The sequence below is a fragment of the Spermophilus citellus genome, assembly GCF_964194105.1.
Source record: "Spermophilus citellus genome assembly, chromosome: 9".
Classification (NCBI taxonomy): domain Eukaryota; kingdom Metazoa; phylum Chordata; class Mammalia; order Rodentia; family Sciuridae; genus Spermophilus; species Spermophilus citellus.
In genome coordinates, this window is record NC_138191.1 from 19,419,857 (window position 1) to 19,564,035 (window position 144,179).

The 144,179-nt window shown below is 42.1% G+C and overlaps 1 protein-coding gene across 4 annotated transcripts; it reads right to left on the reverse strand.

Annotated features, from left to right (window-relative positions):
* Window positions 1-2,393: 2,393 nt before the first annotated feature.
* On the reverse strand, window positions 2,394-61,682 carry VANGL1 (VANGL planar cell polarity protein 1). 4 transcript variants are annotated; one of them, XM_081307628.1, is made up of 9 exons: window positions 61,536-61,682; window positions 52,544-52,750; window positions 38,547-38,679; window positions 33,700-34,307; window positions 16,173-16,306; window positions 15,091-15,129; window positions 14,654-14,786; window positions 13,568-13,802; window positions 2,394-9,324 (listed from the first exon to the last, which is right to left on the reverse strand). In XM_081307628.1, exons 2-9 carry the CDS (start codon window positions 52,612-52,614, stop codon window positions 9,064-9,066), a joined length of 1,614 nt encoding a protein of 537 aa, XP_081163754.1. In that variant the 5' UTR covers window positions 52,615-52,750; window positions 61,536-61,682; the 3' UTR covers window positions 2,394-9,063. The 4 variants fall into 4 exon arrangements, with proteins under 4 accessions (XP_081163754.1, XP_081163756.1, XP_081163755.1 ...); XM_081307630.1 differs by lacking the exon at window positions 61,536-61,682 and adding an exon at window positions 60,900-61,079; XM_081307629.1 differs by lacking the exon at window positions 61,536-61,682 and adding an exon at window positions 60,589-60,711.
* Between the last annotated feature and the right edge of the window lie 82,497 nt (window positions 61,683-144,179).

Consider the following 144,179-nt stretch of genomic DNA (forward strand, 5'->3'; position numbering starts at 1 on the left):
TGATGATTTTGGATTGTCCATGCCCATATGTGAGCCTGTGTGATTAGAGAATACTTTCAGGAAGACCAATGGAGAATCGCCTCATGTCTCCTACAGCAGGGATCCTACCCATGCACACTCTCCTACTGGGGGGTTTTCTCTGGCTCTTGCTGTACCTGGTGCCATCCCAATATCCCTCACTCCACTTCCATGATCTGATGGTGTGTCATCTGAGATTCTTAAAACGCCTCCAAATTCTATAACTACGTCATGGGTAATGAATGAAAAGAAGAGCCTTTGGTTTCTATCTGCATACGGCTTCAGTCTTTTCTCTAGCAGGGTTTGCATGCACAGTTATGAACTGTGCACATCTTGGCCGATGGCCCAAAGAAAAAGCTTATCGATAATCTGCACAATGAATATCTTCAAGTCAGTGGCTTTCTTTGATCTTTGACCATGCAACTGATAAGAATATAATCGTGTACTATCAACATTCCATGTAGGTAAAGGATATCTGAGTTTAGCAGTAGGTAATTATCAACATTTCTTTGTCAAATAATCAAGTTCTCTTTAAACAGACCTACCTAAAATAAGTAATTTAAATTGAATTGCCAAGCAAGCCACTCACAAAAACAATCCAGTACTCACCCCTCACCCCAATCCAGGGTCTGGCACTTTTCCTCTTTAATTGACTCAGTATCTTTTTCAGTTGATTTACTCAAAAATCAAAAGGCCTGCTTCATCTCCAAGTTTTAGGGCCTAAGGTTTCCATTTTTAGTTATCCATTCATTCAAAACATTTTCTTCACCATAAAATGATCATAAAAAGCAACCAGTAGTTTTTGCTACAATAGTAATTCTACTTTCCAAATCTATTAAACTGTCTTGGTTTTCATGAAAACATGACAGGTTGTTGTTTTGGTTTGGATGTGAGGTGTCCCCCAAAAGCTCATGTGTGAGACGATGGCAAGAAGGTTTAGAGGAGAAATGGTTGGGTTAGGAAAGCCTGAACCCAATCAGTGAATTAATTATCTAATGGGATTAACTGAGTGGTGACTGGAGGCAGGTAGGGTGTGGCTGGAGGAGTTGGGTCCTTGAGGGCACACCTTTGGGGTGCATATTTTGTATTTGATTAGTGGAGTCTCTCTCTCTCTGCTGCCTGACCATCATGTGAGCTGCTTCCCTTTGCCAGACTCTTCCACCATGAGGTTCAGCCTCACCTCAAGCCCCAAGGAATGGAGCCAATTGTCTATGGACTGAAACCTCTGAAACTGTGAGCCCTTAAATAAACTTTTCCTCCTCTACAATTGTTCTGCTCAGGTTCTTTGGTCACAGCAGCGAAAAATGCTGACTAAAATGGTTGTCTTTAAGAGGAAATCAAATTTATGCAAGAGTGAAAATGTTCCCTTACAAAAAAAAAACTTTTTAGATTGAAATAATCACACAAAAGAAAGAAACAATATACAATTTGGGATTTCAGTTTATTTTCCATGTTTACAGAATAAAAAATGTAACGTGTAAAATGTTTTATAGTTAATTGAGATGGGGGAGGGCTATCACTGGAGGACCCAAAAGGGAACAAAGTAACTTGGATACCAGCTATACCGTGACCATGACAGATGCTAACACTGCTACTAACATCACAATGAGAAGAGGCTTCGTAGCATAAACTTGGAGATGTAAATGGACTTGCATAGATGATTGCTGGTGTCTAATTCATTCATTTGCACATTTAGGAATGCCCCAATAGAGCCAACCACCCAGTTAATGCAGCAGCTCACACTCAGGCTGTCTTATACATATAGTGACCAGTGACCTTCTGCTGAGGGCCATTGCCAAGTAGGAATGACGCATCGAAATTTCCTTGCCAGCATACCCCATGTTAAATGGACTTGCCTTGGAAATTCGTTGTATCAATTTTCTCTTCCTTGGGGCTGACAAACTTCAAACCTTGAGCCAACCATTTTTCCCAGTTTGCCTGAGAAATTTCTAGGGATAGGCAGCTTGAAATAAAAACAAAATAAATCAAAACAAGAACACATTGTTTTTTGAAATGGTCACCCATTCTCTCGCCTTCCCTCAGGGGCGAGCAATTTCACTTACCTCCAAGTTTCAGACGCTCCCCGTAGGGGCCACCAAATGCTGCAGTCTTGGCTGGGCACAAGATCACGAGCCACTCACAGCTTTGTAGATTCAAACAGCAATTCTTTATTCCCGAACTCACACCGGCCTCCACACACACACGTTCTGGGGAAATCCCAGTTCTGCTGCCGCCCAATTCACCTACTCCACGAGGCTTTTTTCCAAATACTTTCTGAATCTCACGAGAACTCAACGGGAACTCAGGCAGCAGGAACGCCCTATTCCCGGCAATAATCTTCAACCTCGAACTTCCCTAAAACCCATATTGTCTTAAACTGGGAACGCCTTAAACTTGTCTTAAACCGGGAACGCCCTAAACCCAAGGAGCGGGATACTTCCTCAAACCTGCAGGAAACACCCTAATCCTGGATCCACCCTCGTCCTTGAGCAGGGTCACCTTTCTCAAACACACATGCAATGTCACAGCGAATTTCCAAGGCAAGTCCATTTAACATGGGGTACGCTGGCAAGGAAATTTCGATGCGTCATTCCTACTTGGCAATGGCCCTCAGCAACCTTCAGCAAAGCCAGTTTGCAAAACTGTCCCTCCTAGTTACAAAGTACAGAACTAATTGGAAAGAACATAAAAGGTCACTGACCACATTTTTTGCAATTGACTCCATCAGAAATAGATAGAATGATTTTATCACTGAACTTTCTGGTTGATGCTGGAGTAGAAATTCAGAAATGTGGAGTCCTGCTAACAAAAGCAATTGTCAATTAATCTCTTCTCAAATAATCCCTGGCCCAGGCCTCTCTGGGCCTCTCATTAGCACCGTTGTCCAGGATGTGACAACCACAAAGTGAATCAACTACCCTGGGGAGTCAGTATATTTCCTACATCTTCCCTGCTGGTGTTCTGCCCTCTATGCAATAGTTGTATATATAAATGACAGCTTAGAAATAAAATCTGGTTAAACATGTCAAAATTTAGGGGTCCCAGAGTAAATTCATCATAAAATAAGGAATTATCATTAAAGTTTAGTTTTTCTTATGTTCCCCCTAAGTATTAACACATAAGTACTAGTACTGACATAATACTAAGTACTTAGTACTAAGCACTTAGTACCTAAATACTAAGATATAATACTTCAATTTTCTGTGTATGTCTGAATATTTCCGTATTTCTGGAACTGAGGGGCACTTGCACACGAAAGCAAGGGCCACCTCTTTCTTCCTGGTCCCTAGAACAGTGATGAATGCGCATCTATCTAATTCTCCCACAATAAGTTGAACTAGACTTGTCACCTGCAGATCAGATGCCCAGGTCCCATAACTAATTCCCTGAGCAATAGTTCCTTGCCCTCTCGGATGAATCTTTCCTAGACTTCTTGGGTTTAAAAACTCCTAAAGGATGAGCAACTTCACAAATGAAAGCTCCTGGCCACAAGTGAAATTTCAGATAAATAGAAACACATGTAAGTCCAGGCGGTTGTACATTCAAATATTGTGGTCCATATCCAAATCCAGTGCCAAAAGAAGTACCTAAGACACAGTTCAGATAACAGCTTGGGGGCTTGTTGCATTTGTCCCCGGGGCATAAGAGAAAAGTCTTTTATTCTAAGATTAAAAACACTGATGTTTCTGAGGGAGACATAACTGGTAGGCTGGTCGTGTCACATTGAAAGCAAACTCTTCTGTGCTGCTTCTGGCTTTAGGAATCTTGGGGAGACTCTAGCAATGCATTAAAGAGATTTATTTCACAGGTGAAACAAACTGGGTTACCTAAGAAGAAACAGGACAGGACCTAACCAAAAGGACTCAGAGAGTCTTAAAGTCTAATTTTATTCAGTAGTTTTACATTTCTTACCCACCCTTTGAAAGCTCATCTTCATTCTGTAGGAGAAGCGACCCTGAGGGATGAGCATGCCACCCTCCCTCTCCTGCCTCCCACTGAAACAAGCAGTTGGGCAGAAAATGGTTGATGCACAACTGAATCCAAAACTTAAAAATAGTTCCCCACCCAAGCCCTATTTTCTATCTGTTTTGTCAAGTCCTGAGGGCAGGTGTGGGGAAGTTAGTGGGATGCAAATTGCTTGCTGAGAACACTCACGTCAAGGAGCCGTGCCAAGTTCCCCAGACTCCAGACCTCCCAGGCTGCCCTGCAGACAGCCTCTCTCCCACCAGGGCTGAGCATAATGGTGTCCTTGCACCAAGAGGCCAGGCCAGGTGCACCGAAGGCCCAGATGCCCATTCTGCACCCAAGGCCCAGATGGATTCTGCCCAAGCCAGCAGGGAGGGGAGGAAGGTGGGGAGGCAAAACTCCAGGTGGCTGCTGGGACCAACAGCACTCTTGTGTCTGGCAGCAGCTGCAACACTGGCTGTCTGGCAGGCTCTCCAGCAAGAAGGGGCCTTTTTGAGTTCTTTCCATGGACTACCCCAGGAAACCTTCCGGCCTAAGGGAGAAAATCGAAGGGACTATATAGTGCAAACCCCAAGTTGAAAGAAGTGATCCTGGCTCCCAAGCAATGCCCCACTGCAGGTTCTGATGCAAGGTATGTCTCTAGGTCCCTCCTCCACATTCAGAAATGCCAAGCCACTTGGGTCATGCTTTGGGGTATAGTGGACAGAGAGGGACTGGTATCAAACACCTCTTTGAAATTCCACCTACTGGCCATGGGTCCTTGGGCAAGTCCCTTCCTGTCTGACCTTCCTTTTCTCTCACCTGCAAAACTGAGTAATTCTTATCTCAAAAGAATGTGGGGATTGCAAGGCTGTGCAGAGCAGGATCTGATATACAATACCCGATAAATATGTGTCAGTGTGCTTCCTTTTCTTCTGTGACCAACACACATTTTGTCAAAAAGTGACCCAAAATCTAATATTCTGGGCATCCGTGTGATTAAAGCTAAGAATAGTGGTTCTGATGGAGGATCTAACCATTCAAGAACTGCACTAGGGGCTCAAGAACAATCCACATTTTATTTATAATGGAATATGACATGGTGACATAGTCGTAAATTCACAGTAGTGATTTATTCTCTGTATGTAACAAGATCCATAAAGCAAAAACACTACTCAGAAATACTTAATATCACTTTATTCTAGCAGGGTCTCTGCTGCAGGCTGATTTAAATAAATATACTAATATTTCTGTGCTACTGTTAGTGACCAATCACTGGTTATTTTTTTCTTTCTTTCTTTTGGTAAGTTATATTAAGAAATAGATAGTAAGGCTTCCAGGGTAGTGAAATTTGAGTAGTATTTCTCTTAGAGCTTGACCTTTCTTTGTTTCTTGCCATTTTCAGGTTATAGGATCCCAATGCAAGAATCTAGCTGCTAGGAAATCTCTCATATAGGGCATCTGTAGCAACACAAACACCCTCAGGCACCCAGCCATACACACATTCACAAGTATCCGCTGAGACATACACCCACCTGCTACAGGTAAGACGGAAGTTAAGATGGCTATGTACACACACATGCCATCTGCCTGTTATGCAGAGAAATGCTCACATCTATGGGGAAAAAAACATCCACATGTGTGTGTGTGTGTATACATACACACCTTGTGTATACACACACACACACATACATATATATATATACACACACACCATGTAGGGGCCTTTCACAGCAGAGATCGGGTGGAAAAGGGTAAACCAAGGGCTTGACTTTGCTGGTTTCACTGTGTGTCTGGAACATTCACTCAGTCCACAGGGTGGTGGTGAGGGGAAGCAGGCAATCAATTCCTATCATCCAAGGTGCTAGTGGGATACCAAAGCTACAAACTGTGTAAATATGTGCACTTGAGAAGATGACAGGCAAAAAAGAAAACAGGCCACCACCACTGACTGCCCCCAGAAGGAACAGGGTGAGCACCTCATTCCTCTCCAACACATGCTACAAGGCTGGTCTCGAAAAGGGAGTCCCTAGCTCCCAGCAATGAACAGCGATGCAGCCAACACACCAGGGCCACCTGGCTCTCACCTTGTGCTATTAAGAACTGGTCATCTTTGTAGATTTCAAGAGGACAGAGGAAGAAAGGCAGATAATAATAGTTCAGCCCCAAATGGGTGGTCAAGCATTTTCTCTACGGCTTACTTTATGAACTTCAGCAAAATGATGATGCATTTTGATTTAATAGTACATGATAGTACAAAGAATGGATAACTATCCAACTTTCTCTTTTCCAACTCCCAGAAGGCAGGCTTTTACAAAATCTAACATTGAATACATGGACTATTAAAAACTGTCATATTTTTTTGAAAGTACATACTTATTATCACCAAAAGTTCCCTATTGGTTAAAACTTCACCAGGGAAGCCAGCAATCTGAGACCTATACTCCTCATTAAGTTCTTCTTTCACATTTAATGTTAGATTTTAATAACTTAGGTTGAAAGTTATAGAAAATCTATAAACATTTAAGGTAAATGAAATCCTATCTCCTCTCATAGGAACATACACTCTACTAGCCTTGGGGCACCGTTTTGCCCCATTAGAAAGAACAGCCCGCTGTTTCCAAGAACTGAAATAAAAATTTATTGTGTTCAATTGTGCGATGCAGCTTTCTGCAACCTTACATTTTTTAATGCCATCTACATAGTTCCCAATGCACCAGTAACTCTAGCTATTAAGATGTTGAAAGTACCAAGGCTTTATAAGGATCCTGTATTTGATTTTGTTACTCTTTCAAGAAGGACTCAATACAAAGTTTGTGTAAAAAAAAATCGATATTCAATTTAAAACAGAAACAATAATTTCAGAAAGTCTGATGTTCTCCTGTACAAAGAGTGGAAGAGGGAGACAATGGGGAGAGGAGGAGAGAGAAAATAAATTCCTTAATTTAAACCTTTCTTCACCCTGCTGGGAATGTACATGCCAAAGTGAATGAATCCAAATTAACTCCTTCCAGACTGGTAATTCAAGATATGGTTGGAAGCCCAGTATTTTAAAATCCTAATGAACAGTATCATTACTGACTCTAGATACACACGTTCACAGCACTTCTCAACTGCACCGTATTAATGGCACAGCGGCTGGTCTGAGATGTTCTCTTTACGTGGCCCAAATCTCACATATATTCACCCTCTCTTATCCTACCTAAGAAATATTTCCTGAGAAAGACATCATAAGGAACTTCCAGTTTGAAGGGACCCAGAGGCAAAAACGGAGAACAAAAAGCACCATGGTTACATGGTATGTGTTTTTCATAAACAGAACCACGCTGTTGAATCGTACATCCTGGCTCCACGCCTCGCCCACGGCTTTCTCCTCCTTTCTTCTCCAGCCCATCTTTTTGAGCTGAAGGCTGTTGAATCAAGAACAATGTTAACTTTTTCAGGTACAGTTGTAGTTACAGATATCCAAAGCCAATTTTAATTTTTAAAAGGACCCACAAAATACCATGCCGCTTGGCGAATGCATGGAATGGCAAGTGCGTACGCAGACACACTGAACAACAGACATTTTAACGCTGCCATCCTCCACTGAGACGAGATAACTGGTCACCCTAAATATTGGGGAAAGGGAAGAATGATTACTTTTAATAGGTTTGCTGCAGATAAAGGAGGGTAAACAGAAGCACAAACCACTGAAAGGTATCTAGATGTGGCTCCTGAAGGCACTCCCCTGCAGCAGGATTTTGCCCAAGACAGATCCCCTGCCCACAGTTTGTGCAGCTTGGGGAGAGCCCTCGGAAGCCAGCTGCCTGTAAGAAACAGATCACAGAAGAACCATTTTGAACTAGAAGATTGGCTCCCTAATCTCCTTGCCCCACACTCTGTAGCCTCCTCCACTTTTCCTCTCTCCACCTGACCAACAATTGAACAATTGATATATCAGGAACCAAGCAAGCCCCCAAGCAAGTGGCTGAGGTGATAAGTTGCACAGTGACTGTGGTCAGAAAACACAGGGACTGGCCAGCAATAGTTGCCGGTGTGAACGGCATTGTTTGGTCCCCGTTGGCAAGGCAGGTTGAGTTGCATGAGAACTTATTGCCCTAGGAAATCAGATGGCTTCAAATGGCACCTGCCCACCCCAGAGTCACAATGTTAGTCTCCCCTGGTTGGTATGGATCTGTGGGGAGAAGGACAGGGTAGGGTGGAGTGCAGCTCCTGCTGCAGCCTAGGAGGGCGTGCCAGTAGGTCCGCCCTACTGGGTTCTACCTGGTAGGCCATTCTTCCCTGTGGAAACAAAGAGCCTGTGGGCACACGTGGAGATCTTTGGAGAGCTGAGCTTGCCTAGCCAGGGTTGCCCTTCAGGTAGGGCCATGGTATGTATGTATGCTACAGAGGGTGGGATAGAGTGAAGTCCAGCTGGGTGATCCCAGGGACAGGAAAGGGCTCCCTGGTTGAACGAGCAGAGGAATGGGATCAGAAACAGAGCAGGAATGTTTTCTCTTTGAAAAAACAAAAAGTAAATCACTTAATAGCTGTAACCTGATAGTGCACATTTTGTGTGTGTGTGTGTGTGTGTGTGTGTGTGTGTGTGTGGAGGCATCTAAGGCAACAAAGAACAAAGATGAAGGCTAGGAGTCTCTGAAACTGCCCGTGATTCCCACACGGATGTGCAGTGTCTGGTGAAACAGAATCAGATGGGTCCCCTAGAATCCAGGAAGAGGTTGACCAGAAGCAACGGGGGATGTGGTCCTGGATCTGGACGAGAGGCAGGGACTAGTTGTAAGGCGAGGCTCCCGAGGACGCAGCAGCTCCGCTTTGGTTTACAGCCGTCGCAGACTCCAGAGAACGGCTTTTTGAGAAGTCCCCTCTATGAAAGTCAGGGGCCACCAGTCACTTTTTGTCAGGATGGCTATCCCCTGCTTCCTTACGAATAAAGTGCAGATGGTCAAAGGATACTGGTCTATCATCTGCCAGTTTCAGTCATCAATGAAGAATAAAAAAACTTCTTTTTTTTTTTTTTTAAAAAAAAAGACACCCCTCTGGACATATATATCTCTCTATATATTCTTCTTTTTATATAAGGACACAAATATAGGACTTTTAAACTGATGTCTCAGATTGTAGGCGAAGAACGAATTTGTGAGATTTGGGGTCTATGAACTCTTCGGAGAGGACGATGAATGGAATTTTCTTCACATTGACTACGAGGCTGAAGTCCAAGCATTTAAGGACGAAAACGATTCCATCCCGTAACCCGTTCGTCACCGCCTCGTCACTAATCAGTCTCCACTGCGTAGACAGCCAACGCTCCTTGTCATACTGCAAGGTGGGTCCTGCGCTGAGGTATCGTTCTAAGAAGGCCTGAAAGGAGAGAAAGATGGTTATGGAGGAAATATAATCCGAGGGGAGTCCTGCCAGCAGCCCTCTGCACACCTAGGAATATGTTTTCCAAGTTCGACAAGACCTCAGAGCGGTGCTTTTCTGGCCACAGCAAATTCCCACCAGATCCTCCCAGTTGAGTCATTACTGAGTAGGGGAGACTTCTTGGACTTCCTCATTCCCCTGTGCCAATCTCCAACCAGAAGGTGAGGTGGTGGTTCCCACAGACGTGGGAATGTGGGGTGGCTGGCAGCCACGGTTACTTGGAAGTCGTTGTGACTCCAAGGGCTGGACCTCACTGCTTATACTCCTCTACCTCTTGTAACTAAACCAAGCATGCCTTAGGGTCAGGGCAAACAGCAGGCTCAGAGAAGTACTCGATAAATATGAATAGTATACTGAAAAAGCAGATCAACATTCTAGCATGGACCAAAGTGTGTGTTTTATGACTTACTGATAGCATGACCTTGCTCCAGATATTTCCCTTCTCCTTAGGGAGACATAACAGGGCTTCCAGGAAGAGGGGAGGGTTAGTTCTCAGAAAGTACTCAGAGCCCTGCCTGGCGTGCATTGAGCTCCATCACTGTGAACACTGGTTACTGCACGTTGAACTGAGTGCCTACTTAGCCCGCCAATGTTCCCCTTCCCTCTCGTGGGCTCTTGCTCCACGATACCTAACTCCCTGGAGTATTCTGGCTGAACTCCATCTTCCTAAGTATTATTCCTCCTGCTAAACACTGTTGTTTCCAGCAAATTCTTCCCTGTCCTCCAAATCTTCTCAAACCATGTCTCTGAATCTCTCAAATGGATTCACATGCCCTTCTCAAAGCTCCTATAATCACTGGCATGGTCCCATGTGGCATTTATTTTCTGGACAATTATTGATGACTTGCTTGTCTCCTCCCCACAGTAGACTTCACTGTATGGGAGAGCAGGACCTGTTTCCTTCCCTTTCTTTTTTTTTTTTTTTTCACATTTGAATTTCCAATGTGTGTGGCATAGACTAGGAGCGCCATAGCATATATATGAAATCAAATGCATACACTGATTAATCTGTGAGAAGAAACTAAGAAGTAGGCAGAAATACATATAGAAAAATGCTGGGATCTATCCATCTCGTCTTAAATAGAGATCAAGGACAGTTTTTAAGTAGTTTCCCCTTCCATCCATACCTTTCTGCTACTGCCAGGTATATTATTTCTGATCTGTGGTGCGGCATCTTTTCTAAGGCAGAAAGTAGGGGTTCAGCTTACTTTCTCACTTCTAATATAAAAGTAGCTCTTATGAATCATAAGAAAAAGAAATGACTCATAATTAGAGAAATGATGCTAATAACCTATAGAAGAATTATCACTGATGGAAAATAATATGAAAATTTTGCTATCACATTAATAACTAAATAAATCTATAATAATAAAACATTTCCTCCTCTCAGACGGTCAATGATTAAAAAGCATGATAATGGCTCATTCTGCCAAGAATGTGGGAAAATACAAATTCACAGATGCCAAAGGCAAATGCAGGACCCCCCCCTGCGAACATAATTTGGCAGAATCTGTAACTTTGATCCTGCTGTTTCTCTACTAGAAATTTATCCTTCAGATATGAAATACTGACAGAGATACATATGTAAAAAAAGTCTCTCACTTCAGCCCATTAGGCCAGGGGTGGAGAGACTTCTCTACAAATGCCAACAGTTGCAGCTTTTCCAGCAACACTCTATCCTAACTTCTCCGCTGATAGAGCAAAAGCAGCCACAGTGGTATGTCCAGAAAGGGTGGAGCTCCATCCTATACAATGTGACTCACAAGAACAGGCAGCCTCTGGCTTTGAATAATGAACCTCTTAATCCAAATGTGCATCAATAGGCAATAAGTTAAACAAATCATGGTATCTGGGAAGAAAAAACCATAGAGCTTTACATGAAAAAAGCAGGTTTCCAAAATATATACATGGAGTATGATTCCATTTCTGATTTTCAATTTTGGGTGCGCGCGCACACACACACACACACACACACACACACCTATACCTGAATGAATACACACCAACTTAACAGAAAGAACTGTTGGAGGTGGGGGATGAAAATGGCAATTATTCTATTAGACGTTTCCTTAGTATTTGGATTTTTATGCTAAAAATACCTATTATTTTTAACTCAGAGAAGTGTAGGCATTTTAAACGAAACAGGAAGCAAACAGGAAACTAAAAAAATCTTGAAAAAGGGAGAAAAACTGTTTGTTCTACAGGATACAAGCCAAGGCTCTGTACACTGCAGACTTAATTTTCTTCATTTGTAACCAGTGTAGGTACTTTATTATTGCATTCTGCTTTTTGTAACTTAATACTCTTAACAAAAATTTTCCCCCACATTTCAACAGGTAATATGCCATAATTTGTCAACCACTGTTCTGTTTTTAAATTATTTCCAGTTTTGAGTTATGACAGGTTATTTTGCAAAATAAATAAATGAATAAAAACTTCATGTATATTCTTGTATATAATCATCCCTGCGTATCCACAGAAGGACAGGTTCCAGTCCCAGTTCCTCTTCAGATACCAAAATCAGAGTAAGCTCAAGTCCCTCATAAAAGTAAGTAGTATTTGTATATAAGTCACACACCCTCCTAAGTTCTTTATTCTTTGAATTTACCACTAGATTACTTACAATATCTAATACAATGTAAGTGCTATTCAGATAGTTGTTATTCTGTATTGTTCTGGGAATGATGATAAGAAAAAAAAAACTGTGTGCACGTAAAGATGCAATTCTTTTTCCTGAGTATTTTTCATGTATATGGAATTTATAGGTGTGGAACTCACAGATATGGAGAGCTGATCGCTTATCAGATTGTGCTGAATATCTTTCCTAGGAAAGGGATTAGTGAGTCTCATACAGAAAACCTTATTTCTTACTGAATATTTCAGTATTTCTTTCCTACAGGCTGTAGGGCAGATAAATAGGACCAGCAGGATCCTCATATGGTACAATATGCTCCTATATAAATAGCTTCCAAATGTTACATATGCACGATGCCAAGCTCATTCACTTGTACCATGTGATCTACATTTACATATCACCATACTTGATATCATTCTTAACAATCCAATGAGGTATAGATATTATCCCTGTTTTATAAAACAAGCCACAAGTGTAGAATAACTTGTGCACAGCCACAAACCAATGTGGTAGGTGGGACCAGAATTTGAATCCACCACTGTCTAAAGAGATGGCATATGCTACTCTGACTCTACTTTGCCTCCTTGGCCACAACTCTCTAGTATTATATGGATGTTCTTTAATATCCCTAAAAGTGTATTGATTCATAATCCAAAAGACCATTCAGGAAAATGAATTCTACAATATAGAAAACTCCCAACAAAGTGATGGCATGATTTTGATCAACAGCAATGGCTATTTCATCGTCCTTATCATGACAGGTGCTATTTTAAGCACTTCATATAAATTAACTCTTTCATCTCTCATAGTGACCAAGTGAGGTAGGCATTACTATTATCGCCAGTTTTCAGGTTAGAAAACTGAGACACAGAGACATGTGGTATTTGCCCAAGGCTGCACAGCTAGTTGGAGGAGGAGGAGCCAGGTTAGAATAAGTCAATTCAGCTCCAGCACCCACAGAGCAGCCCTGACCACCAATCTCTCCTATTTCTAGGTAGAAATTCTTTCCTCTCCTAGAAGGTAGAGGACTTTGAAAGGCAGATTTAGAAAACAATGGTACTAAGGTAATAGACAATGAATAAGAATCACTAATTCTTATTCCTTGGTGTTTTAGAGAAGGTTTTCATTTTGTCATCCCTTTTACCACCTGGATTAGGCTAAGCATCTCTAATCCAAAGATTCAAAACCTAAAATGGTCCAAAACCCAAAACTTTCTGAGCACTGTCATGATGCCACAGCCTGACGGCCAATGTCCAGAAACTCTGCTTCATGCACAAAATAATTTAAAATTCTACATAAAATCACCTCCAAGCTATGTGTATAAGGTGTTTATAAAGCATAAATGACTTTCCTAGTTAGACTTGGATCTTATGCCCAAGATATCTGATTAGGCTCATGTGAATGTCCCAAAATTTGGGTGAGGGGAGCCCAGATGTGAAACATTTCTGGTTCCAAGCATTTTAGATAAGGGATACTCAAACTAATAACACCCTGAATCCCGACTGGTCATGTCTGGTGATGAACTGGGCTGGCCGAGGAGCGCACCTTGGGCGTCATGCTGTTGGTGATGCAGAAGGCCAGGTGCTGCAGGATGCTCTCCATGCTGTGGTAGTGCTGCTGCCGAGTGGTGCGCAGATACTTCTGCAGCGCCCTGGCCATGGAGGGGAAGATGGCCTGCGCCGCCTCCCGAGGGTCCATCACCTCCCCTGGGGCTTTCTGCTGCTCCTCAGCCTGGAGACGCTGGATGTGGATGAAGGCCTCTTCCACTGCCACCACCAGTCTGAAAAGTGATGGGACACAGTCATCAGGGCAGCACCCATTGCAGGCTTCAGAACCGTCCCCCAGGACCTGGGAGGGCCACCTGTCCAACCTACAGGAGCCTGGCCACCACCAACTCGGCCAGGCTCGGTCACACAGCTTGCACCCCTAGCTGTTCTCCAGAGGGTTGAGGGAGAGGGAGAAAAAAGAAAGTTAACAGCAAAAAATTAGATGTGGGAGGCAGGCACTGGGCCTGGGATATGAACTCTGTTCTCAATTTTGCTACCGATGGAGCTTGGGAAACTTACTTTGATCCATTTTTCCATCTCTATGATGAAGGTGTAGATAAAAAGAGTTGTAAAGCCCCTCAAAGGCTGGCTGAAAAGACATCAGCACACACCGAGAGGTAGCTGTTGTGCAGAAGCAGCTTTCAAAGTACCAGAGTTTTGTCCCTTTCATCCAGCCACCCACCCTGTAGCCACGGGAAAAGGGAAGGAAGAGGCACACCACACATGAGGGCCATCACCTTTGTCCCCTACAGTCAACAGAAGCAGATCTGGAAAGCCAGCAAGGATTGAGGGCATAGAGCAGGACCACTTCAAGGCAGGCCAGGCATCACCTGGAAATCTGTTAGAAATGCAGATTTCCGGGCCTCATCCCAGACCTACTGAGTGCATAGTGATGCCCTGACCCCGTGACCTGTGTTCACAAGCCCTCCTGGTGCTGGCTATAAAGTCTGGGAAACACAGGAGCCAAGTACACTCCAAGGGCTCCGGCAGATGGTTTGTAAATAGAAACTTCATTTGGGTAGCATAAAAAGAAAGAGGAAATAAATCCACAACAAAGGGGTGTGGTGTGGAGAGGCCCACATACCTTGCCCTCCGCTTCTTCACCCGCCGTTCATGCTCAGCCTCTTCGTAATACAGTTCGTTGTGGCTGGAGTCCCTGCGCCGAGCGGCCGCAGCGATCATGGCCCGGGACTGACCTGTGGCATTGTTACTGGGGCCTTTGAGGAAAGGACGAGGAAGAAGAGCTTTACCACCGAGGGGCCGGGAAACAGCAGATAACTAGAACCGCAGTCCATCAGCATGGTCCACCCAGCCCCCAAGAAGCCATATACAGTCCCTACAAGTAACTTCCCAGGAGGGGGAACAGGACCCCGGCTCCACTTTCCCTATGACCAAGGCAACGAGATCAAGGAAATCTAACCCCAATCTGATCAGGGGAAATAGAGAAGGATCTCAGAATGCTCAACACTTAAAACACGGGCTAAAAAACAACACCCAGAGTGTGCTGAAGATGTCACTTACCATCTGTTACACAAAGTTTCAGTTTGGCCATAAGGGCAGCTGGGACATCACATGTCAGCAAACAATGAGAGAGAATGAGCGGGGATGGGAGAACAAGGACAGACAGAGAAAAAAGAAAGTCAAGGGACATGAGACACTGGTCACACACAGGAAGACAAGCTAGGCTGGAACGTCACGGCAGCCACCACGTTTACAGAAAATACCAATGCTTAAGGACATGCAAAATGGCCCATCTATTAATTCAAACCACCTTGTTCTATCACTGCTGACCTTCTTATCAGAAAGACACGGCAGATTTCAGGCTTTCTAATAATGGGTGGCTTACTTGGCTGGTGACTTGTTGATTTCACTAGGGAGAATCTACCTAAGTTTTTAGATCACAGGTGGAATTTACCAGACCTTCAGGATCTACCAGGAAGCTCTCACCTTGTTCACTGCCCCGAAAAGGCAGGAAGGATATTGCCACCAGAAATGGACATAAATAAATCGACTTGTTGACAGCATAATCCTCTTCTAGAGTTGCAAAGCTCTAACCCTGACCTAAGGTGCCCTGCAAGAATGACACTGGGGTCTTGTTTCTTGCACTTTACCATCTGACACCCTGAAACACAACTTGGACTTCCCCAGCCTGGCCACCAACCTCCTGCCATCTACCTCCTAACCAGGACTGAGAAATGTCTCCTAAGCATTTCACCAAGTGCCCGAACCACCAAAATTTCTAATCTGAATGGATCTGGGTAGCTTTCTGAGTCTTTTTATAACTTCTTTGAATTTTCAAAAGTTGCCCTTTCCTAACAGCTTTCAATATATGGGGTTCCCAGCAGGAGGCAGGAAACACACCCACTGTTGTCTTCAATCATAAAAATCCCCAAATGAATAAACTTCCCACATAGTCAACATTCCTCTGCAAATGTTTGCCTACATTCAAAAAAAAAAAAAAAGAGAAAGAAATTGTTCTGGAATGAGAAAGTACACAAGGTAAGCACAAAGAGAAGGTAGAATCCAATACACCATGACATTTAAACTACACCATCACTCCAACGTGCCCCTGCACACACCAGACACGGTTTCCAGGTACGTACCGTCTACGTTGTAGACTTTCAGCCCGGCCATGTGCTTGGCTGCTCGGAATTTGGAGGCTGTGAGGAGGTTCGGGTTATAGATGGTGAAATCTTTGTAGTAATTTTCCAGAACCACCAAAGCTGCTCGTTGGATACTGCAGAAAGAAGGTGAGTTAATAGAAAGGCTTTTTCAAGGGATAAGTAGGTCCTCAGTGAAAAATCCTCTGTCAGGCTACGTAACAAAATATAAGGATAATTTCCCTCCAAAGTCGGCTGAGCTCCACACACCCTATGTCACCAGGATGAGAACTGAAAGACCACACTGAGTCTCACTGACATATGGCTTCCCTGTCTTTCTCCGGGCTCCGTGATTAGCTGTATTTCATCCGGCCAACAGTTGGAAGAGGAAGAAGTGACAAATTGTAATGCACATTTAGATACAGGTTGCATAGAGATTTTCCTATTTTTCCTTGGTTTACAAAAGAGAAAATTGAGGATGCCAGAAAGGGCAAGACACTTAAAGATGGTCACAGAGCTCATGAGCGAAAGAACAAGAGACTCAGGTTTCCGAGGACCTTGTTGAGTGCTCTGTGTCATACGTCACCCTGCCCCCAGGAGTAAGGAATCCTGGGGCTCAGGTCTATATAGATCAGCAGCACAATGGCAGTCATATAAGGGCAGAGTCTACTTAAAGAAGGCGACAGCTGAGATCACTTGAGCTTCATGGTCCACAAGGCCTCCGACCCCTGGACTGGCTCTCAGCAGGATATATGCAGAGAGTGGCCATCTCTCTCCCAGCGCTCAAGGTCTCCAAGCTTTCATCTGCTAGAACCATGGGTGATCCATGGGGAAGCAGAGGACAGGTAACGTCCACAGGGAGGAGTGTACATGGGGGAGGGCACCCATACTCAGGAATGAGCAGGGGGTGACACAGGAACACACTCCTGGTGCCAGATGCAGGATAAACATGACCTCAAAGAGGAGTTTGCTACAATAAGACCAAGAGTTTCACATACCCCATCTCTCGGCCCATACAATCATTCAAGGTAAGAACACTGAAGCTCAACAATGTTGGGTCAGACACACAGGAGAGCTGGGATTCTGATGCAGACTCCCAAACCTCCTACCTGGGCTCTTTCTGCTATAAGATGGAGCCCCTAAGTATGAGTGTATCCTAATATCTGTAGATCTCCAAGTTCTTCACCAACTATCAGGGTACTAAATGCCATAACTCTGTTTTTATCTTGCCCTTTTGATTCTCATTCCTAGTACTCTGCTGAGTCTTGGATGATTTACAATAGCTGGAGCACGGGGGGGGGGGGGGGGCAGTGTCTTTGATTCCTGGATGACCATGCTGCATTCCAACACTCTCAGGTAGCCCAGGGATCTCCACTTCACACCAAGACAATGAGGCCCCTAGCCTACCAGGTGGACAGCAGAGAAACTACCCTGTCCCCTTAGGGCTCTGCTTTAAGAGTTTAACACAGAGTCCAAAGACAATCTAGAAGTCAGTCAGCTAATCTCCTTGAGAGAGCAGCCTCAATTAGTGATCTGCATAATAACACACACACACACACACACACACACACACACACACACACACAGAGAGAGAGTCATGTAAACCAAAGGAACACTGTCAGGGGAAATTTGGTGAGATCAACTTTGTGTAATGGAAATCTAAGATTCCTAAAAGCCAATTCCTATTTTGAAAGTCCTAGTCATCCCATCATTCAGTGACTCACTCACCATTTTTTTTTTTTGAGGGGAGTAGGGGTACTGGGGGCTGAACCTAGGGGTACTCAACCACTGAGGCTGTTTAGAGCCTCACTAAATTGCTAAGGCTGTCCTCAAATTTGAGATCCTCCTGCCTCAGCCTCCCGAGTCACTAGGATTCAGGCATGTGTCACTGTACCCAGTCACCATTCTCATACTTAGGGACCTGCATCCGCCATCACTGGGGACAGAAGAAGGATAGCCAGGTGCATGGAATGTGGCTATGTGACAATGAGCACACTCTTATTCCAGGATACATGGGGACTGCACAAGCACACAGAAGAGCTGATGAGGGTACAAGAACAGCTTTCCTGGGGAGGTGGCCCTTGAGCCGTGTTTGGTGTCACTGTGGACTTCTGTGCAGATGCCCACACCCTGCTTGTCCTGAGCTCTTGGTGGCCCTCCAGTTCACGGTGCTCCCAACCTTCTCCCTCACCCTCTGCCTGTGCCCCAGGGGGGCGGGTACTTCTCCAAGCCTACTGCACCCAGAGGCTTGCCTCGGCCCCGCCCTGGGTGGGGCACGGGCCTGTGTCCTTGCACACTTCGCTCCTGGCCCTGTCCCAGGCTGATTTTCCAGAGTCTTTGGGCTTTTGTGGGACAGGGAGCTCCTCTGCAGACATGAGCCTCAGCCACACAGACAGACACTGGGGACCACGCTGTTTCATCCCTCGCTCCTACACGGACCTAGACTGTCCCTGGGTGCCTGGATTCTAGCAGAAAATTATTTCCCTGATCAAAATTTTAAAATGAAAAGGCAATTTTAAAGGTTCTCCTCAGGCCCAGTTTCAAAGAAAAACTCTCCTGCGGTTGTAGGTTTTGCACTTCTATTCAGCAAGGCCACAAGGAGGGGCCCAGGGAATCCCACTAAGTCCATCAGTGAGGAAGTAACTGCGATCTGCAACACGGCCAGCCCACGACCACCGACCACCAACAAGTACCCTGTGCTGCCTGGAGAAGGGGCTCTGTCCCAGCGGGACTCCCATCCTGCTGATTTCCAGCAGACACCCTCCAAACTGGGGCAAGTCTACTGTCCCTAGCATCTGACCCTGGAGCAAAGCCTAGGCATCCCCTGGAAAGTGCACAGGGTTGGGACAGGTACCACTGGACAGAGACCTGTTAAAGTAGAGGTCTCAGTCTCCTGAATGCCTGAGACCAACTGCTCTGAAAAAGCACGCAAGGGAAGAAGTGCAGGCATCCTCCTCTTGTCCAGCACCTCCTCAGAATGACTCAGAGACAGCAGGGGACCTGGCTGGCCGCCCAACTGACAAGCTAAGACTGGCCCTGAAGGACTCTCAGCGTTTTTTATAAATGCCTCCAAGAGTTGTGCACACTCTCACCTACAGAGAATGGTCTGACACTCAACACATCTAGCAATACTGGGGAATGAGAATTTCCACAGGACTCAGATAATACTTCACCAATATGCCTAATTAAACAAACAAACAACAACAACAACAACAAACAGTTGTGATCTTTTGGACATCATCTTCAACAAATGGTGCTGGGAAAACTGGAAATTCATATGCAACAAAATAAAATTGAACCCCTATCTCTCACCATGCACAAAAGTTAACTCAAAATGGATCAAGGACCTAGGAATTAAACCAGAGATTCTACATTTAACAGAAGAAAAAGTAGGCCCTTATCTTCATCATGTGGGATTAGGCCCCAACTTCCTTAATAAGACGCCTATAGCACAAGAATTAAAACCAAGAATCAACAAATGGGACGGATGCAAACTAAAAAGTTTTTTCTCAGCAAAAGAAATAATCTGAGGTGAACAGGGAGCCTACATCCTGGGAACAAATTTTTACCCCTCACACATCAGATAGAGCACTTATCTCTAGGGTATATAAAGAGCTCTTTAAGATAAGCACCCCCCCCCCAAAAAAAAGAGAACTAATCTAATCAATAAATGGGTCAAGGACCTGAACAGACACTTCTCAGAAGAGGATATACAATCAACAATATACAAAAAAAAAAAAAAATGCTCATCATCTCTAGCAATCAGAGAAATGCAAATCAAAACTACTCTAAGATATCATCTTACTCCAGTAAGAATGGCAGCCATGATGAAGACAAACAACAACAAGTGTTGGCGAGGATGCGGGGAAAAAGGTACACTCATACGTTGCTGGTGAGACTGGAAATAAGTGCAGCCAATTTGGAGAGCAGTATGGAAATTCCTTGGAAAGCTGGGAATGGAACCACCATTTGACCCTGCTATTCCTCTTCTCGGACTACACCCAAAAGACCTAAAAACAGCATACTACAGGGACACAGCCACATCAATGTTTATAGCAGCACAATTCACAATAGCTAGACTGTGGAACCAACCCAGATGCCCTTCAAACAAAAGCAAACCCTTCCACTAATCCCAACTCTAGACCAGGTCATCTCTGGGGAAGGAGGGAGGTGAGAAAAATCAAGTTGGCGAGAAACTGCCACTGCTCTTACTACGATTATGTTCAGAGAGCAAAGGCAGTGACCTGGCTCAACAGTCCCCATGCAGACCTGAATTACAGTCAGGGGGAACCAGACTATGGAGATGGTTCCATCAAAGCCCACGGCAAGAAGCCTTCTCCCACGATAGAGAACCCTGAGCTCAAACATGGAGAAGCCTGAGCTCAATCAATATTACCTGCCAATATATTCTCCTCTACCATTCTCCAAGGAAATTACCTTCCCAGAACACACAGATTCGTGGAGAACAGCATGCAGAGATACGCCTAGTCATACCAAAAGAAATTCATTCAACATCTACATGTAAAAGCAGAAACACAGGAACCCCAGATACACGCATGAAGACAACACGGACCAAGAGGATAGTGGTGTCATCAGTGGAAAAGAAGCTCCTCTGTTGGGCTTGGGCCCAACCGGAACCCAGGGGAAGGAAGAGGGATAAAGGGGTCAGCACAAACACTGAAAGAATCTGACAGCTACGTCTTCACTTAAAACCCGTTGTTGACCAGCTTGCCTTACTGGACTATTTTCTTTTTTAAAAAAAAATTTGCTATTATTAGTTATACATGACAGTAGAATGTATTGACATATTATACATATATGGAGTATAACTTCTCATTCTTCTGGTTGTACATGATGTAGAATTACATTGGTCATGTAATCATATATGCACAGAGGATAGTAATATCTGATTCATTCTACTGTCTTTCCTATTCCCATTCCCCCTCCTTCCCTTCATTCCCATTTGTCTAATCCAAAGTACATCTATTCTTCCCCCTCCCTCCATCATTGTGAGTTAGCATCCACATATCAGAAAGAACATTCAGCCTCTGGCTTTTCGGGATTGGGTGCCCTTCAACAGATGAATGAATAAAGAAAATGTGATATAGATATAGATATGTGTGTGTGTGTACATGTATATATATATATATATATATATGTGTGTGTGTGTACACACACACACACACAATGGAATATTACTCAGCCATAAAGAAGAATGAAATTATGGCATTTGCTGATAAATGGCCTATTTTATTTGAAAGAGAGAAGATGGAATATGAAAGGATGTGGTCTTTTGTGTTTACACAACCACAACACTTCCAGTGTTGACAACTCCACAGACCACAGTGGCAACAGGGAAGAGGGGGGCTCACCTTTGTACCAAACCTGGAAAGATAGTCCAAATTGTGGTTCAGAAAATCTGAAAGATCTGTCTGTGAAAGATAAACTAAGAAAACAAGAACACAAACCCTTCCGCCCCAAAATGTTCTACATACCTGTACCTTCCCCTGCCTCCCCCAAGCTCTGTGCCCACCTGAGGGCTGGTGCAGAGACGATGGAAGGCAGCATCACAGCAGAAGTGGTGCCCATAACATGCAGCCAGACTCTCTCACCTTTTCTTGGATCATAAAAAAAGTTATTAATTTCTCCAAACCTCAGATTCTTCATCTGCAGGATAGGAACAGCGACCCTGAATGCCTTGTTACAACATGGTAAATGGGATCCAAAATACTCACTGGTATAAAGTATATTCCCAAATCTACAGAAATGATGGGGACGTGGCACTATGGCACATTCTAGTAAGAGATGACGGGATCCAAATATAACAGATACGGGTTAAGGCTGCATCGGCATGTGGCAGTTGTTCATGAGCTTAATTATTACTGGGAAATTCTGAGTTCTAGTACTTTCCAAGACTTCAAATTTAATTGGCATTTAAAGCAGGAAAAATACTGGAGCCTTGGGAGTTCACCATCTATTTTCCTGCTTCCTGAAGAGGAGCTGCTGGCCTGATTTAGGTTTGTTCTAAACATGAAGTAAGATAATATATTTTAAAGTGCTTGGCTCAAAGAAAATACCTCATAAGTGGAAACCATCACAAGCTCACCAGTCGACATAAGTTATGGAGGCCAGTCTGTTTCCCATATGTACCTGCGTCAACCTCCCCACCTAAGCCTCACTGCAAGGGTATTGCCGCAGGACATGAGCCATGGTGGGTCCCTTTGCGTGGGACCGTAAAGTTAGGTTACTCTTTATTTCAGTATTTCCTCCCAACTGTAAGCTTCCTGGAAATAAAAACTCCTCCCAGGGAGGAGTCCACAGCGCACAAGGTTGAAACAGCATGCGCCTTAGTGTCAGAAGGTCTGGATTCCAGACCCGATCTTGCTACTCTAGAACCCTCTATAAATCATTTCACTTTCTTGGCGGGTGATGGAGAGAGAATCCCCACCACTGCATGTGGTTGCTGAAAAGAGCAAATGAAATCATGCCAGGGAAAGCATTTTGTAACTTCACAAAGCATTCTACAAATAAAAAATGAATCCTATGGCTAATGATGGGCATGAGCACCTTGGAACAGGGATGGGGCTGGTTGGTGGCTGGAGGATTCATGCAGGGCCTGGGCATAAAAGCACAATCCAACTTCCACCTATTTGGAATCACTGTTATGGTTTGGATCTGAAGTGGACCCCGAAGGCCATGTGATGTCATTGTGAAACCTGTAAGAGGAGTGGTCTGGTGGAAGGCAGTTAGGTCACTGGAGCATACCCTTGCTGGGGATCTTGGGACACCAACCCCTTCCTATCTGACTCTGCTTCCTGGCTGCCATGAGGTGAGCCACTTTGCTCTGTCTGCCATGTGCTCCCTGCCATGTTCCACCTCACCTTGGGTCCAAAGGAATGGGACCCAGTGACCCTGGAGTGAAACTGTGAGCCCAAATCTACCTTTCCTCCTAATAAGTTGATTATCTCAGGCGTTGGGTCTCAGAATTCTAGAAATGGAGGGAATCTTAGTTCACCCAGAGATTCAAGAATTGAGAAAACCGGAGTCCACTGGGCTTAATCTCCTAATCCATCCATACACCAAGCCTATTGATAATACCTTGACCGATCTCCAGCCTCGGACTGAAAAGAAAGTTCTCTCTCACATGGAACTAAAGTAATCTTTCTTCTCCTGGCCTACCCACAACTTCCTCTGGGCCCAAGTCCCTCTTTCTTGTTAAAGTACATCAGATACTTGAAGGAAACAACCGTGGCCATAAACCATCTCCTTTTAAAAAAAAAAAAAAAAAAAAAAAAATATATATATATATATATATATATATATATATATATATATATATATATATTTTAGTTGTCAATGAACCTTTATTTTATTTATATGCTATGCTAAGAATTGAACTTAGTGCCTCACACATGCTAGGCAAGTGCTGTACCACTGAGCCCCAGCCCCAGCCCCATAAGCAATCTCCTTTTAACCTCTTTATTTTGCATATAAAGGCACTGAGGCTTAGGACCAGTGTGAGTAGACACACACACACAGACACGCCCACACCCACAGGGTTCCTGTGAACTACATCCTATTTGTTCACTTTTCCCTGGACTTTAATGTGGCTTCTGCAATCAAACTAGTGCACATTATTAAAGTCAGAAATTAGCCCTGAGCTTTGGAGTTCATCCAGGCTCAAGTCCTCACTTCTTACAGAGCAGGGAGGAGAGGACATAGCCAAGTGGCCCCGGAAAAAAGCCCCTTTCAAGTTGTAACCACTTCTTAAACATTAACTGGATCCCCCCTAACTCTATTAAAAATAGCTCTCTTCACGTGTGGAAAATGTGAAAGCCCATCTTGCACGCTAAGGCTCCACATCAATGCCAGGCCACGATTCTGATTACCTAGGTAGGTGCTGACAGGAAAAGTTTTCTCATCACACAGTAAAATCTGGAAAGACTTCCTTTTAGAGTACGTAGTCATTACCCTGTGAGCCAATGAAGGATGCTGACACTCAGAGAGACCCTAATAACCAGCCTCTCCTGCTCCATCCCAAGCAATTATGAATTATGAGCACCTGCTAGGTCCCAAGTGCAGAGATACGGATGTGAGTCAGACCTTCCAAAAGGTTTCCACTCCAATCAGTGGTGACAGCCACCCAAGCAGCAAGTACAATCAAGAGATTCAGAGGCAGTGGCAGGACGTGTGGGGTGGGGGGTTAGCTGACGTCCATGAAGGAGGGAGGGTAGAGTTTCTCAGTTAAGTCTGAAAACATGAATGATGATCCTACTGTGTGGACTACAGGCTATCAGGCAAATTCCAGGCAGAGGAAGCGGTGCAAGCAGATACAGGGTTAAACAGCCTGAATATCTACAAAAATGGGAGCAGCGGGGTCAGCATCCAGTCAAAGGACAGCTTTGAGAAAGCCATCCCATTGAAAGTGTCTCGTGAAATCTATATCCACCCCGAGCCTTAGAATGTGACCTTGTTTGGCAACAGAGTCCTTACAGATGTTGTTATAGTTAAAGTAGGGTCACACTGGTGTGGTTAGAGGACCAGGGAACACACGGGGATGGAGGAGGCAGAGACTGCAGTGAGGTAGCTGCAGGTCAGCAATGCCAGGGTTGTCAGCAGACACCAGGAGCTGGGAAGAAGCCAGCCAGGATTCTTCCTGAGAACCCTCCCAGGGATCATGGACTGGCCAACACCTAGGTTTCACATTTCTGAGAAACTGAGAGAGGAAACTGCTTTTCGGGACCCATTTGTGGTAATATATTACAGGAGCCCTAAGAAGCCAACACATGTATATTTAGGGGAAAAGGAATGGGAGCAGGAGAGGGCAAGGCGGGGCTAAGTCACTGCCAACTGAGGCTCTGCACAACGCAAAGGTGAGAAAGGATGAGGCACGAGACAGTGGGACGGAGTGTGAGCAGGTGACTATGTTTACCTAACTGCCACTTCTCCCTCAGAAAAGTCTATGAGAGCCGAGTCTACCTGTGTGTGTGTGTGTGGGGGGGTCTTCACTGCTCCCTAGACCTGAAGTAAAACGGACAGTCAGTCAGGACTCCTTGCAGCAATGTTCCTTGCAAGTCCCAGAGAAGCAAATATAATTAGCCCCTGAACGCTGCTGTCTGTACTGACAACCAGACACATGCGTGTTTACGTCTCCCGACCCTCTGCCTTTTAATTACAATGTTCGTCTTGCAATTGCATCTGGGAAGTTGGCATACCCCAGTCTCACACAGATAACAGGCAACGATCATCTTAGAACCTGAGGGGACCAACTGCAATTGGCTCATTTACTGACCTGGGAGAAAGGTTAAGTTTTCTGGGACTCTGTCAGGACACATCCAGCAGGACACACTGCTTATGGTCTTGAGACAGCAGGCACAATGACTATCCTGAGAAAGGGTGCACACTAATGGCTCTGTCCTGCAGTCAAGGCCTGCAGGAAGTCCCCTACCCTGGTTACCTGGATTTATAAGTGCCCCGGCTTGCTGGCTTCCCAGGTCCTTTGAACTGATCACTGCAAGCTGGAAAGTGTGCAGGTCTCTGCTTTGAATATGAGGCTGTGGACAAGCCTCGCAGTGCATCCACTCCAAAAGACGAGCAAGCAGAGTGGAAGCCTGAGAGATCTCATCCCAGAGCTTGAAGGGCACAGAATCAACAGGACTTAGTCATCATGGAATGGCCTCCAAGTGCAGGCTGGGGGACACCCACAGCACTTCTTCAAGTTCCTTATTTTCCCCCATGTTAACTTTCTAATGATATACTCTAGCCTTGGGAAATACCCACTTTAATACTACTAAAATAACACCCAAAGCACGTGCAGAGGCCACCACTCTCTACACAGTAGGAGCAGTCTGTGACATCAAGACATGCTTCTGTGGGTCTCAGGGGTGAGAGAACACAAAGCTGTCACGATCAGACCGTGGGCTCAGAGTGAGCGGACAGCCCTGTTGAGCCGACAGCCTCCTCCTGAACAGCTCTAGTTATTTCTTCCCACAGAACAGAGATGACAGAGCCCTGTCCCACTTAGTACCTAGGAGACACATCCCCCTAGGTGGCAGGCTTGGCTGTGCCTTGGTCTGCTTGGCAGGCTGGTTGGCAGGCCTCAGCACAGACCCCACCACATTGTCACCTCCCTGCATGGTCCAGTCAGGGCCACGCCTCCTGCCTGGGATGGGAACTCAGCTTTCTCCGTGTCTTAAATTACAGAGCTGAATCACACCAAGATAAACAGCAGACATCCAAGGATCAAAGACAAGCGGAGAGTGCTCTAACAAGTCTAGCTAGATAGGGACTAAGAGCACCTCCCAGATCCACGTGGGTGCTCAGCGGGCCTTACTTCCTTACCTCACCTTCCTCTACGTTAGCACCTCTGGCCCCTGGAAGGTTGCAGGGACACAGGTGAAAGGCCCGGAGTCGGAGGGCCACCAGTCTGTCCAACTGGATCTCAGCTCACAGACACAGGGCCAGGCCAGAACCGGAGCAGAGCTGGGTGGTGGCTTCGCAGGACAGGGAAAGGCGGCCCCAGGCCATCAGCCTTCCTGAGTGTCAGCACCCCACCATGCACAGTATCTCATCCCACCACAGATCTGCAGATCAGTGTGTAGAGTGTGAGCCAGGCCTTCGGAGAGAGTCCTTGAGGGGAAAGAGCAGCACCTGGTTCAGGGACACGACCTTCTGCCCCCAGGAGGGCCATCTACACAGCTTCCCCTTCCAGGGCAGCCCTGCTCCATGGAGGTGAGTCCTCTGTGCCTCAGTATGCAGCAGGGAGCAGACGCCAGGAGTGTGACAAACCATCCAGCTGTGGCCACTGCTGCCAGGAGGCAGCTGTATAAACACAGGGCTTCAGTGTCCGGCATCTTATACACTCATTAAAGCCACTTTCAAACAGGCACCACAGCACAGACCACAAACGGCAGCTCCGTTCCCGCCTTTCAAACCCTCTTCCCCACAGCCAAGGAGTCTGAGCAGAAACCTTCACACTGCATCTTTAAGCTTGCATTCATTTTTTATCCTTCTGCTTTTTTTTTTTTTTTTTTTTTTTTTAGGGAGTGGGGGCAATGATTGCTGACTGCTGAATTTATCCTTATTGAAAAGTAGTTACAAAAGTAAAAAAAAAAAAAAAAAAAAAAGACCCACATTTCTAAAAGTAACATTGTACATGAAACCGGGTTCACAGTAACATGAGCCAGAACCTCTGATGGTCATTTTAAAACACTCCCTGCTGTCACAGCCAATGGCTCTGGGGCCTCTGAGATCCCTCCCTGACTGTTGGTGCCTGTCCCAACACAGGAGGGAGGGGCCTGGCCCAGTGTGGCGGTCAGGTCTGATCAACCCTGTGATCGCCGGCTTGGATACTACTCCACGTAGAATCATAAACGTAAGATTTCACGGGGAGCTGGAATGTCCTGGAATTACTGCAGCAACTTTAACTTCCCTGGGAGACCTGCCCTTCTTCGTTTTTAACTAGAAAACCAAAGTGCAAGCCTGAGAAGCAAGGCCCCCCTGCTCAAGCTGGGAGGATGTGGATACCAGCTGGAGAAAGAACAAGAGGGGCTGTATCATCAGGGCTGAGCTGCACTGATTTGGGGGGCTCCAGGGTCCAAAACCACTGGTGTTCAAATATTCCTGTTTTAGCCTGAGCTGTCCTAACAAAATATACAAGATGGGGTGGTTTACACAACAGAAATTTATCTTCTCACAGTTTTGAGGGCTTGAAGGCCAAGATCAAGGTCAAGCCATTTGGCTCCTGGTGAGAGCTCCCTTCCTGGCTTTCAAATGGCCACCTCTTTCTATGACCTCATGTGGCCTTTTCTTTTGTGTGTGTGTTTGGGGGGAACAGTGGTATATGGAAATAGACCAAGCTCTCTGGTGTCTCTTTGATACAAGGACACTAATCTATCAAATCAGGTTCTCATTCTATGACCTCATTTAATCTCATATACTCCCTTAGAGGCCCCCATCTCCAAATACAGCTACATTGGAGGTTAGAGCTCATATAAATTTGGGGGTGGGGGACATATTTAGTCCTTTATACAGAGTAATAAAACAATCATGCATAATCAGAAACTTCCACAGTCTAAAGCGCAGAAGGTTCTAGGACTAGTTACTAGAGCTTTGATAAAGAGGTTCATGTTCAAGGCCAATTTATGAGATACTCCTGGTCTCAATGAACGGAGCATTTATTGGGGCTGGGAATGTAGCTCGGTGGTAGAATGCTTGCTTAGCATGTGCAAGGCCCTGGGTTCTATCCCCAGCAACTCCCCTAAAAACCAACAACCACAAATAGTTAACATCTCCTGCTAAATTAGTTACAATGAAACTTAGCAATATGAAAACCCTAAAGAGTAGGTCACCGTGAATAGGGGTTCCCCAGAGTATAGCACATTGTGTCTACTTCTGAGGGTTCTTTGCCTCTTCTTGCTGATGACTATCGGTAATCCCTTTTCATTGGTGTCCACATGTTTCCTGGAAGCAGATTCTACTCCCTCCATGTTACTTCTGGCATTTCTAAGGCATAGAATCCAATGATTAAGTCTGTTAGAATTGTGTGCAAAGAATAAATAGTCGGGGAATGGCAGCTCAAGGTGGTGGGTGTCTGCTACATTGAAGCAGGCTTCCTAGATTTAGTCCCCACCTGTGTAGTTATCAATCCTTAAATCTGTGGTAGGCTGGGGCTTGCTCTAACCAAGAGAATGTAATAGCAGTAAAACACAGCCAATTCTAGGCCTCAGACTTAAGGGGCCTGGAAGCTTCTGAGTTATGCTAATAGGAACCCTGAGCTGCCCTTTAAGAAGTGTGAATATCCTAATGTAGAAACAACAAAGAGAGGCTATATGGAGAGGAAAGCCCCTCAGAATACAGGATAGGAAAAGAAGCCCGGCCCAGCTGACTCAACTACACAGGGACCACCAGCAAGACAACCTCAGAAGAGCCTCCTGGCTGAGCCCAATCCACATTGCAGAACACGAGAAATAATAAAACGGTGGTTGGTTTAAGCTATTACATTGTGAGGTAGTTGTTACATAGCAAAGGGTAAGATGTCTTCCTGAGATATGTGAAGCAGAGAGTGCAAAAAGGTCTGGCCAGGGCTGGGGCTGTCGCTCAGTGGCACAATGCTTGCCTGGCCCATGGGAGGCACTGGGTTCAATCCTCAGCATCACATAAAATTAAAAACAAATAAAGGCATGCTGTCCACCTACAACTATTAAAAAAAAAAAAATGCCCTATCTCTTCATTCTGTCCACTCCAGCCCTGAAGCTAAAAGTTGAATGAAAAAAAGAAAATGTGTCTAACAGCTAGTACCCAGCTTGGGACACGGTAACACTCCAACAGTGCTACCACGTGCTCACCAACAGTGCTACAGAGCTTGCTCACGTGCCATGGTGTGAAGATGAACCCTCCATTCAGAGGCAGAATAGTGAGCGCTTAAGATCATTCTGCAGCCAGATCACCGAGGGCTCAAAATCTGGCTCCTCCATTACGAACTTGCTTAACTCTCCATGCCTCAGTTTCCTCATTAAAAATGAGGATAACAGTGCCTTCCCCTCAGGATTGTTGTGAAGATCGAGTTGTATGTTAGCAGCGGAGAAGCCTCCTGGCAGAGTCAGAACCATGTGGTCAGTCACTGTTGAGGTTTTCTTTGTCTCTGTTGTTCTTCACCTCTCGTTCAAGCAATGACACCAGTGTCGACATTCCAATGTTCATAGTACTTTCCTTGAAAGATTTCAAAACTGAGAAATTCTTAATAAGTATAATTACACATCATTTTTAGTCTCTTTTCTCTATTCATCTGGGTTTCTCTTCAAATAGAGTCAGATTGAAATTCACTTGTCCCTCTTGAAATGGCAGAAAAGTTAGCAAACCATTGTGAGAATGATGCAAGACCTGTGGGATGTGTGCGGAGAATTGTGAACCAACGACACCAAGAGCTCAGAGTGCTCTAGAAAGTCCGGGGGGTGTGATGCACAGCAAGGCGCTGGCTCCTTGTGACCTTGAGCAGGTCCCTTAACCTGGAGATCAGGTTCTCAACTGCAATAGGGAGACACTATACCCAACTTGCTCTGACTCCTGAGGTGGGGTAAATTAAGACCAAAGGTATGAAAAGCTCCTGTAACTTCTAAGGCACCAGGGGAAGGTTAGGAAGTCTCTTGATCTATTTGTGGCATTATATATCGTATAACAATAACCTTTTGCATTTTAAAAAAAGTTTTCAAATAAGCCCCAAATTCTATTCTTGCCAACAAGCTGGGCCACAGCAAGTGCTTTTTATGAGAACTAACAGAAGCCTATTTTCCTTTAAAAAAAAAAAAAAAACTAAAGAGTAGGCATTCTTTTGACAACTTTCAAACATAGCTCGGTGCATTCAATGAAACCATCTTTGAAAATGGGAAAAAAGCATTCCCCATCACCTAAGCCCAGTAGGTCGCTGGTGCAGCGACGGCTTTGCATAAAGGGAAAATGGAACGGCCTGTCATTCTGGTCAGGTCTGATGAAGACCTGCTATTCTGATGTCTGAGGCTGGCTTTTGTGCGTTCCCATGTGCCTTTCCTCCTGTCTCTACACTTTACAAAAAGGCTTAGAAGTTATATTTCCAGCCCAGTGACTCTTTCAGCCACTGCTGGGTTTGGATCGGATTTAGCCCAAGGATCGGCGGGTGACCAGGCCCACACGGTGCCAGGAGAAATGCCAACTCTGCTCCAGCCCTTGCAGACTGCCTGTCACAGGTCATCCAACCCCGCTGAGGGCTCTAATTGGGAGGAAAGACATCTCTCCTTCCCCAGCCAATTTTTCCACCTCATAATTCAGGATCTCCACAGGAAGGACAAAGGGGGCTGGACACAGGGCATGAAGAGGAAGAAGGGCCGAAAAGAAGATACCGAGAACCATTCCAAACGTTCTCCCCACCTCAGCTTCTGGACGTCTCCCTGGGGAGCTGGGGTGACTGGCTTCGCTTTAGAAAGTAAAGACAGGCAGTAGTTGGTCACAGTGAGAACAGACTGAGGTTTGCAGCAAGCTTGCGGGCCCTGCAGCAAAGCCCTGCTGTGGCTTCTCCTCCTCGTTCTGACCAGTACAGCTGTGTGGTGAGATGTCAGGACTGCCACCAGTTATGACATTTGGGGGGGCTGTTTGATTTGTTCCCCTCGATTCTACTCAGATGGGGAGTGCAGATCAGATTGACCAGACTTACAGCGAGTGAGTGTCGATGGAGGGGAAGTCAGACAAAGTACCCTGGGTGTGAGAAAGGTATCACTCTCCCTATCACAGATAAGATTGGCACCGAGGAGGGATGAAGGCCAAAAACCCAAACCCTGGTAGGTCCCACTCCAGGCCAGTGCTGGCTGCTCACATTCACAAGCAGTTCCAAATACTACCTACCTCCACTGTGCCCACAGCTGGTGTCTCACCATTGCCTTAACTTCTCTAAATCCTGTCCTGGGACATACTGTTCCCTGCTGGTCTTGGTCACTGCCACTGTCTGAGATCTCCTATCCATTGTCCCCGTCACCTGTCTATAGGCCTATTTCATCAACTGTCTGCCACAGAGCAGTATACTGGTCTCTCTCCAAGTGACTGCAAACCCCAAGAGTCCTGATACAAAGCAGGCGGTCACCCAGGTGTCTCTGGAGTTCCAAGTTCTGGGCTCTGCACACAGAAGTACTTAACACAAATCTTTGGGTCATTTTCCAAAATGGAAAGAAAACTGAGATTAATATATAGCAGTGACTTATTTGCCTTCAGAGCCACACAGGCATCTTCAAAACACCATATGTGGTGTGCAGAGTATGTGAATCAGACACCAATTCCCTCTGAGGATCCATTAGGGTGGCAAGTAACCTTGAACGCTAAGTCACCCAGTCCTCCGGGTGGTAGGAGCAGAACCAAAGGAATGAAAGAGGTAACTGCCAACTCAATGGCTTAAGTGTGACCTGACTCCAAACAGGGGCTGAGCCACCCGCCTGGGCTCTAGCCAAAACTCTAGCCAAAACAAAGCCAATTGTTCTGTTTCTCACCAAGATGCCCCTGCCGACCTTGGCCACTTGGCCAGCTTCACTACTGCAGATCACACACATCAGCACATTCTGTCCAGGAGTCACAAGGGCCTGGGGAGTGAGAAGCTTGAAGTCAGGCATCCCAGGGACCATCTGAGCATGTGCCATGCTCCATGCTGGGCACTGAAGGTCCCAGGAGAGTAAGAACCAGGTCCTGTCCTCAGGATGCTCATTGTGGAGGAAAAATAAGCTCCTAACACCAAGTGAGAGATGCCACAATGGGACATTAACTCAGCCGTGACATCTGAGTGAATTCTAAACAAGACTAGTCATATTATTTTGTACAAATTACTTAAATTTCCTAAACCTCAGTTTACCTGTAACCATGGGATTGACCCTACCTGTATCAAGGGTTCTGTGAAGACTAAATATGTAATTCATATGAAGTGCTTACCTTTATTTATCTATAAAATAAATGACGATTCTCACTCTTGTAGTTAACCCGAAATAATGGGATTTTTATGCAGAGGCTTAAACTATGACACCCCAGTTGATTTCTAACTTTTTCTCATGAACATATTTTCACAACACTCAATCCGTACACATCTGGGAGTCTTTAACCTGTATTTGATTCTTTATTGGAGGATCAGTAGTGTGATCATATAATTTACTGCCCAAACAAGGATATCTCTGAGAGTAAAAAAGAAAAAAAAAAAAAAAAGGAGGGAGGAATGATTAATAATTCCACTGGAATACCAAAGTAAAACAGATGAACCATTTGGGGCAAAATGGAATTAATAGTCACTTTATGCATTGCCCAGAAGACAATTTCATGGTCAAGGCATCACTAGGTACACCCTTTCTGCACCACTTTAGGAAGCTGGCAACAAGATTTGAGAATAGTCCTGACAAAACCTGATAGGGTTTGGATGTGAGGTGTCCCCAAAGAAGTTCATGTGTGAGACAATGAAAGAACATTCAGAGGGGAAATGAGTGGGTTATGAGAACCTTAAACCAATCAGTGAATTAATCCCCTAATAGAAATTAACTGAGTGGTAACTGGAGGCAAGTGGTGTATGGCTGGAGGAAATGGCTGATTGGGGGCATGGAGTCTCTCTCTGCTTCCGGATCATCGTGTAACCTGCTTCCCTCCACTACCCTCTTCCATCATGATGTTCTGTCTCACCTTGAGTCCCAAGGAATGGAGCCAGCTGTCTATGGACTGGGACCTCTGAAACCGTGAGCCTCCCCTCTCCAAATAAACTTACTCCTTTAAAATCATTCTGGTTGGATCTTTTAGTTGCAGCAGTGAAAAAGTCAACTAAAACAAAACTTGACTTGGCTGGCCCCATCCAAAAGTCCAGCTAACCGATGCACATAGACACCCCTACTACCTACACACAGGTTCATGCACACAGCTCCTCCCCAAAACCAGAAAGGAATTCAGCCCTGGTCCTGGCACGTGCATCTGTCATACTGACAACCAGCTATCTTCCAGGGATACCAGTTGGCCTTTCTGCCTCCTGAACGCCCCCTGCCCTTACCTCAGGTGTCCCAAGCTGTAGAACCGGGACTCTCCATCAGTGGAGCGGACCACCTGCAGCGTGAACATGGGCTGCAGCTGCCGGAGCTCCAACAGGACGATGGCCAGGTAATGGATGAAGAGGAGGGCATCCACGAGGGAGACCGAGTATTGCACAATGCCCTGGTAGTTTCGGTCCCGAGAGTCCAAAATACGGACTCCATAAAAAAGCCAATAGGAAACCACAAAAAGGAAGATGAGGACCAGTAACAGGGCTCGGAACACAAACACCCGTGGCACGTCGGCTCTCTGCCTGCGGAAGAAAAGGGCCCAGGTTCCGATGAGCAGAATGAGGAGTTTGAACGACACAGAGATAAAGAGTCCCTCGCAGATTGTGCCACAAGGTTCCAGCTCATCCCTCCACAGGATCGGGGGTAACAGGATAAAGGCAATGGGGGTGAGGAAAACTAGGAGTCCCAGAAACGAGGCGATGGTGAGGCCCAGGTAACGTTTACAATCCAGCCCCACGCTATCCTCCATGTCCTTGCTGATCCTGGCAATGTCCTCTTGGGATATGCTGTGCTCCGAGGTGCCCGTGATGGCTGTGGTGGTCTCTCCCCAGTTGTCATCCTGATGGGAGAGGCGACAATGAGGATGATGAGCCCAAAGAAGCAGGTCACTTGTAAAAGCCACCAGAAGACACAGTGTATGTGGAGAATGCACCCCATTTACCCAACTCTACATGCTGGGCTTTCTAGAAAATGGGAACTGAATAAACATGTAATAGAAGAATTTTAAACCTTAACAATTTTCACTGAAATCTTCCACATGTATTATGTATTTACCTTTTTTTAAAAATTTTATACCATTTATTTATTTAATTTATTTTTTTGGTACCAGGGATTGAACCCAGGGGCACTTAAGCCACATCCCCAGCCCTTTTTATTTTGTATTTTGAGATAGGGTCTTCTCTAAGTTAGGGAGGAGGGCTTTGAACCTGTGATCCTCGGCCTTGGCCTTAGCTTCCCTAGCTCTGCTGGCTTGTATTTACCTTTTCAAACAGAGAAAAACATAATTAAATCTTTGTATTGTTTGGGTGATTCATTAGCATAACTCTGATTACCATACCTGGCATTCACAAGTCTCAAGAAGCTCTGGGCCTGGGGCTATTTGCCCTGCAATAAAGACCCAGCTGTTAGATTAACCTTGTGAGAGATCCCTTATAGAAGAAGCCCCCTGTGTTTTCCTCCTAATGCATGCTGAGCTCTAAAAGCTTACAAAGTCCAAATTCTGGAAGTGGGGAACATTGCTACACACTCCAATAGCTCTGTGGAGCAATAGCTCTGTGGCACAGAAAGGGAACTTACATCACTATAGAAATCCAAGCTCACCTGTGGCTGGTAGTTGCTTTTTTTTTTTTTTTTTTTTTTTTTAAGCTCTGTGTGATGTCTGTAAGACCCTCTCAGGAAGTAGCAATATAAAGCACTTGCTGACAGCAGTTTTCACTGACCAAACTAAGCAAATTCAAGAATCTATTTATGCCAGGACAGCTCAAAAATTCTTTCCAAAACACATGTTCAGGGCAAACTAAACACCTAGAGCATACAAATAACCAGCATTATGATCCTGTAGTTTTACTCTCTTGCTTTCTCTCTCTCTCTTTTTTAAACTTCTAGGTAGTTGCTAGCTGGAGCAATTAGTCTATTCATTTAACAAGATGCCATTGTTAGGGTCTCAAACACGCCTGCTATTTCCCTAGCAGCTGTGACTTCATTCCAAAGCACAATAAAGCAAGAAGGGACCAAAAAGCTATGAAGTCCAAAGAAGTTTTGCCTCAGAGATTTGTGCATATGATTTAACTCTTTCTCCCTCTCTCTCTCTCTCTCTCTCTCTCTCTCACATACACACACACACACACACACACACACACTGAGTCACAGCAGCAAGATGGGTAAAACGAGGACATCAACTTAAAGAAATCTACTCAGTTACACAGATCTCTCATAACCAAATAACTCCAAATCTAGTAATAATTAAAAAACAAAACAAAATGACCCATGACTTATAAAATGGACAGGCTAGGTTTAGAGGTGGCAGTGGTGGTAAAGGTCCCAACCGATGAACAAAAGACCTTCATCTTGGAAAATGAGAAGTACCACAGAATATAAAGGCCATTCCTATGAACAGCGAGAAGCTCCCAGGGCTCTTGGACATCACTGGTGGACGTGTTAAGTCGATAAAAGACTTTTGGAGAACTGGCCTGGCAGTTTTGCAGAAATCTGAATATACCCTTAACTAGGTGACCCAGCAATAAGCTTTGCCTAAGCTTTACCCCCAATTAATTAGAACATATGTCCACAGAAGATTTGTACAAGAATGTTCTTAAATGCTTTGTTTGTGAACAGCCAAAGTGGTGCAACTCCAATGTCCACCCACCAGGAGAACAGATAAAAAATTGCAGTAAATTCATACAATAGAATACTGCTCAGCAAAAAATGAAAAAGAATGAACTGTTGAAACATATCAAACCATGGATAAATGTCAAAATCATGCTGAGTGAGGGAAAAAAGTCATATGATTCCAATTACATTAAATTCTAAAACAGACAAAACTAATCCAACAGAGATAGAAATCAAAACAGTGGTTGCCTTGGAGAGGTGGGAATGGGGATAGGGATAGGGATTGACCAGGAAAGGCCTGGGAGAATCTGTGGTGAAGAGTGTGGGTGGTAGAGGTGAATTCATCTATGAAGACTCACTGAAATGTTTAAGATCTGTTTTATTTCTCTGTGTATAAATTTAGGTCAATTTTTTTTAAAGGAAAAAATACATCAGCCAGGGAGAAAGATACAAATTCAAAGACAAACAAATTTTGCTTAATAACAGGTGAGTTCACAGTCTACAGGAAACAATTTACTTTGTAACCCTCTTCATAAAGGCAAACACTGGCTTCCAGATTTGTATCAGGGCTAGGAAAAAGTTGCAAATCAATGCTGAAGTAATTATTAGTACCTTGTGATAATTTTCTTGCCAACTACATTGTTCTGATGTAGCTGTTCATCTTTTTTTTTTTTTTTTTTTGCCAAAGAGTTACTAAACCTCCTGTCCAGTTTAAGAATTTGTGCACATCTGTGCCTAAAACAAAATGTACATGTACAAATGTTTCTCCAAAGCCTGAGGATTTTTGAACAAAAAGGAATGAACTCCTCTAATCCAATCCTCCAGACTTTCAATGAGGCCAGCAGAAGCCCACTCCACTTGATTGCCCAAGGTAATACAGCTATTGAGGTACACAACCTCTGAATGCTTTCCCCACCGCATCACCCTGCAGAAAACATCAACAGCTTCCCAGTGAGTACATGGTGGTGTAGAGAAGCTACCAACAAAGAAATGTCTTTATGGCATTTAGCATCCACTTCCAGAAGAAAGCTGAGTCCCAAAGCACTTAAGGAAGGTCCAGTCCTAGGACTGGCCCCATTGGTCCATCTGTTCATCTGTCCATCCATCCACCCATCCATCCATCCACCCAACCACCCATCCCCTCAGAGCCAAGGCAAGCAGTGCAACAGTTCTAAAGGCATTTGCTCATCACTGAACAAACCCCACATTCAACCCACGCCTGCATTTTGGGATCCCAGAGCACCAATATGTGCTCTGAGGAACTGCCAGTTCTGTCCGTGGATGTGACTCTAAGCGCCTATCTCTGTGTACCTACAGTTGTATTCAGATACAGGCTTATCTGCAGCCCTCTATCTTTACAGCTGTGTATGCACACTTGGCTTTGTTTGTGTGAGGCAAGGCTGGACACGCATGTGTTTCAGGAGGTGCAGAGGTTGTGCAAGCATGCTTCTGAGCCTAGCTCAGATGTTGATTTAAGTCAACAGGCTGCCAGGCAGGGGCCTCGAGAAGAATCCAAGTGATATTTTCAATAAAGAAAAAAACTGACCATATTTCAAAATTGGGTGGTTTCCTAATCACCCTAATGCCTGGCTTTTCTTTTCTTTTCTTTCTTTTTTAATATTTAGTTTTTAGAAATAGTTGGACACAATACTTTTTATTTTATTTATTTATTTTTTATGTGGTGCTGAGGATCGAACCCAGGGCCTTGCACCTGGTAGGCGAACGCTCTACCGCTGAGCCATAACCCCAGCCCCCTGACTTTTCTTAAACACTGCAAGACCCATCAGCACTTAGTCCTTGCATTTCCAAGCAACAGGAAGTCTCTGGAGCTGAGGAAGCTGCTGTCCCTTAGTAGAAGAAACACCTTCTCCGGTTCGTCATAGATCCTTCTCTCCATCCCAAGGTCTTCATGCTGAGGGATCGCAGAGGCCATTACCACCCAAAGCTTGCTTGATATATTCCTGTCCCTTCTCTTTGATCCAGGGGGTACCTCATTCATCCTGTTTCCCTACGAGGCCGAGTGCCCAGCCCCTGGTTTGTTTCACATGTCCAGGAGTACATCTGAGCTGTCCTAACTTCTTTCCTCATCTTCCCAACACTACTTAGGCTTGTTGGAGACAGAGATTCCTTCCCTAACACTGTTCCATTTTGGAAGGAGTCTCCGGAGACTGCAGCCTATAACTTTTCCCTGCCCTGCCCTGTCGTCAGCAGTCCTGGCTTCTGTCCAACACCATTCAACGCAGGCCAACCAATCGCACCTCAGGAGAATCCCCAAGCTATCCAATGGCAGGACAGGCTGTCCTTAGACCAACAAGAAACCACAGGACATAGATAAACTAATTAACATGCTAGAAAAATAAAGGTTAAAAACCCAAGAGAACCTATTGCAACAGGACTTAGGAAAACATTTACAGAAAAGAGATGTGGTCAAGGGGCAGCAGTATACTTACAGACCACCTGTGAGCCTTACCTGAACTTCCTCTGTCCGAGTAGAATCGTTTGCCAACAGGGGCTCTCCGGTGGGAGCCTGAATGGTGACAGATTTTTCTGACCCTCTGCCATCTTTATTTCGGGGTGATTTGTGTCTCTCTCTAGTTCTTTCCCTGGAGGAAAAAAAATGATAACAGCGAGCACATTTCATGTCACAGTAATTAACTCTCTGGTTCATCAAAATGCATTATATGTTTCATTCTGAATTTAGGAAAATCGTATACACACACAGCACCAATACTCACCCATCTCCACCCCCTGCAAAGAGTAAAGTGACCTTTATTCCCTACTTAGTATTTTCTTTCTGCCATTCCAAGACCTGACGCAAAGACTGTCACTCCTCCTCTATCAACAGTGGTCTTAATTTTCCAGAGCCTCAAATTTTTCAATTCCTGAATTGGAGGCACATTTTATGGTAATAATTACTCACTTGACTTGGTTATAATTTGCCCAAGTTAATTTTCTAGGATTTTATTGGGCCATCACTGTAGAATATCTAAGCTTCGTTCTACCCTCCCCCCCCCAAAATCTGGGACACATTGTCACCCTATACTTTTGGACAAGAGAAGAAAGGAAACTCTAAACCAGGACAGAGAATCATTTTCTCCTAATTCTTACGAATTCCAAACTAAAAGTCATTCCCGTAGGTTCTAGGTGAACTCAAAGACACCCGCAGAAACAAACAAAGCTAGGACAAATGACACCCAGGTGTGTGTGTGTGTGTGTGTGTGTGGGTGGGTGGGTGTGTGGGTGTGTGTTCAGGCCTCCTAAGGAGAGCAGACTGCGGCATACTTTCAACCCAGATGAACTTTTCTGGGTGGTCTCCCATGCTGACTGAAAGGGCACCCCACTGTGGGGGGTCAATATTGAAGTTACAAATCAATCAATCACGGTGGCCAAGCCCAGAGGTCACAATCTGGTCAATAACCACCTATGGAAAGTAGCACTCTAGCCTCCAGCTGCCAATGGTGAATTCAGGAGCGACCCAGCAACAGAGCCAGCCCCTCAGTGGTCAATAGTCAGTAAGTTCCCTTAGCCTCTTGTCCCCGTAGGCCACCTGACATCAGTCCTCCTTCCTATGACCACTTGCCCTCATTCCCAAGACAGGGAAAGCATTGCATATAAAGGTTGTGCAAAGAGTCCAATCTTGATCTGTCCCTACCAGATGTTCGACCTTGCACAACCTCTAAAACCTCCATCTCCTCATGTAGGAAATGGGGAACAATAAAAATAGATAATGTACATAGGCCCAGTACACAGTAGCCATTGTGGCTTACTGTTATAATGGTATCACTACTATTATTAAAGACCAAGAATGGTTTCCTGACTTTGTAAAACAGAGTTTGTTACCTCGGAGAAAGAGATGTAAACAGAACCATCAACACATCATCAAACTCCCTTCCTTTCCACACACAGATCTTCTACTAACCCACCATTTAGCAAAACAACAATAAAAACCCAAAAAGCAAAAACTGTCATGTGCAGGTTTCATGTCAAACGTGTACCTTATCATAAGCATTGGATAATTCTTTCTAAGAGCCAAGAGGCACCCTTGGCTGCAGAAGATCTTTCAATGACAACAGTTCTATCCCTAGAATAGAACTAGGAATAGACAGATTCTGGTTAACTCTTTATTTCAACCAGGCAACTAGGAAAAAAGTCATATAAGTGGAGAATTTGTTCACCCAAAGATATTACAACGCAATGTTAATCATCTTTGTCCCATTTCAATTTCAAAGCACTTCGCTACGTGCTTGATAGTTTCACTCAATCCTAGCTATAATCCTCTGAGGTTAGTATTATTGTTCCCATTTTACAGATGAGAAAATTGAGAATTTAAGTGACTTCCCAAAGGTGTAGGAAGTGGCAGAGTAGTATCCGAATCCAGGTCTGTTGCCACTATCTCTATTCAAACCCACAATGCTACAGTGTTTTTGAAAAACAATTTGGAAGATTTTACAGCATAAAATTCCTGATACTCACCCTCATACCCTCACATTTGTCAAAGCTACAAGAGCCATGAATTACGCCTTAAAGATACTACTAGGAGTCCTGATTGCCCTGTGACCTTAGATAGCACAAAGTTGTGTGCCCCACACTCTCTGTTGTCTAATACAATCATTTAAAAAGGAACTCTGTGTGAGAAGCAATAAACAGCGTGGGAGATATTCACCCATGCATGGCCAGTTTTCAGAATGAGTCGTCAGACAAGGGCCAGAACTGTCTCTCTGGTAGGTCATACCTGCAGCCAGACAGATTCCCTTCTTACTCTTACTGCTGCCACATTTATGATTGCTGCGGCCATCAGCCAAGTCATATGCTTCCCTAACCCATCTCTCTATTCACAAGCCCCATGGGTCAAATCCTGTGACAGCACAAATTCCACTGGAAATCAAAATCTTTCACTGAGTGCCAATTCCTGGATCCTGCACACTAGCAGGGCAGAGAGCAGGTGGGAGAACCACCCAGGGCTGGAAACAGACTCTCTCTGCTCTCTCCCAACCCCCAACCCACCCAGCCTGGCTCCTACAGAAACCAAGAGGACCCAGACAGGGAACGACTATCTAACAACTACCCTGCTAACATCTGAGGAGAACCAGATAAGAACCCTTAATCTGATAACTTGAGGGGAGTTTTCCATCCTCCAGAGCCAGAAACCAGTGCCTCGCAAACCCCAGTGTGCAGAGAATCCACTTGGAGCACAGATATAGGTAGACTGGCAGGCTCCACCATCAAGGGATTTATCTGGAAGGGAGGTGATAGGAATCCATATTTTCCACCAGCTTCCCAGGTGTGCAGGATGTAGGCAGTCTAAGAAATTTCCCCCAAGATTCTCCAACCCAAGTGGTCCTGGGCAGGGGGCTGCTGGAGTGACAGAGTATGCCTTGCACACAGCAGGGGCTACATAATGGGAGCCACGAACCTATGCTCAGCTGCACCATGACACAACGCACAGTGCTTCTTTATTAAAATAGTGCTAAGTAGGTGAAGGACAGTGTGCAATCAGGAATGAAGGCTGCCCAGAGTGGAGAACTTTCCACACAGGATGTTATGGTTTGGACATGAAGTGCTCCCTACAAAGCTCCTGTGTTAAGGCAAGAATAGCCAGAGGTGAAATGATTGGGTTTCGAGAGCTGTAACCCAATCAGTCCATCCTAGTTTGAATGGACTAATGGTTTAATGTGACAGGTGGGGCATGGCTGGAGGAGGTGGGTCACTAGGGGCATGCCCTGGAGGGGTGCACCTTCTCTGTGGCCCCTTCCTGGCTTTTCTCTCTCTCTCTCTCTCTCCTTCCCAGCCACCCTGCCCTAAGCAGCTTCCCTCACCATGTCCTTCTGCCATGATATTCTTCCTCACCTTGGGCCCAGAGCAGTGGAGTTTGCCAACCATATACTAAATCTCTGAAACCAGGAGCCAAAATAATCTCTGCCCCCTTAAGTTGTTCAGGTATTCTGGTCACAGTGACACAAAGCTGATAACAGATAGGTCGATTGTGGGGAACATAGAGCAGGTCCTATCACTGCACCAACATTGTGCCAGGGGTCGGCTCTTTGTATTGGTCTTGCTATGAAGGAAGCACACAACCTGCCATACAGCTTTCACAGAAATCACGACTCCTGCATGACTGTTCCAGGTACTAAGTCAGGGTAGGATTTAAGAGTGACTTCCAACAAAAATATTGCCATCCATCCAGTGCTTTCTAGTCTGCAGAACTGCAAGTGGCCACCTCCTGGCAGCAGGGGCCCAAATGCTCTCGATGCTGTCACTCCAAGGAATCTCTAAGGCTTCCAAGTTTCCTCTGGGAAAGTATTCCCCATTCATGGAGACAATGGGTCCACGTGTCTATGAGTATGGCAATAGGAGGTCAGAGGAGTAAACAGTTTACCAAACCAATGAATGAGGTCTTACAAATAAATACATACTTAGGATAGACTTTTCCAACTTGGCCTAATTGGTTGGATCACCTATGTGCCTTTGATGAGCAGCTGTATCATCTAAGGGAATCTTCATATCTTCATCTCTAAATCTATCCCCACACACTCTCTGCCCAGATAAGCAAAGATAAGTGTGTGTGTGTGTGTGTGTGTGTGTGTGTGTGTGTACGTGTGCATTAGATGGTGGGAAGAACAAGCAGCAGTGTGTAGGAGGCACCTACAAATGTCTGCACCTTTGTGTGTATATAAATGCATCTATTTAGGCCAATTCTGGAGCTGAGCTCTTGGGGGCTGCTGTAACCAACCCCCTCAGTATATAGCCAGAATCCTCTAATTCCCATACTGTTTCCACTTACACCCGGAATTTCCTGGGAAGATTATTTACTCTTGTTTCTGTTGTTTGTCTATTTCTATTTGGGGAAAGCCAGCCCCACCGGTTACTCCTCCCTTTCCTTCTCTACCACCACCCACTACCTGTCCTCTCTCTACTGACTGCTGGGTCTGGCTGGCTGCTTCCTCTGGGCCCTGTCTGGGGTAGGAGGGCTGAGCATTGGGCAAACTGGAACTGAAGTGGCCTCAGAACAAAAGAACCAATTTCTCCACTGTCCAGGCAGCCCTCTTTTGGATGATGCACGTTAGTACATCAGTCACACCAGCTGCCCTTCACTTCCCTTGCAAAAGTGACATTTCCTTTCTGAAGGATCATGAGCCTGAAATCTGTAGGGTGCTTCAACAAACCTTATAACTTCAGGCAACAATGCTGTCCCAGAGCCTTGGTTTCATCATCTGTAACATGGGCTACCACCTCCTACCCTCCTAGGATGGCTGTGACCATGGGAGGAGCCAGCAAGGACTCCCAAAGTGGTTGTCCATATTATTAGCAGCTCTGTGTTTAAATTGGAAAACTTGGGCAATCAGCGGCCACCATCTTGGAGAGCTGAAGTATCCACCGCCACTCTCCGACAGATTGCAACAACAAAACAGGTGTGTGTCACTCAGCTCAGGCCCCATACATCGGGGGATTTCGCATAAAATCTCTCCTAGGCTTTCCGGGGGAGGGAGTATCAGAGTGAGCCTGCATAAAGACTAAGGGAAAACTAGAGGCACCTGACCTTCAACCCCCCCCTCCCATCAGCAGCCAAAACAAAACCTGTCTAGCCAGCGCTGGGGGAGGGGCAAGCAGAAAAAAATCAAAACCATAGAGTGCCGGGGAATCCCAAAAGCCAACTGTGTGACCCCAGAGATCCAGGCTGTCAGATTCGCGCGGCCTGCCCCACGGCTACAGAAGGCATGGCGCCCCAGAGAAGGGATTAACTAGCAGGCAGGGAGAAAAGTGGCTGCGACACGGTGGAATCCCGCCAGCCAAGCCCGCACTGACCCCCGGGCTGAGTTCGGGATTTCAGACGGGGAAGGAAGCGGTACAGTTCTATCCCCCACAAGGGAAACAAAACAATAGAGTGCGGGGGTTCCCAATAGCCACCCTCCACACCCAACAAACGGCAGGCCCAGAGTACAGTTTGAACTGCCGAGAACCATCACTCAGGGGAAATCTGGTCTAGCAGGAGAAACCAAGACTAGCAGGAGAAACCAGGGGACTAGAGGCAAGGCTCTCGCGACTGGGCGGCTGGAAACTGCAGGCCAGCCGGCGACAGTTCACCCACTGCCTGCGTAACTGGGCGGTAGGAGAACGCCCGCCCGCTGGCGACTGATCACCTGCCTGCGGCCTGTGATACTGGGCGGCTGGAGACTGGCTGCCTGCCGCGACCGGGAGCTGAAACCAAACAGAGACAGTCCAGTCACACCCCCCCATTAGGACACCCCGGCAAGGAGACTGGGGCCCGTCATAGCAGAGTAGTGTCGTCACTGGAGCTCGGATGTGGGAATTCCTTCCCAGCGGAATCCACGTTAGCAGGCATAGTTTAACAACACAAAGGAGAGACATCAGAGTAATACAGAAACAAAACAAATCTATAGAAGAGAGCAGAAACACGACAATCAAATAGAGCTGGAAAGTAACGTGGACAACATGAGAAAACAAGGGAAAAAAGGATTACAAACAATGCAAGACAACTCAATTCTACAGGAGGACATAGAAACATCAGAAGCAGGGATAGGGAAAGAACTCAAGGCATACCTAACTCGAATGGAAAGGAATATTAGAGAAGACATGAGACAGCAAGTCCAAGAAATAAAAGTATATTTTGAAAATGAATTAAACAAACAAATTCAAATGGCAAAGAACGAGCTCTACCAGGAGATAGAGATCTTAAAAAACATCAAACAATAATCCTAGAATTGCAGGAAACTATAAACCAAATTAAAAACTCAAACGAGAATATTACAAATAGACTTGATCAAGTAGAAGTCAGAACATCAGATAATGAAGACAAGGTTTATCAACTTGAAAAGAATATAGTCAACACAGAAAAGATGCTTAAATCCCACGAGCAATCTATTCAAGAGATATGGGATGTCATAAAAAAAACAAATTTGAGAGTCATAGGGATAGAAGAAGGCACAGAGATTCAAACCAAAGGAATGGACAACCTATTAAATGAAATAATTCTAGAAAACTTCCCAGAGATGAAAGATGGAATGGATTGCCAAATCCTGGAAGCCTACAGGACCCCAAACATTCAAAACCATAATAGACCAACTCCAAGACATATGATTATGAAGATAGCCAACGTACAGAACAAGGAGAGAATATTAAAAGCTACAAGAGAAAAGAGGCAGATTACATTCAGGGGTAAACCAATTAGGTTAACGACCGATTTCTCATCACAGACTTTGAAAGCGAGAAGATCCTGGAACAATGTATTTCAAACGCTGAACAATAATGGATTCCAACCAAGAATACTGTATCCAGCAAAACTGAGCTTCAAATTTGACAATGAAATTAAAATCTTTCACAATAAACAAAAGCTAAAAGAATTCGCAGCAAGAAAACCAGCTCTGCAAAGCATTTTGAGCAAAACACTACAAGAAGAGGATTGAAAAATAGTGCCCAAAACTAACAGCAGGAGGTATCTCAGTAAAGGGGGAGGAAAATAACCAAAAAGTAAAACTAGCCAAACTAAAATAAATAAATAAAGAAGCATGACTGGAAGTACAGATCATATCTCAATTGTAACCTTAAATGTTAATGGCCTAAACTCACCAATCAAGAGACGTAGGCTAGTAATCTGAATCAAAAAAACAAATCCAACAATATGCTGTCTTCAGGAGACTCATATGATAGGAAAAGACATACACAGGCTGAAGGTAAAAGGTTGGGAAAAATCATACCACTGACATGGCCCTCGGAAGCAAGCAGGAGTGGCCATACTCATATCGAATAAAATCAACTTCAAACCTAAGTTAATCAAGAAGGATAAAGAAGGATACTATATACTGTTAAAAGGAACCATCCACCAACAAGACATAACAATCATCAATTTGTATGCACCAAACAATGGAGCTGCAACGTTCATAAAACAAACTCTCCTCAAGTTCAAGAGTCAAATAGACCACAACACAATAATTATGGGTGACTTCAACACACCGCTCTCACATTAGACAGATCCTCTAGACAAAAACTGAATAAAGAAACTATAGAACTCAACAGCACAATCAATAACCTAGACTTAACCGACATATATAGAATATATCAACCATCATCAAGTGGATACACGTTCTTCTCAGCAGCACATGGATCCTACTCAAGATAGACCATATAGTATGCCATAAGGCAACTCTTAGTAAATATAAAGGTATGGAGATAATACCATGCACCATATCTGATCATAATGGAATGAAATTGGAAATCAATGATAAAAGAAGGAAGGAAAAATCCTACATCACATGGAAAATGAACAATATGTTATTGAATGATCAATGGGTTATAGAAGACATAAAGGAGGAGATGAAAAAATTCTTAGAGTCAAATGATAATACAGACACAACATACCGGAATCTATGGGACACAATGAAAGCAGTTTTAAGAGGGAAATTCATTTCTTGGAGTTCTTACCTCAAAAAAAGAAAAAGCAACAAATAAATGAACTCACACAACACCTCAAAAACCTAGAAAAGGAAGAGCAAAACAACAGCAAATGTAGTAGAAGACAAGAAATAATTAAAATTAGAGCAGAAATCAACGAAATTGAAACAAAAGAAACCATTGAAAAAATTGATAAAACTAAAAGTTGGTTCTTTGAAAAAATAAATAAGATAGACAAGCCCTTAGCCATGCTAACGAAAAGAAGAAGAGAGAGAACTCAAATTACTAACATACGGGATGAAAAAGGCAATATCACAACAGACACTACAGAAATACAGAAGATAATTAGAAAGTATTTTGAAACCCTATATTCCAATAAAATAGAAGATAGTGAAGATATCGATAAATTTCTTAAGGCATATGATTTGCCCAGATTGAGACAGGAAGACACACACAATTTAAACAGACCAATAACAAAGGAAGCAATAGAAGAAGCCATCAAAAGACTACCAACCAAGAAAAGCCCTGGACCGGATGGGTATACAGCGGAGTTCTACAAAACCTTCAAAGAAGAATTAATACCAATACTTTTCAAGCTATTTCAAGAAATAGAAAAAGAAGGAGCTCTTCCAAATTCATTCTATGAGGCCAACATCACTTTGATCCCAAAACCAGACAAAGATACTTCAAAGAAAGAAAACTACAGACCAATATCTCTAATGAACTTGGATGCAAGAATTCTCAATAAAATTCTGGCGAATCGAATACAAAAACATATCAGAAAACTTGTGCACCATGATCAAGTAGGATTCATTCCTGGGATGCAAGGCTGGTTCAATATACGGAAATCAATAAATGCTATTCACCACATCAATAGACTTAAAGACAAGAACCATATGATCATCTCGATGGATGCAGAAAAAGCATTCAACAAAGTACAGCATCCCTTTATGTTCAAAACACTAGAAAAACTAGGGATAACAGGAACTTACCTCAACATTGTAAAAGCTAAATATGCTAAACCTCAGGCTAGCATCATCCTAAACGGAGAAAAACTGAAGGCATTCCCTCTAAAATCTGGAACAAGACAGGGATGCCCTCTATCACCACTTCTATTCAATTTAGTTCTTGAAGTACTAGCCAGAGCAATTAGACAGACAAAAGAAATTAAAGGCATAAAAATAGGAAAAGAAGAAATTAAATTATCGCTATTTGCGGATGACATGATAATATACTTAACAGACCCAAAAGGGTCTACAAAGAAGCTGCTAGAGTTAATAAATGAATTCAGCAAAGTGGCAGGTTATAAAATCAACACGCATAAATCAAAGGCATTTCTGTATATCAGCAACAAAACCTCTGAAATGGAAATAAGGAAAACCACTCCATTCACAATATCCTCAAAGAAAATAAGATACTTGGGAATCAACCTAACAAAAGAGGTGAAAGATTTATACAATGAAAACTACAGAACCCTAAAGAGAGAGATAGAAGAAGATCTCAGAAGATGGAAAAATGTACTCTCTTCATGGATAGGCAGAACTAACATCATCAAAATGGCGATATTACCCAAAGTTCTCTACAGGTTTAACGCGATGCCAATCAAAATCCCAATGGCATTTCTTGTAGAAATAGACAAAGCAATCATGAAATTCATATGGAAAAACAAAAGACCCAGAATAGCAAAAGCAATTCTAAGCAGGAAGTGTGAATCTGGAGGTATAGCGATACCAGAGGTCAAACTGTACTACAAAGCAATAGTAACAAAAACAGCATGGTACTGGTACCAAAACAGGCAGGTGGACCAATGGTACAGAATAGAGGACACAGAGACTAATCCACAAAGTTACAACTATCTTATATTTGATAAAGGGGCTAAAAGCATGCAATGGAGGAAGGATAGCATCTTCAACAAATGGTGCTGGGAAAATTGGAAATCCATATGCAACAAAATGAAATTGAATCCCTTTCTCTCGCCATCCACAAAAATTAACTCAAAATGGATCAGGGAGCTAGATATCAAATCAGAGACACTGCGTCTGATAGAAGAAAAAGTTGGCTACGATCTACATATTGTGGGGTCGGGCTCCAAATTCCTTAATAGGACACCCATAGCCCAAGAGTTAATAACAAGAATAAACAAATGGGACTTACTTAAACTAAAAAGTTTTTTCTCAGCAAGAGAAACAATAAAAGAGGTAAATAGAGAGCCTACATCCTGGGAACAAATTTTTACCCCCCACACCTCAGATAGAGCCCTAATATCCAGAATGTACAAAGAACTCAAAAAATTAAACAATAAGATAACAAATAACCCAATCAACAAATGGGCCAAGGACCTGAACAGACACTTCTCAGAGGAGGACATACAATCAATCAACAAGTACATGAAAAAATGCTCACCATCTCTAGCAGTCAGAGCAATGCAAATCAAAACCACCCTAAGATACCATCTCACTCCAGTAAGATTGGCAGCCACTATGAAGTCAAACAACAATAAGTGTTGATGGGCATGTGGGGAAAAGGGTACACTTGTACACTGCTGGTGGGGCTGCAAAATGGTGAGGCCAATTTGGAAAGCAGTATGGAGATTCCTGGGAAAGCTGGGAATGGATCCACCATTTGACCCAGCTATCGCACTTCTCGGACTATTCCCTGAGGACCTTAAAAGAGCGCACTATAGGGATATGGCTGCATCAATGATTATAGCGGCACAATTCACAATAGCTAGACTGTGGAACCAACCTAGATGCCCCTCAATAGATGAATGGATAAAAAAAATGTGGCATCTATACACAATGGAGTATTATGCAGCACTAAGAAATGACAAAATCATAGAATTTGCAGGGAAATGGATGGCATTAGAGCAGATTATGCTAAGCGAAGCTAGCCAAGCCCTAAAAAACAAATGCCAAATGTCTGCTTTGATATAAAGAGAGCAACTAAGAACAGAACAGGAAGGAAGAGCATGAGGAAAAGACTACAGTAAACAAAGACGAATGGGGGGAGAGAAAGGGAGAGAGAAGGGAAAGCATATGGAAATGGTAGGAGACCTTCAATGATACATAAAATTATAAGAGCTTATGAGAGGCAAGGGGGAGGGAAAAAAAGGGAGAGAATTGAACAACAGCAGAGGAGGTAGAGAGGGAAGATGGGAGGGGAGGGGAGGGGAGGGGGGACAGTAGGGGATAGGAAAGGTAGCAGAATACAACAGTCACTAATATGGCATTATGTAAAAATGTGAATATGTAACAGATGTGATTCTGCAATCTGTATTTGGGGTGAAAATGGGAGTTCAAAACCCAATTTGAGTCAAATGTATGAAAGATGATATATCATGAGCTATGTAATGTTTTAAATAATCAATAAAAAAAATTTAAAAAAAATTTAAAAATAAAAAAATAAATTGGGAAACTTACGCTCTGAACCCCCGGGTTTAGGTGAGGTGGGCTGAAGTTAACTGGACAATCTCTGGAGACCACAGGCATCACCAAACCAGGCCAACAGCCTCTTTGCTACCAGAGTCACCTGTCAGCTCTCCAAGATGATCATGATGTCATCAAGCATACCATGTTTGGTGCACTTCATTATTCCTGAGTTGAAATCGTACTAAAATTACCAAATAGACAAGGCCCTCCACTTTCTGGCTCTTCCATTCAAACACCTGACAGGGCACGGAGGAGAGCAACCTGCCCAGGGAAACTCCTGGGACAAAATAGATGTCCTTGGCTGTGTCTCAGGCCTGCTCTCATGCCTGTGGAAGGTACAATTATTGCTTAACATTCTTTATGCCCTAGCAAAGCACTCTATAGCACCCATTATCTATAGATCACAACTCCCCTCCAGTTTCTGTACACGGCTTTGCCTACAGTCAGACAATTCACCCCCAAAGATAATGGTGTTTTGTAAAGAACCATGAAATGCACCTCCCAACCCCTTGTGCTCACATTGCTCCACTTAGAGCTCCTCTCGGAGCAGCATTCAGTAACATTCTTTGAGTAATTGATCAGAAGCCTCGGCTTGTATTAACATTTGCCAAGCACTTTCCACATAGGTCCAAGAAGGCACTGAGAGTTCTGCGTGTTGTTTTAATACAAAGTTATAGTTCCTGGAAGTTCCCACAACTGAACTGGGCTATCAATTTCTGGGGCCTCCAAGAGGCAGAGAGCAGCAAAGGGTCCCAAAGCGTGGAAGTCAGAATACAAGTGTAGACCAAAGGGGCCAGAGCTGGTTCCAATCCTGCGAGCTGTCACCCCTATTCATCCCCAAGTTTCAAAAGCACCCCAAATTCCTACTTCCATCACTGTGGCATGAAAGAGGAGAGCCCGGAATGTTGACGAGGGAGTGGCTTTTCCCACTTAGGCCCAGAGTTGATATTTCAAAACAGCCGCTTCTGGTGTGTCATAAATAATCTGGTAAGTTCACCCACTGGTGGAAATTTGTGATTGGATTTTTATCACCTGAGGTTTCTAGCTCTCTCAGGACCTGGGCTCTGGCATGTGACTGCAGGCTCCCTCGCCCCAGCCCTGCAGCAGCCACACTTGAGCACTTCTGTTTTCTTTTCTGATTGGAAAGGCCAACCTGGGCTCCAGTGCAAAGGGTCAAATATGTATGATTATAAGAGCCATCTATAAAAACTCAGAAATTGATGAAAGTTTAAAAAGAAAGTTAGCCACCCATAATCCTATACTCAGAGACAGGCTTGATTAATATTGATCTTATTATGTGTAGATAGAACTATATAAGACACAATGTTTTGAATCCCATTTTTTTAATAACACAATCTCGTGACATTTTTCTCATATCCTCAAATAATCTTTGAAAACCTTTCCTTTGTACTTTCTTATTCATTTTTTTAATCACAAAAGACACACTTATAAAAAAAAAATTGAACAACTACAAAAAGACAGTATAATTGAAGGTCCCATCAGTCACCATCTGTGGCTGACCCCCTTCCCTGGGAACGGCTACTCTTGGCAGCTTGGAGAATATGCTCACAGATCTCTTTCTGTGTGTGTAGATCTACCCAGGCTCATAAATAAATTAGCAAATTTGAGATGCACAAAACAAAAGCTCACTCTGCAACAGTTGCTTGTGTGGAGAGCTCAGCAAGGGAAACAAACACCAGGAGCCACCGTTCCCACGCTAGTGCAGAACTGTGGCCATGGTGGGCCCTGGGGCTGGGATCAGTGGGTACCTTAACACCGTGGTGCCATGACAAGGCACTGGTTAGCGACCTCCAACTACAGTGCTAGTTTAAATGCTTTACATAAATTAAGATTAAATCGTGTTTAATCTTCTTAGAATGCTGTAAGGAGGGGATCTCTGGTACCCATATCACAAATCAGGAGAACAGGGTAAATGGCAGCACTGCAATTTCATCAACTCTACTCTCAACCAGCACAGCACCCCCTATGTATTAATTTATTTCTTCCATCATTCACTTGTCCTCCACTCAGCAAGTACTCTGTGGGTCCGTAACACGTAGGCCCTGTGAATACCAGTGCAGACCTGCCGTCACTTTGTAGAGGAGGGAGAATCTGGCCCCATCACCCGGGACAGTGCTTTCAAAACCCAGGCTTTATTTGGAAGATTAGTCAAAGAGAAATAAGGGGCCGGCCAATCACGCGGGTTTGCGTGTGAGCCTCACGGCAAGGCATCATGTATCCATGACAATGAGTCAGCAGCCTGGGGTGACACCCACAGATCAGCACAAGTTTTTAAACTTTTCATTTGCATTATTGGTAAAGCTTTGGGAGAACTGACATCTAGAAGTACCTAGAAATGAAGAAGATTCCCACTGCCGGGGAAACTTTAATTTAAAACCAATTGTGAGAAATTTAGGTCATCAACGGTCATGGTGGCTATAAAATGTAAATTGGTGGCATAGCGACTCCCAACACATGTCAACCGTGTTCAGCTTCTCCTGCCCCGGAGGAGGACTGAATCTCCAGCATGAACAGCCCTGCAAGCAAGCGGTTTGAAAACTGAGTCTAGAAAGCTCCAGCAGCCTGCAGTTTTCCCCAAACAGAAAAGTGGAACATTTGACAGCTTACATACCCTTGTCTGTGAGATTTTTTTGAATGGCTTGAATAGTATGAATATCCAGAATACGTGGATTCGGTATCCATAGCAATGAACAGCTTCCTCTTGATGAAGGAGCAGGCGCTGTTTCTCCTTCAAGGCAGATAATTTCACCTACTGGTTCCTAAAGCCTCAAGGGGTCTGGGAACCAGAGGAGGAGCTTTTCTTCACCAGGAACAAATTCTGGGAAAGAGGAAAGAAAGAGGGATCAATCTCCAAAGCCAATCTTAACTGGGCTGAAGGACAATGGACAATAGTCATCTCTTCCCAGGTGCCTAGGGTGGGTGTCAATTGAGCCAAATCCTATCCCAGCAGCAGGAAGATGGGTGGTAGGAGAGCCAGGGCAGTGGTCCATTTCCTGAGCACAGCCTCACCCTCACTGGCTTTAGCTGTAGGAAGTGACTTCTCATACCAATGCTAGACAGAATGCCCAGCCCCCCACTGCCAGTTAGTTGAATAAATAAACAATACCTAGGGAAGGAGCTTTGGGGTCATAATTTCCAAATGTCAATTTAAAAACAAATTCTGTCTCTTAAATTCAAGAATCCAAACACATAAAAATTTACCTTAAAGAGCTGATTCTTAAAGAAGAAGAATTATTCCCTGTCTCTAAATACTAAAAAGCTAAAAACAATCTAAATGACCCTCCCCCCCAAAAAAACAAAGGAATCAGTAAAGGAAACTCATGGTTCATCTAACCAAAGAAATATCACCTATCTGCACAAAGTGATAATGATAAAGAATGGAGACTTTTATGATGAATGACAAATTCACAAAGCAGGATACAGGATTGTAGATGCACACTGAGTCTAAACATTACAGTTACAATCACATAAAAGAGCTTATGTAAGAAAAAGAATTAAAAGGGGACATCAGAAAATGAAAGACCATGATTGATTGATTGCAGGCTCCTGGGTCCTTCCCCACACTTTCATTAGGTATTGCTTTGCAATAAAAATAAATTGGAAACATTTCCCACTTGCTAAAGCTTTACTTCTAGGAAATTCTGTCTCTCCCAGCACCCCTCCAGAGCTGGACTCCGCCCAACAGGGCTCCTCCTTCCAGCGCCCCTGGAAGCTGAAACTGCAAACAGAGCCAGTGAGATAAGTGTGAAGAAAACACAAAGGAGTGGCAAATGCCATACCCCTACCCCTACTGGGAAGAGGCCCAGTCTCCCTGACCCGGCTAGCAACAAGTGTCTGAAGGGAATCCGGTGGGTTGGGGCATGAATTGGGCCTGCATGTCACATTACCACACACCAACCCACTCCCCAGGGCTTCGAATACTGATCAGGATGAGACTGTCCTGACTAATTGTGCAAGGTCTGTCTGTTACCCAGGGTAAGCCTCCTTTACCCAGGGTATCCCGACTCATCATTTCACTTCTCCCTGGCCATGAAGTCGAAGGCGAAGGCGAGCCCTGAGGAAGCCTAGGTTCCAGCCCAAGCTCAACCACCATGTCTTACAACCTGGGATAAGCCACTAGCCTTCTTGAGCCTTGTTTTGCTAAACAGGGATAAATCAACTAGCCACCACCCTCACAGGGCTAACACGAAGACCCAAGCAGATACTGTAATATCCAGAGCTGGTTGCAACCCCGTTCTTGACTCTCTTCCTAGCTACAAGACCTCAGTGAAATGATTAAACCTCTGAACTTGCAAATGGTAGGATGGCTGCAATGAGCAAACATGGCCAGGCATGGGGTGAATGAAAATTGGAGGCCATCAACACTCCCTTCAAGTTCCCCTTGTCCTCAGTGAGAGAAAAGCTTGGGAAGGAGCCGTGGGGGAAAAGCCTGCTTGGGAGGCTTCCCACCCTGAGGCTCACCTGCAGTCCACCACTTACTAACCAGTTTTGCACTTGAGTTTAACCTTGGAGCCACAGGTTTCCCACACCAGACCCCCTCTGGGGGGCAGGGGTAACTGTAAAGATTAAATGTGAAATACAACAGGCATTTAAGAGAATGTTAGTTTGGCTCCTGGACTAACATCCACCTTTCTGGGAACTTCAAGAGCACCTTTTTCTCTCCCTGCTCCATCTCCTACCATTATCACTAGGCATTCCAGTGAGCTCTCAGCATCTTACAGTCTGACTTCCTTTCTGCTCCAGGTTTTGGTGCTTTTTCACCAGCTTCATACATGACAGATACCAGCCTTGGGAGATACAGCCAATATGTGCAGCCTGGAATGAACTGAGTCTCTTTTCCCGAGAGCCCATGGCCCACTCCCTGTTGACCTGCATGTGTCAAGGTTTGGATCCTTTATTCAGAAAACTGACCACCCTTTTTCAGATTCATAATTAACCGTGCATAACTCCTACACTCGTTTCTGCCTTTCAAACCATAATCCTTAATTCCTTGTTCTACCCTAATATCGAATGTTTTCTTGCTAAATGCTGAGGGGTATCTAAGAGGCAGGCAGCCCAGGCTCTGCACACCAGTCATGGAGACATGATCCTGTCTCCATGCTTCCCAACCGTGACACCACAGGTTAGATGTTGACCTCTCTGAGCTTTCAAAGTTCCACCCATCCACAAAGGTCCCCAAATAAAATGAGGTTTATTTAATACTCTCTTTCAAGGGCCATTGGTAAGGATTAAATGGTGGGAAGCCTCCAGCTCAGAGAACCCAAGTTTCATTCCCTTCCCCCGCTCTGCCAAAGGTCATCATTCTTTATTCTCGTTAAAACCTTGACTATCCATTAGGGCAACTTCAGGCACGTCTCTCAAAGGCAATCACAGCCCCCAAGTGCCCTCTGGGGAAAGGCTTTTCCTAACTCTACCAACCCCCATGCCCAGTTTCTCTCCCACGCTTCCTGACCATACTTGCCCAAGGGGGAATCTGTACATGCTGTCGCTCCCTGTCACCACCAAATCCTCCATCCTCACCTCTCCAGGGAAGCAACTCACTGGAGCTGCCCAGAGACTGCTGTGAGCCAAATCCAAAGATCAAACCTTGTCCTCCTTCTCCAAGTCCTTCTTACACAGGTGATCCATTTATTCACCTCTATATTTACAGAGTAGCCATGAGAGAATACTCTCAGCAAGGATAGGGGTATAGCAATGACAGAGGCACACTGCTGTCCTTTGGGACTCTGCTGCTGGCTGTCTTCCGATTCAATGGCACTTGTACCTCTACTACATCTCCAAACGGTCCTCCCTTCTCCCATGAGGTCATCCCTTGACACTCAAAACGTGCACCATTCTTCTTCTCCATCTGTGGATTTACTATGGTACAGGCTCCTTGGAGGCTGTGCCATATTTTGATCATATAGGTCCCCAACAAATAATGCCTGAAGGACAAAGCCCAGATGAATATTTCCTGCTTGGATATTTCTTGTTCCATCTGGGATTATCACCACCCCCTGCTGCTCTCTCAAGTCTAGGCCTAATCTTTCTAATTTCCTCTGCTGCAGTGATACCATCATCCTATTCATCTTCCCTTTATCCCACACCTCCGACCACTGTTAAGCTCTGCTGGTCCGGGGTCCTGCCTTCATGCTGCTGGTTTGCAGCAACACTAGCAAGACCTCTGGGTTTCCTCAGCTAATCCAGTCAGTGAGGAGCCTGGCTCTTCTTCTAAGTCAGACTGTTAAGACTGTGGTTACCAATTCTTGTTCTAAGATCTGAGTGAGGATTAAGGAGAAGCAACAGGTAACAAACTAATAAAATCCACAGTGCACTCATTTTAAAAGAGGGTTTGAGCTCAGGTTAAGAGCTTCGATCCAGTTAAAAAAAAAAAAAAAAAAGAAGCGGAATCCTAAAGCTGATCCCTGCAAAGACATATTTATGAGACAGTTCCCTGTATGCACCAGGAATTGACAGCACTCACACAAGGTCAGAAGGGATCCCTTATCAGGGAAGATTCTAAAGTATAAAAAGGAATCGGTTTCCCTGGGTAATAAGTTTACAGGCTGCTGCACCAGCCTGAATGCATGGAGTCATTCAAAGGAGAAAATTTGGACCCTAAAATCTGGAACTGCCTCCTTATCTTACCCCTCACATGACCTATTTTGTTTGGCCCAGACTGGGCAGCAGTCAGAGGCCAGAGTGACCTTTAAAATTACAATGCAGACATCACTCCCCTGTTTAAAACAACTCCATGGTCTCCCCCTAAATTTTGAATAAAATACAAAATCTTCCATTTGATCTGCAATGTCCTGCCCACCAGGTTCCTCTAAGGCACGGGCTCTTTCCAGCCTCCTGTCTTTGGCAGAATGCAGTGTATCTGCTGGTATTCACTCTTCACATGCCCAGTTTTTCCCAATTCTTCTGAATTTAAATACAGCTTTTTCCAAGGGGCCTCTCGGATCCTCCAATCCAAGTCAGGCCCTTCCCAGCACCCAGCACTCTTCCTATCCCAATTTCCAACCTACTTTTGATTGTATGGTTATTCAGTGTCGGGCTCCTGTATGGACTATGAGCTTCACAGGGCAGGAACCACTTCCAGTACTCTCTCTCCAGTTCCTAGAATATAATCAGTATCCAATAAACCTTTGCTAAATGAATACTGGGTTCTGCAGCAGATCTCAGGACACAGAGGCATACATTCACTGTGGAAAAAAACCTTGCAGAAGTAGATACAGCAGTGGTGTCAGAACTACTGAGAGTTGTAGCCACACCACTGGCTCACACCACAGTTCATATTCCAGATGCATCCTGACCCTCCTGTCACCCACCCCTTAGAAGCTACAGGCACTGCTTGGTAAGGGTGGAAGCCCACATCTGGACAGGAAGGGAACTCTTCAAGCTATAACGCATGCGAGCAAGCAGAACACCGTTTAGACAGGTGCACAGGGTGCTTTTTTCTTAGTGGAAGTGCCTTGAATTCTGGAATTCCCAGGCAAAAAGGCCCAAAGGACCTCTTTCACCACCATTTATTCAGAGCAAGTGAAGGTCAGTGGCCTCAAATAGAATCTTCCCCTAAAGTCATGTTCACTCATATAAAATACACCTGACTTCTGACTTGAAAGAAAAACAGTGCTCAGAAAATCATGAGGGAAATAATAGGTTATGGTAATGACAGTGGTAAACATAAGCTAATCTTCATGAAAAGCAAATTATAAAAACATCAACAGCTTTGCCTAGAGCTATTAAGTAATTAAGGGGGCTTTGGTTGGGAGGGTAGAACATAAACTGTGCAAGAGGTACAGAGATGTACACGGAACTTCAAGAGTCAGCCTGCTCTCCCAGAGGTGGATGGGTTTCCAAGGGAAAGCATAAAGCACAGTTTATGTATCAACTGTGTTTATATATACTATGTGCATTACTTGGAATATTTTATTTTTTACCATACATAGAATTCTAAGGGTTCACTCCATGATTTATTGTTTATATTTTGAAGTGAATATTGTGCTCTAAGCACACACTTTTAATTATATGACCCTCAAGGGGAAAATAACAATTTAAATAATTTTGCTTAGAGCCAACTTTTCCTCTAGAGAAGACTAGCTTACGAGCCCAGGTTCTGGAGTTAGACCATGGCCATTCAAATCCTGGCTCAGGGTACTCTTTAGCTGGGTGATCTCAGAGCAAGCTACTTTTCCATTCCTCAGTTTCTCGACTGTGATAACAGAATTACATTTTTCACTTACCTTATAAGCTTACTGTGGGCATTAAATGAAATGATTCCAAAAAAATCATTTAGAACACTACCAAGCACAGGGTAAGCACAACCATCGACTATAATTATTCAGTAAAGTGGAATTCCTGGGTTAGGAAGAATACCTTTGGGTGGCATATGACTTAACATACCATTTTCATTGAACTTACGTGTATCGTTTTGGTTTGATAGTCCACTTTGAACAACTATTATTAACTGTGGCTAAGTCATTTAATAATTTCTACTCTGCCCCTTGCAAGCTTCCTCAGGTTGGAAGTGAATGTCAGAGACATTAGAAAACATGGTGTGGGTGTATCTGGAGGACCACAAGGTTGAGTGGAAGAGTTCAGAGAAGGATGACAAGAACTAGAAAACATTTTTCTGAACCTGTGTCCTAAAACACTGTCCAGGTCACTCGCATGAGGATCTACAGGGCCTGTGGCACTTGTGACATACCTAACAATCCTTTTATGGCAACAGAAGTCTTATAAATGAATGATTCTGGGCCACTATTCACATGGAGAGAAAATATCAACCTCCTTTTACCTGTCTTGACAATGACTTCAACTCACCTTCCCAGAATAACTGCTCCTGGCTTAAATCATTAATTACTTCTGAAATGCCTCCAGCTGCTGCATATAGATTTCTAAGAGCTGTGAAAGGTAAATGCATTTGAGGCTCTACAATGGATATTTGTTTGTAAGCAACCCCCTGCCCCTGCTAGACTTTTAAGCTTCAGAGGCAATAACAACAGAAAAAAGAAACACAATTTCATGAGAACTAGCTCTTCTGTGAGTTCTATGGTGCCAGGTCCAATGACAACTGTGCAATAGCTGGGACTCAGGAAAACGCGGGCAGGAACAGACAGTAGCAGAACATGCAGACTCCTTTTCAGCAGGTTTCACTGAGACCAAGACTGCTTGTAGAAACATAGCCACCTCGCAAGCCAGCCACCTATGAAGAATAACCGAGCACCATGCCCCAGTCTCCCGCCACATACAGCCATGCCCCCAGTTCACAGAGAGATGATGGCAATTATAGTCCAACAGCTTACATTTATCAAGTGCTTACTATATGTTAGACTCTCAGAAATTATTTGCATGCAGTATCTCACTTAATTCTCATAACAAGCCTTTAAGGGAGATAAAATATTAATTTCATGGCACAGTTAAGAAAACCAAGGTCACACACCTGATATGTGCTCCAACTAGGGCTTGAACTTTGGGAGACTAATTCCAGAACGTGTGTTCTTTGCTATGGAAAATTTGTAGCAATGTAGCAATTACCAGATCTGTTTATTTACATAGAGGAGGGTAGGCAACAATCATAAATTGTTCCAAACCACATTATAACCTCACAAAGAATTTGCAATTTCAACTCCTATTCACAGCTTCAGTGTCCTAACTAAGCATTGCAAGGGTGTTAGTGGGGGGCGGGGTAGGGGGGTAGTTCAGTAGAAAAGAAATGAATCTCAAATAGTTCTAGTTCTTAAGGGTCCCACAACCCAAAGACAGAGACCTCCAACTAAAATCCAACCTGATGAAGGCCCATCAAAGCCAAGCAGCAGATGAAGTCTAGGGTAGCTAACAGGGTATGTGTATGTATTAGGAGGATAAAAGAGATGGTACTTTCCTCATTCAGCATTTATTAATTTTTCAATAGACAAGGATGACATTGGAATTGTTGCTTCATAAGGAAACTTTAAATTTCCTTTATGGTTTTTGCCTATTGCTCAACACATAAAACAATAAAATGCACTGTCTGGCATGCAGCCCTTGCAAATATGCCACTCTCAGAATTCTTCTCCTATTTTACTTACAAATTAAGTTGCAACCAAGTCAGGCTGCCAACACTGTAACAGTGCAAATTTCACACTGGGTGTTTTCACCAATCATATTAAGAGTCACCAACATTTGGAAGTGCTAAACGCTCACGTATAGGTGAAGGGTGTTATTTCTTTGAACTGCAGAATAGAACAGTTTCCTCCCAACAAATCAAAGCCCCAACCATATCACATCGATTTAATTCAAAAAAACTCTAATTAGTGGTTACATAAAATAGCTAATTATGTCTCCCTGGATTCAGACAGTTTCTGCCATCTCCCTTAAAGAGGCTGGGAGCTGTGTAATCAAACAACCCACCCACAGGAAAGAGAATGCTAATTAGCATTGTTGATTGGTGACACAAGTTGTAATATTTTTCAGCAACCCTGTAAAATGTATAAACATGTCAGTGAAAACACCAGATTCTCTACAGCTTGCTAGCTTTTGGAATAAGTCTTTAAAGAATACATCCATTTCTAACCACAGCCCCCTCAAAAAAGGGCTTTAACGAACTGCACGTACTAGCCATACAATCGCACCCCGCCGTAACACCACCCCAAGAGCATGGCACGGAGCCCTTTCACGGCGTGGGCATTATACCTGGTTTGGAAATGTAAAAGCTGAGCAACAGATTTCTTGGGCTGCAAGTCTCACCAGCTTCTCGCCAGCCGCCAGGCCGCGGCTCCGCCCCACTTCTACCTCCACCACCGACGCGTTTAAATTTTTATAAAGCTTCACACTTTTCTGGGCGCGTTGCTTGGGGCAGTTCAAAGGCTGCAAGAGGAAATGAGGTCCTGCCGGTGGCGAACATTACCCTAGCGCAGCGAGACTTCCCAGGGTGGGAACATCTAGGCAGAGACTGGCCGGCTCGACTCTGCTCCACCCCGGCTTTTTTGAAAGTAAACTCCTACCTGCCTGTTGCGCTCTCCGATGCGCCACCGGACGCGCCCCCCCACCCCCAGGCCTCCGGGCTGGCTCAATTTTGCAAGGGAGGTGTGAAACACAGGCCAGCTCTGTCCCGGTACCTGGCGATTGGCCAGGTGGCACCCGGGCGCTAGCGATTACCCGAGTCCAGTCAGGCAGCCGGGTGGGAACCCCGGTGCGCGCCCGAATTCTGGGGAGCGCAGAGCCGCTGAGTCCCCACCCCTTTTGGCCCAGATAACTGCCCCCATCGATGCTCTGCACTCCCTAGCGGCCGGCACGCGCACCCAAGTGGCGCACCCCAAAGGCCAGTCCGGGGTAAAGGGGGGCGTCCAAGATACGCGCTGGAGTCGGGTGCAATGGAGAGCGCAGGGCAGGGGCGGGAAGGCGCCCCGTGCAGGGATGGGAGGAGTGGGGTCCCGGGAAGCATGATCCGGGAGCGGTCTGGAGGAAGCCACGGGAGCCACGGGCCAGAGAAGAGAGGGCCGCGAACCGCGATCGGAGTCCGGCGGGGAGAGTGCGGGAGGAGGGCGCAGGGGTGCGCCGAGTCCGGACGGGGCATCTCCCCACCCGAGGACTGCCCGTAGGCCGCCGCCTCGCCGCGCACGGCCTCCCGCGGGACTCACCTCCGCGCTGGCCGGCTGGGCTCAGCGGCCCGCGGTCTCGGCTCACAGCGGCCGCGTCCCTGCGGCCTGTGCTGGGCTCTTGTAGAGGCAGAGCCCCACCACCGCCGCCGCTGCACTGCTGCTTTCCGCTTCCTGTCCCGGCGCCGCCCCGCAGCCCCAGCCCAGCCCTGCAAGCCCAGCGCGGCCGCGAGCCAAGAGCTGCGAGCGCTGCGGGCCCCGCGGCGGGCCCAGCCCACCTGCAGCGGGGGGCGGGGCCGACTGGAGCGCAGTCACACTCGCTAACACAGGAGCCGGGGACGACACCCCCCCCCCCTTACATACATTCACCTTCATGTACACACTCACACTCAAACACGGACAGACATCCCGCAACCCACTCTTTTTTGGGACATACACTCACATGCATCACGAATACATGACCCAGGGATTTACCCTCCACCCCAGGTCTCCGACAGGCTTGCACTCCCAAGCTCATGCACATACACAGATGCACGCATAATTAGAATTATGCACAAAATCCAAATCGTTTGCTTTCACATAAGGCCCACATATTCACAAGGCTCAGGAACTAACTTCCACCCCCCCCCCAAGACACACTCTCAGTTACACATATTACAATAACTGACCCACAAATATTCATATACACCCAAGTCTCAATCCACATAGTATTCACACTTAAACGCACCAGTACCTCCAAGAAATGAATCCACAAATAAATAGCCATACATACTCACACTACTACAGGCTGTCACTACTCCTCCCCTAACAGAGCAGGCATTCCCCGCTCCAAATCTCCTAGAAATTGCTGAAAGAGTACATTTCTGATGACAGGTAGTCCAAGGTTCTGTGCTGATTCAACCTCGTCTACTTTTTTTTCTGCACCTTTGTTTCCCTGTCTGAAAAATGACAAGGATGCTAATGTGGACCTTGCAGGATTGTGATGAGGTTTATCGAAAGTGGAAATGCCCAACAGGCGAGGAGCAGTGGGCAACTATTTTCGTGAATATTTGCATTCTTAGTTGCCTGGTGTTGTTAGGGTTAGGGATCCAGATTAAGTATGTCAGATCTAGCTGGACCCAGAGTTGCTGCCATGACAAAATTTTCTAGTGGAGGCAGTGTATAATGAAGTGCTGAATTTGCAAGCGTTGTCTACAGGAGTATTGTGAACATTTGGGCTGTGAAACTCATCACATCCTGAACTGTCTTAGGGACCTTTAGCCCCAATCAACCCTTAATCCCCCATCACTTCTCTCTTATCCCCTCTTGCACTCATTTCTCCCTTATATATTACACATCCTAAGGGGAAACCCAGATGTTCAACTTTACTGATTTTCACCACTCCCAGGATCAGGATCCACTGCCCCCCCTTGGTACCCCAGACCATTTGCACCCCCACACCTGACCTCTCTGGGCTCCTGAAGAAGATGCTGCAGACTCCAGCACAGCTAGATTCCCCCAGGTAAGACCAGTTGACTGTCCATCATGACTGGGTGTAAAACTGTGGAGCTTTGCCAAAAGTATCTCATTTTGACATTAAGAATCTTTAAAATTAAGCAGGTTTTTTTGTTTTGTTTTGTTTTGTTTTACTCAAGTTGTGATGCTGCTGTAAAATAGAGTCCTCAGTGAATTTTCATGGAAAGTAATTTCAGTTTATTTTGGTTATTACCTCTAGTCACCATACAATGTTTTTGTGGAAAAGAAGTATAATCTCAAACTATTTTAAAATATTAAATTCACTTTTAAATACTATTTACTATTTGTTTTTATCCAACAATCTTGGATTTTAAAGTTGAGAAGGTTAGCACTGGAAAATTCTGGGGCACTGAGTGATTGTCAGATATTGTTACCGCTGTTGACTGGTGAGGAGTCCTTGCTTCCGCCAATGCTGAAGTATAACACCAGAGACGCCAAGGCAAGTGTAGAGTGGAAAGTAGAAGGTTTATTAAAGGACAGCAGAGAGGACTTCTCCCAGGAGGAAGGAGGGGACCCAAAAGGCGGAATCCGTGGAAGGGGGAGGTCTTCCCTTTTTTTATAGCTTAGGTCTTCTTTCAGCTTTCCCACACTCAGGTCTTTTGTTTCCCTTTATCTTTCAGCGATAGAATGCAGGTGGGAAGGTCCAAAAGGTGGGAGACAGCTAGGAGCTGTTTCATTAACAGTTCCTTAGAATGGGTTCTAAGGGCTTTGGGAACATTAACATTTCAATTTCCCCAAGTGCTGCTCTGGTTTCCTGGACTCCATTCTCTATAACGGCCTCCATTTTCTTTATTTTACTCCATGTTAGACCCGATTTACCTAACTATACTAACTACTCTATCTTTGAATCTAGCTTCAGTATCACCTAGAGAAACTGCCTGTGGCAGTTTTCAGACATAGTTGGCTCTCCCCTAAAGGTGAGTCCTCCAACTTAGGCTAAATCATTAATAAAGGTAATATTGTCGGCACAGTCTGCCACTCCTTTGTCTCACTCATCCATTTACTGGAAACTCAACTGGGGAGGAGAGATCCTGTGTAGTGGGTGCTCTTCAGCATGGCTGCATCCCACGCTTGCATGTGAATATTTCATCCTCTTTGCCATTCTCATATTTTTCCCGAAGTCTAGAATGCTACCTACTAAAATTCTTCACATTGCCAAGATCCAAATCAACCTGTTACACAAAACCTTCCCCAGTTCTCCCAAACAGAATAGTCTCTTCTTCCATTTAAATTCTCAAAACTCTCTGATTTTTTCTGCCTACTTTCTAACCTTGTGTTGGCTATTTGCATCTTATCTCTTCAATAATATGTAAATATCATGTCTTATTTGCCACCCCCTTTTTTGTATTACAGATCTTTCCACATAGTAGCTGCTTTAAAATATACTTAGCAAAGGAATGAATGACTATCAAAGACTTCTTGCCCTTGGGAAACTCATAACCTAACCGGCGAATGATCTAGTTGAAAAATCCTGACATCTGCACATAAGATAGCTAACAAGAGGAAACATATAAAGGCTGAATGCTCTAAAATCATACTTTTTGAAAAGTTAGACATCCAACCTTGAGAATTCTGAATAAAGCCCCCAAATGGGAGTTCAGTGAGGAAAAAAAAAACCTCTGATCAACAAATTAACTTACAGAGTCTATGTTTTAAAGCAGATAGACTTATCAATAGAAGATTCTTACCTACATTTAAATACTTGTACACTGAGTTTGCAGACAATTCTAATAACCTTCATTATCTAATTCCTAAGTCCCTTATAGATTAGAAACACATTCAGAGAAAGTCAGAAGCTGGTGGCAGTGTTTCACGCCTGTAATCCCAGTGGTTTGGAAAGCTGAGGCAGGAGGATCTCAAATTCAAGGTCAGCTTCAGCAACTTAGTGAGTCCCTAAACAATTTAGTAAAATCCTGTCTCTAAATTGAATATAAAAAGGCTGAGGATGTGGCTCAGTGGTTAAGTGCCCCGGGTTCAATCCCTGGTACCAAAAAATAAAAATAAAAATGAAGGGAGTCAGAGGTGATCTCAGAGGGACACCAGCAACTGCAAAGGGGGTCATTATGAGGATCATTTGATTCCAATGCTCATGGCCTTCCTTTTACCAGGTATTCCTCCTGACACAAGACCATACCACAGGAAAACATTCAGTCTACCAGGAACAATCCTGCATTGTAAAAGCCTAGAGGGATGCTCTCTATGCAGTATTATGTTTAAGAAGACAGGGAAGCAGTGAAGCAAACATTAGAAAGATTTCCATGCAAATGCTTGACATGTTAAAAAGCGATGATTCTTTAAAGAGCCATTGTCTATAAAATCTACATATATGTAATGTCCATTTAGTGGTTAAATAAAGTAGTGATGAGATGCTACCATATGGGTCACGAGTACCCAAAGAGGTTCACACAGGCCGGAATGGTCAGGGAAAGATTTCTAGGGGAGAGTCAGTTTGTCTTCACCTTAAGAAAAGAGAGAAATGAAATATTCATCGATGGAAGACGGGCACTGGAAGAGCAACTGGTCTAACCCAAGCACTCAGTGTCTTCATGTTGAGTCAATGGGTCAGCAGTATTTCTGTGAAGTGTGGGTGAGGGTGGGGAGAGAGAAATGTTTGGGATATACCCCAGGGCAGGGAGCAGGGCAGTCAGAATCAAGATAAGGGCTTATTCTGAGACACGGAGCCATCAAAATTGAGTGACTAGGATTAGAAAGTATGAGTGTTTGAACTTTTTAAAACAGGCTAGCAAAATGATAAAGTATTCATTCATTTAAGAACAGATACAGACAGAGGGTTTTAACTTGACTTAAGATCTACTTGCAATTTTTCAACTTTGCAGTGGTGCAAAAGCGATACACATTTCATAGAAATCATACTTGGAATTTTGGATTTTGAACTTTTCCTGGGCTAGCAGTCTATGGGGACCCTCAGTGAGCCCCATGATCAAGAGAGTGAACAGCTGAGCAGTGTACTATGTGGCCACAGGTTTGTTTGGGGTTTTTTTTTTGATACATATATCTAATAATAGCCAATATTCTAAAATGGATTTTTTGTTAGATGCTTTTTCCCAACTGTAGAATAACTTAAGTGTTCTGAGCATATTTAAGGTAAACCCAGCTAAGCTATGGTGTCTGGCATTTTAGGTGTATTAAGTACATTTTGAGCCTCCCATATTTTCAGCATATAATGGGTTTATCAGGATGTCACCTCAAGGTACATCAAGGAATATCCATGCTTAGTATTTACTATGTGCCAAGCAAAATGTAAGCTGCTAGAGATAAAGTTAGGTAAAGTAACATTGATCAGTGATCCAACACTTTATTCAGCAAATATTTATTGGGCACTTACTATGTACCAGTCACTACTGTAGGCTCCGGAGACACATCAAAACAAACAAAAGCTTTTACACTCAGAGAGTTCACATTCTAGTGGGGAGAGATGGATAGAAGAGCAGTATAAACATGTCCTCCCTCGCAGCATGAGGGCTAAGGAGAAAGCAAAGCAGAAAAGACGACACAAGAGGGGGCAGTAAGGGTGTGTGCAACCCCGCTCCTGGAGGAGCTCAGGCATTCCTGGGAGAGGCTGCTGTGTAAACAGAAACTTGCAGTAGAATATGATAGTGCTGTGACAGAAGCCAGGGGCAGGATAGGAGCATCATGGGAGCACAGAGACGGAGGACCCAGCTCAGCCTGCAGAAGTGGTATGGCTTCTGGCTGTGACCATGAGACTATGAGTATTTGGCAGATAAAGAGGAAGCGGGCATTCTGGCAAATGCACAGACCTGTGACAACAAATGCCCAGGTTCACTGACAGCCATGTGCAGTAGTGATGAGCTGGTAAAGGGCAGGGGCAGGGGAAGGGGCATTCCCCTTGAGGCTGCTGTAGAACTGCAGGTGTGGAGGGGTAGATGCTGGAAATACTGATGTTTGGGGGGGAGGCAAAGGAGGCACCAGGTGGTGAAGTGGGAGAGCTCCTTAGGACACCTGTCTGGCCTGGGGAGAACATAGAGGAAGCAGGGCTAGGATGGGTGGGAGGGTGGGCAGAGTCTGAAAGAGAGAGGCAGAGACCAGAGCTCAGGGAGCCCTAAGTGTCAATTTCATGTAGTAGGCAGTGGGGAGCCATTGGAGCCACTGGGTGTGGATGAAGAGGAATAAGAGGAGCTGACTTGACTCAGCTTATCTTATGAGGGCAGTTTGGTGGGAGGGATAAGTGAAGCAGGGGAGCACTGGTTAGATCTAGGAGGCCCAAGGTGATGAGTGGGCCTGAGCTAATGCAGCCATTGCAGGCAAATGGGGAACCAGGAAGAGGAAGAGGTTCAAGGAGAAAAGGTAAGTTCAGTCTGAAGCATGTGGAGTGTCAAGTACCTCTGCAGTTGTAAAAATAGTATTTTACATGTAACGTGTCAGGCACCATTTTAAGTATCTTACAGGTCTTATTTATTTCTCAGCACAACTATTAAGTAGGTATTATATCATCTACACTCTCCAGAGAATAAAAGTTTTCAGTTATTTGCCTGAGATCACACACTGCTATCTGGTGGCACCAGGCTTTGAACCCAGGTTAAGTGACCACAGATTGCTCCTGTTTAATTCATAAGCTGTTCTGCTTTTTGGCCGTGGGTTTAGAACTCAGGACAAGATAGGCTAATGGTAGTGAATCTAGGTTTCGGATAGTCCTTGTAGCCGGGAATGCAGCGGAGAAAAGAGGAGAGGAGACAAACAACGACTCTATGAAGCAGAGAAAAAAGGTAGGGACATGGCAAAGGTAACGCAGTTGTCATTTTGTTTCAAGATAGGAAGTCCTAAGCCTTCTTATAGACCAGGGAGAAATAACCGTATAAAGGTCCAAAGTTTTAAAAAGAAGGAGTAATATGGAGGACGCAGGGGGCATGTGATCAACAGCACAGGTGGAAGGAAGGTTTAGAATTGCACAGGTGAAGCCCACGAGGCAGCAGGTCAGGGAGCCTCAGCATTTTCTGTGTAATAGGAGGCAAGAGGATCTAATGGAACCAGGAGGCCAGGAGATGGAGTCAGGCCAGTGAGAAATGTGTCCAGTGGCTCCTGGGGGTGGGGGGGGTGTCTTTGAGAATCTGATTGCCAATGGGATGGAAACCACGGAGAACTACACATTTGCCATCTTTTTTTTTTTTTTGCAAGCAATTTGAATGGGATCAAAGACCTCGCAAGGATTCCAGGCACGGTGCTCTCTGAAGTATCTCCTATGACTAAGAACTCTTTCTTCTATGAGTTGGGATAAAGGTGGGATATCCAAGTGGAAACTTTAAAAAGCAGTTGAAATGGTCCTATTTTCTATTAAATAGCTTAACCTGGACTTGGATATACAGTCTGGGGACAGGACACAAGTGTGTTCCATGTAAAATCACCAGGCTTCTGGAGGCCTAAATAGTAGTCATAGACTATGGACCAAGTGCATTAATTCTCAGGACGGGCCAGTCCCTAGGGTTCCCCCCACAATTTTCTGCAGGCCAGGACAGGCAGGCAGGCAGGTAGAGAGCTCAGATCTCAGGATCGTGCCAAACCTCCAATCAAGCCCTGCACTTGGGCAGCCTTGTTATCAGTGAAAGGAATATAAGCTAAGCTGCCCGGCAGAGGGCCCAATAAAGACACCAGTCAGTGCACATGACCTGGGGCTGCTAGGGAATCCCAAAATGATTCCATTTGCCTGGGAGTGCAAAGGAGAGTACTCAGAGCTAATAGTGGGCAGAGCTGGACTAGGCTAATGATACCTTCGGGGACCTGGATGTTTCTCCTTTAATGTTGTTTTTCAGTCTGTGGCATCATCACCAGTAATTCATTAACTATTTATGAGAAACACTTGAATAGTGCACCACATATGGTGCTAAACAAACTATTTGGACTAACACCAGGTGGTATCGTTTTCCAAGGGTGAATCAGCCTCTGGAGCTGCTGGCCCGGGTTCAGACTCCTAGCTGGGGAGCAGAAGCAGGCGTGGAAGGAAGGCCTGGGCCCCTGCCCACAAGCAGGTCCAGTCTCTTGCCTGAGTCACAGATGGTCTCTGTGGGAGCTGCAGGAGGAGGCAGCTGAGTCTGGGCATGGTAGGTCAACACTATTAGCTCATCTTAGCAATTAGGGTTGGTATTCATCCTGCCTTTTTATTTTCCATATTTCTGATGCTTTGACATCAGGACCGTGCTGACCCAGAGGCACTGCCCCTCCCAAGGCTAGCTAATTCCTGCAGATATTAAACACTCCCATGTGAGCATAATTCCCATGTGCCGTCCTGAACCCACATGACAACTACCTCCTTGACTGGGCTCTTATGGGGCTCATGTACTCTAGACCACACTATCCCCCTGTCTTAATCACCCCAGGACCAGGTGCCAGACAAGTAGACACAGTATCTTCCCCCAGAGCCTGCAAAAATTATTCCAACTAGCAGGTCCTACACTGCCTAACCCGATCCTTCCCACAGATACCACAGTACAGCTGCTTGCCCACATTCTGGGGCTTCCCCTGCGTGGCCCTCATGGTGTGGCATGTCTCCTCTTCTTGGGAATTATCTATTCAATGGCATTGTCTCCTGATCTGTTGGCTTCCCCATTTCAGGAAATTAAAACATGTACATTTTAAAATGGGATTTCTATCAGATCTTTTCTGGTTTGTGGACTCTACCATTGGCCAGAGAGAAGAGGTTAATAGTTTTGTTGTTGTTGTTGTTCTTCCAATATTTCAGGCAGTGTGATGACCATCTTTTATCTATTATCCATTTTGATAATAACACTATCAAGTAATTATTTTACAAAATCTTGAATAGGTCATGACTTTCCTAGGGTTACAAGACTAAGGCTGAACTCTCAGGTCTTCTGATTCCCAACCCAGAACTTTCCTGCCACCCAGGTTATAGATAACTAACACAGATCAATTAGTTTTTGTTGTGTATTTCTATTTTCTTTCCTAATCAGGAATCACTGCCTATCCTACCCCGCCCCACCACCTCTTCTTTCTTTCCTTCTGCCTTTCTTTCTTCAAAAAAATATCATCCTTTTGCAAAGCTCCCTCCGGGAGGGAGGGGGGATCTGAAATACAAATAAATATGAACCATAAAATTCCAAGAAATAACAAAATTGCTTCTTTTGATTATAAAAGCCTTTAAAGCTTGCTCCTGAGGTTTTCAGGCTGAGGTGCAGGGAGGGCACACCCACCCAAGCAGAGCCTGGTGGTCCCCCTGCATTGAAGAGGTGGGGTGAGGGCTCCAAGGAGGCCTTGGACACTAGAGTCTGCAGGCTGGATGACAGGGAAGAAAGCTACAGGGGATGAGAACTCTAGAAACATACAGAGCTCCCCTCAAGAATTCAACTAAGCACTACTAGTGAGAGGAAAGTATCCCCTGAATGGACAAGAGAAAAAAATACCTTGAAACTCACGCAGGAAATTAAATAATACCTAGTGACGATAATCAGCCAGGTTGAAAAACCTCATAATCCATGGGGCATTGAGCAATGTAATCAGAAAGGTCTTGCCTCAGTAGTGGGGCAAAAAAGCCCCAGATTAAATGCTGCTCTGGTTGTGCCAAATGCAGCTAGAAGCAAGACCTGAAAGTGGCAAAAGTTTTCCAAGTACTTTGTATTACAGAACAATATTTCAGAGTATTTATGGAATACAGCATTCAACAAAGTAAATGTACACCGAATGGAATCTTATGGAAAAAATGACCAAGCATGTAAAGAAGCAGAAGAATGTGACCCGTCATGAAGAGGAAAATATATCAGTTGCAACTCACCAGAACTGACACAGGTGATAGAATTAGTAGAAAAACACATTAAACTGATCATTTTAATTGTGTTTCAGATGTTCAAGATGCCAGAGGAAATATTAAACATGATAAGTGGAGAAATGGGAGATATAAAAGAAAATTGAGCTCTTAAAGGTGAAAGTTACAATTTCTGAAATAAAAGTCACATCAGATTGAATTAACAAACAAGACCCTTCCCCCCCCCCCAAAAAAAAAAAAAGATTATTGAGGTTTGAAGGTTTAGCAACGAGACTTATGCAAAATGAAACACAAAAGAGAAAAAAGAATCAAAAAGTAAACAGAGCTTCAGTAAGCCATGGACAACTTGCAGTGGTGTAAGATCCATGTATTGGCAGTTACCACAGGAGAGGGACAGGGAAATAAATGAAGAAATAATAACTTCTAAAATTCCAAATATGGTGAAAACCATGCACTAGCAGATCCATGGAGTTTAATAAACTACAAGAAACACAAAGAAAGTGCTCTGGCACAACCAGAGCAGCATTTAATCTGGGGCTTTTTTGCCCCACTACTGAGGCAAGACCTTTCTGATTACATTGCTCAATGCCCCATGGATTATGAGGTTTTTCAACCTGGCTGATTATCGTCACTAGGTATTATTTAATTTCCTGAGACCCATCAAAATCAAACTGCTCAAGACCAGTAACAAAGGAAAAAGTCAGACAAGGAAAAAAGACATACATTACCCACAGAAGAAGGAAGATAAGAATAACAGCAAATTTATCATCAGAGACAGTGAAAACAATGGAAGAACATCTTTAAACTTAGTTACTAAAAGAAAAAAATGTTAGCTTGTAATTTGATACAATGATATACTTTTATATCAAATAAAAATATCTTTAAAAAATGAAGATGAAATATAGAAGTTTTCAGACTTCCCCAATATGAAAGAATTAGTCACAAGCAGGTTCACTAATCTTCTCTTTTGCAATGACTAATTGGCTGTTAATCCCTTTCAGTGCATTTTTCCATTTCATACATTGTAGTTTCCATCCTTGAAGTTTTATTTGGGTCTCTTTTGTATCATCCATTTTTCTATTTAGATATTTGAAAACACTGGTTGCAGTCATAATAACTATTTTAATGTCCTTGTCTGCTAAATCAAACATCTGCATCAATTCTGTGTCATTTTCCGAAAAAAAAAAAATTTCTCTTGTTGTAGATCAGGTTTTCCTGTGTTTTTGCATGGTGATTTTTATTGCATGCTAAACATTGTGAATTTTACCTTGTTAGATGCTGGATTTTTATTATTATTATTATTTCTCTAAATATTCCTGGGCTTTGTTTTGGGATAGGGTTAAGTTACTTGGCAACAATTTGATCCTTATAGGGATTGTTTTTAAGACATGTTAAAAGAGACATGAGTAGTATTTAGTCTAGGACTAATTCTTCTAGACACCGATGGTGACTTTCTGAGTGCTCTACCCAGTGGGCCATGGATTATGAGGTTTTCTACTGAAACTCTGGCTATCTTAGTTTCCCTGGGCCCTGAGCTGTGTCTACTCAGCAGATGTCTTTTAAGGTTTTCCTAGATTTACTTTCCCAAACCTGTAAGCCTGGGCAATCACTCCTAAGTCTCACCATGTCTTTCCCTTATCTCTCAGGGATCACTCTCCTCTGGGGCCTCATACTCAGCATCATGAAAACCATCACACTGTGTATTTTGTCCAGTTTCTTGGTTTTAAGCAGAAAGGTAAATGGTCCCTATTATTCCCTCTTGGTTAAAAGCAGAAGTTCTAAAGCATTTACATTTAATTTAATTGTTGAGGTGATTTGCTTTATATCTGTCATGTTGCTATTATTTTCTGTTTGACTGTTATTTTTTGCCTTCATTTATATTAATTTTTCTGGGCTGGGGATGTGGCTCAAGCGGTAGCATGCTCGCCTGGCATGTGTGAGGCAGGGGTTCAATCCTCAGCACCACATACAAACAAAGATGTTGTGTCCGCCAAAAACTGAAAAATAAATATTAAAAAATTCTCTCTCTCTCTCGCTCTCTCTCTAAAGAAATTATATTAATTATTCCTTTGCAATTTATTTTTAACCTATTATTAGTTCTTTAATTATACCCCTTAATTTTTTCAGCAATACAGATCTTTATCTTATATTCATCTTAGAATTGTATTATACCAGTTCATTTACAGCATAAGAAACTTAGAATATACTTATACTCTCTTCCTCCAATCTTTTAAAAAATTTTGTTATTATATTTTACTTTAATATATTTTACAAAGTGCATGCTAAATTTGTTTTTTTTTATTATTTTATTGTTGGTTATTCAAAACATTACATAGTTCTTAATATACCATATTTCACAGATTGATTCGAGTGTGTTATGAACTCCCATTTTTACCCCGTATACAGATTGCTGTGTCACATCAGTTACATTTCCATTGATTTACAAATTGCCTTTCTAGTGACTGATGTATTCTGCTGTCTATCCCATTCTCCACTGTCCCCTCACCCCTCCCCTCCCCTCCCCTCCCCTTCTCTCTCTCCATCCCCTCTACTATAAATCGTTTCTTCCACTTCTATAATTTTCCTCCTACTCCTCCTTTCCTCTTATATGTAATTGTGTATAACCCTGAGGCTCACCTTCCAATTCCATGCAATTTCCCTTAACTCTCACTTTCCCTCCCGCCTATCATCCCTGTTTAATGTTATTCTTCTTCTCCAGCTCTTCCTCTCTACCCTGTCCTTGGTTACTCCCCTTATATCAAAGCAGACATTTGACATTTGTTTTTTAAGGATTGGCTAGCTTCACTTAGCATAATCTGCTCTAATGCCATCCATTTCCCTCCAAATTCTATGATTTTGTCATTTCTTATTGCAGAGTAATACTCCATTGTGTATAAATGCCACATTTTTTTAATCCATTCATCTATTGAAGGGCTTCTAGGTTGGTTCCACAATCTTGCTATCGTGAATTGTGCTGCTATGAACATCCATATAGCAGTGTCCCTGTAGCATGCTCTTGTTAGGTCTTTAGGGAATAGACCGAGTAGGGGAATAGCTGGGTCAAATGGTGGTTCCATTCCCAGCTTTCCAAGGAATCTCCATACTGCTTTCCAAATTGGCTGCACCATTTTGCAGTCCCACCAACAATGAACAAGTGTACCCATTTCCCCGCATCCTCGCCAGCACTTGTTGTTGTTGGACTTCTTAATGGCTGCCAATCTTACTGGAGTGAGATGGTATCTTAGGGTGGTTTTGATTTGCATTTCTCTGACTGCTAGCGATGTTGAGCATTTTTTCATGTACTTGTTGATTGATTGTATGTCCTCCTCTGAGAAGTGTCTGTTCAGGTCCTTGGCCCATTTGTTGATTGGGTTATTTGTTATCTTATTATCTAATTTTTTGAGTTCTTTGTATACTCTGGATATTAGGGCTCTATCTGAAGTGTGTGGGGTAAAGATTTGTTCCCAGGATGTAGGCTCCCTGTTTATCTCTCTTATTGTTTCTTTTGTTGAGAGAAAACTTTTTAGTTTGAGTAAGTCCCATTTGTTGATTCTGGTTGTTAACTCTTGTGCTATGGGTGTCCTATTGAGGAATTTGGGGCCTGACCCCACAGTATGTAGATCATAGCCGACTTTTTCTTCTATCAGACGCCGTGTCTCTGATTTAATACCGAGCTCCTTGATCCATTTTGAGTTAACTTTTGTGCACGGCGAGAGAAAGGGATTCAGTTTCATTTTGATGCAAATGGATTTCCAGTTTTCCCAGCACCATTTGTTGAAGATGCTATCCTTCCTCCATTGCATGCTTTTAGCCCCTTTATCAAATATAAGATAGTTGTAGTTTTGCGGATTGGTTACTGTGTCTTCTATTCTGTACCATTGGTCCACCCGCCTGTTTTGGTACCAGTACCATGCTGTTTTTGTTACTATTGCTCTGTAGTATAGTTTGAAGTCTGGTATCGCTATACCGCCTGATTCACACTTCCTGCTTAGCATTGTTTTTGCTATTCTGGGTCTTTTATTATTCCATATGACTAAATTTGTTTTTTAGTCACATAATTCAGAATAAGTAGAATACTGTGTTTAATATTTAGCTTTTATGTACTATGTCTTAATATTTTGCTTTTATGTGCTTTTCTATTCCTTGATTATATTCAAGTTTCTATTTGGTATCATACTCCTTTTACATGAAAAACTTAAATTTGAACATTTCTTATAAAACAGTTCTACCAAAAATTAATTTTCTGAAATTTGGTTTGTCTGAAGAAGTCATTATCGTGCCTTTATTTGTAGGAGTTATTTAAATGGTGTTTAATTTATTCTAGTTATATTCTGGATGGACAATGTCCCCCCACTGCCCCCCTCCCCAGCATCCAGTACCTTCTTCTCTCCTGTGCCAGCAAGGTGACTATCTTGGGTTTCCCTCCCTGTCCTAAGTTTTTGAGGTTCATGAAGAAGAGCTTGCCAGTGAGCACAAATTCTCCTGTGTCTGGGGCCCTCAGTTACTCTAAACTGACATGCTGGTCTGCCCTCAGCCTCTAGGATTTGTTGACAGATTAGCTCACTTCACTCTCCTCACTTATTTGGTGGCCCTGTCTTTCTCCCATGCCCTGCCAGAGGAGACACATTGCATGTGTCCAACCCAGCCTTTGAGGGCACTGTCCCTCCTTGCAGTTAGCCTTGTGACCTCAGCTCTCCCAGGGGCTCCACAAAATGTAGAATTTTGTAATGTATCCAGTTTTCCTCATTTTTTAGGGTGGGAACAACATTCTTTCCAACTTTCTTCACCCTGAGAGGAGGACTGTATTTTCTTAACACTGGATTCTTTTTTTCTCAATGACTGGAAGAGACTAGGTTTCCCATTTTACATGCAGGAAAAACTAAGCTCTCTGAGAAGTTATTTTCCTTGACTGTGATTAGGTGATGAAGCTGGGCTCCTAAGGATCTGTGAGGCCTTCACTGGGATATAGGAGGGGAAGACAGAGACTTGGGGTGGGGTGAGGATCACAAGAATTCACACCTCTCTCAGAGTACTAACTGCAGAAACCACCAAGAACAAAGAGCCTGCCTGGGAGGTTTTTAAAGACATCACTAATCAGGAATTGCCGCAGACAGGGTGGGGAAGGACAATTGCAGGATGACTGAGGAGATCATCCACACAACTCCAGGGCTTTTAGGATCAAGGATGGCTACTAGCTGCCTTCCCTACCTACACAGCTGTGTGTGCCCAGCACTTCCTGGACCTGCTTTACCCCGCCATCTGCAATGCACACACCCTGAGCTCGTAGCCATTCTCTGAACATATGCCTCTCTCTCCTGCGTTGGATGACTTTCTTTGAGGTATTTTCTCAATGAAGTTGCTCTGCCCTACTCTCACAAGGCTACCCTCTCTGGAAAGTTCTGCCTTCCCAAAGCTAAGGATGGAGGAAAAATTGTGTGTGTGTGTGTGTGTGTGTGTGTGTGGTGTGTGCATGTGTGCACTCATTTGTGTGCATTATGTGTATGAAGTGAAAGAATTGGAGAGGTGTGAGTAGCAGGGTTAGAGGTCACTCAAAGGAGAGGGGAGCCAAACACAACTGAAGTGCTAATTTTACTGCAAGGTTAGAGCAGCCCTTGAGAGAGGCATCTCATCCATCAGCACTGATGTTTCAGGTAAGATGCAAGTGTCTCGCTATCAGCCAGACAGAATTATCACAGCAGGGAAAGAGTGACAACACACACGGGGATAACATTTGGCAAAGTATTTGCCCAGGTGTGCTCTTTTGAGCCTCATCACTCTCCTATGAAATGGACCAAGCAAGGTTGGGCTCAAAGGAGTGTCATATCTTGTCTCTGTGTGTATGCTGTAGACAAGAACTTGAATTCAGGTGTTCTGAATGCAAATCTGGTGCTCTTCTCATTGCCTCAGAATGCATCTGATGTACAGGGGAGGAATGTTCTTAGGAGACAGCTGTGTGAAGGGGAGCATGACAAGGGGCCAGGCTGCAGAGACAGAGGACAAGGGCAGGGAGGGCGTGTTTGGTATAAAAGCAGGGAAACCACTTAGGAAGTGATAGCAATAAAGGAAACGATGGTTATCAGGCAATGAGAAGAGATCAGATTTGGGATAGAAAGTGGAGCTAACAGAGGTGCTGATGGGCAGAATTATCTGCCCATAGAGATGTGTGTGTGAAAGAAAAAGGATGACTCTAGGAAATTTGGCTTGAGCAACTAGCAGGACTAATTTGTCCTCTGCTTCAGTGAAGAAGACTTTGAGAGGAGCCAGTTTGGGAAGGGTTGAGATTCTTGTTCATTTTGGTTCTTAGGCTTGACACCCAAAAGGAACCACCATGTAGACAGATGCATGAGTCCCCAATGCAGGGTAGAGGGAGAGATTGCAACTAAAAATGGGTAGGTCAGGTAGAAAAGTATTTTAGGAACTATATATTTTCCCATTTACATCTAATTTTAGGGAGTGCACAGAAGGCTCTCAGAAATGAGGGGCAGGGCTGTGAACTCTGTTTTTCACATCAGGCTCTATTTGGTGACTCCCCTACTTTGGGTTCATTTCTTTTTTCACAAAGAAGGGGTTGGACAAGATTATCTAAGGTCAGACATAGTATAGTTCTGTGGGAATCTCATGAAGATTTAGATACACTTTGAAGAAGAGGCAACACATCAAACTAGCAATAACTACTGTGAATTTGTTAATCAGTTGTCCCACATGGGAAAGCATGGGGAAGACCCTGAGAGTTAGAAGTCACAAGGGTAAAGTGGGGTGGATGAGGGCCTATCTGGAAGGATGTGGGACATACTCTTCTGAATGGAAGAGGGCAAAAAATGGGTTTCCCAGGACTGCTCTGAGAAGCAGCTTCCCAGCCTGGCTCTGTGAGAGTTTGGTCATCCCAGATGTCGAGCTAATTAATTTATCAGCTCAAAGCTAAGAGCTCTATATTCCTAAGAGAATTTACTGCCTTCTTAATGGGAGCTATATCCCAACATGGATGTCCATCACATCCAAAATTTCAGGATTCAGTATAGGCTTGCATTTCTGTGACTAATTGAGGAAAGTAGCTCTTTGGCCAGAAACCCAGCAATCTGGCTGGAAGCCCCTTAGACAGTAACCATAATATGGTTACCTTTGTCTATCAACTTGATTGGGCTAAGAGATGCCCAGATAGCTAGTAAGACATTATTTCTGTTTTTATTTTCCTTTGAGAGTATTTCCAGAAAATATTAGCTTTTGAATCAGTAGTCTGAATAAAGTTCACCCTCATCCAAATCCTTGAGAGCATCAATTGAACAAAAAGGAAGAGGAAGGCCAAATTCTCTCTCTCTTTTTTAGCTGAGGCATCCATCTCCTGCCCTTGGACATTAGAGGTATTGTCATTTTAGCCTTCAGATTCCAGAATTTAACCCCTACCCATTCCCATCCATCTGCCTTTTTCCATTCCTTCTTCTCTATCCCACTTACCAACATTTTCCCCCAGAACTCAGGCCTTCAGATTTAGTTTGAAGCACATCTCTGGCTTTTCTGCTTCTCCAGTATGCACATAGTGCATGACAGGACTTTCTTAACTTCTGTATTTACAGGAAGAAATTCTCATAATAAATCTCTTAAACCTCTATGTATATATCATTGATTCTGTTTTTTCTCTGAGAACCTTGAGCAATTCAGTTTTCCAATGAGGTATCAACTTCATTTGGCCAAGAAAGAAAGAAAAGAATGCCACTAGAATTTCAAATTGTCAAAAGGGAACACCTAAAGAATAACTAAATGGGATCCAACATGGCGGCCGGCGAGGAGGCAGCACTTTCAGTATCTCCACATTAACAGGATCAGAAAGACCGATTAAAACAGCTACATTCTACCTACTGAGGAACTTCTAGCAAAATTCCGCTGAAAGGAGACCTGCCGGGAATTAGTAAGTTTATTAGAGGTGACAGTTTGTCCCAGACAAGTGAATCTTGGCGGGCCACTCGGGCACAGAGCTCCAATCCCATGGCCACCGCCCGCCCGGCTCTGCAAGCGGCCCCGGCGGCCCGGCGCAGCGCGGTGAGAAGGGTCCCAGCCCGGCCCGGCAGATGGCCCCCACCATCCCGGCTCTCCTGGCGGCCCCGCTCACTCTGCCAACGGCCACCCCGCCCGCCCGGCTCTGCGAACGGCCGCGCCCACCCGGCAAATGGCCCCCCGCCCTCCTGGCTCTGCTGGTGGCCCGCCCGCACGGCAAACGGACCCCCGCCCACCTGGCTCTGCGAACGGCCCCGCCCACCCGGCAAATGGCTCCCTCCCCCAGACAACGTGAAGGGAATCTAACCAAGCCTTTATGAAATAGCGAACTGGGAAATAAAACCAGAGATTGTGTCAGACCAGAGACAAGCCAGTTCCACCCCTCCCTTCGGACACTCCGGCAAGGAGCCAGGGGCCCGCCATAGCAGAGAGGGGAAGTCACCAACGTTCGGCCAAAGAGATTCCTTCCCAGCGGAATCTACTTTAGCAGGTGTATGACTCCCACCCACATCAGATACAAACAACCTGGAAACTTCAAAATCTCTCCGTGGGCGTGACCGTAAGGGCCAAAGGACTCTCGACCCCCAACTCCCCCTACTGCCAGTGACGAGGGCGTGACTGTAGGGGCAGAGGGAAGCAGAGAAGACTCCCCACCCCCAAATCCCCCAACCACGAACTGAGAGGGTGTGACGGTAGGGGCGGAGGGAAACAGAGGACACTCCAGACCACGAACTCCTCCTACCGCCAGCGGAGTGGTCGAGATTGTAGGGGCTGAGGGAAGCAGAGGGGATCCTCGACACCCAACTCCCATTACCACCAGCGGCGACACCAATGGTCTTAGCTGACAGATTCCGAAGGTGTGCCCACCAAAGGGGTCCGGAAAAATTAAACAATTGACTCCCAGACCACAGCTCCACAGCACTGGGCCTTAGATGAATGACAGAGAGAGTGCTCAGTCATTAGGGAAATAGAGCACTCGGTAGGGCTGAAAGTGTAACCAAATCCTTGGGGAACCGCCTCCGGTGAGCAGGACCTGGCTGGCTGGCAGGAGGAAGGGGAGGAGGGGCTGTAGAAGTGAAACGGCTCTGGACCAACAGGATTGAGAGACTCCCAGGAGCCGCCTTACAGGGATTGCTGTTGACACATTGAGGGCAAAACTCAGCCTGGAGGGCACAGCTTTGCCTACGGGAAGAGAAGAAAATAGATCTCTAAGACATAATTTTATTTCTTATTTTATTTTTTCTCTCCCTTTTTTCCTCTTTCTCTCCCCTTCCAAGTTTTATTGTTCTTTCCATTCTCCTCTATGCTAACTATCTCCCTCTCCTTCTTTCTTTTCAAGAGCACCTTCCTTCCCCTTCCCCCCAACTTTCATCCCAAGCATTACGTCCTCCATTTCGTGTAACTGTCTAAATGCAAATAGGTGAATGTTTCGAGGCTGTCTATAGTGCTCCTAAATACCTAGCTACTACCAACACCCTGTTCCAATCGATGGTTAGTATCCCCCTTCAGTAGAGAAATCTTCTAAAGTAGCCAAGACATACTAACCCTTATACCTTCATAGCACATAACCTAAAGTCCTAAGAACAAACAACAAATCACTATATGCATACAAAATCTGGAAGCCCTTTATAAATTGAATGAATCAGCTCTAAAGTACAATAAAGCCCAACATCTATAGGCATAATCTCCCACCACAAAGGAGAGACAACAGAGATAAGCAAAGCCAAAACAAATGTATAGGAGAAAGCAGTTACAAAGCAGTCAAACAGAGCTGGAAAGTAACATGAACAACATGAAAAAACAAGGGAAAAAGGATTACAAACAATGCAGGACAACTTAAATCTACAGGAGGACCTAGAAGCATCAGAAACATGGACAGGGAAAGAAATCAAGGCATACCTAACTCAGATGGAACGGAATTTTAGAGAAGACGTGAGACAGCAAGTCCAAGAATTGAAAGTATATTTTGAAAACGAACTAAACAAACAAATTCAAACTGCAAAGAATGAGCTTTACCAGGAGATAGAGATCTTAAAAAAAACCAAACAGTAATTTTAGCAATGCAAGAAACCATAAACCAGATTAAAAACACTAACGAGAATATTACAAATAGACTAGATCAAGTAGAAGTCAGAACATCAGATAATGAAGACAAAGTTTATCAACTTGAAAAGAATATAGCCAACACTGAAAAGATGCTTAAATCTCACGAGCAATCTATCCAAGAGATATGGGATCTCATCAAAAAAACAAATTTGAGAGTCATTGGAATAGAAGAAGGCATAGAGGTTCAAACCAAAGGAATGGACAACCTATTAAATGAAATAATCCTAGAAAACTTCCCAGAGATGAAAGATGGAATGGATTGCCAAATCCTGGAAGCCTACAGGACCCCAAACATCCAAAACCATAATAGACCAACTCCAAGACAAATAATTATGAAGATAGCCAACATACAGAACAAGGAGAGAATATTAAAAGCTACGAGGGAAAGGAGGCAGATTACATTCAGGGGTAAACCAATTAGGTTAATGGCTGATTTTTCATCACAGACTTTGAAAGCGAGAAGATCCTGGAACAACGTATTTCAAATGCTGAAAAATAATGGATTCCAACCAAGAATACTGTATCCAGCAAAATTAAGCTTCAGATTTGACAATGAAATTAAAATCTTTCATGATAAACAAAAGCTAAAAGAATTCGCAGCCAGAAAACCAGCACTGCAAAGCATTTTGGGCAAAATTCTACAAGAAGAGGAATGGAAAAATAGTGCCCAAAACCAACAGCGGGAGGTATCTCAGTAAAGGGGGAGGAAAACAACAAAAAAGTAAAAAGTAGCCAAACTAAAATAAATAAATAAATAAACATGACTGGAAGTACAAATCATATTTCAATTGTAACCTTAAATGTTAATGGACTAAACTCACCAATCAAGAGACACAGGCTAGTAACCTGGATCAAAAAAAAACAAATCCAACAATATGCTGTCTTCAGGAGACTCATATGATAGGAAAAGACATACACAGGCTGAAGGTGAAAGGTTGGGAAAAATCATACCACTCACATGGCCCTCAGAAGCAAGCAGGAGTGGCCATACTCATATCGAATAAAATCAACTTCAAACCTAAGTTAATCAAAAGGGATAAAGAAGGACACCATATCCTGTTAAAAGGAACTATCCACCAACAAGACATAACAATTATCAATTTATATGCACCAAATAATGGTGCGGCAACGTTCATAAAACAAACTCTCCTCAAGTTCAAGAGTCAAATAGACCACAACACAATAATTATGGGTGACTTCAACACACCGCTCTCACCATTAGACAGATCCTCCAGACAAAAGCTGAATAAAGAAATGACACAATCAATAACCTAGACTTAACCGACATATATAGAATATATCAAGCATCATCAAGTGGATACACGTTCTTCTCAGCAGCACATGGATCTTACTCAAAGATAGATCATATATTATGCCATAAGGCAACTCTTAGTAAATATAAAGGTGTGGAGATAATACCATGCACCATATCTGATCATAATGGAATGAAACTGGAAATCAATGATAAAAGAAGGAAGGAAAAATCCTGCATCACATGGAAAATAAACAATATTTTACTGAATGATCAATGGGTTACAGAAGACATAAAGGAGGAAATAAAAAATTCTTAGAGATAAATGACAATTCAGACACAACATACCGGAATCTATGGGACACAATGAAAGCAGTTTTAAGAGGGAAATTCATTTCCTGGAGTTCATTCCTCAAAAAAAGTAAAAACCAACAAATAAACGAGCTCACACTACATCTCAAAACCCTAGGAAAGGAAGAGCAAAACAACAGCAAATATAGCAGAAGACAAGAAATAATTAAAATCAGAGCAGAAATCAACAAAATAAAAACAAAAAAAACATTGAAAAAATTGATAAAACTAAAAGTTGGTTCTTTGAAAAAATAAATATGATCGACGGACTCTTAGCCATGCTAATGAAGAGAAGAAGAGAGAAAACTCAAATTACTAACATACGGGATGAAAACGGCAATATCACAACAGACACTACAGAAATACAGAAGATAATTAGAAAGTATTTTGAAACCCTATATTCTAATAAAATGGAAGACAGTGAAGACATCGATAAATTTCTTAAGTCATATGAGCTGCCCAGAATGAGTCAGGAAGACACACACAATTTAAACAGACCAATAACAAAGGAAGAAATAGAAGAAGCCATCAAAAGACTACCAACCAAGAAAAGCCCTGGACCGGATGGGTATACAGCGGAGTTTTACAAAACCTTCAAAGAAGAAGTAATACCAATGCTTTTCAAGCTATTTCAAGAAATAGAAAAAGAAGGAGCTCTTCCAAATTCATTCTATGAGGCCAACATCACCCTGATCCCGAAACCAGACAAAGACACTTCAAAGAAAGAAAACTACAGACCAATATCTCTAATGAACATAGATGCAAAAATTCTCAATAAAATCCTGGCAAATCGAATACAAAAGCATATCAAAAAAATTGTGCACCATGATCAAGTAGGATTCATCCCTGGGATGCAAGGTTGGTTCAATATACGGAAATCAACAAATATTATTCACCACATCAATAGACTTAAAGATAAGAACCATATGATCTTCTCGATAGATGCTGAAAAAGCATTCGACAAAGTACAGCATCCTTTTATGTTCAAAACACTAGAAAAACTGGGGATAACAGGAACTTACCTCAACATTGTAAAAGCTATCTATGCAAAGCCTCAGGCTAGCATCATTCTAAATGGAGAAAAACTGAAGGCATTCCTGCTAAAATCAAGACAGGGATGCCCTCTCTCACCACTTCTATTTAATTTAGTCCTTGAAATACTAGCCAGAGCAATTAGACAGACAAAAGAAATTAAAGGCATAAAAATAGGAAAAGAAGAACTTAAAATATCACTATTTGCAGACGATATGATCCTATACCTAGAAGACCCAAAAGGGTCTACAAAGAAACTACTAGAACTAATAAATGAGTTCAGCAAAGTGGCAGGATATAAAATCAACACGCACAAATCAAAGGCATTCCTGTATATCAGCGACAAATCTTCTGAACTGGAAATGAGGAAAACCACCCCATTCACAATATCCTCAAAAAAACATAAAATACTTGGGAATCAACCTAACAAAAGAGGTGAAAGATTTACATAATGAAAACTACAGAACCCTAAAGAGAGAGATAGAAGATCTTAGAAGATGGAATAATGTACCCTGTTTATGGATAGGCAGAACCAACATCATCAAAATGGCGATATTACCCAAAGTTCTCTACAGGTTCAATGCAATGCCAATCAAAATCCCAACGGCATTTCTTGTAGAAATAGATAAAGGTATCATGAAATTCATATGGAAAAACAAGAGACCCAGAGTAGCAAAAGCAATTCTAAGCAGGAAGTGTGAATCGGGAGGTATAGCGATACCAGATTTCAAACTGTACTACAGAGCAATAGTAACAAAACCAGCATGGTACTGGTACCAAAACAGGCAGATGGACCAATGGTACAGAATAGAGTACACAGAGACCAATCCACAAAATTACAACTTTTTTATATTTGATAAAGGCGCTAAAAGCATGCAATGGAGAAAGGATAGCATCTTCAACAAATGGTGCTGGGAAAACTGGAAATCCATATGCAACAAAATGAAGCTGAACCCCTTTCTCTCACCATGCACAAAAGTTAATTCAAAATGGATCAAGGAGCTAGATATCAAATCAGAGACACGGCGTCTAATAGAAGAAAAAGTTGGCTATGATCTACATACTGTGGGGTCGGGCTCCAAATTCCTTAATAGGATGCCCATAGCCCAAGAGTTAAATACAAGAATAAGCAAATGGGACTTACTTAAACTAAAAAGTTTTTTCTCAGCAAGAGAAACAATAAGAGAGGTAAATAGGGAACCTACATCCTGGGAACAAATTTTTACACCTCACACTTCAGATAGAGCCCTAATATCCAGAATATACAAAGAACTCAAAAAATTAAACAATAAGATAACAAATAACCCAATCAACAAATGGGCCAAGGACCTGAACAGACACTTCTCAGAGGAGGACATACAATCAATCAACAAGTACATGAAAAAATGCTCACCATCTCTAGCAGTCAGAGAAATGCAAATCAAAACCACCCTAAGATACCATCTCACTCCAGTAAGATTGGCAGCCATTATGAAGTCAAGCAACAATAAGTGCTGGCGAGGATGTGGGGAAAAGGGTACACTTGTACATTGCTGGTGGGACTGCAAATTGGTGCAGCCAATATGGAAAGCAGTATGGAGATTCCTAGGAAAGCTGGGAATGGAACCACCATTTGACCCAGCTATCGCCCTTCTTGGTCTATTCCCTGAAGACCTTAAAAGAGCATACTATAGGGATACTGCCACATCAGTGATCATAGCAGCACAATTCACAATAGCTAGACTTTGGAATCAACCTTGTTGCCCTTCAATAGATGAATGGATTAAAAAACTGTGGCATTTATACACAATGGAGTATTACGCAGCACTAAAAAATGACAAAATCATGGATTTTGCAGGGAAATGGATGGCATTAGAGCAGATTATGCTAAGTGAAGCTAGCCAATCCTTAAAAAACAAATGCCAAATGTATTATTTGATATAAATAGAGCAACTAAGATCAGAACAGGGAAGAAGAGCATGAGGAAAAGATTAAAATTAAACAGAGACGAGTGGTGGGAGAGAAAGGGAGAGAGAAGGGAAACTGTATGGAAATGGAAGGAGACCCTCATTGTTACACAAAATTACATATAAGAGTTTGTGAGGGGAAAGGGGGAAAAAAACAAGGGAGAGAATTGAATAACAGCAGATGGGGTAGAGAGGGAAAATGAGAGGGAAGGGGAGGGGGGATAGTAGGGGATAGGAAAGGTAGCAGAATGCAACAGTCATTGATATGGTATTATGTAAAAATGTGGATGTGTAACTGATGTGATTCTGCAACTTGTATTTGGGGTAAAAAATGGGAGTTCATAACCCACTTGAATCAAATGTATGGAAGATGATATGTCATGAGCTTTGTAATGTTTTGAACAACGAATAAAAAAAAGAATAACTAAATGCAGGCAAATCAAATTAAACAAGAATCTAAAGCAAGCCTTGGATACAGGGCACGCTGGGATTTCAGTAAAAAATGGTTAAGAATTATACCCAATAGGTTGCTCACTGTGAGTTACACAAGAAATAGGTGATACCCAAAATGAATTCTAAAAATTCATTTACAGCAAGAAATTGTGTGTCACCTGTGTTGCTCCAAGGGAAGGTAAAAATAAGAATTATTAAGGGTATGGTTCTCAGACTCTTGTTTGTGTAAGAATCACCTTTTAAAACTATAGATTGCTATATTCATCCCCAGATTCAGCATGTCTAGGATGTGACCTAGGATTCTGCATTTTACCAAGCACCTCAGGTGATTCTGTTTTGAGTGATCATAGACCACCCTTGAAGAAACACTGGTATTAAGAGGGAAAGGTCTCAGTCAAGGAGGCTGGGGGTTTGGGGAATGTTTTAATTCTAGGGAAGTGCTTTAGTGACAACAGACACTAAAGCCTAGAACTTCAGTTAGGCCAGCCAAGGCAGCAGAAGGATCAGGTAGCTAACTGAGTCTGTGTAGACTCACCCCTAAGGTCCAAGTATTGGGTCCTACAAAATGCAATCAAGGGCTTCCAACGGGCAGACAGGACATTGGAGGAACTAGAAGAGGTAGAGCCAGGAGGAGGATATCTAGGACTCCATTTAGGATGAACGGGGCAGCAGAAGCAGAGAATTCTACTTCTAAACTATATGACAAGGTAACACCCTAAGTTATATGATATGTCAATATAATTTGTGAAGTATGTGCACATTTCAACCATGGATGACTGACACAAAAGGGCTTTGTTTCCAGAGGATTCATTAACAGGAGTGCTATTGTCCAAATCTAACTTCTTGTATTCCAATGCAAGTAAATTTAAAAACAAAAAAACAACAAAAAAAGAAATTTTAAAGTCAGACACAAAAAAAAAAAAATCAAGCAAGAGAATAGTAAGGATCAAGCAGAGAGCACTGTCAAGAGAGAGAATGGGTCATCTCCAAACAGAGACCAACAAAGAAAACAGTGCTGTCTCTAAACTTATTGCCATTTTATGGTTGCCTTGAGGGCTGGGGGTCTCCTTTCTGCATTCTTCACCAGTCAGATCTTAATACTTCCTTCACATCAGGAGAGTGAGTTTTCAAACCTATTGAGTCCCCTCCAGAACTGTCAGGATGGCCATCCTATTCCAGGGGGGCTTTATCTACAAGTCAGTCCTATGTTAATGTAGATACGGGGGTCAGTGGCTGGACAAATTTTACCTTAATGTATGTGCACTACTAAAGAAATTTCTCTTTTAAAATACATTGAGAGGGGCTGGAGATGTGGCTCAAGCGGTAGCGCGCTCGCCTGGCATGCATGCAGCCCGGGTTCGATCCTCAGCACCACATACCAACAAAGATGTTGTGTCCGCCGAGAACTAAAAAATAAATATTAAAAATTCTCTCTCTCTCTCTCTCACTCTCTCTCTCTCTCTCTCCCCTCTCTCACTCTCTCTTTAAAAAAAAAATACATTGAGAAACCTATGGCCGTAAACTCTAACTTTACAATACCTCGGTAAACCCTGTCAGGAATTAGCCCCATTGATCTTTCTTAATTGGCTCCCTTTGTTTCTTCCTGTTTATTCTCAGGGTTCATGCACTGTTATTTTTCTATAAGTTACTCAATTATCCTTAAAAGCAATTTGCAGAAAACCCGTGATCCTACCATGCTACTGGTTTTCATTTCATTGCTCATTACTAACGACTATCTAATATTATCATTACCCTGGTACTCTCTGGCTGTGTATAAAATCATTGTTTTGGAACCACAAGTGAAACTGTATGAAGAAGAAAGCCTGTCACTGGAAATACGTTCATGTATGTGAGCAGATGTGCTCTGGAGGGTAGGCTAGCATATCATTTTCCCTTACGTCTTTGGTGTAGAAGAGGGTTAGACTCTAACTCTGAATTCAAGATGTGTAATCCACCAGACCATGGTTATGAAGGAGGCCTGGCTAGCTCATATGACTACCCCATGTGGCCTCGTCACCCCAACCTATGTCAACACAGTACTGTGGAGAAGACAAAGTAAGCAGGAAATGTGGAGAGAAGATGCAGACCTGCCTCAGACAGAGTTGGCACCCTTCCAACCTCCATCTAGCATAGGTTCATTCTGATGAGATTGTGGGTTTTCCCTTTGGTTGTGATAGCAATTTATAACCCTGGGTGTGTATATAAATAAGTATAGAAATAATGAAAGAAAATGGATTCAGAATTCTTTCCTTTGGGTTGTACTACATGGGATTGGTAACAAGCCTTAAAACTATTAAATCATTTTGTGACTTTGTATATGCTTTGTTTGCTTTTCTGTTTTTAAAATGTCTGAAATAAGATACTTTGATTTACCACATTTTCAAGATCAATTTATTAATTAACCAAAGTGCAGAACTGCTGAGAATAATTTTGCTTTTTAACCTTACCATAACAGAAATTTCAATTGTATGGAAGAATCTGATATATTAAATTTGTACTATAGTTTCAAATGTCTCAGGAAATATGATTAATTAAAAAATAAGTGGAGTAAACATTTAGGAAGGATTTAGTATGTTAAACTTAAGTTAGCTGATCATTGATCAAAGAACGAGTAGAAATAATTTTTAGAATCTTTTTTAATTGCTAGCTTTTTAAGTATAACAAGATGATTTGTAGTTTGGATATAAAGGCTTAAGAAAAAAAGGCTTAAGAAAGGTTTTAAAAATTAAAACTTTTATATATTGTGTATTAGATTTGAAAAATAAAGAGTAAATTGATACCTGACAGGTATGAAAGCCACCTTTTCCAATATGACAAAAGAAAGCAATTACATTTATATTCTTATGAGCCCCTGGCAGAATTGCTCCAGGTATGAATTGTTATTGCTCTTATTAATTTCTTCCAATCCTGCAGGTGAAAAAGTGATATTTTATTGTTTCTATGATTAATAGAGGTTGAATATTCTCATTTTGAACTGAACATTTCTTGTCATCTCAGGATTTCTGCTGAAGGCTCAGAACTAAAAAAAAAAATAAAATAAAAACAGTAGATGAAAAAATACTAGCTCATTCTAAATAAAAGATTGAATCCATCCTGGCACTAACAGGTGGCCAAACTGGTTCAGAGGTTCCCATCCACTTTGGGTCTACAAAAAAGAAAGGAGAAGATGGTGGCGAAGGGAGTTCATCACCCCCGTGTGCCGCGTCACTGTGCGGGAGAAAGACGAGGTGAAACAGCTGAAGGCTGTCTTGTTGGGAATTTCCAGCGAAATTGAGGTGCTCCAGAATCTAGTGGAGGGATTTCCATCATGCGAGGTTCGGCTGCGGGGGCTCGGACACGGGCGATTTCTCCGCATGGAGGGTCGCATTGCCTGATCGGCGGATCGCCCCGCGGCTGGAGTCTGCGGTGCTCGCTGGGAAGCGGCGAGGTGCCGGAGCGGGGGTGCAGCTATATGGATTCTGGGGGCTTCTGCCAGCGGTGCAATGGTCGTGCTTAGTGCTGAGTTCTGGCTTGGAGATGGAGGAGAGAAGCGGTCCAGTTTGGTTCTCGACACCGGTCGGACCACAGAGGAGGACAGCGGCCGCCATCTTGGAGAGCTGATGTAATCATCCCTGTTTTCTACTGATCTCAGCTCATTCAGCTACGGAACAGGTGATTTCAGGCTGGTATTTGCCTGTGTCTCGCAGACAGATCGCTCAGCCTCAGGGCTAGAGAACCTGTGGAGACTACTCCTTGGGGCTCGCTCCTAGTAAAGCGTGCACCGAGCTCTGAGCCGCCGGGTTCTGGTTCCCAGAGCTGCTTTGGCCCAGGGCTGGGGAACCCGCAGAGACTGCATATTGGAGCCAGCTCCTAGTGGAGCGTGCACCGAGCTCGAAGTGGCTGGGTTCTGAGTCCCGGAACAGTTTTGGCCCAGGGCTGGGGAACCCGCAGAGACTGCGTCTTTGAGCCTGCTCTCAGCAGAGCGTGCACCGAGCTCGGAGAGCTTGGAGCAGCCGGGCTCTGGCTCCCGGAGCTGCTTTGGCCCAGGGCTGGGGAACCCGCGGAGACCGCTCCTTGGAGCCTGCCCCTAGCGGAGCGTGCACCGGGCTCAGAGAGGCCGGGTTCTGGCTCCCGGAGCTGCTTTGGCCCAGGGCTGGGAAACCCGCGGAGACTGACTCTTGGAGCCTGCTCCTAGCAGAGCGGGCACCGAGCTCAGAGTGGCCGGGTTCTGGCTCCCGGTGCCACTTTGGCTCAGAGGTGGGGAACCCACAGAGACTGCTTCTGGGAACCCGCTCCTAGCAGAGCGTGCACTGAGCTCGGAGCGGCCAGGTTCAGGCTCCCGGAGCTGCTTTGGCCCAGGGCTGGGGAACCCGTGGTAACTGCATCTCGGTCCGGGTCCTGCTGGGTGCTGTGGGGCCAGAGGGGCAGAGTGGAGCTGCTGCCTGCGCCCAGAACAGGCCAAGTGACCCGCCGGCGTGGTATCACGACACCCCAACTGCAGCTGGGGCCGAAGAGAGTAGCCGCCCACGCCTGGAACAGGACCAGTGACCCGACGGCGCGGTAGCCAAGTCACCCCATTTGGAGTAGGGGCTGTGCAGAGCTGCCGTCTGAGCCTGCAAGGTAGGCAGACCTGCGACCCACTGGCAGGACAGGCCCGGTAGCCTGCCAGCGTGGTGGACACGTAGCACCGAGGCAGTCACGTCACACTGGTTGGAGTGGGGGTGGAGCAGAGCCGCCGCCGGTGTCCGGAAAAGGCCCAGCGACCCGTTGGAGAGGCAGTCAGGTAGCCCCATTTGGAGTGGGGGCTGAGCAGAACTGCCGCCCGAGCCTGCAAGGTAGGCAGACCTGCGACCCACCGGTGGAACAGGCTTAGAGGCCTGCCAGCGTGGTATACACGTCACACCAGTTGGAGTAGGGGCCGAGCAGAGCCGCCGCCCACATCCGGATCAGGACAAACGACCAGAGGGCGTGGTAGTCATGTCACCACAATTGGAGTGGGGGCAGAGCAGAGCTGCTACCCGCGCCCGCAGGGTGGGCAGACCTGCGACCGACCAGCGTGGTAGACAGATCACCCTAATTAGAGGAGGAGCACAGCCACTACCCGCCCTGCAAGGGAGATTTTCCAACTATACAAGAGCAATATAAATAAATAGGGGGAAAATTTCAAAAGCACAACAGTTTCACCAAGCAGAAACAAACGCGAGCAGTATGAAAAGACAAGGAAAGAAAGGACCACAAGCAATGCAGGTCAACTAAACTTTAGAAGAGGTAATAGCTGCAACAGATGGAATGTCAGATAAAGAGTTCAGGATGTACACACTTCAGATGATCTGGAGTCTCAAGGAAGACATGAGACAGCAAAATCAGACAATGAAAGATCACTTTGACAAGGAATTACATAAACAAATCCAGGAAGCAAAAGATCAATTACACAGGGACATAGAGGTAATAAAAAACAAACAAATAGAAATTCTAGAAATGCAGGAAGCAATAAACCAACTTAAAAACTTAATTGAGAATACTACCAGCAGAGTAGATCACTTAGAAGATAGAACATCAGACAATAAAGACAAAGTATTTCAACTTGAAAAGAACATAGACAGCTCAGCAAGACTGCTAAGAAACCATGAGCAGAACATCCAAGAGATATGGGATAACATAAAGAGACCAAACTTAAGAGTCATTGGGATACAGGAAGGCACAGAGCTCCAAACCAAAGGAATGAGCAATCTATTCAATGAAATAATACGAGAAAACTTCCCAGACTTGAAGAATGAGACAGAATCCCAAATCCTAGAAGCCTACAGGATGCCGAATGTGCAAAATCATAAGAGATCCACACCTAGACACATTATAATGAAGATGCCCAACATACAGAATAAGGAGAGAATTTTAAAAGCTACAAGAGAAAGGAAGCAGATTACATTTAGGGGTAAACCAATCAGGATAACAGCTGATCTCTCAACACAGACTCTAAAAGCTAGAAGATCCTGGAATAACATATTTCAAACACTGAAAGAAAATGGGTTCCAACCAAGAATCGTGTATCCGGTGAAATTAAGCTTCAGGATGGATGATGAAATTAAAACCTTCCACGATAAACAAAAGTTAAAAGAATTTGCAGCCAGAAAACCATCTTTTCAAAAAATCCTTGGCAAAACATTACAGAAAGAGGAAATGGAAAATAACAATGAAAACCAACAGTGGGAGGTAGGACAGTAAAGGGGGGAAAGTAATCAAAGAGGAAAACAATTCAGGTTTAGTAACATTAATAAACAAATATGGCTGGAAGAACAAACCATATCTCAATAATAACCCTAAATGTTAATGGCTTAAACTCACCAATTAAGAGACACAGGCTAGTTGAATGGATCATAAAACAAGACCCAACAATATGCTGCCTATAGGAGATGCATTTGATAGGAAAAGATATACAGAGACTGAAGGTGAAAGGTTGGGAAAAATCATATCACTCATATGGACTGCGGAAACAAGCAGGAATGTCCATACTCATATCTAATAAAATAGATTTCAAGCCAAAGTTAATCAAAAGGGATAAAGAGGGACACTACATACTGCTCAAGAGAACCATACACCAACAAGACATAACAATCATAAATATATATGCCCCAAACAATGGTGCAGCTATGTTCATCAAGCAAACTCTTCTCAAGTTCAAGAGTCTAATAGACCACCATACAATAATCATGGGAGACTTCAACACACCTCTCTCACCACTAGACAGATCTTCCAAACAAAAGTTAAATAAGGAAACTATAGAACTCAATAACACAATTAACAACCCAGACTTAATTGACATATATAGAATATACCACCCAACATCAAGTAGTTACACTTTTTTCTCAGCAGCACATGGATCCTTCTCAAAAATAGATCATATATTATGTCACAGGGCAACTCTTAGACAATATAAAGGAGTAGAGATAATACCATGCATCCTATCTGATCATAATGGAATGAAACTGAAAATCAACGATAAAAGAAGGAAGGAAAAATCATGCATCACTTGGAGAATGAACAATAGGTTACTGAATGATCAATGGGTTTTAGAAGACATCAAGGAGGAAATTAAAAACCTCTTAGAGTTAAATGGAAACACAGACACAACATATTGGAATCTATGGGACACATTGAAAGCAGTTCTAAGAGGAAAATTCATTGCTTGGAGTTCATTCCTTAAAAAAAGAAAAAACCAACAAATAAATGATCTCATACTTCATCTCAAAATCCTAGAAAAAGAAGAGCAAAACAACAGCAAAAGAAGTAGAAGGCAAGAAATAATTAAAATCAGAGCTGAAATTAATGAAATCGAAACAAAAGAAACTATTGAAAAAAATTGATAAAACTAAAAGTTGGTTCTTTGAAAAAATAAATAAAATAGACCCTTAGCCATGCTAACGAAGAGAAGAATAGAGAGAACTCAAATTACTAGCATACAGGACAAAAAAGGCAATATCACAACAGACACTTCAGAAATACAGAAGATAATCAGAAATTATTTTGAATCCTTATACTCCAATAAAATAGAAGATAGTGAAGGCATAGATAAATTTCTTAAGTCATATGATCTGCCCAGATTGAGTCAGGAGGATATAGACTACCTAAACAGACCAATATCAATTGAGGAAATAGAAGAAACCATCAAAAGACTACCAACTAAGAAAAGCCCAGGACCGGATGGGTATACAGCAGAGTTTTACAAAACCTTTAAAGAGGAACTAACACCAATACTTTTCAAGCTATTTCAGGAAATAGAAAAAGAGGGAGAACTTCCAAATACATTCTATGAGGCCAACATCACCCTGATGCCTAAACCAGACAAAGACACTTCAAAGAAAGAAAACTACAGACCAATATCTCTAATGAACCTAGATGCAAAAATCCTCAATAAAATTCTGGCGAATCGGATTCAAAAACATATCAAAAAAATTATACACCATGATCAAGTAGGATTCATCCCTGGGATGCAAGGCTGGTTCAATATACGGAAATCAATAAATGTTATTCACCACATCAATAGACTTAAAAATAAGAACCATATGATCTTCTCGATAGATGCAGAAAAAGCATTCGACAAAGTACAGCATCTCTTTATGTTCAAAACTCTAGAAAAATTAGGGATAACAGGATCATACCTCAACATTGTAAAAGCAATCTATGATAAGCCACAGGCCAGCATCATTCTGAATGGAGAAAAATTGAAGGCATTCCCTCTAAAATCTGGAACAAGACAGGGTTGCCCTCTCTCACCACTTCTGTTCAACATAGTCCTCGAAACACTGGCCAGAGCAATTAGACAGATGAAAGAAATTAAAGGCATAAAAATAGGAAAAGAAGAACTTAAATTATCACTATTTGCAGGTGACATGATTCTATACCTAGCAGACCCAAAAGGGTCTACAAAGAAACTATTAGAGCTAATAAATGAATTCAGCAAAGTGGCAGGATATAAAATCAACACGCATAAATCAAATGCATTCCTGTATATCAGCGACAAATCCTCTGAAATGGAAATGAGGACAACTACTCCATTCACAATATCCCCCCAAAAATAAAATACTTGGGAATCAACCTAACAAAAGAGGTGAAAGTCTTATACAATGAAAACTACAGAACCCTAAAGAGAGATATAGAAGAAGATCTTAGAAGATGGAAAAATATACCCTGTTCATGGATAGGCAGAACTAACATCATCAAAATGGCGATATTACCAAAAGTTCTCTATAAGTTCAATGCAATGCCAATCAAAATCCCAACGGCATTTCTTGTAGAAATAGATAAAACAATCATGAAATTCATATGGGAAAATAAAAGACCCAGAATAGCAAAAACAATGCTAAGTAGGAAGTGTGAATCAGGGGGTATAGCGATACCAGACTTCAAACTATACTATAGAGCAATAGTAACAAAAACAGCATGGTACTGGTACCAAAACAGGGGGGTGGACCAATGGTACAGAATAGAGGACACAGTAACCAATCCACAAAACTACAACTATCTTATATTGGATAAAGGGGCTAAAAGCATGCAATGGAGGAAGGATAGCATCTTCAACAAATGGTGCTGGGAAAACTGGAAATCCATTTGCATCAAAATGAAACTGAACCCCTTTCTCTCGCCATACACAAAAGTTAACTCAAAATGGATCAAGGAGCTTGATATTAAATCAGAGACACGGCGTCTAATAGAAGAAAAAGTTGGCTATGATCTACATACTGTGGGGTCAGGCTCCAAATTCCTTAATAGGACACCCATAGCGCAAGAATTAACAACTAGAATCAACAAATGGGACTTACTCAAACTAAAAAGTTTTTTTCTCAGCAAAAGTAACAATAAGAGAGGTAAACAGGGAGCCTACATCCTGGCAACAAATCTTTTCTCCTCACACTTCAGATAGAGCCCTAATATCCAGAGTATACAAAGAACTCAAAAAAATTAGACAATAAGATAACAAATATCCCAATCAACAAATGGGCCAAGGACCTGAACAGACACTTCTCAGAGGAGGACATACAATCAATCAATAAGTACATGAAAAAATGCTCACCATCGCTAGCAGTCAGAGAAATGCAAATCAAAACCACCCTAAGATACCATCTCACTCCAGTAAGATTGGCAGCCATTATGAAGTCCAACAACAACAAGTGCTGGGGAGGATGTGGGGAAAAGGGTACAGTTGTTCATTATTGGTGGGACTGCAAATTGGTGCAGCCAATTTGGAAAGCAGTATGGAGATTTCTTGGAAAGCTGGGAATGGAACCACCATTTGACCCAGCTCTTCCCCTTCTCTGTCTATTCCCTAAAGACCTAATAAGAGCATGCTACAGGGACACTGCTACATCGATGTTCATAGCAGCACAATTCACAATAGCAAGATTGTGGAACCAATCTAGATGCCCTTCAATAGATGAATGGATTTAAAAAAATGTGGCATTTATACACAATGGAGTATTACTCTGCATTAAAAAATGACAAAATCATAGAATTTGGAGGGAAATGGATGGCATTAGAGCAGATTATGCTAAGTGAAGCTAGCCAATCCTTAAAAAACAAATGCCAAATGACTTCTTTGATATAAGGGGAGTAACTAAGGACAGAGTGGGGACGAAGAGCTTGAGAAGAAGATTAACATTAAACAGGGATGAGAGGTGGGAGGGAAAGGGAGAGAGAAGGGAAATTGCATGGAAATGGAAGGTGATCCTCAGGGTTATACAAAATTACATATAAGAGGAAATGAGGGGTAAGAGAAGAATAATACAAGTGGAAGAAAGGATTTACAGTAGAGGGGGTAGAGAGAGAAGAGGGGAGGGGAGGGGAAGGAGGATAGTAGAGAATAGAATAGACAGCAGAATACATCAGTCACTAGAATGGCAATATGTAAATCAATGGAAGTGTAACTGATGTGATTCTGCAATCTGTATACGGGGTAAAAATGGGAGTTCATAACCCACTTGAATCAAACTGTGAAATATGATATATTAAGAACTATGTAATGTTTTGAACGACCACAATAGAAAAAAATAAAAAAATAAAAAATAAAAAAAAATAAAAGAAAGGAAAAAAAAAGCGGTGGATCAGTGAAGAAGGAAGGCGATCCTACAAGTGAACCAACAGGAGTGGGAAATGCCACAGTTCCTCCTCTTCTTTCCTCCATGGGGCCATAACTTACTGTAAAGTCAGATATGAAGAACCCAAAGAAGGTCATTCTTAGAAAATGAGTGGCAAGTACTTTACATGCAAAGAGGAGTGACTGATATTTTTTTCATTGAGAAGGTACTGGGACTGGGAGGGTTATAGGCGCTTCCCTAGGGGACATGGTAAGGGCTTTACTTAAAGTGTGGCCATAACTCCTACTTGGTCATTTCAGGTTCCTCATGCCAGTGGGGCAGCAGGCAAAGAAAAGAGCTGCAGTATTGATAGGTGATTGGCCCTAGTTACCATGAAGGGAGAGGGTTGCTGGGACACATTGGAAGCACATCTGTAACCAGGAGATGTCCTTTTCATGGACCATCAGGTGCCCTGATCCCGCTGAGAAGAAGATCTGAAGCACCACTCCAGGCAACATGGACCAAATGAAGCACAGGAAGAGCCCAAGGGAAACACAGGAGTAGCGCAGAAGCATGAGGAATAGGAAGCACAGTTTTGCCACCAGGTGCAGCAGCATGCACTGCATTCTATGTGAAGTCAGACCACACGTGAAAGGCTCTGAAATAGCCTGGACTTGTGTTAGGCTTGAATCTGAGTGGTGCAAAAGCTGGTTGGTTGTACCCGACCTCTCGTGTCTAACTTCACATCCTTTCAGCTCACCTACTCATTGTTAAGGCAACCAGCTGGGCATAGGTCTAAATGGACAGCACCTGGCTACAGCTGCATTGCACATGCCTAGCTTTGAATGCCCAGCTTGCAAATCTCTCCCCTGGGGTTTCTGTGGCTTTGCCATGTGATATGCCTACATGAGTCCACTCAGCCACTCTGAAGTATATGCAAACCTGGAAGTTTGAGGAAGTTTACACCCCCTGGGGAAATCCTCGATTATATCAGCTGAGTCTACCAGAAAGCAGATCCTGAGATGAAACTAGAAGTGCAAATTGTTTAGATTTTAACTCCCTTTTAACAACAATTAAAAGGGTGTGTATGGGAAAAGCAGAAAGAGACAGGAAAAGTTCTGACTGCCCTGCAGGTCAGACACCCGAGAAAAGGAAGAAGGGTTGGTCAGGGAGATCTCCAAATGATGAAGGAGATCTACAAAGTCTTAGCTCAACATGGAACTCTGAAACAAAAACTGTCCATATTGGTCACAAATGGCAAGGCCCCATTGCCTGCTCACCCATTAATAAGTGCTGCCCCAGAAAAGCATAATTTAGGCTCAAAAGCTGAGGCAGATCTTGAAGGCACTGGGACTGGAGGCATTTGGCTAAGGGCACTCCTTGCAGCTGTCACACCCTTCTTTCTTGAAGGGAGATCCCAGCAGAACAATTTCAGGCCTGCACCTGCACCAATGGAGGAGGGAACCAGTACTGTTGAATACTCCCCCCTCTTGTATCTCTAAGGCAGACAGCGCTGCCTTCTCCAGGGCTCCACAGTAGGTTTGCAGAGAGCTTGAGCCCGATCTGCATACAAGCCTTTGCTTTGAGAGGTGTTATCTCCAGCCTCAGCCTCCTAAGTGCCTGCGATTCCAGGCGGGCAACCCGGCTCCCAGCCACTGGGTTTCTTAATTCAACAGTGCCCTCTTCTGTTAGCATAATGAAGTTCAGTTTCTTTGATGGATGGTGTTGTATCCTTGCCCGCTCTGGCTTGCGTTTCTGTATTATAAATAGCATGAGTCTGATTTTGTGAAACTGTTTCTGATTTTAATTTTAATTCAAACGTTTATTTCTTATTCTTTTTTTTAATGTCAAGCCTCTACATGATGGCTCCTTCTTCCAAGTTACCTCCACCCCACCCCCACCCATTCCTTAAGGTTCACACACTTTCTAAGTCTCTTTATTTTGCTCAGATCCACTTAGTCTCAAATTTATCATCAGTATCTCTCCACCCAGGATGGAAATGTTCTCCTTCCATCTGGAATGCAGCTCTCTGGGGAAGGTTATTTATTTTCCCCTACTACAGGGTGGACCTTGCTGCATGCGTTTCTCTTGCACAAAATCCTTGCTTGACTCTTGTTTCTCCACTCCAGAAAGTGTTGTAAAGCTGGCTGTGCTCCTTGTAGAGATTCTGCACTTATGTGTGAATTGCCTTTCAGTACAGGTGTGGCTTAAAAGAAATCTTACTTGCTCTTCTTATTGTCCTGCACAGGTTTTAGAGGATGTCTGCAGCACTTCTTTTAGGTGGCTGCCACTTATCCTGTGGAAATCCAAAGTTCTCTTTCAGAGCTGGGGTTGTAGCTCAGTGGCACAGCGCTTGCCTAGCACTTGAGGCACTGGGTTTATCCTCAGCAACGCATAAAAATAAATACATAAAATAAAGGTTTTGTGTCCATCTACAACTAAAAGAAAATTAGGGTGGGGGGAGTCCTGATTCAACTTTATTCTAGTTTCCTATTTCTTCCCAAGTCAGTTTTGAACAAATAACTAGAAAATAGTCCTTTTTCCTGAGGCTTTCAAATTTATTGATAAAATTGACTTAAAATATTTGATTACTGTATTTTAAATCTAAACTATCATATAGTTCCACTTTTCATTATGAATCTGGTTATGTGTGCCTTTTCTAATTTTTCTTGATCATTCTATCACATTTTTTTTTTGCTAAAGTATTTATATTTTGAAAGAACTTGTGTTTGGGTTTACTGATCTATATCTTTGCTTTTCATTTTATTAACTCCTTCTCATAATTTTGTTTTAGTTAGTTTTTTGATGCTGCAACCAAAACGGCCAACAAGAACAAGGTAGAGGAGGGCAAGTTTATTTTTGCACATGGTCTCAGAGGGTCAGTCCATGGAGACCCATTCTGAAACTCTGGGTCCAAGGTGAAGTGGAACATCGTGGTGGAAGGGCATGGCAGCGGAAAGCAGTTCAGGACATGCTAACCAACCAGGAAGCAGAGGAGAGTTCTGCTCACCATGGACAAAATGTAAACCCCTAAGGTACACCTCTGGTGACCTGCTTCCTCCAGCCATACCCTACTTGCCTAAAGTTACTGCCCAGTTAATCCACATAAGTGGATTAATCCACCGATTAGGTTACACTTCTCATAATCTAATCATTTCACCTCTGAAAATTCTTGTATTGTTTTACACATGGCTTTTGGGGGCATCTCATATCTAAACATAGCACTTTATCGCTTACTTTTCTCTGTTTTCTCTGGATTTCTCCTATTGTTCCTTCTCTAACTTCCTAATTGGATAGTTAATGCCCTCACTTTCCATCTTCTTTTAAAAAATAAATATTTAAAGCATAAGCTTCTTCTTAGATAGTTCTAGGTGCATTCTAAAGCTTTTACGTATCTGATTTCTTCTTGCTTTGTAAGTTGCTCCTTTAGAAGGCACAGCCTGGAGCAGAAATTAAGATGTTATTGTGGGGCTGGGGATGTGGCTCGAGGTAGCGCGCTCGCCTGGTGTGCATGCGGCCCGGGTTCGATCCTCAGCACCACATACCAACAAAAATGTTGTGTCCGCCGAGAACTAAAAAATAAATATTAAAAAAAAAGATGTTATTGTGTCTGGAATGTACAATCCCAGGGCAGCCAAGGTGAGAATAAAAGAGGTGAGGCAAGGGACCACAGGATGGAATGTGATGCAGTGCCTAACTGTGCTCCATGCTATTCACAAGGAGCCATGAAAAGGCTGCTGAATCTCAGCAGTTGTGTTCACTCAGTGGGTTGAATTTCTCCAGAGAAGTTGCAAGGAGGGCCCTCCCCTCAGAGTTAAATGCAGGAGGAAGAAGGGAGGGGGGACTTTTATTTTCTCAGGTGCCTTTCATCTCCCACTTCCCATTATTTGATATTCAGGCCATAGGAAATTCATTATCCTCTACTTCCAGGACGGCTCATCGCCCTCCTTCAGTGGCTGTGTAGGACGAAAGATCCCACACCCCACAGTCTGGTCTTTCACTGAAGCCCAAGCACAGAGCAGCCAGTGGGGAGACTTCTAATGGAGGTTGTTATGGTTTAGATGCAAAGTGTCCTGCAAAGGCTCGTGTGTGAGACAATGCAAGGTTTGGAGGAGAAATGATTCGGCTACTGCCTTAAACTAACCAACCAATTAGTCCCTGATGGGATTAAATGAGTAGTAACTGGAGGCAGGTGGGGTGTGGCTGGAGGAAGTAGCTCATTGGGGGCGTGGCTATGGGGTATGTTGGGAGTCAATGGGCTCCAAAGACTAACTTCCCCATCCCCCAAGAACAGCAGTCCAATGGTGAGCCCTGCTGGCTCACCTGATCCTTACCCACCAATCAGACTAGCCCTGCTGGCTCACCTGATCCTTACCCACCAATCAAAAAGCACCCCATGCCAACTGTCAACTCCCCCCCCATAAATATGCAGAGCTGTTCCTCAACAAATGGGCATTTTCTCAGATGGCAAGCTTTGATGGTTCTTTCAGATTATGTATTTTATATCTGGAGAGTGGAGACTGAGCTTTCTGATCATCATGTGAGCCACTTCCCTTTGCCACACCCCTCCACCATGATGTTCTGCCTCACTTGGAGCCCATGGGGAATGGAATTGGCTGAGACTTCTGAAATCGTGAGCCCTTAAATGAACTTTCTCCTCTACAGTTGTTCTGGTCAGGACTTTCAGTTACAGCAGAAAAAAAAAAAAAAAAAAAACTGACTAATACACAGGGAGGAAGAAGGAGGTAGTCAAGAGACTAAAGGGCCACCCAGGGTTGCTTCCCCAAACACCTTTTCTTTCCAGTATAGATTTTTTGACCCAGGAATGATTAAGAAATATGTTTCTCAATTTTCAAATATATGGACTTTGAAGGCCATTGTTTTTAAAAATTGATTTTGTACATGCTTGAGGAAAAATGTGTATTCTCTCTGGTTGTTAGATGCAAAGTTCCCCATATGTCCATTAGATAATTGCGTTGTTCAGATCTTTGGTATTCTTACTGATTTCCCATCAGGACTGATTCTTATGGTTGCTGAGAAGTTATGATGAAATCCATCATGATAGAGTGATGTTTTTCTCTGCAGGTCTGTCAATTTTGCCTCTCATAGGGCCACAAGGTACATCATAATTTCTATCTATCTATATATTTATATTTTCCAGATATAATACATTTTTCAGTTCAATGTGGTAATCTCTTTAATCCTATTTAATCCTATTTATAATGCCTTAAAATCCAATTTGCTCGTTTTAATGACTTGATGTGTTATTTGCTACTGGTTAACATTTCCTGGAATATTCTTTTTTCATGCTTTTGCATTCAATATTTCTGTATCTCTACTTTTTATTTGTATCTTTTAAACAGAACATAGATGAACGTATTTTAAAAAAATCTCATTTCTAACAATCCTTGTGTTTTAACTTGAAATTTTAAGCCAATCCTATGTACCATGATTACCATGATCTATGGACTCATTTCTAACATTTTATTTTTTTTACATTCTAATTTTTTCACCTTTGGGTATATATTTTTTCTTTTTAAATTAATTTAAATACATTTTCTTATTCCATTTTCCCACTTTGCTAGTTTAGAAGCTATTCACTCTTTCTCTCGTAGTGTTTATCTAGAAATGGTAACACACATACTGATCCCAGGCCATCCGTCTTATTCACTGTCTTCCCAAAAAGCTCAGAACCCTAACTCTGATCATCCCCTCCCGTCTTAGATTCTGATGTGGTCATGCTGTTTATCTCTTTAAATTTCAAAAGGCATCACTGTGACTGTTGTATCATAAAGTTAATACTCCTTCAACACTAGTTAGATTTATTCACATCTTTGCTGTTTTATTTTCTTATTCTTTTTTTATGTCCCAGCTCTGTCTTCTGGAACAATTTTTGTTCTTTTTTTTACAGAATATCCTTTTGAATTCCTTTTAGTGATAGTCCTCTGTGATCCACCTTCTAGCTTTCGTTATCCAAAGATAATTTTTCTTCTGCAGTCCTGGGGATGTTATAGTTAAAGCTTGGTCCCCGGGTTTCATAAACTGACTTCCAGACCACTCACATATAATCGAATCAAGCCTTTATTAAGCACACCAGTGGCGGCTGACCAGAACATAAAGCTGTTCACCTGATCAGCTCCGAACAATTGCAAGGGCACCCCTTATAAGCCTGAAAACCGCAAAAGGGATGTTCTGGGGTCTAGCCAATGCAAGCAAGCCAGGTTACAGAAGCGGGAGAGTGCAGTCAAGTGGAGGGAAGCCTAGCCAATCTCAGTTAGCCCAGTCACCCCAGTTATAGAAACAGAGCCCCATTACCCTAGTTACAGAAAAAATATCCCATTAGGTAGTTCCATGTTCTTACAGGTTTCTATAGCAAAAGGAAAAGAACATCTTGCCCCAGTCATGACTCTTCTACTTGGCCTGGTTGTTTCACAGAATGGAGTCACAAAACAAAATGGAGTCACATTTGCTCCTACTACCACAGGGATAGAACACGGGCCTCAAGCATGGGAGGCAAATACGTTACCATTGAGCTACATCCCCAGTAGATTTATTTCATCTTTTTATTTAAAGGATATTTTTCTTACTTAATTTTAGTTTTTTGTTTGTTTGTTTGTTCATTTGTTTTGGTTAATCTGTCTTTGCTTTGATGTTTCCTTTGGTGTTCTGTAGTCTTCTTGTGGATTTATTTTTATTTAGTTAGTTTAGTTAGTAAACACTTAGCTCTTTACTAAGTGTCTGTTGAGTCTAAGCACTGGGCATATATTAATTCATTTAAATCTTGAAACAACCTTAGGAGGTATTATGAAGTACCTTCAAATAGGAGAAAACTGAAGCCCAGAAATATCCAGTCACTTCTTCATAGTTACACAGCTAGTAAGTGACAGAGTTGTGATTTCTGTCAAGGAAGTCTGGACCTGAAGTTTTCTTTATAAATATAGGAATGTTCAGGTTTTTCAGTTTCTTGAGTGCACTTTGGTAATATGTCTATCAAGAAATTTATTCAGTTCATCTAAGTTTCATGGAATGTATTGACCTAAAGTCTTTTGTAATATTCCTTTGTTATCCTTTTAAATTTAAGTTGGATCTATAGTGATACCTTCTCTTTCATGCCTATTATCCATAATTGGCATCTTCTGCTTTTTATTTTCTTTGCTTGCTTTGAGTTTAATTTGTTCTTTTTCTATTTTTTATTTTTATTTTTTTATTTATATATGACAGTGAAATGCATTACAATTCTTATTATACATATAGAGCACAATTTTTCCTATCTCTGGTTGTATACACAGTAAATTCACACCAATTTGTGTCTTCATACCTGTACTTTGAATAATAATGATCATCACATTCCACCATCATTAATAACCCCATGCCCTCTCCCTTTCTCTCCAACCCCTCTCCCCTATCTAGAGTTTGTCTATTCCTCCCATGCTCCCTCCTTATATCAAAGAAAACATTTGGCCTTTGGTTTTTTGGAATTGGCTAACTTCACTTACCATTATCTTCTCTAAGTCCATCCATTTACCTGCAAATGCCATGATTTTATTCTCTTTTATTGCTGAGTAATATTCCATTGTGTATATATGCCACATTTTTTTATCCATTTATCTGTTGAAGGGCATCTAGGTTGGTTCCACAGTTTAGCTATTGTGAATTGTGCTATGACCCTGTAGTATGCTGTTTTTAAATCCATGTCTCAACATCATAAAGGCTATCTATGCTAAGCCCCAGGCCAACATCATTCTAAATGGGGAAAAATTGAAGGCATTCCCTCTAAAACCTGGAACAAGACAAGGATGCCCTCTTTTACCACTTCTATTTAACATAGTTCTTGAAACACTGGCCAGAGCAATTAGACGAAAGAAATTAAAGGGATACACATAGGAAAACAAGAACTCAAATTGGCACGATTTGCTGATGATATGATTCTATACCTGGAAGACCCTAAAAGTTCCACCAGAAAATTTCTAGAACTAATAAATGAATTCAGCAAAGTAGCAGGATATAAAATCAACACCCATAAATCAAAAGCATTTCTGTATATCAGTGACAAATTCTCAGAAAAGGAAACAAGGAAAACTACCCCATTTTCAATAGAAATAAAATAAAATAAAATAAATAATAAATTTGGGAATCAACTTAACAAAAGAGGAGAAAGATCTGTATAATGAAAATTACAGAGTCCTAAAGAAATCAAAGAAGACTTTAGAAGATGGAAAGATCTACCTTGTTCTTGGATAGAAAAAATTAATATTATCAAAATGACCATACTTCCAAAAGCACTATACAGGTTTAATGAAATTCCAATCAAAATTCCAATGACATTCCTCATAGAAATAGAAAAAGCAATCATGAAAATCATCTGGAAAAATAAGAGACCCAGAATAGCTAAAGTAATCCTTAGCAGGAAAAGTGAAGCAGGTGGCATCCCTATACCATGTCTTTTTCTAATTTTTGGAGGTGATAGTTGAGATTACCGACTCAAAATCTTTCTAATATTAACATGAATGCAATAAATTTCTTTCTGAGCACTATTTACATCTTTTTTTAAAATTTTATTGTTGGTTGTTCAAAACATTACATAGTTCTTAATATACCATATTTCACAGATTGATTCAAGTGGGTTATGAACTCCCATTTTTACCCCGTATACAGATTGCTGTGTCACATCAGTTACATTTCCATTGATTTACAAATTGCCTTTCTAGTGACTGATGTATTCTGCTGTCTATCCCATTCTCCACTGTCCCCTCACCCCTCCCCTCCCCTCCCCTCCCCTTCTCTCTCTCCATCCCCTCTACTATAAATCGTTTCTTCCACTTATATAATTTTTCTCCTACTCCTCCTTTCCTCTTATATGTAATTGTGTATAACCCTGAGGCTCACCTTCCAATTCCATGCAATTTCCCTTAACTCTCACTTTCCCTCCCGCCTATCATCCCTGTTTAATGTTATTCTTCTTCTCCAGCTCTTCGTCTCTACCCTGTCCTTGGTTACTCCCCTTATATCAAAGAAGACATTTGACATTTGTTTTTTAAGGATTGGCTAGCTTCACTTAGCATAATCTGCTCTAATGCCATCCATTTCCCTCCAAATTCTATGATTTTGTCATTTCTTATTGCAGAGTAATACTCCATTGTGTATAAATGCCACATTTTTTAATCCATTCATCTATTGAAGGGCTTCTAGGTTGGTTCCACAATCTTGCTATCGTGAATTGTGCTGCTATGAACATCCATATAGCAGTGTCCCTGTAGCATGCTCTTGTTAGGTCTTTAGGGAATAGACAGAGAAGGGGAATAGCTGGGTCAAATGGTGGTTCCATTCCCAGCTTTCCAAGAAATCTCCATACTGCTTTCCAAATTGGCTGCACCATTTTGCAGTCCCACCAACAATGAACAAGTGTACCCATTTCCCCGCATCCTCGCCAGCACTTGTTGTTGTTGGACTTCTTAATGGCTGCCAATCTTACTGGAGTGAGATGGTATCTTAGGGTGGTTTTGATTTGCATTTCTCTGACTGCTAGCGATGTTGAGCATTTTTTCATGTACTTGTTGATTGATTGTATGTCCTCCTCTGAGAAGTGTCTGTTCAGGTCCTTGGCCCATTTGTTGATTGGGTTATTTGTTATCTTATTATCTAATTTTTTGAGTTCTTTGTATACTCTGGATATTAGGGCTCTATCTGAAGTGTGTGGGGTAAAGATTTGTTCCCAGGATGTAGGCTCCCTGTTTATCTCTCTTATTGTTTCTTTTGTTGAGAGAAAACTTTTTAGTTTGAGTAAGTCCCATTTGTTGATTCTGGTTGTTAACTCTTGCGCTATGGGTGTCCTATTGAGGAATTTGGGGCCTGACCCCACAGTATGTAGATCATAGCCGACTTTTTCTTCTATCAGACGCCGTGTCTCTGATTTAATACCGAGCTCCTTGATCCATTTTGAGTTAACTTTTGTGCATGGCGAGAGAAAGGGATTCAGTTTCATTTTGATGCAAATGGATTTCCAGTTTTCCCAGCACCATTTGTTGAAGATGCTATCCTTCCTCCATTGCATGCTTTTAGCCCCTTTATCAAATATAAGATAGTTGTAGTTTTGCGGATAGGTTACTGTGTCTTCTATTCTGTACCATTGGTCCACTCGCCTGTTTTGGTACCAGTACCATGCTGTTTTTGTTACTATTGCTCTATAGTATAGTTTGAAGTCTGGTATCGCTATACCGCCTGATTCACACTTCCTGCTTAGCATTGTTTTTGCTACTCTGGGTCTTTTATTATTCCATATGAATTTCCTGATTGTTTTATCTATTTCTACAAGAAATGCTGTTGGGATTTTGATTGGGATAGCATTGAACTTACAGAGAACTTTTGGTAATATCGCCATTTTGATGATGTTAGTTCTGCCTATCCATGAGCAGGGTATATTTTTCCATCTTCTGAGGTCTTCTTCTATGTCTCTTTTTAGGGTTCTGTAGTTTTCATTGTATAGGTCTTTCACCTCTTTTGTTAGGTTGATTCCCAGGTATTTTATTTTTTGGGGGGATATTGTGAATGGAGTAGTTGTCCTCATTTCCGTTTCAGAGGATTTGTCGCTGATATACAGGAATGCATTTGATTTATGCGTGTTGATTTTATATCCCGCCACTTTGCTGAATTCATTTATTAACTCTAATAGTTTCTTTGTAGACCCTTTTGGGTCTGTTAGGTATAGAATCATATCATCTGCAAATAGTGATAATTTAAGTTCTTCTTTTCCTATTTTTATGCCTTTAATTTCTTTCATCTGTCTAATTGCTCTGGCCAGTGGTTCGAGGACTATGTTGAACAGAAATGGTGAGAGAGGGCAACCCTGTCTTGTTCCAGATTTTAGAGGGAATGCCTTCAATTTTTCTCCATTCAGAATGATGCTGGCCTGTGGCTTATCATAGATTGCTTTAACAATGTTGAGGTATGATCCTGTTATCCCTAATTTTTCTAGAGTTTTGAACATAAAGAGATGCTGTACTTTGTCGAATGCCTTTTCTGCATCTATCGAGATGATCATATGGTTCTTATTTTTAAGTCTATTGATGTGGTGAATAACATTTATTGATTTCTGTATATTGAACCAGCCTTGCATCCCAGGGATGAATCCTACTTGATCATGGTGTATAATTTTTTTGATATGTTTTTGAATCCGATTCGCCAGAATTTTATTGAGGATTTTTGCATCTAGGTTCATTAGAGATATTGGTCTGTAGTTTTCTTTCTTTGAAGTGTCTTTGTCTGGTTTAGGAATCAGGGTGAAGTTGGCCTCGTAAATGTATTTGGAAGTTCTCCCTCTTTTTCTATTTCCTGAAATAACTTGAAAAGTATTGGTGTTAGTTCCTCTTTAAAGGGTTTGTAAAATTCTGCTGTATACCCATCCTGTCCTGGGCTTTTCTTAGTTGGTAATCTTTTGATGGTTTCTTCTATTTCCTCTATTGTTATTGGTCTGTTTAGGTTGTCTATATCTTCCTGACTCAATCTGGGCAGATCATATGACTTAAGAAATTTATCGATGCCTTCACTATCTTCTATTTTATTGGAGTATAAGGATTCAAAGTAATTTCTGATTATCTTCTGTATTTCTGAAGTGTCTGTTGTGATATTGCCTTTTTCATCCCGTATGCTAGTAATTTGGGTTCTCTCTATTCTTCTCTTCGTTAGCATGGCTAAGGGTCTGTCAATTTTATTTATTTTTTCAAAGAACCAACTTTTGGTTTTGTCAATTTTTTCAATTGTTTCTTTTGTTTCAATTTCATTAATTTCAGCTCTGCTTTTAATTATTTCTTGCCTTCTACTTCTTTTGCTGTTATTTTGCTCTTCTTTTTCTAGGATTTTGAGATGATATATGAGATCGTTTATTTGTTGGTTTTTTCTTTTTTTAAGGAATGCGCTCCAAGCAATGAATTTTCCTCTTAAAACTGCTTTCAATATGTCCCATAGATTCCGATATGTTGTGTCAGTGTTTTCATTTATCTCTAAGAATTTTTTAATTTCCTCCTTGATGTCTTCTATGACCCATTGATCATTCAGTAACCTATTGTTTATTCTCCACGTGATGCATGATTTTTCCTTCCTTCTTTTACCGTTGATTTTCAGTTTCATTCCATTATGATCAGACAGGATGCATGGTATTATTTCTACTCCTTTATATTGTCTAAGAGTTGTCCTGTGACATAATATATGATCTATTTTTGTGAAGGATCCATGTGCTGCTGAGAAAAATGCGTAACTACTTGATGTTGGGTGGTATATTCTATATATGTCAATTAAGTTTAGGTTGTTAATTGTGTTGTTGAGTTCTATAGTTTCCTTATTTAACTTTTGTTTGGAAGATCTGTCCAGTGGTGAGAGAGGTGTGTTGAAGTCTCCCATGATTATTGTATGGTGGTCTATTAGACTCTTGTACTTGAGAAGAGTTTGCTTGATGAACGTAGCTGCACCATTGTTTGGGGCATATATATTTATGATTGTTATGTCTTGTTGGTGTATGGTTCCCTTGAGCAGTATGCAGTGTCCCTCTTTATCCTTTTTGATTAACTTTGGCTTGAAATCTATTTTGTTTGATATGAGTATGGACACTCCTGCTTGTTTCCGCAGTCCATATGAGTGGTATGATTTTTCCCAGCCTTTCACCTTCAGTCTATGTATATCTTTTCCTATCAAATGCGTCTCCTGTAGGCAACATATTGTTGGATCTTGTTTTGTGATCCATTAGACTAGGCTGTGTCTCTTAATTGGTGAGTTTAAGCCATTAACATTTAGGGTTATTATTGAGATTTGGTTTGTTCCTCCAGTCATATTTGTTTTTTTATGTTACTAAACCTGATTAGTTTTCCTCTTTGGTTACTTTCCCCCCTTTACTGTCCTACCTCCCACTGATGGTTTTCAATGTTATTTTCAGTTTCCTCTTCCTGTAATGTTTTGCCAAGGATTTTTTGAAGAGATGGTTTTCTAGCTGCAAATTCTTTTAACTTTTGTTTATCGTGAAAGGTTTTAATTTCATCTTCCATCCTGAAGCTTAATTTCACCGGATACACGATTCTTGGTTGGAGCCCATTTTCTTTCAGTGTTTGAAATACGTTATTCCAGGATCTTCTAGCTTTCAGAGTCTGTGTTGAGAGATCAGCTGTTATCCTGATTGGTTTGCCCCTAAATGTAATCTGCTTTCTTTCTCTTGTAGCTTTTAAAATTCTCTCCTTATTCTGTATGTTGGGCATCTTCATTATAATGTGTCTAGGTGTGGATCTCTTATGATTTTGCACTTTTGGCGTCCTGTAGGCTTCTAGGATATGGGATTCTGTTTCATTCTTCAAGTCTGGGAAGTTTTCTCGTATTATTTCATTGAATAGATTGTTCATTCCTCTGGTTTGGAGCTCTGTGCCCTCCTGTATCCCAATGACTCTTAAGTTTGGTCTTTTAATGTTATCCCATATCTCTTGGATGTTCTGCTCATGGTTTCTTAGCAGTCTTGCTGAACTGTCTATGTTCTTCTCAAGTTGAAATACTTTGTCTTCATTGTCTGATGTTCTATCTTCTAAGTGATCTATTCTGCTGGTAGTATTGTCAATTGAGGTTTTAAGTTGGTTTATTGCTTCCTGCATTTCTAGGATTTCTATTTGTTTGTTTTTTATTACTTCTAACTCCCTGTGAAATTGATCTTTTACTTCCTGGATTTGTTTCTGTAGTTCCTTGTCAATGTGATCTTTCATTGTCTGATTTTGCTGTCTCATGTCTTCCTTGAGACTCCAGATCATCTGAAGCATGTATATCCTGAACTCTTTATCTGACATTCCATCTGTTGCAGCTATTACCTCTTCTAGAGTTGAGTTGACCTGCATTGCTTGTGGTCCTTTCTTTCCTTGTCTTTTCATGTTGCTTGCATTTCTTTCTGCTTCGTGAAACTGTTGTGTTTTTGAAATTTTTCCCCCTGTTTATTTATGTTGCTCTTGTATATTTGGGATATCTCTCTTGTAGGGCGGGTAGTGGCTGTGATCCTCCTCTAATCAGGGTGATCTATCCACTACGCTGGTTGGTCGTAGGTCTGCCCGCCCTGCGGGCACGGGTGGCTGCTCTACTCTGCCCCCACTCCAATTGCGGTGACGTTCCTACCACATCCTCGGATCGTTGGTCCTGATCCGGACGTGGGCAGCAGCTCTTCTCCACCCCTACTCCAATTGATGTGATGTGTCTACCACGCTGGTTGGCCTCCAAGCCTGTTCCACCGGTGGGTCTCAGATCTGCCCACCCTGCGGGCCTGGGCGGCAGTTCTGCTCAACCCCCACTCCCAGTGGGGGTACCTAACTGCCTCTCCAACGGGTCTCTGGGCTCCTTCCGGACGCTGGCGGCGGCTCTGTTCAACCCCCACTCCAACCAGTGTGACGTGACTGCCTCGATGCTACTCGTCCACCACACTGGCCGGCTGCCGAGCCTGTCCTGCCAGTGGGACGCAGGACTGCCTACCTTGCAGGGTCAGATGGCAGCTCTTCACGGCCTCCACTCCAAGTGGGTTGACTTGGCTACCCTGCCGTCGGGTCGCTGGTCCTGTTCCAGGCGTGGGCGGCTACTCTCCTCGGCCCCAGCTGCAGTTGGGGTGTCGCGATACCACACCGGCGGGACCCTTAGCCTGCTCTGGGCACAGGAGGCAACTCCACTCTGCCCTCCAGGCCCCTGCAGCACCCAGCAGGACCCGGACCAAGAAGCAGTCCCTGTAGGATCCCCAACCCTGAGCCAGAGCCGCTTCGGGAGCCAGGAGCCGGTCTCTCCGATCCCCGCCACTTTCTGCTAGGAGCAGGCTCCTCAGGGCTACCGCCGCGGGTTCCCCAATCCCAGGCCAAAGCCACCCCGGGAGCCCAAGCCTGGCCGCACCAGACTCTCCCTGCTCGGTGCCCAAGCCTGGCCTCACCAAACTCTTCCTGCTCGGTGCACGCTCCCCTGGGAGCAGAGTCTAAGACGCACTTCCCGCGGGCTCCCCAGCTCTGGGTCAAAACTGTTCCAGGAGACAGAGTCCCGCTGCCGCTCTTCGCAAGTTTCACTTGTGGCTGGCCTCAGCTCGCGGTCCCCACAGGCTCCGCAGCCCTGGGCTCAAGCAGCCACGAGAGCCAGAACCCAGCCTCTCTGATCCCTGCCACACTCTGCTCGGAGCAGGCTCCACAGAGGTACCCCAGCCTCAGGCCCAGGCAGCCCCGGGAGCCCGAGCCTGGCAGCTCCAACCTCTCCCAGCTCAGTGTACGCTCAGCCAGGGGCAGGGTCAAAGACACAGTCGCCGCGGGTTCCCTAGCCCCGGGCCAAGAAGGATCTCCCGCCCTGGGCCAAAGCAACCCGGGGAACTAGAATCTGGCCGCTCAAAGCCCGGCGCCCGCCTTGCCTTGCCAGGGGTGAGGCCTGAAGAGTATTCTCCTCAGAGTTTCCAATCCCGAGCCTGGGCGATCTGCCTGCGCGACGCAGGCAAATACCAGCCTGGAATCACCTGTTCTGTAGTTGAATGGGCTGAGATCAGTAGAAAACAGGGATGATTACATCAGCTCTCCATGATGGCGGCTGCAGTCCTCCTCCGTGTTCCGACCGGTGTCGGGAATCGAACTGGACCGATTCTCTCCTCTATTTCAAAACTGGAATTCAGCACTCAGCGCAGCCAGTGTGCCACTGGCAGGAGCCTGCAGAATCCGCTTCGCTGTATTCCCTCTCTGGTAACTCGCGGCTAATTAACTCGGGCGCGTCCCAGACTCCATCCACGGGGCGGTCCGCCGACCAAGTACTGCTTCCCTCCATGCGGAGAAATCGCCCGCAACCAAGCCCCTGCAGCCGAATCCCGCGCGCTGGAATTCTGACCTCTAGATTCTGGAGCACCTCAATTTCACTGGGGATTCCCACCAAGGTAGACTTCAGCCATTTCACCTCGTGTTTCTCCCGCACAGTGGCGCAGCATACTGGTGTGCTGCACTCCCTTGGCCGCCATCTTCAGGATCCTATTTACATCTTAATATGTTATAATTTTATTTTCACTAAGTTAAAAATATTTTCTAGTTTTACTTTTGACTTCCTTGTTCATGCATGAGTTATGTAGAATTTTAAAAATTAATTTACAAATCCTTGAAGATTTTCCCATTATTTTTGTGTTGTCAATTTCTAGTTTGACTACACTGTTGTCAGAGAATATACTTTGTATAATTTCACTTTTTTTTTATTTCACTAAGGCCCAGAAAATGATCTCTGTCCAAGTTTCATGTGTACTTGAGAAAAATGTGTATGATGCTGTTATTGAGTGGGGTGTTCTATATTTGTCAATTAGGTCAAATCGTTTCAAAAGTGTTCCTCAGTTTTCTATCCATTGCTGATTTTCCTTCTCTTCTATCATCACTGAGAAGGGAGTGTTGAAATCTGTAGTTATAATTATAGGTCTATTGATTTCTCCTTTCAGCTCTATTAGTTTTTTTTCCTTTTTTAAAAAAATTCAGTCATTAGGTGCATATACATGTAGGATTGTTATGAATTTTTGCTTAATGAACCCCTTAATCAATTGTGATCACTTTCGTTATCCCTGGTAATATTCCTTGTTCTGATGATTACTTTGTTCATTTGTTTTTTTGCTTGGTATGCCTTTTTACATCCTTCAGCCTTTAATCTGTGCTTTTATATTTAAAGTGGGTCTTTTTAAGACAGAAATAATTAGGTCTCGATTTTTTAAAATCCAATCTGGAAATGTTCATTTTAACATTGATATATTTAGACCATTTATATGGAACATCATATTTTGATTGGATTTACCATTTTATCATTTGTGTTTTATTTAGACCTCTTATTTTAGTCTTTTGTTTTTTCCTTTCCTCTTTCTACAGTCTATATAAAATTAATATTTTATCCCTTCAAGGAAAATGTACAAGTCTTGCAACCATTTAAGTCTTTGTTCCCACTCTTTAATTTTCAAATATATTTCATCCACATATATTGGAAACCCACCGGACAATGTTAGACTTTTGCTTTCAAGAGTAATGTACATGTTAAAGAAATTAAGGGGCTGGGGTTGTGGCTCAGCGGTAGAGTGCTTGTCTACCAGGACAAGGCCCTGGGTTCGATCCTCAGCACCGCATAAAAATAAAATAAAGGTATTGTGTTCAACTACAACTAAAATAAAATATTTTTAAAAAAAGAAATTAAGAGAGAGGAAAATAGTTCATTGTGTTTACCCAGAGACTTACTATTTTTTTCCTTCTTCATTCCAGAGTTCCACATTAACTCTGGTATCATTGCTCTTTAGCACATAGAACTTCTTTGAGCATTTCCTATAAAAGAGCAGGTTGATTTGTGACAAATTCCTTTAATTTTCCTTCACTTGAGAATGTCTGTCTATGCAGACATACCCTCAAGGGTATTTTCTTGGACATAGCATTCTGGGTTGTCATCCCCTTCTCTCAATATACAGATGCTATACCACTGCCTTTTGGCCTCCATGATTTTCGATGAAAAATCCATAACCAGAATCATTGTTTTTCTCTGTATGATATGTTGTGTTTCTCTGGTACTTTCAATATATATTTTTTTAATCTTTGGTTTTCAGCAGTTGCTAATGTGTCTCCACATGGTTTTCTTTGAGTTTATCCAGTTTGTTTTGTCTTTCATCAAATTGGGAAGTTTGTGTGTGTGTGTGTGTGTGTGTGAGAGAGAGAGAGAGAGAGAGAGAGAGAGAGAGAGAGAGAGATATCAATCTCCCGCACTGAATTTCATATTCCTTACATCCTTCCACTCCAGTGAAATAAATATTGGAACTTTTATATTGGTGACTCACAGGGCTCTATTTACTTTAAAAAATATTTTGCTCTCTATTCTTAAGAGTAGATAATTTCTTCAAGTCTCCTGTTTCTTTCCCCTGACATCTCCATTTTTCTATTAAATCCATCCAGGGAACTTTTCTATTTTGAATCTTGCTTTTGATAGTTCTAACTGAGTAGTTGTGACTGAGACCATATGGCTTGCCAAGCATAAGATATTTACTGTGTTAGGAGGTTATTGAGAAAGAGTGTATAAGGGTCTGAACTCAAATAGTAGCAGAGATAGAGAGGAGAGGACAAATGTTTATTTTTTTAATTAATTAATTAGTTATTTAAAGTATTTATTTGTTCATTCATTTGTAGTACTTGGGATTGAATCTAGGGGTGCTCTACCACCGAGCTATGTCTCTGACCTTTTTAAAATTCTTATTTTGAAATAGGTTCTAACTGTTTTGCCGGGGTGGGCATAGAACTTGCAATCCTCCTGCCTCAGCCTCCCAAAGAGCTGGAATAACAGACATGAGCCACCGCACCCGGATCAAAGATATAAGTTTATGAGACAAACTCATCATAAAACCATCGTTTAATAGCTATGAGGGAGTAAGGAAGAAGACAGACTCAAGGATAATTACCAGCATTCTGGTTTGGTAATGGGAAATATGCTGGTACCTAAAAGAAGGAAAAAGGATTGTATGGTTAATTTTATGTGTCAACTTGATTGGGCCATGGTTTTCCCAGATATTTAGTCAAATGTTACCCAGTACCCAGATCTACATTAGTCTGAGTTTTCCCAGAAACAGAACCGTTAGGAGTTTATTCATTCATTTCTTCATTTGATTCTTGAAATTACAGAAATTGTCATACCCCAAGACATGCAGAGAGCCAGCTGGAGAATCAGGAGAGTTGTGGTATACTTCTAGTCCAAAGACTGGCAGGCTTGAGACTCAGGAAGAGTCTGCATGTCAGTTAGAATCTGAAGTCAGTAAAACACAGGTTCAGAGGCAGTCAGGAAGGAGGAAATAGGGCAAGGGTCCCTGGACATGGAATTCACTGGCCTCACCATGTTCCCCACCACCCTGAAGCAGCTGGTTTGATAAAGGCTTTTGCAGAGATTGAGTCACAGCGATTCAGTTACAGCGCTAGCTAGCGGGCAATGCCTCTCAGGGCTGGGGCAGTCTCTCCAAAAGGCTGTGTGTGCTCTGCTCTGCTCTGTTGCTAGTGACCCCAACTAGCAACATTTTTGCTTCCTGTTCTTGTGACCTTATGCTCAGGGAGTCTCAACTCCAAAGGAAGGAAAGCTTCCACTAGGAGACACAGTAATTCCACTGAACTGCAAGTGGAGACTGCCACTCTACTCTGTTGGGCTCCTCATGCCTCTGAGTCAACAAGAAGGGAGTTAGGGTGTTGGTGGGGTGACCAATCTGGACTACTGAGGGGGGACTGAGCTACTGCTCCTGACAGTGGAGGTCAAGAAGGGCACATCTGGAGAGCAGGGGATTTCTCAGGCTCTCTTGTGGTATTGCCAGGCCTTGTGATTAAATCAAGGAGAAACCAAATGGCCCAATTCAGAAAGATGTCTTATGGGAGGAATAAGGTGAAGAGCCATGGTCAGATGAGGTGCTTGCTAAAAAACAAAGGGAATGTGGGTAGTGAAGGAGGGTTGTGAGAGAAATACAGGAACACAACTGTGTGAGTATATGGAATATTGTTATTTTCCAATCTCTTTTTTTCATTTATCATATAGCATGCGATGTATTGATTTTATAAGAAAGTATTTAAGTATTGATTTTCTAATCATAGTATTTAGGTCATATTTAGGAATATCAAGAAGAGTGATATTGTGGTATTTCGGGTGAAGAGTCACATTTGAGTCATTGGAAGACTGAGTTAAAGCAGGTTGTCTTCCCTAATGTGGGTGGATTTTATCTGATCAGTTGAAGGCCTGAATAGAGCAAGCCCCTGTTCCTCCCACAAGTAAGAGGAAACTCCTCCTGCTGGAGTTGCTTGAACTTGACACTGAACTTTTCCTGTCTTCAGATCCTAATGGAAATATCAGCTTTCCTTGGGTCTTGAGCCTACCAGCCTTTGGACTAGAACTTAAAACCATCGATTCTCCTGAGTCCTTAGCTTACTAATTACAAATCTTGGAGGGCTTCTCAGTCTCCAAAATCGCATAAGTTGATTCCCTCTAATAAAGTTATTTCGGGATCTATATACATTCTGTTGATTCTTGAAACTATGAGAAGGGTCACTTGGGAATTGGGGATGTGGTACTGAGATTGAGGACTCAGGCAACCGAGTTAATCAGTGCAGCAATTTTTGGAGTTTCAAAATAGTAACTAAATTCTGAATTCTGCCTGAAGATACAGAATAAAAATAGCTAGTAGGTCCTCAAAGCCAGGCAAGTTTATATAATAACACATGCAAAACAGGATACTTAGGAGATACAGTCCATGAGACTGGTTCTCAAAGTGTGGTCCAGAAAGCTGCCTCACAAACACCTGAGATTCTAGTTAGAAAAAGACATTCTTGTATTCCATTCTTGACTCTGGAGACAGGAGCATTCATTTTTAAGAAGCATCTCAGGTGATTTTCATGTACGCTCAATCTGAGAAAGAAAGGTTGCCAAGTAAGGAGCTAAAACTGCCTGCAGATGGTAGCTGTCTGCTGGGGTGCAGTTGGACCTCTGACCACTAGATGGCGCCACATGCATTATAATCCTCCAGTTTTGCAGCTTCCTTTGACATAATGGTAAAGGGCTTTCTGTCCACCACTCCTGACAGGGAAGGAAAGACAAAGATCACAGGCTGGCTAAAATGTAGACACCGATACTTATCAGTCACCCTAAGAAAAGTCTGTCTGGAAGAGACTGAAATGATTAGCAGAGAACAGGTGAGAATTCTCTGCTGATCAACTACCTTAACTACCCTTGGATCCAGCTGGCAATCCTGGATAGTGATGGAGGGACCCTCCCAAGAGCATGGGGGAGAGCCTAAGGGTCAGCTCCCTTCCCCTACCACCCATGCTCCTTGTCTGTTTGTCTGTGTGCTCCCAACAGGGTCAGGCATAGTCCTGGCTTGCCCCTTCACGTCCTCTGAACTAGGCACTCCTGCATGCTCCTCCTCAGAAGCAGTACCCACTTCTGCCCTCTGCCTTTTCTAGGAGCTCTGATGATGCTATAGTCAGCTCCAAGTCAAAGTTCCTCCTCCTCCTCCAACATCAGGGCCCCTCACATCTCCACCCTCAGCCTCTCACAAACTAGGAACTCCCCTTCCCCCTACCCCCGACCTTCCCCCTCACCCCTGTGCCTCACTCTTGGGCCATTTCCATAGCATTGACTTGCACCCCACCCCAGTCTCCTTGACCTCCTCTCTGCCTGCATATCCAGCTGTTCCGTCTTAAAGCACAATTGTTCCAAAGTCTCACCCATAAGCCTGGCACTCAGAACGTGTATATTTGGTGTTAAAGAGTCGGAACATCTCAGGTCAGAGAAGCATTGGTGGAAGGGGACTGGGAAGTAAAGAGGAGGCATGGGAGCCACTCGGTCCCTGGACCAAGAAGGCAGACATATCCCAAGTTTAAGAAAGAGAGGAACTAGGTAGTGTATCAGGGAGGAAACCCCTGGGGACTCCCACACAGGGCGACTGAGACAAGTTTCATGGCAGAACAAGAGACAAGGGAATGAACAGGATCAGAAAAAACAAGAGATAATGATTCATAGTTGTGTCTATTTGAGTCCATTTTATTTGGCTACAATAAAATAATGGAGGCTGGGTATTTGGTATAGAAAAGAGATTTATTTAATTCACAGTGAGGTCCGAGAGCTTGATGCCAGCATCTGCTTGGCTCTCCTGAGGACCTTCTGGCTACGTCACCATATGGCAGATAGCATCATGGTTGAAGGTGTGAAAGAGGGAGAGAGAGGAAAGGCAGTTGAGCTTGTTTTATAACAGCCACTAATCCACTCCTCGGACCAGCATTGATCCCTCCCAAGGGTGCTGGCCCCATGAACTAATTACCTCCCACTAGACCGTACCTCCTACAGGTTCTAACACCCCTGGACATCACCACACTGGGGACCATGTTACCAGCACTTGAAGCTTTGGGGATGGCACTCAAACCATATCCACACTGTAGTACCATTCCTAAGATGCAGGTCAAGTGGAAAGGGCAGCCACTGGGATTCGGTGGGAAAGCCATAGCTGTAGGAGACAGCTGGGCCTGAAGGAGTGTATGGTAGGAGTACATGCCCCCACTGTAACACAGGATTGTGTGAGCGCTGGAGAGTTCATGTCCAATGCACCTGAAGAATGAAGTCCGCAGATAACCAAGGGAGAGAATTCAGTAGCAGATTTATTAGAAGCAAACAAGGAAAGCTCCTACCCATGGGAGGGGTCCCAAAGATGGTCTGTCAGTGGCTCTTTGTCTGGGGATCTTTTTTTTTTTTTTTAAATTTATTTTTTCTTAGTTCTCGGCGGACACAACATCTTTGTTGGTATGTGGTGCTGAGGATCGAACCCGGGCCGCACGCATGCCAGGCGAGCGCGCTACCGCTTGAGCCACATCCCCAGCCCTGTCTGGGGATCTTTATACTGTTTTGATGAGGAACTAACCTTGCATTGGGGAGTCTCCCTTGATTTTCTTCTTCTTTTGGCTCAACCAAGAGAGTACAATTGTGATTTCTTATTGCTATAATGGGATGGTTTAATGTTTCTGTTAGCCTGAAATCGCCCTGTACTTATTCCCTAAAACCAAAGAATGGTTTCGATTCAAAACAACTCTTTGGGGTTGATTAATGTTAGGGTACTCAAGGAAGCCTGGGTAACAAACAGATTACACAGATACTGGAGCTCGAGTGGGGCCTTCTAGCCAGGTAGCCCCAAATCCACCCACCCACCAACCAAACAACCAACAAACAGAAAGATCCCCCAAAGTTTAGCCTAGGGTTGTGCTCTGGGGTTGTGGGATCCCATTCTCTGAGGTCCCCATTTCTATCTGCCTTTCGATAATCCATCTCCTGCCTCATTACCTCTTTGCCACATTGGCACTCTGGGGATGTGCTGCCAGTGGGGACTGTCCCAGTCCACTCCAGAAGCAACGATGTGAATCCCTGATGTTAACCTCACTAGCATGAATGATTAAAAAAAATATTAATAAAATAAAATAAAGTCACATAAAGGCCAAAAAAAAAAAAGTGCTTGGGAGGCAGATCTGGCCTGGCATCTTCCCTCCCTTACTCAGAGTTACTAAACCTTTCTTTGCTCTCAAATTTCCTTCTCTACAGAGTGAAACAAACAATATCTATATTCTAGGATAACTGCTAGGATTCAAGCAGATAATGTCTGTAAAACATTTAGCCCATTTACTGGCACAAGGTAAATGGTAGCTATTGTACTATTATCCTCTTCCTCCCTCAGGATTCTCCCTGTATTAGCAAGTTAATAAGCTGGCTGACCTAATTGTTCCCCCTCAACACATTTTTAATCTTTGGTGGCTGCATCTACAGGCCAAGGCTGTTGCCTCCAGAGGCCAGGGCCCCAATTTGTGATCTTTCCCAAGCTGAGTGTGGGTGTTTCTGAGATTCAGAGGCTCTGGGTGCCCCAGGTGACTGCACCCAGGCTAGGAGTTTGTTCCTGGAGAAAATCTCTGCAGCATCTCCTGTATATTCCCCATGTGTGATTTTTGGCTGCTAAGGCCGGAGAAGCTAGGCTGGAGGGCTGGCCCCTCCTGGGTGGACCTCAGGCTCAGTCCTGTGCTGGAGAGGAGATGGCCCACCCACCTAGAGGAAGCGGAGGGAAGGCTGGGCAGCCCCAGGTCTCTGGTCAGCTTAGAATTTATTTTGTGGGCTTTTCCTAAGAGGCACTCCCTTCGAGAAGAGGGGGAGGGTGGGCAGAACTGGGAGCAAGACTGCTTCTACACCAAGTGCCTACTTCATCTTAGATACACTGCAACCCTCTAGGGTGGGGTCTTTCCCAACTGAGAAAGGCCCAGTGCACTGTTTCTTGAAGTTTCTGCTCCATTTAAAGAAATGGATAAATGTTATAATGGAACCATAAAAAGGGCAATTTATAAATGTTTCAGTAGTACTTTTAATAACAACAACAGTCTCTGGGGGCAGACCCTCTGGATCCCCAGGCACATAGTGAGAGAAGGACGAGGAGAGGGACCCTTTGCCAGAGCACACATCTTTCCTCATGGCCAGGAGGAGTACTGTAACACCAGAGGCGGATTCAGTAAGTCATTATCAAATGGTTGGTGAGCACCTCCTCTGGGCAAAGGCTCCTCTTTGACACTTTTCTAGGACAGCAGAAGTTGCTCCCGGATTGAGGGAGATGTAGAAGGAGACTTCAGGCTTCATTGTCCCCATTCTTCCCTCCACACCGGGGAAAGAGAAGCCAGTGCCCCCTCAGCACCAGGTCCCCTCTGTCCTACTTATTAAAATAGGGAAGATGGTTCTGAGAAGACTCTGCTCTCTCCCTGGAGAGGCTGAGGGACGAGACACACCTGCTTGTTCCCTTAGAGGAACAAGACATGAAGTCAATGGGTATAAGGATAGAGGCCTAGCCTTCTGGTCTCCCAGACTCCCTACATTCATGTAAGTTACAGAAACAGGCAGGGGAATTGGGAAAGGAAAGAAAGGTGCGGTATCTAATGTGAATTGAATACTTCTTATTGACTTTATGAAAATGGTGTCTTTGTAGATCAAAAACAGTCAGATAGCAGCAATCTTTACTTAGTACGTGCCGACACACCATATATTTGAATTTGCACAAAACCTGGAAGATATATGTTGTAGGACTTCACTTGCAGTCCCTGTACATTTCAGTAAATCCCTCTCTTCTGAAGATCCCTCTAATTTGCTAAGAACCCTGGTTTTTCCGGGAAGTGATCTTTTTAAATTGCTGTTTCAAGAATAGGACTCCTGTAAGACAGTATCATATTCCCAATGAGGCATAAGCTCCATAAGTAAAGTCAACCCTTATTCCTTGAGAGTGGCTGGCCATACTGGATTACATGAAGATCATTTTCTATTTTTTTTTTTTTTTAAGAGAGGGCGAGATAATTTTTTTTTTTTTTTTTTTTTGTAGAGGGACACAACACAATGCCTTTATTTTTATGTGGTGCTGAGGATCAAACCCGGGTCCTTCCCATGCTAGGCGAGCCCTCTACTGCTGAGCCACAATCCCAGCCCACATGAGGCTCATTTTCAAATGAGACACTCTAGCTAAGGCCCCAGTTGCACAATCCATTTGTCTAGTTAAGACCTGAGCAAATAATTATATTGCACAGAAAATAAGGAGATCCAGAATTCAGAATTTCTGATTTGGGGTTCAGGGATAATCAGATATCACTCTTACATGTCTCATTTGAATTTACAAGTGTAGAGTTTACTAAATTATTTTACATTACAGAAATCTTAGGAACAGAGACAATCTCCTACTTATGATGGTCCATCTTACAATTTTTCTACTTTATGATGGTTCGAAATCAATAGGCATTCAGTAGAAACCATAGTTGGAATTTGGAATTTTGATCTTTCTCTGGGCTAGATGATGTGGTACAATGCTCTGCTGTGATCCTGGGTGGTGGTAGCCAGACACAGCACACGTAATCCTGAGGGGAAGCAACCAATACTGTGTAGTGTGCTGTTTTGCTAAGCTATGATGTGCAGTAGGCTAGGTGTATTAAATGCATTTTCGACTTATAGTATTTTCAGCTTACAAAGGATTTGTTAGGGCAGAATCCTATTGAGGAACACCTGTATATTTGCAGGGAAGATAGACCAGTAAAACAATATCAACACCATCAAAGCTAATTACTCTATTAGCCTCTAAAACATATCCCTTTGCCAGTTCATTAAGTCTGCATTTTTTTTAGTTTATATTTTGAGAGAGGGTCTTGTTAAATTGTTTAGGGCCTCACTAAGTTACTGAGGCTGGCCTTGAACTTGCAATCCTGCTGCCTCAACCTCCTGAGTTGCTAGGATTACAAGCATACACCATCACAGCCAGACAGCAAATTCTTGTTCTGCCAGATCTTGAGTAAGAAGTTTGCCTTCATGAAGCTATTTATCTCTAGACTAAAAATGAGCCCTGGAAATCCTAACCTAGAAATTCAGACCACGGTTGTACTCTGAATGTTTTCTAAGCAATATTAGCACAGAAATGTGGACTGAAAGATTACCCTTTGAAGTGTCAGTAGTTTGTAGTACCTGGTGCTGTCCCTTCTCTCAAGCCAGTCACTGTGACTGTCCTTTGGTGAAGACAAATGCTGGTCTGTATCTTACAGCAGAGACTTCAAGCAAGCGTCTGAGTGAAACAAAAATGATTGGTAAACAGCGGTAAGACAGACAGCAGTCAGTATGTACAAATGAACTGACCCACACTGTAGCAACCAGCTCAAGAAAGCCCAACTGTGACCCTGGCAGCAACTGGTCCCAAAAGGCCAGGACTTAATTAATGAAAGACAACTTCTCTAGTTTGTCCTAAGACCACCACTGATTTTAGGACCAACCTGAGAAAGCCAAATGTGGTCCTCTAACTAATCATATAGGATGCCCTGCTTCTGGTTAGCCACATACAGCTTCCCCATGGCAATGACCTGCAGAGGTGGGGGTGGGGGGTGGGTAGGAAGAGTGGGGGGTGCTCTCCTCTTACCCACTCTTTTGATGCTAAATTCCCTTTCCTCTGCCTGTCAGTGATTCTCCACCAAACACAAAGTAATGAATTCTGCCTCCTTTGCTAGAGAAAGCTCAGAATATATAACCTTTGCTTGTTTGTATTTGTCTTCACTTACTGGCACAACAGAGGCCTAGTGGCTGTAATTCGTTTATAACTGATAATTTTCAAATGTGAAAGGTTTGATGAAAATTCATAAAATGAAAAAATACAGCTATGGAGGAAATTGGGATGTTTGACCCACAAAATAAAGATGAGGAAATTCTTAAATTTAACATTGAGCAATCCTGACATAGAAGTTCTTTTTCCTAATAATATGAAGTAAACAGATTCAGTAAATATAGAGCAATGTCTGGATATTTGTATTTTTATAGAACTCCAACAATAAGTCTGATGTGCATCCCAATCTAAGACCCATTGACTAAGAAGATGCTTTATGTAAATTATAGTAAAACATGGCAACTTAAACATTTCAATAATGTGCAAAATTCTTACTGATAACATTAAACCGCTATTGCCCAATATCAAAGTACCTTAAGATTCTGATAAATATAGGAAAATGAAGCAGAACTATTTCATCAGATTTGTTTTTCAGTGTTTTTCCCTCTAAAAAACCCAATATATTATAGCAGCAAGAGCATTGAGAAATATTCAGAAACTTCCAAGGAAGCATACAATTCCCAAAGTATTTATATTAATATCATTTTTTTTCTTCTGCAAATCCCACCTAGGGCGGGTTGAGCATCTTTTCTGACTTGACAGCTTCCCCATGTAGCTGTTACAGTAGAAGCACATCAAATAGATTTAATTATTTCTAATACTTCTCTTTTTACAGACAAAAGAACAAAGAGTTGTGGTTTTCCAGGGGACTGGAAAGACAGTTTTTGGTGCAGAGAAACTTTAAAAGCTTTTTTAAAAAATATTAATTTATTTATTTTTGATGTATTGATATCCAATTTTGAGTGGAAAAGAAAAAGTTGTAAGAGGACACTAATAAGACAGGATCCTGGGTGATTGAGAAACACTTCATGGTTAATTATTTAATAAAAGTGACAATAAAACATTTAAAAGTAAACATAGTAGTTGACATGGATTGGGAAGAGCCTTAGTTGTTTTGTAAGTAAAGAAACTTTGTTTTACTTTCTCTTAAACAATAAAAACTTGATAACATCAATATCCAGTTTAGAGACTTATTCTGATAAGACCCAGAATTTCTAGTATGTGAGTAGATTACAAGAGGATAAAGAATTGTCTTTCATATTATAGTCAAATAAATGCATTAAGAGATCAATCAGCTCATCAACACTGAATGATCTTTGCTATAATTTTAATGTATTTTATAATTTTATTTTCAAACACAGATATGTTAAACCAAGGCAGATATTTTGCTTTCCAAGTTTTGTCCTTCATTTGCTCTTTCATATTCTGAAGCAAACTGATATTTAAGGACAGGAATTCTCTATTGGGGATCTATAAGGTCAAAACTGTTTTCATAATAATACTGAGATATTACTTATGTTAATATGAAATGCATTTATCATTCCTATCTTTAATGAGTTAATAAGAATATTAAACATTTCTCAATATCATTTATAATATAGATAATATTGTCAGTTATAACTCATGCACACAAAATCATCCTTAAGGTCTAGGATATGCAGCCCGCAAGATGATCAGCAATGATCCTGCCTCCTATTATTCATACCTTTGCATAACCTATTCTCCTTACTGACTTGCTTCTACAGAAACAAATATGGCAGAAGAAACGAATATCACTTGAGATACTTGGTTTTATGAAGACTAAGACCTCTTTTCTCAGAGCTCCCTCTGACTCCCCGGCTCATTTACTCTGAGGGAAGTCAACTGCCATGTTATGAACTACCCTGCGAGAGGCCCAGGTAACAAGAAACTGAGGGAGAATTTGGCCAACAGCCAGTGAGAAACCAAAGACCCATGCCTACCAGTCCATGATGAACTTCATCCTTTGGACAACATGTGAGTCAGCTTGGAAGCAAATTTTTCTCCTGCTGAAATTTCATGTGAGACTCCAGCCCTGGTCAACAAATTGACTACAATGTTATAAGAGATGTTGAGCCTTCCTATTATGGTTTAGTATATGGTGTCCCCCAAAAGCTCATGTGCAAGACAATACAAGAACATTTATGATGAAATGATTGGATTATGAGGGTTGTAACCTAATCAGTGGATTAATCCACTGATATGGATTCACTGGTTATAACTGAAGGCTGGTCAGTGGGAGAATACCATTGAAGCTTATATCTTGTCCCTGATGAGCAGATCTATCTCTCTCTCTCTCTCTCTCTCTCCCTCTCTCTCTCTCTCTCTCTCTCTCCCCCCCCCCCTTCCTTCCTATTGCCATGTTCTGAGCTGCTTTCTTACACCATGATGTTCTGACTCACCTGGACCCAGGGCCATGGAGTTGGTTGACCATGGACTAAACCTGAACATGAGCCCAAATAAACTTTTCTTCCTCTGTGTTGTTTTTGTCGGGTCTTTCAGCCACAGTGATGACAAAGCAAACTAAAACATTTCCAAAGATAAGAAATAATTTCACACTCTTACAAAGAGAGATAAAGTCCTTTCTGAATTAGAGGAAAATTTATACACAGACCTATAGAGAGCTTATAGTTTCAGGTTTCCAACTTCAACCAGTCAAGAATAAGCACAGTAGCAAAAAATTCATCATTGCAAACATCAAAGAGCTATTCTTCCAGTATATACTAAATAGCTTTGAGATAAAGGTGGGCAGATAAACAAGTAAGAATGGCAAACTGGATTGTCTGACATCTCTCTCCACAGAGAAGAGCTTTCTGTCATCCATCTAGAGAAATGAACCAAACTGTGAGGGAGTAAACCAGTTCTCAGATATTGCTGTCACCAGTGTGGAATAATTCAGCACAAGCAAAACAAAACAAAAGTAAAAAAACAAAAACTTTACTTCCAAGGGGAAATAAAAAAGACTAAAGAAATGGGGAGTTAGCAATGCTAAATTTCAATTAATCCTGCTTGGAACTCACCTCTAAGATCCAAGGGAAGACAAACTTGGGCTTAAGTTCCCCATGAATTCACTCCTCTGACAATGCACAAAGAGGTTTACTTGGTTCTGTTGGAGGAATTCATTGGGTAACTCAGATGACCTCTAAATGATTAAAAAAATATGTTTTATAAGCAAAAAATACAAAAGTGATTCACAGAAATGTAAAATAAACACATAAACACAATAAACACATGACAAAGATTTTATTTAATTCATTTTAAGGGAGAAATAGCAACAGAGTAGGGGTGTGTGTGTGTTATGTGTGTGGAACATAAGGAATGTCAAAGTACATTTGCCTAATTACATGAGACTAATCCATATCCACAGGATGATAATTATATCTTCACCAAACACAACCTGCATTTACACAGATAAGAATCATATCTACTGTATTAATTTGTATAATGTACAGATCTGTTAAACAGCTAAAAAAAAAACAATGAAAGGTAGAGGTAACCCAGAGGAAGAGTTTGCTAGAGAGGACCCCACCTAACCTTTCTTGCCTCTGTCAAAGTCTTGCACGGTTTCCCTGACAGAGGGCTTTGTGGGCATGTATGTATGTAGGCTCCATGTATGTTCCTTTTCTTGTGTCTGATTAAATAAGAATCTTTCCTGTGTATAACACTTTCCTGTGTATAGCCTCGCTTGGACAATCAATATTTTCAATTATATCCTGGCAAAAACAGAAGGCAGATTTTATTGAACTATTCAAATAGCTACGTTGTTCAAGAAAGGTTAAGAAACTCCATAAGAATTTCTGATGGTGGTGCCGGGGAAGAGGAGTATCAGTGAGAGTTAGATGCCTTTGTTTTGGTTCAGACAAAAAGGCAGAGTCCACTAAACCAAAAGAAGTTTGGGCTTCCAGATATATCCATTTAAAAAAACTCTGGATATTTTTTATGCAAACAGTTTCTATTAAACTCATGAAATTTATTCAGACTAACGGAATAATGCAATTAACTCATTTTTATTTCTGGGGTTTCCATCAGTAATTTACCTATAAGAAGTTGTTACTTTCAGACTAAAATGGGTCCTGGAAATCCCACTCAGCACACTGGTGTGGCCAGAAGTTGCTTGAACAGTGTCGGCTTGGAAGCCTGTTGAAAGTCCCTGATGCAATCCTTCCCATAAAACTCTTGCTAATCCCCTTGGAGTTTATCAGAGAGCTTGAGGCATGCTTCAGAGTCAAACATCACTTGTAGATGACAAACACCAAAGGCTGAGGTCAATTGTAATAGTAACCAATAATAATTAGAATGTAGAAACAGAAGAAAATCTCAGGCTGGGAATATAGCTCAGTTGGTAGAGTGCTTGCCTTGCATGCACCAAGGCCCTGGGTTCAAATCCCCAGTACCACACACACACAAAAACTCTCTCCTGGGGTTCAATACATCAACTATATCATATGTGTTTGATCACAGTTTTCCCCTGAGAGTAAAAACATATTATGGATTGTGAGCACAGTATGATAGTTAATAATGTTTTATCTATTTAAATTTAATCTGTGGAAGGCTAAGTGATTTTTATGATTTGATAAATCTTTCTATGCAGGTCCTACAATAAATGTTGAGCTAGCTAGATAAAAAACATAGAGCATGAATAATATATGCATATATATTTCTAGCATTTTTACATTTATAAGGTAAAATAACAAATTTTCAATGTTTTTCCTATGCTCTTTGGGTTATCTCAAATAGTTTTAGGTGCAAATAATATTCTAGAAATATTATTTTAGTTTTTCTAAATGTAAGGCCTGAACTTGGGAAGGAAAAACATTCAAAAGGTTGTCAGAGGTGATTTGATCACTTGATTTAGGAAGGTCTTGGATGACTGAGAAACAAGTCTTGCCTGCTTAATCTAATTCTAATGAATTTTTTATGTACACATAGAAAAAATAATATAATTCTACAGAAACAGTGTTTGCACAAGTGAGGAAATCTTTTCAATAATAAAAAATAATCTTGAAATCAAAACAAAGCACAGAAAATTATTCTCTTTAGGCATGAAATCTTTACTCTCTAGATAGAGTACAGAGATGAAAACATTAATCCACATATATAACCTTTCACATTATAGATGAAAAAATCCATTAAAATCAAATTTAAAATTCTGTGAATAATTCAACAAAATTGACACAGGTACATTAAAATTGATTAGAAATAATAATCTATAACTTATATTTACTGTATTGTCTTTTAAAAATGAAAGTACATATTGTCCTATAAATAGAACACTAGGAAAATAGAGTAGGTTTTATATATGTAAGCCATTGTATAAATAGGACATTGGGCAAATATGATATTCTTTCATACATTACACAACATCAAAGAAGTGATTTTCATGACCTGTTCAACAATTAATTTTGGTAGAAAGGAGAAAAATACTTCAAAGTATTTTACGTTATCAAATATGTTGTTGATTTTGCTCCATATGGCTTGTTTTGACATCATCATTTTTCTTACCATTTGAGAATAATATAGCTTCTCATATCAAATCTAATACCATCTTGGACCATGGAAGGTCCTCAATCATTATGCTTTCTTCCTCCTGTTGGTTTCTCATTGCATCCTTTTAGGTGGGCTAAGCAGCTGTCTTTTGAAATCCAACAAACCTAGGAGACCTTTCTTGTCTTCACAAATTTGTTAACAGTCCATGCAGTTATGATATACATATTGATTACTTGAGTAAACAAAGGCCAATACCTTTGTTGTTGTTGTTGTTGTTTTTCTGGCCTCTAATAGAAGTCGTATATTTGGAAACCAACCAAATATGCCCATACCACCCTTAAAATTAGTAGTTACCCACTACCTTTGGTTGAGGTACATTGGCTCTATTCTTCATTTTTTTTTCCCAAGGGGAACTTTGCCAAGTAGTTCCACTATATTTGAAAAATGACATACTTATCATCTAATCATCTGATGGTGAAAATTCACTGTTTGTATCAAGTCTGTAGTCATACAACCTTCTTGCTTGATTTTTCATCAGTGTTGCAGGTTTTGGAGGACAATTCTTTATTCTGTTTTCCCTCATAGTGCCTGTAGGTTGGACCCAGTACTTTGCAGGTGTATCAGCAAGTTATAATCCGTTAATAGTCAAAAACCAAAGTGTGACTATGGATTCTCTACTTCTTCAAGAACTTTTTAGAATTACCTTACACTCAAGCAAATGATCATTGTGCATCCCTCTCAAACACTTTTTCTGTGATATAAGTCAAAATTATAGTGATATCTTGATATTCTACAGAGTGCTCATAACTGATGCACAAGTCTTATGGGCTTACTTTCTAAAAATTGTTTCAGTGAATTGATATATGATAATAATTTCATCCATTGTCAAACACTCTTCATAAATGACTTTCAAATCATATTTATAGAGGATACATTTTAAAACGTTTATCTTCAATATTCTCTTGCCATTCATTATTTCATTATTGTTGCAAAGACTGTATGCTATTTTGATACTATTTCGCTCCTGGAAATGATTTCTTAACATTTTGTTTGTTTGTTTTGTACATAGGTTTGAACCCAGGGACACTCTACCACCGAGTTATATTTCCAGGCCTTTTTACTTTTTATTTTGAGACAAGGTCTCAATAAGTTGTTGAGGCTGGTCTTGAACTTAAATCCTCTTGCCTCATCCTCCTGAATAGCTGGGATTACAGGCATGAACCACCACACCCAGGTTGAGCAATGCATTTTTGATAATAGATATACCCAAATCTTCATCATTTCATAAATGACTTTCAGCAGTTTCTTATAACTCATGATAACCTGACAACATAAGAATTCCTAACAATGTTTTAATTCATCTACAATATGTATTTCAATTTATTCCTACTTTCTACAGGACAGCTTACACTGTATATTTCAGGTATTACTATTTCAAAGTTTCCATCCAGCTTGAATACTCCAATGAATTCCTCATTTTCTCAAGCATTTAGAATAAGGTTTTTTCATATATATATATATATATATATATATATATGAAAATATATACATATATATGATTATTTTCACATATATATGATAATTTTTATATATATATGTATATTTGGTACCAGGAATCGAACCCAGAGGCACTCAACCACTGAGCTATGACTCCAGCCTAGTTGTACATAATTGGCACAGTTAAAGTTATTCAAGACTTTTTTAAAGATCAAATATTAATGTATTGATATAAACCAAAGTTTAATCCTCTATGTGTTAAAGTAATAAGGATTTTTTTCTTCAAATTCATAGTCTTAACATATATTTTATAGCAGATATAGTATTTGTGGCAAATACATATTAACATTTTTATGAAATACATGGAAACAACTGTAGATCAGTCTTGTATGTTATTGTATGAAATACTGTCCAGTTGCTAATTCTTTTTTTCAATTAATTCTTAATTTGTTTTAGTTAGTTATAAATGAAAGTAGAATGCATTTATACACTTTGATATATCATACATAGATGGGATATAATTTCTCATTTTTCTGAGTGTACATGTTGTAGAATCATATTGGTCATGCAGTCACATATATCCATAAAGTAATAATGTCTGTTTTATTCTACTATCTTTCCTATCCCCATCCCCTCTCCTCCCCTCCCTTCACTTCCCTCTACCTAATCTAAGGTAATGCTATTCTTCTCTAGTGCCCCCTGCCTTATTGTGAATTAGCATCTACATATTAGAGAAAACATTCAGACTTTGGTTTTGGGGAATTGGCTTATTTCACTTAACATGATATTCTTCAACTCCATCCATTCACTGGCTTATTCCATAATTTCACTCTTCCTTAAAGCTGGGTAATATTCCATTGAGTATATATAACATATTTTCTTTATCCATTCATCTATTGAAGGACACCTAGGTTGGTTCTATAGTTTAGCTATTGTGAATTGAGCTGCTATGAACATTGACGTGGCTGCATTACTGTAGTATGCTGATTTTAAGTCCTTTGGGTATAGATGGAGGAGTGGGATAGCTAGGTTAAATTGTGGTTCCACTCCAAGTTCTCTGAGGAATCTCTATACTGCTTTCCATAGTGGTTGCACCAATTTGCAGTCTCACCAGGAATGTACAAGTGTACCTTTTCCCCCACATCCTCGCCAACATTTATTGTTGCCTATATTCTTGATTGCCATTCTGACAGGAGTGAGATGAAATCTTAAGAGTAGTTTTGATTTGCATTTCTCTAGTTGCTAGAGATGTTGAACACTTTTTCATATATTTGTTGATTGATTGCATTTCTTCTGTGAAGTGTCTGTTCAGTTCCTTAGCCCATTTATTGATTGAGTTACTTGTTTTTTTGGTGTTAAGTTTTTTGAATTCTTTATATATCCCAGAGATTAATGCTCTATCGGAGGTGCATGTGGTAAAGATGTTTTCCCAATCTGTAGGCTCTCTCCTTTTATTGTTTCTTTTGCTGAGAAGAAGCTTTTAAATTTGAATCCATCCCATTTATTGATTCTTGATTTTACTTCTTGTGCTTTAGGAAACTTGTTAAGGAAGTCAGGCCAACGTGGTGAAGATTAGGGCCTGTTTTTTCTTCTATTAGGCACAGGGTCTCTGTTCTAGTGCCTAAGTCTTTAATCCACTTTGAATAGATTTTTTTATGCAGGGTGAGAGATAGAGGTTTAATTTCATTTTGCTACATATGGATTTCTAGTTTTGCCAGCACCATTTGTTGAATAGGCTATCTCTTCCCAGTGAAAGTTTTTGGCACCTTTTTTTAGTACGACATAACCATATTTAAGTGGGTTTGTCTCTGTGTCTTCTATTCTGTACCATTGGTCTACAGTCTATTTTGGTATCAATACCATGCCATTTTTGTTACTATAGCTCTGTAGTATGGTTTAAGGTCTGGTATTGTGATGCCTCCTGCTTCATTTTTCTTGCTAACGAGTGATTTAGCTATTCTGGGTCTCTTATTTTTCAAATAAATTTTATGATTGCTTTTTCTATTTCTGTGAAGAATGTCATTGGGATTTTAATAGGAAATGCATTAAATCAGCATAACACTTTTGGTAATATGGCCATTTTGACAATATTAATTCTGCCTATCAAGGAGCATGGCAGATCTTTCCTTCTTCTGAAGTTTTCTTTAGTTTCTTTCTTTAGTGTTCTATAGTTTCCATTGTAGAGTTTTATTAGATTGATTCCCAGGTATTTTATTTATTTACTTATTTTATTTTTTGAGACTATTGTGAATGGAGTAATTTTCCTAATTTTTCTTTCAGTGGGTTAATCGCTGATGTATAAGAATGCATTTGATTTATGGGTGTTGATTTTGTTTCCTGCTACTTCACTAAATTAATTTATTAGTTCTAGAAGTTTTCTGGTGGAATTTTTTGAATCTTCTAGATATAGAATCATGTCATTAACAAATAGTGATAGTTTGAGTTTTTCTTTACCTATCCCTTTAATTTCTTTCTTTTGTCTAATTGCTCTGGCTAGAGTTTCAAGGACCATGTTGAATAGAAGTGGTGAAAAAGAACATCCTTGTCTTGTTACAGTTTTTAGAGGGAATGCTTTCAATTTTTCTCCATTTAGAATGATGCTGGCCTTTGGTTTAGCATAGGTAGCTTTTACAATGTTGAGGTATATTCCTACTATCCCTAGTTTTTCTAGTGTTTTGAACATGAAGCTATGCTGTATTTTGTCAAATGCTTTTTCTGCATCTATTAATATAATCAAATGATTCTTTTCTTTTTTTTTTTGTGGTACTGGGGATTGAACCCAGGGCTTTGTGCATGCGAGGCTAGCACTCTACCAACTGAGCTATATCCCCAGCCCCTGATCATATGATTCTTGTTTTTAAATCTATTAGTTAATATGATGAATTACATTTATTGATTTCCATATGTTGAACCAACCCTACATCCCTGGGATGAACCCCATTTGATCATGGTGCACTATCTTTTTAATATGTTTTTGTATACGATTTGCCAGAATTTTATTGAGAATTTTTGCATCTATGTTCATCAGGGATATTGATCTGAATTTTTCTTGATGTGTCTTTATCTGGTTTTGGTATCAGGGTGATATTAGCCTCATGGAATGAGTTTGGAATGGTTTCCTTTTTTTCTATTTCTTGGAATACTTTGAGGAGTATTGGTGTTAATTCTTCTTTGAAAATCTTGTAGAACTTGGCTGAGATTCCATCTGGTCCTGGGCTTTTCTTGGTTGCTAGGCTTTTGATGGCATTTTCTATTTCATTACTTGAAATTGATCTGTTGAAATTGTATATGACCTCCTCATTCAGTTTGGGTAGGTTATATGTCTCTAGAAATTTGTAGATATCTTCTATATTTCCTATTTTATTTGAATATAAATTTTGGTAGTAGTTTCTAATTATCTTCTGTATTTCAGGCATGTCCATTGTGATATTTCCTTCTTCATCTTATATTTTGGTAATTTGAGTTTTTTCTTCATTAGGATGGTCAGGGGTTTATCTATTTTATTTATTTTTTCAAAGAACCAACTTTTTGTTTTGTCAACTTTTTCAATTGTTTTGATTTCAGCTCTGATTTTAATTACTTCCTGTTTTCTACTGCTTTTGTTGTTGGTTTGTTCTTCTTTTTCTAGGGCTTTGAGATGTAGTGTTAGGTCATTTATTTATTGACTTTTATTCTTTAATGAATGTGTTCAATGAAATAAACTTTCCTCTTAGTACTGCCTTTATATCATCCCAGAGATTTTGATGTATTGTATCAGTGTTCTCATTTACCTCTAAGAATTTTTCAGTTTCATCCTTGCTTTCTTCAACTATTCATTCATCATTCAATAGTGTATTATTTGGTCTCCATTTTTTACAGTGGCTTGTACTTTTTATTTTATTATTGATTTCTAATTTCATTCCATTGTGGTCTGATAGAATGTAGGGTATTAATTCTGTCTTTCTGTATTTACTAAGAGTTGCTTTGTGGCGTAAGATATGGTCTATTTTAGAGAAGGAGCCATGTACTGCTGAGAAGAAAGTATATTTGCTTGTTGATGGATAAAATATTCTATATACGTCTGTTAAATCTAAATTATTGATTATATTATTTAGTTCTGTAGTTTCCTTATTTAGTTTTTGTTTGGAAGAACTGTCCAGTAGTGAGAGAGTTGTGTTAAAGTCACCCAGCGTTATTGTATTATGGTCTATTTAACTCTTGAAATTGAGAAGGATTTGTTTCATGTTCCTAGATGGTCCATCGTTTGGGGCATAAATATGTATAACTGTTATGTCCTGCTTATATATACTTCCCTTAAGAAGTGTGAAATGTCTTTCTTTGTCTTTTCTGATTAACTTTGGTTTGAAGTCTATTTTATCTGAGATGAGAATGAAAACCCCTGCTTGTTTACGCAATCCATATGAGTGATGAGTGTTTTCCCATCCTTTCACCTTCAGCCTGTGGATGTCTTTGCCCATGTGGTGAGTCTCTTGAAGACAGCATATTGTTGGGTCTTGCTTTTTAATCCGCTCTGCCAATCTATGTCTTTTGATTAATGAGTTTAGGCCATTAACATTCAGGGTTATTATTGAGATATGATTTGTATTCCCTGTCATTTTGATTTATTTCTGGTTTTTGATTTGTCTTAGTTTCTCATTTGGTTAAATGTTACTCTAGTATATATCCTACCTTTGCTGGTTTTCAGTTTTTTTTACTTCATCCTCATGGAATATTTTGTTGAGAATGTTCTGTAGTATAGACTTTCTAGTTGTGAATTCTTTTAATTTTTTTATCATGAAAGGTTTTAATTTCATCTTCAAATCTGAAACTTAATTTTCCTGAATATAAATTTTTTGGTTGGCATTTGTTTTCTTTCAGAACTTGAAATATATTATTCTAGGACCTCCTTTGATGGTTTGGGTTGAGAAATCAATTGAGGTTTGAATTGGTTCCCCCATATATGTAATTTAATTTTTTTTCTCACAGACTTTAAAATTTTATCTTTATTCTCTGTGTTAGTCATTCTCATTATAATGTGTCTTGGTGTGAGTCTGCTGTAATTTTGTACATTTGGGGTCCTGTAAGCCTCTTGCATTTGATTTTCCATTCCATTATTTAGGTTTGAGAAGTTTTCTGCTACTATATCATTGAACAGATTGTGCATTCCTTTGTTTTGTATCTCTGCTCCTTCATCTATTCCAATGACCTTAATTTGGTATTTTCATGTTATCCCATAATTCTTAGATGTTCTATTAATGGTTTCTTACCATATTTTCTGCATGGTCAATTCTACTTTCAAGATTATATATTTTGTCTTCATAGTTTGAGATTCTGTCTTCCAAGAGGTCTAGTCTGTTGGTGATGCTTTGTATTGAATTTATAACTTAGTTTACTGATTCTTTCAGTTTGAGGATTTCTGCTTGTTTTTTTTCATGATCTCTAACACTTCATTGAAGTGATCTTTCACTTCCTGTATTTTTTCTTTGATTTCACTCCCTATGCTATCTTTTACTTTACAGATCAATTTATCTATGTACAATCTGAACTCCTCATGGACATTTCTTTTACTGTATTATCAGTGGCTTCTGTGGTTGAAGCATCTTGGTTTATTTTGGGAGCCTTACTCCCTTGTTTTTTCATGTTGTTAGTGTGTTTTCCCATCTAGAAGTATGGATCTAAGTCAGCATAAATTTTATCCTGTAAACCTGTAGTGTCCCTGAAGGTTTCCAGTGCCTCACCTTTAATGGTGAGATCAATATCAACAGCACCCAGTGTACACAATACATATAGTCTTAAACCTAATAGCTCCCACTATAGCAGCTACTCCTTTCTCACATTAAACCAAAATGATGAGTTCAATAGCTATCTATAGCATAAACAGAAAATTTGTTAAATTGGTTTATAATTTTGAATGGTGGATAAGAGAACAGGGGTAGGGTAATATGTAATATTTGTGAGGGAAGAAGAGAGAAGCTAGAAGTAAAAATTCACAAGAAGAGTGGAAGAGGAGCCAACAGAGATTGGCTGTTGGTTGGAGAAATGTTGGAAAGAAAATAAAAAAAAAATAGACAAGAGAGGGGAAGAATACTAACAAAGAGAAAAAATTAAAGACATTAGAATACAACGAAAATGCAAAACACCATTTGTATATCATTGTCCTCCACACATTGATGCATAAAAAATATCCTGTTCCAAATATGGTAGAGATATTAGTGAACCAAAAAATAAAATAAAATAAATCTTGCTGGAAAGTCGAACTGTCTCTATCAGTGTTCAACATTTTCTCAGCCCCATCTCTGACATCTGTCAGGATCACCAAACCCAGATCAGCCCTGACACACTGAGTCTCTATCCCACTGATCTGGGCTTCAGATACCTCAGGATTGGCCATGCTTCAGTCCCAAGATCTCAATGCTGCTCCTACTTGCAGAGAGACCACCAGGGATACACTCATGCAAAGGAACAACTCCAAGATGCAACAGCAAGACAAGGGCCACCAACACTCTCAGCAGGAAGACCCCAGGCTCCTTCAAACCCACAGACACCCCCACACTGGAACTCCAGGTCCTGGCTAGAGTCCTCAGACAGAGGCTCCTGTGGTGGTAAACCTGCTGGCATCTGGGCCCAGCCCCTGGCTGGTGTCCCAAAATGGGTGCAGTCACATACAACCAAACCTGGAGTCTCTCCCACAGCAGTCCTTTAGGCCTTGATAGCAGTGGTAGTGGCAGTGGTTGTTGACAGCAGGCAGCAGGTCAGCAGCAGTGGTGGCTGCAGTGGCCAGCATCACCAGGAGGTCTCCAGGGGTCAGCATCAGTGTTGGCTTAGGTTGCATCCAGGTCAGCGGTGTTTTTTGAGGCAGCAGCAGTTGGTTGCAGCTGCAAGGGCAGCAGCACCTAGGAAGAAGACCTCCAGGTGACCTCAGGCTGGCAGCAGCAGAATCAGAGGCAGAAGCAATGGTAGTAGCAGTGCCAGTGGCAATTGATTGACAGGAGACCTCCAGTTTAGCAGCAGTGACTATGGAGGTAGTGTCGAAAGTAGTGTCTGAGGCAGCAGAGGCCATGCCCAGAGAAGAGACCTCTGGGCACAGAAGTGGCATCTGCAGCAGTGGTGTCTGAGGCAGGGTTTCTTAAAACATTAATCTGCTCTATCTATCAGATAATTTCTTAGTTCTTACACCTCCTGGTAAGATAAGAAAATCACAGGTCTCTATCATCATCATCATATTCATTTATTTTTTATTAATCTCATTCCAGTACTCATGTCTTCTTGTTTCTTTCATAGAAGCACCCACCTCCCAGATAACTTTACAACCTGTTCTTTCCAAACCAGACCTTTGCCATGGACCCCTTAACTGACCAAAACTTTTCTAAAAGAGAAACACAAACTGCTTGCCATATATTGCCCCCTCTCAGCCTGAAGAAGCCAGAGCAGTCATTGCCCATTTCCTCTTACAGCACTAAGGGTTCCCTTACTTAGAGGGAAAACAAAGGACAGTCCATGGCAATCTTATCTGATCCCAGTTCCAGCACTTGAAAGTGGACATACATTTATTACACTTAACAAAGGGGGAGACATGGAGAGCAGTGATTTGAATCATGGTCTCTCTGACTGCCTTGTGGCTGCATTGTGCTGGGAACTTCCTGTGCAAAGGTGTAATCAAGATGGCCCAATTGCTACGGTGATGCCAACCCTAGGAGGCTCTGTGCAATGGCATGGAGCTATATAGGTCAGGACACTGAGCTCAGGCACCAGCTCCTGGGGAATAGAGATTTCTGAGCATAACAAGATGACCCTAATATCTCACCATTCCTGCATCCTTCAGATTGCCTGCTTTGCTAAACTCTCCCACAAATAACCTTTGGATGAAGCATATATAATAAATATTCTGGTACTAGCTCTGGGTCATTCATCCTCTATCAGGGGTGATGTCCCACCTGGCTCCAGGTTTTTCTCTCCATGTGTGTATGTCTTTTCTCAATCCCCCATCATCCCTTGCCAGTCTTTCCTGAATTAATGGCTACAGCTGAGAGATGGGGCCAAGGCATTGCCTAGGCCTTTCTTTCTTTAAAATTTTTTATTGTTGTTGTTTAGGACCACATTTTTTTCCCATGAGAAGTTTTCTTTGTTGCTAAAATCTTTTATACCCAGTAGTTTTACTTTTAATCAAAGTAATTAATTTCTGGTTTACAGAGAAAAGGGGGATATAGGTGATTGACCTCTGTCAAATAAAAACATTTTAGAAGATCACCAAAGATTTTGAACACACAACACATAATTTTCTACACCTACCTAATATTTTTATAGCGTCTTAAAGTGGCAACAACAACCTCAAAGACATAGCCACTCTATAGCACATAAAAATAAATGTAAAATTAAATCAATTAATATTAGTTTTAGTAATCAATGTTTATATCTGATTTTTTTCTTTCCTTTCATTTGGCTCACTTTACTATTAGTTCTAAGCTTTAAGTTTAACCTCTTCACAATTATGTTTAAGCTGACACATGCAAAAGTTTCTGATGATATAAAAAGTTTTTGGCCAAAGAAGTTAGCATTTTTTTTGACATGTAAGTCACTCTAAAAGCTAAGAAAAGATGCTCTTGGACTTAAGCATCCCAGGAGACTCACATCTCATGCAATGCTAGTTACCCCAACCCCTCAGGAGAGCCCACTGGAGCATCTTGGTGGATGACCTCCAAACTGCTAAAATATCGTTTTTCAAAATGGCTAGTTCATGACTGTCATAGAAATTCATAATGAGTATATATCAAAGATTTTATGTAACTCCTTAAATGATGAGGGAATTGGTAAGATGTTAAAATCAGCTTAATCAGGATTTGACTTGTAGTGATTTATAGTCTTATGGAAAAAATTATTTGCATAGGTATAGACAGAAATCATTTGCATTGCTGTGGAAGAAAACATTTTCACTACTATCAATTTTCAAAAACTTAACCTCTGATTCTACAGAGTTGTAAAATGGCCTCATCAATCAAAGGCAATCATAAGCACACAGCCAACCTATAAAGTCAAATTATTCCTGCAAGTTTTATTAGAAAAAGCCAATATTTCATGGAAGGAACTCTTAGTAATCCTTTTTCTTCATTTTCAAGTCTTCAGCTGTTTTTTTTTCCTCTGAGAAACAAGAGTTTTGGGTGGAGTTGAAGTGTGTGTGTGTGTGTGTGTGTGTGTGTGTGTGAGAGAGAGAGAGAGAGAGAGAGAGAGAGAGAGAGAGAACGAACACGGTGAGACGAGTTTATGAAAGCCTTCTACACCAGGCTTACAAATCTAGACTTTATAATAAGAAGGGTCAAAAGCAGGGAACTGACATGATCACTATATGTTTAAAAAATTACTCTGTAGTCAGCAGATAGCTTAGAGAATAAAAAGATGGTGGAGGGGAGTCCAGTTAAAATATTTGTGTAATAGTCTTGGGAAAGAATAAGTGGATCATTAAAGAGCCAGAAGACGAGATATTTCAGGGGCAAAACCAAGGTATTAGTAAAAAAGGAAAAAAAACAAACAAACAAAGTAAACCAATTAATTTTGGGGAAGGGATTAGATTCAGGATTCCAGATAGGGACCATAAAAGATCATCTAAGATTTCTAGCTTTTAGCCATTGTTGGAGTCCAGGAATACAGAAGGGTCAGTAGGTTCCATAAGAATTAGTTCAGTTTAGAGAAGCTGCATGAGAAAAGGTCTAGGTGCCTTCAACAATAATAGGTAACTGGTCAAAAGAAGGTTGGGAATTAAGAAGAAGGTTATAACTGCACGAAATATCAACGCTAAGGAATTAATGCATTGTCTTGTGAGCGAAAAGAGAATAGATTGAAAAGTGAGTCCTAGCAAAAAGGAAAATGCAGTCATCAAGGAAGTTGGAAATCTGTGGTCATGGAACATGGAAAAAATAGTAGAAGAGTTCCTTCCTCTGATCACCTTTGACATTTCTATCACTCTTGATCTTTATTATTGCAAAAGTTATTAGTTCTAGTCCAGTGAGACAGAACACTTGCACAATAAGTCATGTGAAGCAAATGTATTACTCACAGAGGCAGACACACTGAAGTCTAGAATGTATGATAAACTGGTCCATTAAGGCCAAGGAAGGTGGTCCAGGAGACTCGTCTGTGTGTACTCCATGTCACAACACAGCAGAGGGACCCTGAAATCACTCTAACATGGATTTATACCTTGGATGAACTGGGATCACTGAGCACACATTTTGTGGAGCATCCTGTTCTAGGAGGAAAGAACATGCAGCCTGGATCATTTCAAACAATTCCTTCTTATCTCAGGACACTTCATTCTTGGTACATTCTACATTTATCCTTAGAGCTACAAGCATGAAGGAGAGGATCTAGGATGGACAAGGCCATTGAGGGATTTATCCTTCTATACCTATGTATTCCTAATTTGAGGAGAGACTATTTGGTGATCTCTTCCTCTTAACCAACACCATTTCCACTGCATATCTCTAATAGGACCTGGAACACCATTGCCATATGATACATGTTCAGTAAATTAATGAAAAGAACTATGAATCAAAAGGACAGCAAGGAGAATTACTAATTCACAGAGAAGGAACTGAAAAAACTGGTCTGTTTGTTAGAAATATATTGACATGGATCTGTAGCTCAGTGGTAGAGTGCTTTCCTAGCACATTTGAGGCACTGGGTTTGATTCTCAGCACCACATAAAAAATAAAGAAACAAACAAATAAATAAAGGCATTGAATCCATCGACAACTAAAAATATTTTTTTTAAATTTTAATTAGGTATATATGACAGAAGAATGCATTTTGATTCATTGCACACAATCGTAGCACAATTTTACATTTTACATGGTTGTACACAATGTAGCATCGCACCATATGTGTAGTCTTACATGTATCTAGGGTAATGATGTCCATTTCATTCCACCATCTTTCTTCCCTACGGCTCCCTACACTTTGCCCCATCTAAGTTGCAAAAGTTCCTTCATTTTTATCATGCCCCCTCATCCCCATTATGAATTAGCATCCACTTATCAGAGAGAACAATTGGTTTTTTGGGATTGACTTACTTCACTTAGCATGATATTCTCCAACTCCATCCACTTACCTGCAAATGCCATAATTTTATTTTCTTTTATTGCTGAGTAATATTCTGTTGTATATTTATACCACAGTTTCTTTATCCATTCATCTATTGAAGTGCATTTAGGTTGCTTCCACAGTTTAGCCATTGTGAATTGAGCTGCTAAAACATTGATGTGGCTGTATTACTATAGTATGCTGATTTAAGTCCTTTTGGCATAGACTGAGGAGTAGGATAGCTGGGTCAGATGGTGGATCCATTCCAAGATTTTTAAGGAATCTCCATACTGCTTTCCATAGTGGTTGCACCAATTAGCAGTCCCACCAGCAATGAATGAGAGTGCCTTTCCCCCCACATCCTCGCTAACATTTATTGTTGTCTGTGTTCTTGATAACTGCTATTCTGACTGGCATGAGATGAAATCTTAGAATAGTTTTGATTTGCATTTCTTTAATTACTAGAGTTGTTGAACATTTTTTCATATATTTATTGATCAAATATATATCTTCTTCTGAGAAATGTCTGTTCAACTCCTTGGCCCATTTATTGATTGGTTTGTTTGTTTAGTGTTAAGACTTTTGAGTTCTTTATATATCCTGGAAATTAGTGCTCGATCTGACGTGTGTGTGGCAAAATTTGCTCCTAAAACATAGGCTCTCTTCACCTCATAGATTGTTTCTTTTGCTGAGAAGAAGCTTTTTAGTTTGAGTCCATCCCATTTATTAATTTTTTATTTTATTTCTTGCACTTTAGGAATCTTGTTAAGGAAGTTGGGGCCTAATCCAACGTAATGAAGATGTGGGCCTACTTTCTCCTCTATTAGGCACAGGGTCTCTGTTCTAATTCCTAGGTCCTTGACCCACTTTGAGTTAAGTTTTGTGCATGGTGAGAGATAGGGGTTTATTTTCATTTTGTTGCATATGGATTTCCAGTTCTCCCAGCACCATTTGTTGAAGAGGATATCTTTTCTCCAATGTCTGATTTTGTCACCTTTGTCTAGTATGAGATAACTGTATTTATGTGAGTTTGTTTCTGTATCTTCTATTCTGTACCATTGGTCTACCATGTCTATTTTGGTACCAATACCATGCCATTTTTGTTACTAAGCTTTGTAGAATAGTTTAAGTTCTGGTATTGTGATGCCTCCTGCTTCACTCTTATTGCTAAGGATTACTCTAGCTATTCTGGGTCTCTTATTTTTTCCAAATGAATTTCATGATTTTCATGATTGCGTTTTCTTTTCTATAAGAAATGTCAATGGGATTTTAATTGGAATCACATTGAATCTGTATAGCACTTTGGGTAGTATGGCCATGTTGACAATATTAATTTTGCATATCTAAAAGCATGGGAGATCTTTCCATCTTCTAAAGTCTTCTTCAATTTCTTTCTTTAGTGTGCTGTAGTTTTCATTGTAAAGGTCTTTCACCTCTTTTGTTAAGTTGATTCCCAAGTTTTTTTTTTTTTTTTTTTGAGGCTATTGTGAATGCAGTAGTTTTCCTAATTTCTCTTTCAGAGGATTCATCGTGATGTATAAAAATGCATCTGATTTATGAGCATTAATTTTATATCTTGCTACTTTTCTCAATTTATTCATTAGTTTAATTAATTAATTATTTTTCTGGTGGAGTTTTTTGGATCCTCTAAATATAGAATCATGTCAGCAAATAATGATAGTTTGAGTTCTTCTTTTCCAATTTAACTTTAACTTCTGTCATCTATCTAATTGCTCTGACTAGAGTTTCAAAGACTATGTTTAATAGAAGTGGTGAAAGAGGGCATCCCTGTTTTGTTCCAGTTTTTCTTCCAATGTTTCTCCATTTAGAATGATGTTGGCCTGAGGTTTAGCATAGATAGCTTTTACAGTGTTGAGGTATGTTCCTACTATCCCAGTTTTTCTAGTGTTTTGAACATGAAGGTGTGCTGTGTTTTGTCAAATGCTTTCTCTGCACCAATTGATATAATCATATGATCCTTTAAGTCTATTGATATGATGAATTATATTTATTGATATCTGTATGTTGAACCAACCTTGCATCCCTGGAATGAACACCCTTGATCATGGTGCACTATTTTTAAAATGTTTTTGTATGAGATTTGCCAGAATTTTATTGAGACTTTTTTGCATCAATATTTATCAGGAATATTGGTCTGAAATTTTCTTTCCTTGTTGTTCTTGGTATCTGGATGATACTAGCTTTGAATAATGAGTTTGGAAGGGTCCTTCCTTTTCTATTTCATGGGATAATATGAGGAGTATTATTAATTCTTCTGGACAGTCTACCTCCTACCTTATTTAGACTTCTTTGAAAGTCTTATAGAACTCAGCTGTAAATCTGTCTGGTCCTAGACTTTTCTTGGTTGGTAGCCTTTTGATGGCATCTTCTATTTTCTTGCTTGAAATTGATCTGTTTAAATTATGTATGTCCTCTTGACTCAGTTTAGGTTGATCATATGCCTATAAATATTTGTTGGTGTCTTCAAGGTTTTCTATTTTACTGGAGTGTAAGTTTTCAAAATTGTTTCTAATTATCTTTTGTATTTCAATAGTGTCTGTCATGATATTATCTTTTTCATAACAAATTTTCGTAATTTGAGTTTGCTCCCTCCTTCTTTTCGTTAGGGTGGCTAAGGGTTTGTCCATTTAATTAATTTTTTTCAAAGAACCATTTTTTTTGTTTTGTCAATATTTTGCATTGTTTCTTTTGTTTCACTTTCATTCCACTCTTATTTTAATTATTTCGTGTCTTCTCCTACTTTTGGGGTTGGTTTGTTCTTCTTTTTCTAGGGCTTTGAGATATAAGACAAGGTCATTTATTTGTTGACTTTTTCTTCATTTAATGAATGAGCTTAATGCAATGAACTTTCCTCTTGGCACTGCCTTTATAGTAACAAGTGGTAGTAGCAATAGTGGAGGTGACTCAAGATAGCAGTGGGGGTGTTCCAAGATGGATGCGACCACTTTCAGAGGTGGAGCTGAAAGGGTGGTAAGTACCTGCGTGCCGCAGTCTTGGCTGGGCACAGAATCACGAGCCACTGAAGCAGGAACAAAACTTTATTTTGAAAAAGCCGCTAACACTCTCCGCGCCAGCGAGTCAAAAACCGGTCCTCCCACGAGGGTGTCTGACCGGAACCGCGCGTCCCGGAACCCCCCGTCTCCTCCGACCTCCTCCGGAATTCCCTCCTACTATCCTTCCCCAACCAATGGGAACTCTCCAGCAGT

Bases quoted from the DNA above. Each gene is read 5' to 3' on its own strand.
- VANGL1 (XM_081307628.1), bottom strand. From the start codon at position 52,614: ATGGATACCGAATCCACGTATTCTGGATATTCATACTATTCAAGCCAT. The intron at 15,130-16,172 runs GTACGTACCTGG...GTGATGTCCCAG, and splicing joins GAAAGTCTACAACGTAGACG to CTGCCCTTATGGCCAAACTG. The intron at 14,787-15,090 runs GTAAGTGACATC...CTTTCCTCAAAG, and splicing joins GAAACTTTGTGTAACAGATG to GCCCCAGTAACAATGCCACA.